The following is a 139030-nucleotide window of genomic DNA, read 5'->3' as shown; positions in this document are numbered from 1 at the left end:
AATGGGGCAATCTTCGTCCACCGACCAACTGTCGCCGGAGCAACGGGAAGCAGAATCCATAGCTGCGTCCACCGGAGCTCTCCCGAAGCTTCAAAAAGCATTTTCTGTCCTCTCCGATCCCCAAACGAACTCCATTCCCATTGAATCGCTTAAGGTACATCACAGTTTGATGATTTCCTGTTTCCCCTTCGCAAAAAGACGCAATCTTTATAAATAAAATTGGATATTTTTGTGAAATTGGTTGAACCCCCTTTGAATCTGTATCGGTATTTGACCGTAGTTTGCGTTGGTTACAGAAATGTTTCAGCTTTACCATTGAGAACTCCGGGAACGAAGGAAATGGCGTACCTAAAGATTTCCCGGTCTTGTTGAGTTACTTGAGTTCTTGCATAGTTGACCTTTTTTTCTTCTCTGATGGAGAAGTGGGCTGGATTGAGTTCTTGAAAGGGTATTCCAATTGTTGTGGAATGACAATTGGTTCAGCTTCTTTCAATAATTTGTTTAGGTTGTTTGCCATGATGAGTTCAGAAGCAGGTCTTCATACAAAATTGCAGTTTGTGTCTAATGATGATGACAATAAAGTCAGTGGGTATCTATTGTCTGTTGAATTGTTGATGCTTCTTTTGATGTGTTGGGTTATGTGGTGGGATTGTAAGAAACTAAATTCTGGTGAGTCTTTAGTAGGGGATTCTGGGCTTCCAGATGTTACTCATTTGGTATGGTCAGCCATTGAATCGTGTGCTGAGGAAGGCGGTAAGTTGGACTTGTGGGAGTGTAAAGCTTTAGAAACCTATGTTCAGCTTCCTGCTGCTAAGATCACTATGTGGGCGTTAAAGACGGTGCCAAACCTCACAGATTGCCTTTCGCATTTTGTTCATGCCAGACTTTCTTACTTGGCAAACCTTGAGGTATTTCATTTTCATTCGCACTACTCTGTTTGCTGTTGTGGTGTTGTCTATGAAGTATGAACTAGATGGTGCCTGCTCGATGAGAACTGAATGAATTGTATTGAATAAACTTGATTACAAAGATACAGGATACATGAATATATATAGTGAGGGAATCTAACTCAAATACATAGAGTCCTAATAAGCCAGAGTTCTGTTTTTGGATTATACGTGACTATAGTAGTATCTCGGATGCTAATTGTATCTCTAACCAATGCTAGGACAAATCAACCCAGCCGGTGCCTTTTGTGTTTGATATTTCCCCGAAGGAGAATTCGATTAGCAACCTCATTACTTGTGGGAGGGCGTGGGCTATCTCCCTTACACTGAGGGGCACTATGAGTGACGAGATTTCAAAAGCATGCTTTCCAAGTAGTGTGGATGATTTAAGTGACATGATTCTTTATCGGTTCGTATACTCCTTCCTTCTATGGTTTATTCCCACTACTAACTTTAAAGTTAATATGCATTTTATGGACCGGAGCAAAACCATGCTTCTAAAGATCCAGTCTGTTAACCAGCTTGTTTGGCGTGAGTGGCCGTGCACTCTCATCTCTTAAAAGAGGTCGGTAGTTCGAACCCCCTCTCATATGGGAAAACCAATCTGGCCAGCACTTTGCCCCTTACTTGGGTCGGGCCGGTGCGAATGGAGATTAGTCTGAGTATGGTACGGGCTTAAAGGTGTCTCCTACAGTTAGGGCCTGCTCAGGACACCTCATGGTCTGACCAGAAAAAAAAAAAATCCAGTCTGTTGTTGGTTTCTTGCAATACTATCATCTATTTTACGAGAGTATAACCTCTAATGATTTTTCTTGCGAGTCTATATATTATTAATAAGCAGAAGGTAATTTTTTTTTTCTCTGAGTTTATTCAACTCATTGGTTCATGCCTCTATTTGAAATTTTAGGTCATCAGTCCATGGGAAAGGTCTGACCAGATTTTGGTCAAACGTTGAAGGCTATAATGCTCCATTGTTGATTTTAATTGCTGCTTATGAACCTAAAGATGGTGCTGAAAGGAAATGGATTATTGGTGCTCTTATTAATCAGGGTTTAGAGAGCAAGGATTCGTTTTATGGAACTTCTGGTAGTTTATATGCTATTAGTCCAGTGTTTAATGTTTTCTCATCCTCGGGTAAGTAATTTTGTTTGCATAATAGATTCTTAATGAATTTTTTCCCTATGTTAAGTACTATGTATTAAGAGCATAACAAGTACTTAATGCTTGGCAGGGAAGGAGAAAAATATCGTTTATAGCCACTTGCATCCAACTTTTAAGATGTATGATCCTCGTCCAAAGCCTGTTGGGCTTGCTTTTGGAGGATCTCTTGGCCACGAGAGGATATTTTTGGAAGAGGATTTTGCGGGAGTCACTATACGTCATCATGCTGCTGACAGAACCTACCAACACGGTTCGCTTTTCCCTGGTCAGGTCAGGATTACAAATTTAAGGTTGATATAGTGTTCGAATGTTATTTTCCCCTGAAACTATTGACACCTTGTGGGATAACCTAGTTTACGGGGAAATATTGTTGTTGCTCAATGCTCTTACCAAAATTGCTTACCCCCTACCCTACCACCCTTTAGTCCAATTTTTTTTTAGGTGACCATGTAAACATGCAGTCACTACTCGAGGGTGTGCACTGGGTAAACCTCGTCTTGTGGCCCTAGCCGGCAAAAGATCAGGTCGGCTCAAACCAAGGAAGCCAATAGACCTCTCCCGTTGGGAGTCGAATTTGTAACCTTGGGGTTACCAACTCAACAGTCTGATCAACTTAGCTGGGGTTGTTCTCAACTACAATCTACTTTTAAACACCTCTTGATTGATTTAGGATTTCAATACTTAGTAATGGAATTCTTGAATTTGCCGATATCTAGTAAAACACGAGTTTTCTATTTGTCTCCCACTAGTAAATTTCAATCTAATTTTGTTGGACCATTTGCTCATAACATCCTTGCATAGAAACTATATGGAATTCAAATGATTGAACCATCATAATCTATAAATTTTTGCTGCTCCCTTCCTTTTCTTGTCCCGACAGGGTTTCTTGACACATGAAGCTTCAGTACTCGACGTTGAGGTGTGGGGATTGGGAGGGAAAAAAGCGAAAGAGACACAAACAGCGTATAAGAGAAGGGAGGAACTCTTTACTGAGCAAAGGCGGAAGGTAATCCACTTTAGGATGTAGTTCTGCATGAGATTATTCATTCCATTTCGCTTTTCTTCTGATTTCAAAAACTTCGAGATTTATGGGAATCACAAATCAATGCTTGACAGATTAGTTGATAAGAAAACCTTGGTGTTGCATATATTCAAGAACTGATTAGTTTATGACAAAATCAAATCCTAAACCATTTTTGTTACTGACCTCCTTCCATGGCAGGTTGATCTGAAAACATTTGGGAATTGGGAAGACTCCCCTGAGAAGATGATGATGGACATGATAACGGATCCCAATGCAGTCCGCCGGGAAGATCGATAGTCGAGAAGATTCAACGACGGTCTATAACTTTATATGAACTTGAAAAAATCATAAGTGGACTCTCGAGGAGCAAAACTATCGTCATATGTTTTGATTTGATTTTGTTGGAGAAAGAAAAAGGAAAGAAATAAGAATCACAACTCACTTTTTTTCTGGGTGAATTAGAGGTGTCATGTCAATAGGGAGTGAAAAGTGAAAGTATGTGCAGTAATATTACTCTATGAATTTGTGTAAGTGAAAGTATGTATAGTAATATTACTCTATGAATTTGTATTCCGTACAATGCTCTGTATATATTTGGAAAAATATATATGTTTTCTTTGAAATTAGTCCTTTAGAAATAAGATTCTTATTCAATTCTTAACTTATTCAGTTACTTCATTCTTTATATATAAAAAAAATGATTTGTATCTCCCAATTGTCAAATAAAATTGAAAAATTAAACGTTTTGGACAAATCACATAAAGTTGACTATTTACCAGCACAAGTTACTGGGCATACTATACACAGAAGATTTGAATCCAGAAAAGAATATCCTTTATATATTTCTGCAGTTTCAATCAAGCATCCCAGACTCCTCAAATCAAGCCAACACTAGTCAAGACACTGATATGATATACAGTATATTGTCCAAGAAAACATTTCAATAAACCTCTCAAGAACCCCAAAAAAAAAAAAAAAAAAAAAAAAAAAGACCCTCATGACAAAAGAAACTCAACACAAAGAAGCAATAAGCATTGTAATGGGGTAAATATACATGAAACCTTGCTCTTTCTACATCACAGTCTCCCACGAATAAATAAAATACTCCAGATGATCTTTGGTCAGATATTCATCCCGTCAACATTTCAGTCGACGCTTTGTTCAGATTCACCTCTGCCACCTTCTCTCTGGAGGGCGAAAAAAAAAAAAAAAAAATTCAGAAAGCAAGCAAAAGATTATACATGAAATGAAAATAAATCCAGGTCCAACATATAATGCCTATGATCAACCAAGCGAATTTTAGTTTCGGGTTCAAGGAAGTATGGCTATGTCCAAACAATAGACATATACTCAAGATAATTTTAACCCGGTATGGTTTAGCTGGTTCTTCTTTTATGCCATCTATAAAACATGAGAGCAGAGAGAATGGTATAAAAAGGCTAAGATCCATAAATACATGCATTATGGATAAGAATAAACAAGTGAAGTGATATGGAAATACTTCCTAATTGATTCAAGTTGTTGTTCATAACATGAACTATAATTATGGAAATATAAGTGTGGTCAACATAAGCTTTAATGAGTACATACTAAATGCACAGAAGTATAAGGTTTAGAAAATACCAAGTGGAGACTGAGTTCCATTTCCTTTTGCGGTCTGTTGTGCCTGAGACAGAGACCGCTGAATCCTAGGTGAGTCCTGCCTTCCATTTGAACCAGGCAGAGAATGTCTCTTTTTAATGTAAGCATCCTTGTTATGGACATCGGGGCTTGATCTGGGAGAGCTGTTTGGGATAGCCTTGGCTCTTGCCGATTCTGTTGCTTGCATGTAACTCGGGAGAGAACTACTGCTACTGCTATCTCTTGGTTCCTGATCCACGTGTTCACTTTTTGCAGAACCAAACGAGTTTCTCCGCTTCCCACTTCTCTGATCCTTAGGTAATTGATCCAAACTAGTTGTCCCGGCATCTTGGTTAGGGTTTGAAGGGGATTTGTTTCCAGCAGATGATGACAAGCGACGCTTGCTTTTTGATCCACCTTTTTCACTTTTGGTCTTAGGTTTTACCGATACATTACTAGAAGGTGTACCTTGTTGGGATTCGGGAAAAGTTACATGGCTCCTTGGAGATGGCTCGGGTGATGACTTGGATACCTGACAACCCATCTCGGATCCAGGCTCAATCTGCACATCAGTCCCATGTGTCTCGGGCTTCTGCTCGAGATGTGGTAAATCGGGAGCAACCATAGTACCAGTATGTTCACTTATCCCGGGCTGGATAGAATCAACGTTTGGAAGTTCATTCCCTGAACTTGTCTGATCATGAGTCTCGATATCCAGATTCTCATTGCTCTTATGATGATGTGGGGCAGTAGTATCCATGGAAGTTTTTGATTCCTGCTCAAACTCGTGAACTCTAGCCTCAGACCTATCTGGTGAATCGAGTGTGGAAGAAATAGAAAGTTCAGTGCCACATTCAGATCCCCCGACTTGAACAGAACTGTGTAGACCAGGATTCTCTGATAGGCTCGCCTCACTTGTCTTCACTGCATTATTGGTGGCAGATGATATTGTATCGGCAAAAGACTCTTCTGTTTCAGTTTCTTGACTGCACAAACTCGTTACTTTCCCAGAACCGGCTGACAAACTTAGTACTTCAAATTTCGACTGAGCAGCAATAAACGCGGGATTACTTGCCTTTCTAGATCCAAAAGATAACTTTTTCCCCTCTAGTTGCTCGGGGGCAACCCTCTTCCCCGAGTGTAGTTGTTCATTCTCAGTTTCAGTCTTAAGAGGGAAAGAATCATGCTCTTCTAGCAGTACCGCCTTTTCCCTGGATGGAAGAGGTAAGGAAGAACCCGACTCATCTCTTGAAATCTCTTCACCGAGATCCTGAGGCTTAGGTTCTTCTTGTTTATGAGTTAAATCAGGCAATGCTTCAAAGGATAACCTGTCTTCATCATAAGTGATCAAATTTTCATCATTTTCGGATAGTACTGCAGGTGCCTCTTTACTAGACTCGATGTTTGTTGATTCGAGTTTACTTGCAGATTGAGTTTCAGGTTCCAAATGGTCGTCCAAGTGTTCAACCTCTTCCTTTTCGTGCTGTTCAGCAGGTATTTCTGTGCTTGGGGACAACCTTGTTGAAACAGACATCCATCTTTCTAACCATACCCAGGAGGAGTCGGATTTTGAAGGATCACACTTGATGTTAGTTTTGGTACTTGGAGATGATACCAGAAGCTTCCCCAAATAAGAAAAATAAGTCAGTTTTGGGGAAAAACAGAGGATGAAAAAGTGTAGTACGATGCATGTAATTTCACATGATTCTTTGTTACCTGCCGAGCAAACCTATTGCTTAGTAGCTTTTCAATGGAAGTGTAAGATGCCCGTGACTTCTTGCTAGAATTTTCTGTTCCCTAAAAGACAAAGGAATTCATCGTTACAAAATTCATAGGCAAGAGCAAGTAATTCAATGACATAAAAGAACATTTCCATTTGAAATGTTTGACATGAAGAGGAAAGGAAGGAGCAAAGTCAAACTTGCAAAAAAATCTCAACATCCCCCCAAGGGCTAATGTGCAGTTATTACTCCTATAGTGAAAAGCAAGATATTTGGGGCAACCCCAGTCCCCAGCCAAGTTGGTCGAACTGTTGACTTAGTAACCACAAGGTTCCAAATTCGACTCCCAATGGGAGAGGCCTATTGGCCTTCTTGGTTTGAGTCGGTCAGCAATGGGCAACCTAGGCTAGTTTACTTCCTTGTGATCCTTTGCTGGCTAGGGTCACAAGGCAGGGTTTACAATTTACAGTTTACCTAGTAATCCTATTGGCCTTCTTGATTTGAGTCGGTCAGGTATGGGCAACCTTGGCTGGTTTACCTCCTTGTGATCCTTTGCTGGCTAGGGTCACAAGGCAGGGTTTACGGTTTACGGTTTACCTAGTGTACACCCTCGGTTGTGGCCCATGGAATATTTGAATTGAATAATGGCTAGAATCGTAGTTAGAGAACATTTTTAGATTATCAAAAATTCAAAATACAATATTGGATTTTATTCCCGAGTTAGATTTAATTACCATATTTGAACATAGATGATCTTTCTCCAACTTCTCATTCCCTTCAATATGGCGATGTGCATGACGAGCCCGAACAAGAGCTTGCATTTTGACAATAGCTTGAACACACCGTAGAGTTCCCACGGCATGCCTGCGAACTAGATGCCCCCGTACAGCAGCTTGAAGTTTGATTACTTTCTTATGCTTCAATAGTGAGTTTTGAGCCTAAAGAAAAAGGATCAACAGAATAATTATAACCACTCCATTGCATTTCGCCTATCAAACGGTTTGATAATGTCTTTTACTTTAAAGGAAGAGAATAAACAAAATACCAGAAACACCCTGATAGCGGTCTGTATAACAATAACATCTTGTTCCTTCAGAGTTATGTTATCTTTATTATCATCCACTTCACTAGCTGCAGCGTCCACTAACTTTTCGTGAATTGAAATTGGAGACTCGGGTTTCTCATCTGCACACTCAACAGTGGAGGGCTTCTCGGGAGTATTGGATTCAGGTTCTTTGGCATCTGTCCTCTCAGGAACATTGGACAGAGGTTCAGTTGCGCAGGTCTTGTCTGGAATATTGGATTCAGGTTCTTTGGCATATGTCTTCTCAGGAACATCGGACAGAGGTTCAGTTGAGTAGGTCTTGTCTGGAAAATTGGAGTTAAGTTGTTCTGTGGAGGCCTTTCCCGGAGTACCAGAGTTAGGTTGTGCTTGAGAGTCGATGCCAACTGATTCTGAGCTGTCCTTATTCCCGGATTGTGTTTCTGAGACCACCGTGTTGCTCAAAACACGATGCCTTGCAGATCTCTTACGGAAACTCCATCCGCGTTTGTCACTCGAGCCCTTAGACTGGAAAAGAATTTCAAATTACACAAGCTCAATATAAGTATTCACCAAAATCAGTTGCCAATTAGATTGGTTACAAGTAAATTTGTACTGGCAACAAGCAGAACAAAGTCATGTTCCTCGTGGATATCAGATTCCCATGAACAAACCTACATTGCCTAGTAAGCTGATAGTTGGATTGCACATTCGGGTGGCGCGGAGATTCAAACCCATGACCTTTGGCATGACTCTTATACCAAAGTATAAATTGAAGAATGTGCTACATCTCAACTAAAAACAACATATGCTGATAGTTGGACTGCACATTTATGGTTATATGCATCTACCTCCCACAATCCATTCTAACCTTAAAATTCTTTAAAGGAATCACAATTTTAGATCAAAATTTAATCATGAAAGCATAACCTGCACTTTTTCATGCTAAAGAGACAGATCTTGATGCAATGATTTGAACTCCTATGCTGGCATTATTATTATTAAGAACAACAAAATCCACTCAAAATGGAGAACATAGGATGAAATATGGGATTTGTTCAAGACAACTAAAAAGAACACATAAACAATAGATTCCTAACACAGATTGATCAAATATAAAGCTTTGACTTATTTGTTTAATCAATTACTTTCGTAGGATTGTAGCAGCATTATCTAATCAGAGCTGCCAAACAACCAGCGAATCAAAAGATCTGAAACGTGAAACCAGTCAAAACCCAACACCAAAGAACAAATCTTTTAGAACATGAAGAATGTGTATACCTCAGGATCTTCAACTTCATCCCTGTCAGCTGAATCACCGCCACAAGCGATGATCTTGAAGCAAGTTGCTGCAGATCTTCCCATCTCTCCCTCTCTCTCTAGTCTCTAGTCTCTAGAAGATAATAACGGTAACAGTCTCTAGGCTTTGTTGGTGTTGTACATTTGATATGGTGTTTTTGTTGTTGGGAATTGTACCCAAAATCCGTGAAAGAGAGCTGGTAAAAAAAGAGGAGCAGCTTTAGGCTTTTGACCCGGCCGGACCTGAACACACTCCTAAAATCTAGCTAACTTGCGTGCTTCAAATCCGCCCTCATCTATGGAACATTATCGACAAAACTTACGGCGCAGAAACATGACAAATTATACATTGACCTGACGTAAATTCTGCACACCATGCCTTTTATCCTCTGCACCCATTCTTCATACTCATCTTTGTTTTTTTTTTTATTTTAGGACAGAAAAAAATCCGCAATCACTATTTAAAGTGACAGTATATATCAGTCTAAATTATTTATAATTGATCAATTCAAAATAAGAAAATTAATAGATTGCTACTATTAAGAATTAAATTTAAGACATTCTAGTTACCAAATTAAAATCTTTCATCCATTTCAAACTTCTCAATCATTATCTTTGCTTAACTACTTAGATTACTAAGATTAGATGCACAAAATTACAATTTTATAAATTACATGTATCCATCCACATAGAATTTGTGAAATGTGTATTGGCATTTGGCATCCAACATTTAATGAACTAAAGTTAAATTATATGGTGCGTTACGAGGAGAATTTGTATATGAATATCATTAATGCAGTCTTCGAATTAGTAGAGAGAGATTGAAATTATTATGCTATATGACAACATACGTGATGGGGACAATATGGTTCTACAATTTGTAAAGAACTTATCGAATGGGATTAAGTCACTTTAAGTGACAGATTGTGTGAAAGTGGCTTATACATATTTTGTTTAAGTTTGTTATTTAGTTTGTTTTGTCTCTTTGGTGTGTATATATAATATATTTTATTAACAATGTTGTTACATGTGATACAATGTGGTATAAAGTATAAATAATAGTCATGAATAAAGGTTATTGGATTGTTAATTTGTTATACAATTAGGATAATGCAATAATGCAACTTATATTACGGAATAAAATTTAAGTGAAAATTACACGTTTGATTACTCAATTTTTATATATTATGCAATTTAATTTATCATTGTCACTTTTTAAAAATTCTAAATATATATATATATATATATATATATATATATATATATATATGTGTGTGTGTGTGTGTGTGTGTGTGTGTGTGTGTGTGTGTGTGTGTGTGTGTGTGTGTGTGTGTTGGGTAAGAGAGAAAATTTGGGAGATGCATGTGAAATTAAAAATAAATAAATAAATAAATAATTAATTAATTAAAGTAAAATTTTAAAATGAACTAAATGGTACTTAGAGCATCTCCAACCCAATTTACACCAAAATACCAAATTTCTCCACCAAATGTCACATCAGAAAGAATATTCTTACACCAAATTTTATTCAATCTCCAACCCATTTACACCAAAACACCAAAACATCAAATTTCTACACTAAAATAATTTGATTTCTCAATTATTAGTTCGAATTTAATTTGTTTAATATAATTTAGTTCGAACTTAATTTGTTTAATATAAAATATAACTTGTGATGTAAATAAAATTTTTTATTAACATTAATTTTTTTTATAACATTAATTATTTTAAAAAATCAAATTTAACAATATTTTTGAAAATTTAATTTATTCCACAATAATAATATAGCATAAAATTTAATTTTTATTATTATGTTTTAGTTATGTTTAATGTATTTAAAATTTTAATTAATCTATATTCAATATTAGTCTTGTTTCGATCGTTTCAATGAGATCTTTCAAATGGTATAATATATATTTAATAATACAAACTTTAAATATAAGTATTTAACAAAATAAAAAATTATATATAAAACAAATAAGGATACATTTGGAATTAGAAAAGGAAATAAGGGTAGGAATGTAATTTGGCAGCTCCTCTCATATTTGCCGTAGATAAACAGTGCCGCGCCAAATATGGCGCAACACTATTCATTAACGCCAAATAGTTTGGCGTTATGCCGTTATGCAGCACCACATTGGAGCTCCGAAATTAGGGAAGATGGCGGGATGGCGTGATTTTTTGCAGTTTTACCGCTACATTGGAGATGCTCTTAAGAGACCTATTGAATTGACAACTTTTAAAATAATTGATGAACTAAATGTCTACAAATTAATAAAGGGAACTTAAAGTGCATATGAAGGACAAAAAATGTGATTTTCCAACATTTAATTAATATGTTGACTTGATATAATTTTATTAAGCCATAGTTATTAGTAAATACATAAATAATAAATAAATATAAATATCTTGATACTTGTTTCAAACTAAGGCTATTCTTATTTATGTAATACTCTCTCACTTTTAAAAATGAGTCACACTTCCACATCATCAAATTTGTAATTTATTCGCTATTTTCTCTACATTCCTGTAATATTCTATCACTTTAAAAAAATGATCCACTTTCATATTATATTATAAATATGATAATAAAATAAAAATAAAAATAAAAAAGTAATGGCGCAGAAGCTTTTACTGCCAAATGATAGCAAAAGCTATCATTAACAAATTTGCTAAAGTAGCAAGTTTGCTAATCATGTATGCATTAAAAAAATTTATATTTTTTCCATGTAAGTAGCCTAAGTCATGACAACAATAAAAATTATAATGTGTGTGTGTTTTTTTTTTTTTTTTTTTTTTTTTTGTAAATTAAACGAAACAGTCACATCTATTGTTTAAGATTTTTTTTTTTTTTTTGTTTTATACTTCTTATTTCCATTTTTTAAAAAATTTTAAACTCACAAAAAAACAAAGAAAATTAAAGGTGTGGCAGATGCTCAGGAAATGTCATTTTCTGTAATTGAATTTTAAAAATAAAACTGAAAACAAACTATAAGGTAGATGATGACAGTTAAACTAAAAATATAATGATATTTTTGTTTTCTTCTAATTTAAGGGAGTTTAGTATGATATTATATTGTCTAATTAAGACTCTAGAAAGTCGACAGAGTTTTATATTGTAATTTTATAATTATATTTATAATGATTTATAGCTATCCTATAATCCTTCTCTCAAAAAATTGAATCCCCAATCCCAAGGGCTCCACCATATCCCGGCGAAGCATAGTATTTGGGGAATTTAATAACGATGACTCAATGACTCAACAGTTATGTCAAATGTCAGTGTGCACAAGGAATCTACCCACTTTGGACATAATCTCTACACAACCGCCGTCGAGATAGCTATCCATAATCCTATGAATAGCCCTTAGGTTATCATTTTTCTTAAATGTTAATTGCAATAATTGATGATAGTTGTCTCACTAAATTGTGAACTCAGATCCATGTACTTTAGATCATAATTATAAGTTAACACAGCTCTAACTCGCTGCCTTAATCATTCATTAATCACAATGATGATATATAACTCAGTAACATATAGTTAAATAAATATGTAATCATGGATTGGATTTTTTGGTATATTTTAGTGGAACAATTATTGAATCTATGATATCTTATCTTAAAATTATGGATCTATATCATTATCAGTATATTATAAAAATGTTGATATTATAAATTGGATTCTATTATATCTTCTGAAAATAATGAAAAACTTTGCAGGTATGTTTATAACTTTTTGTTCTTAATTTGAAGAGGAAAACTGCGAATTGAGATAGATTTTAGGGTTTAAATTCATTTATTCATGTTCAAATTGGGATCTTAATTTGAAAATGTGAGAAATACTCTTAATAGTTTAATATTTCGACATGTCTTAAATGAATGGGTGACTGACGTGATTAATTTTGACATTAAAATAATACTTATAGATAGAAATTGGTACTAAAATAATAGTCGTAAATGAAAATTGGTAAGAATTAAATAGAGAAAATTTCAATTTTGGTCATACGACTATAGGGGCCTTGTTAATTTCAACACCTAACTTTCAAAAATATCAATTCAGTACCTTGAGTATGTAATTTTTCTCAATTTTGATCATTCCGACTAATTTACCGGTCAAATTCGACCGGAAAAAATAATAGGCACAAAACTGAGGGGCAAATGAGTATTTTCTCTTGCCATTTAGCTTAACTAGACTTCAGTATATGTGATCTGATCTGCAGTAATGGCAAAACCCAGTTGCTTGCGTCCGTTGTTCTCAATGTTCTTGTCTCTTCTCGGCCTCCTCCTGCTCCATCTCGGCTGCTTCATCTTCTCATCCTCCTCCTCCTCCTCCTCCGCCGTCGCCGACCACGACCGCCCTGATCAGCCGCGGCAAAGTTCCGGCCGGAACAGAAAGGTTTCTTCTTCTTCTTCTTCTTCTTCTCGTCTCAAATGATCTACCGTCGGAGCTGTTTCTGCGTCTTGGTCCTTCGTTAAGAGACTCTTCAACTGCGCCGCCAAACCCGCCGCCGTCGCCACTCCTCCCCCTCCCCACCCGTCAATCCCGTCGCCGTGTTCCTCCACTAGATCCCTGACGAAACCCATCGTTATCCTGCTAGCCTCGCCGGACAAGCTCTCCCCTGATCCTCTTTCCGATATCTGCTCCGACCAACCCAACATCCCGCTCCGGAACAATATCTACCCTTGTACCCTCTGCGGCGAGATTTTCCTCGCCACCAATCTTCTCGAGCAGCACCAGTTCATAAAGCACGCGATTTCGGAGCTTGTGGATGGAGATTCCGGCAACAACATTGTCCAGATCATATTCAAAACCGGCTGGCCGTTTGTTGGTCGAAATGAAAAGACTCATTTGCCTCTCAGTTTTGTGCCTATTATTTTTTCCGGTCGAATTTGACCGGTAAATTGGTCGGAATGACTAAAATTGAGAAAAATTATATACTCAAGGTATTGAATTGATACTTTTGAAAGTTAGGTGTTGAAATTAACAAGGCCCATATAGTCGTATGACCAAAATTGAAATTTTTTCAATTAAATATATGAACTAAAATTATCATTTTGTTAATACTTATGGGGCCAAAATTGATATTTGTTCATTTGTAAGTAACGGAAGACCAATCCAAATGACGGAGTGAGTAATTTATCTTAACGGTCGTGACAACGCCGTATTTTCTGGAGTCTGTTGTTGGATGGTAAAAGACAGTCCAAGTAATGGTGTCTTAACGCCGTCGGACAACATTTTGACAACTAATTTGTCCGCATCTGACAAGCTGCCACGTATAGTCGACACGTTCTGAGCACGTGAGGCTTCCTCAGATTCCACTACTGTCAACTTTTAATGTTGAACTGTCCAATAGCCGTTCTGCTTTGGTACAGGCAATATGGGTCGTGTCTCAATCAGATAACACTATTTATATTCACAAACTGAGTTTAGGCATCCAAGAATCATGATACATATTTATTGATTTCTTTAAAAGAATAATAATTTCATACTCCTTATATAATATTATGACAAATAATAATAAAGTGAAATGTACTACTGCTTTTGTTCTATTTTATGTGTTGGTGTTCGATTAACAAAGATTAAGTAAAGTATACATTTTAAAGTTTCTTATATTCTAAATGCTCATTTGACAATTTTCTATAGTATATATTATTGTGTACTTAGGGGTCGTTTGGTTCACGGAATGTCAGGTTACCTTAGTGAATGTTAGAATCCTGTGTTTAGTTAAAATTGAGATATGTAATATAAAGCTGTTTGGTTGAAGGGTTGTTCTTTATATTATAATGGTTATTTTACTTTAATACCCTCAATATTTTTCATGCATTTCAATATATATATGAAGTTCAAAAATTTTGTATTAACTTTCACTGAGTATGTGTGATGCACTTCAATTTTAATTTGTATGAACTTTCACAGCAAAAGAACCAATTCTTATACTAGGCATAATGAGAAGCAGTAAGATTGCAAAAATAATTGCTCATTAAGGGAAAAGTTAACATTAACAAGGATTATAGAATCAGTGAACCATGCAAAAAAATTGTGTTCAACGATGCGAGAGAGAAACCAAGAAATATCAAACGCAGAGTTCGTAAAAGAGTGGAGGGTAGAGTCTATAAAAAAGCAATGGAATGTTACATAACCTAAGGAAACCAAGGGAATCACATTCCCTTCAAAATAAGGAAAATGCTTATGTGGGGGCTAAATAAGATTCTAAGGGAATGTTAGAAAACTTCAACCAAACATAGGAATGTTATATAACTAGCTAAAGATAACCTTGGTTATTTAGGTTATCTTAGATAACCCGAACCAAACGCCCACTTAGAGCAATCTCACCAGCTCAAACTCATCATGATTTTTTTTAGTGGGACCCACGTCAAGAAAAAGAAAAAAAAAAAACATAACAAAAAAGTTAGCAACCATCCTGACACGCTCACTACGTGCATTGCGGATGCACACAACGCAAACATGTCTTGGATATGCCCTTAGGTTAGCATTATCCCTGCAAACATCTCCCACTCTAAAAGATGAGTCCCATTTCCACATCATCCTATTTGCAAATCATCTACTATTCACACCACATCCCTACAAATCTAATCAAATTTGCAAAAGGGAGTTCCACATATTAAAATAATATTATTAATTATAAAAAGTAAATAAAAAGAATAAAAAAAAAACAAAAAAGTACAAAAGCTGCCGCGACAGCTTTTGCAGAGGCTTTGCAAATTTGCAAAGCCCTTAACTATAAAAAAAAAAAAAATGATGATGTGGCTAATCCACATTATCTTGCCAATCCCTTCTTGGCTGGGATGTGGACAGCCTTATGATGAGCATATGAGCCGTCTTTAGCAGAATAAAGTGAAGATATCACATCAATATATATCCAATAGATTACTTTCAAAAAAAAAAATATATCCAATAGATTGGTGTTTGGATTCAAATGGAGTCTAAATTGTATTTTTAATGTATTATTTAATAATAATTGATAACAAAAAACACGCATCACTATTCACTACAATGTCTATCGAGAAACTAGAAAGTAAAATATGAAAGCGCCAATAATTTGATGATTAAATTCATTTTACTAGCACAGACGTATGTAGCAAAAATATCATATATATATATATATATATATATATATATATATATATATATATATATATATATATATATTTACTATTCTAACATCATCATCATCATTATTATTGACGGGCACCCAGTCGGTACCACCTAGCTAGTCGTGACCACAGTTCGATTCACGATTACACCAAATTGTAAACTGGAACTAGAGCCTTCTATTAAGGTTTCGATTTTGATTCATGAATCGGCAGTTTCAATTAAAATCGCCGATTCTAATCGTGGTTCCCCTCTATTTAAAAAAAATATATTAATGTTTTGTTTTAAACTTCTAATTTTGCTGCGCACAAATGGCACAATCAGAAACAATTCAAAGGAATTGAATCTCTGGCGCAATTAGAAACAATTAAACTTCGAATTTTGCGCCAGTCTACTAGCAGTGCAATCGTTATGCTGTGCATCCGTATGCACCATGCATGGTGCCTACGGATGCCAAAACGACGTCGTTTTATTAAAAAACGCCCGTCTCTCCTTTAAAAAAAAATTTAGGTTCGATTCCCAGCAACAACATTATATTGTTCATTCATTCTGGAATTTTAGTTCATAGATTATGGAAATATAGTTCATTGATTATGGAATTATAGTTACTCGATTATGGAATTGTAGTTCATCGATTCTGAAATTTTAGTTTATAGATTATGGAATTTTAGTTTATTCATTCTGGAATTTTTAGTTCATAGATTAGATTATGGAATTATAGTTCATCGATTATGGAATTATAGTTCATCGATTATGGAATTTTAGTTCATATGTTGTTGCTGGGAATCGAACCTGATTTTTTTATTTTTAAGGAGAGACGCGCGTTTTATTAAAACGACGTCGTTTTTGCATCAGTATGCACAGCATAATTTGCCCTAGCAGTGGCTTACTATGCCAGTGGGCACGGGCCACTTGGCCTATGTTTTGTTTTTTTTTTGTTTTTTTGTTTTTTTGTTTTTTTTTGTTTTTGTTTTTTTTTTGTTTTTTAATGGTTCTGGCACGGGAACTGTTTGATTCGAACCGAACAATGATTATATTTACACCTAGCAAACAGCTGAGCATGACATTTGAACTCAATAGTCAGCACTTGAAATATGACCAGTCAGCTTGGCTCCCTAATTATCCTTTCATAAATTTCTAAACCCATTATTGTTTCTCATAAATACAACTAATTACTCATAAATTTCAATAATTACCCTATTAATTACTCATAAATCCTAATAATTATTTATTAATTACCCATGAATATTCCCCTACTCATCATCTACAATTCTTTTGAGGGGAGAAACGAGAAGAGGAGGAGCGGTTGATCTACATATCGATAGACTAGAAATTAGAAAACATGCGGTGATATATGTACAAAATCTCCTATAAAATAGTGAATTTTTGATTTGGCACCGTCCAAAAAAGTCTGTGTTTTTTACCTTTCGATTTTCACGTTAAATTACTATCTCTATTTATTTTTTACATTTTATTTTTTTCATTGCATAGGTTATGTTGGCCCACCGAGTGAATGCCATTGGGTCACGAAACCAACAATTATTATTATTATTATTATTATTATTATTTGTTGGCTACTAATATGAAGCAGTATATTAATGTATTGTCAGAATATCATATGCCATGCATAATTGGATCCACCTTATTAAAAAAAAAACATGGTCAAAATTGAGAAAGAATCATTAAACTCACTACAAAGGTGTAATGTCAGTGTCTCATCTGGTGAGGATGCTTGTCACTTAATAAATGTAAGATGATAATATTTTAATGAGGAAAAATGACTGGCATCTTGGTATAACAGCAGGTCAATCTCAACAATAATGGAACCTTAATTTTCTTCCCAATTAATCTTTTTTTTAAAAAATAATAATTGTGGAGCCTTTAGCCACATGGAAGAAAGGGACAATAATTGCAAGACACAAAGAGTCATATTGCATCCTTCATTTTGGAGTGTTTCTGTGTAGGGTTGGTGAGTTGAAAATTGAAATCATCACACTATTTTGAGGGGAGTAGTTGAACCAACTAGTTAGAAAGATTGCACCTTAATCATGCCCAATCCATGCACCTTATCTTCTTCTTCATCACTTAATTGTCACCTTCTTTATAACTTTTATTAACAGACCAACAAAAGCTAGATTTTTGTTCACTGCGCATAAAGAGCGCCCCTCATTTTGAGAGATTGCTTCACATTATGGCTGGTGAGACTTGATCCTGGATTTCTTGTAACAAATTTCACCCTTGCGACCAGTTGAGCTGTCCATGCAAGCACCACTTCTCTTTACTGATATTGTTGGTGTTGCATGATCTAGATTAATGTTTTTTTTTTTTTTTTCCTTTCTTTTAGTTGTATTAGGAAAAAAATTTCTCAAGAAATATGGGAAAAAAAAACTCTTACTTTATACTTACCATGGTTTATTATATGAAAGAAGTGGAAACCAGATCAGAGAAAACATTAATGGACAGTTGGAAGCTCTTACAGTAATAAAATGCAGAAATTAGTATGCTGGCTGGGTATTCTCCATTTCATACTTGACTTCAAAAGCAACAATGATTGGAAAGGTAGGCCCTCACCATGATAAAAACATTCAATTCACAGGGATACACATGAACTGGAATCACTGCAACGTGCATTGCAAGAATGCTTCTATGCCCCACTTTTACTACTGATTGATCAACACATAATACTGCTATAATAATAAGTTTTCATCTACCAAGAAACTAAAAAAAAAAAAAAAAAAACAGTGTCTGATTCTGCACACCTCACCTAAGCTCAGAACAGGAAGGTATATATGAACATTAACACTATAACTCTTTTCAGTTGGGATTTCGGTGTTTTGTGTACTTTCGGGTCAGTTGTAGAGTCATTTGGGGATAGATGCAAGCACACAAAATGGTTAAAGAACGCGACGAAAGCAGGGTGAATGATGGGTCGTGCTTATCTTAAAGTATCATGCCTGTTAATAGCTAAAGAAACTATGCCAAACCTTCCAAGTTCAATGAAGAAAAAGGGCAATTATTTGCACTTGAATGAATCACGCGTATATAATAAATAGAGAAGTCTGTGTAAGGGCTTTTTACTTGTACTGTACTATCTTCAGATACTATGTGGTTGAGTAACCGTGAAGCACCACAACTTTGCTCCGACTGACAATGCTGATAGGCGGTGTAAGTTTTACTAAAGCCGTTGATGCTGTTCTTGATGCGCCTATTGGCAGTAGGAAACTTGGACTTGACCAGGCTGCTGACGCTGCACCTGAAACATATGATGCTTCTGGGAAATTTCACGAGGCACTTGATTCGAGAGTTTTCCCTCTTCCCTCAACTCACCCATTGCAAGCTTTAGACACTGGATTTCTGCAGATAGTGACTCGTGCAGACCTGCCAAATATAACCAAACGTAAATAAATCCCTTCATGACACATGATATGTGATATCTATAATAGATATTTACGCAGATAACTACTCTAACTAGGAGCGTGTGAAAACTGTATTTGAAGTTTGGGAAACAAATCTCAGGAATCAGGAAGAAAATTTGCAATGTTTGCACAAGGGAGGGAAGAAAGAGACGTCAGATCATCTTACACTTTATGGTGCAGAAACAAATTGAAAAATCAATAGGGAAATGGAAAATGCAGCAAAATAGGTTTATAATCTTTCTGTAATTCTGCTTTTAAGAAGTACTGAAATGACTTAAGTACCATCTCTGAGTTGTGCCTGGTGACCCATAGCTTGAAGGCGGAATTGCAATTCATTGTTCTCACTTTTAAGCCTGCTAATATCTTTCTGAAAAGAACAACAACATCAACAATGTCCAAAATAAACAATCTTGCATTTAAAAAGGGAAGATCATAGAAAGTTCATAAGCTTGCAAAACGCACCTGCAAAGTAGTAATTTGGGCTGACGATGTGGTTGCCTCCGTTTGCAGAGTATAAACCTTGTGTTCCAACTCTGAAATATACCGCATCTTTCGCTCCTTGGAACGAGCTGCAGAATGACGATTAGCCAATATTCTGCAAACAAACAAATTAAATGATTCCTTCATCCAGATACTTCAAAGATTGCAGTACTTTAGCAAGTACATCAGTACATGCCCATCACAGCCATACCTTTTCACCTGTTTAGGATCTGTCGTTGCAACCTCAGCAAGCCTTTCGTCAGCCATAATCTTTTTCAGCTCAGCTTCACTAAACTCAACACTTATAAGATCAAAATTCAACTTGGGTAACCTTTCATTCAACGAATTGCTAGGTGAAAGCTGCCCAAGTTGATTTCCCAGAGAAGTGGGTAACTTTTGTGACTCATCAACAGAGCTCAAATTTGGAAAAGCGCTATCCATTGAAAGACTCCTGAAGTGTCGAGTGACAGGCACAGTATCTCCAGCAGCACTTCTTTTAACTTTTTCTCCTGCACCTGCTGTGTGGATTTTAGCACCACTTTCTGTTTCATTGCTATTATCACCAGAGCTTATCTGCTTGGTCCCACTAACCATGCTATCCTTACTTTTATCCTCATTTCCAGAAGAGTAAAATGGTTCTAAATTACCCAAATTCATGTATGAAGAGAACAGGTTATGTATAACCCCTCCCTCAAATTTCTTTTCACCCATCCCCTTTGCATGGCTCTTGTCCCCACTACCCACATTCACTTCCTGTTTCTGCAGAAGAATGGGAGCATCTCTTCCCTGACAATCCCCCTGGCCATGCATGGGCATCATCAACTGAGGTGGATACTGAAAACTAGCCGAGATCCCAAATAGAACATCACTATTGGAACGACGATGGCCTTTACGAGGTGGAAGGCCATCACTACCTCGCAAAACATTCTCTCTGCCTTGGGAAGCACCATCTGCATCCTCAATGATTGCATCCTTCAAGCTATAGATAGCTGAAGGCATTGGTGGGCCACTGTGAGGAGAAGGGCTTAATGGAGGCAGGGAATTGTTTGCAAAAACAGTTGGCTGAGATAAGGACCTTGCAAGTGAAGCTCCCAACCCCATATTCTGATGAATTGGTGGATTGGAAATCTGCCGAGCCATCAGAACTAGGTGATGAAAAAGGCACAATGGTACTCACCTTCAACCTGAAATCACAGTAAAGACTCAAACTTTTCTTAATTATTTCCAGATTACAAACTTACAATCAAGACTAAAACTTTCCTCCCCTCCAATAATGCCCAGACCATAACCACACAGAATTTCACAGCTTTCATGAGAACCAACCCCCTCTAAACAAGTAAAAACAATCCCAATTCCCTGATTACCCTATCACTCCTAGAGTCCTAGCTCTTCCAATATCTAGTAGTAGTGTGAGAATTACACCTAATGTGGTGAGCTCTTTGTGGACACCAGACACTGGTCTCCATTAGACCGAGGTGTGGGCCCGGGTGAGGGAATTTTGCCTTTTGGGCTAAGGGCAAGGAGAACGAAAACTCAATAAATGCACTACCCCAAGAATGAGAATTGAGAAGACAAATCAAAAGAGCATGTTGGAGTATTACAGTAGAAAAGGAAGAAGTGCATCGCAGTTACCTGAATTGTTTGATTCACAGCGCTGAAGCCACGTATGTGTTTGTTGAAGGTGAAGACAGGAATAAAAGTGGGGGGTTTTTGGAAGCAGGATTTTCCCGCCGAATGGCGGTGATTGCGGTTAAAATTACGCGATTTTATCAAAGACTGATTGTCATGTGAGCGTTCCTCACTGTCTCAGTGCAGGCAAGCAGAGCAGGCATAGTGTTAACGCGCTTACAGTGGGAAGATAACAGAATTTCGAATTGACAGTGACCCCTTTGAATTGAATTTGTCATCAGTTTCATTTGCACTCCAGCTGCTTGCCAAATTGTCAGATTCCATGAGCAGCTTATTCGGCCTAGCCCAACTGGATATAATCTTTGTTGGCCCAACTAACTAGGAATTGCGCCCAAAGTCCCAAACCAAAACAATTCATGGACTTTTTTATGGCAATTTATATCCTACACCACGGCGCGCGTTGCACTATGCGCCCAGATGCAAAACGAAGTCGTTTTAATTATTTTTTTTTTTTAAATTTCCCGCCCCAATGAATGGCAGTAGTTTTTTCTTAAAAAAAAAAAACCCGTTGTTCAAGAATGTACATAATGTTATACTAGAATACACATAATGTTATACATGAATGTACATAATTATATAACAAAATATACATACTCTTTTTAAAAGATAATACACATAATCTAACATAATACATAATAAACATAAACTTTTAACATAATACACATCGACTCTTAACATAATACACATAAATTTTCTGATTCGGATGTACATAATTGTATAAAAAGAATGTACATAATTGTATAAAAAATACACATAACTGTATGAACCAATACACATAACGTTGTGAACAAATACACATAACGTTGTTAACAAATACACATAATCTCAGCAACTTCCTCCTGCGCCTCCCAACACTACCCCAAAACGACGTCGTTTTGGGAGGCGCGCGGCGCACAGTGCTATGTGCGCGGTGGTGTAGGATATAACGATTGCTTTTTTATGTACCTTGTTACTCGTATTAAATTTAGAGCAATCCTCGTGCCATGGACCAAGGTTCACAATGCATTGTGAATCTTGGGCATGGGGCATGTGTATGTGTCTTATGTTGTGAATTTTTTTGTTTTGTGTAATGAAATTTTATACTTTAAGAATATGAATTTTGTACCTGAAACAAATTAGTAATTGTGTCTTATGATATGAAGTTATGTGTCTTGTGTTGTGAAATTATGTGCTTATGAAAAATAAGTAAATATATAACATGTGTATATACTTTAGCTTGTGTTATGATTTTTTATGTCTTGTGTTATTATATTTTGTACCTTACGGATATGAATTATGTACCTCGTCGTTTCAATCCAAGGTCCATAATGTTATGTGGGCCCTGGTCCATGATATAAATTGCTAATTTAGAGCAATACCAATGAAGATTTTTATTGGGTCTTTTGTAGATTTTAAGTTGGGTGGATGGATGAGAAAGTAGGAGAGATGTATCAAGAGCATCACCAATAGTATATTTTGGGGGGTTTTTACATGGTTTTTGAGATAACAATTGCCAACATGGAAGAGAGAGAGGGAAGAATGAGAATGTGTGAGTTCCTCCGGCAAAGGAGTTTTTTTTTGCAGAAATGTGGGACCCATTGTTCAATCTTGCCATTCACGCCGTACAAGCGTGGCTGTCACCACTGCGCCCACCGGGCGCGTTTATGTGGATGTTTTTTTTTTTTTTTTTAATTTGCTTTATTTTATTATTTTTTTTCTCTTCCATCTCATCTTATTTTTCCTAATCACCCCCACAAAATCTCTTCAAAAATCACAACAAAAAATCACTATTGACATCATTCAAAATAAGATCAAGGGAGGAAACCCCACTACTGATGTAAGAAAAATAACTTATGACTTTACAAACTTAAGCCTTGCGTTTGTTAAGCGGTCTGCGAATAGAGCAACCCATGTAGCCATGTATTAGCTAGAAAAACTCTTTTTTTGTCGGACTACTCAGATTGTTCTCTTATTCCTTTTCCCTTCATTGCTCACGTTTTGAGCATGAACCTTACTTAATAAATTCTTGTTTTTTGCGTTATAAAAAATTCCACTATTAAAGATGCCCATAAAGATTGGATAGAATGATTGCGTCAACAAATGACAATGCTATAGGAAATGTGAGGTAGCAAAGTACGGAAGTACCTATTTGGCACTTAATGATATTTGTCACTTAGACAATAAAATGAAGTAATTACATCACTTTTTCTCTCCGGATGTCCCTTTTCCTTACACTTTGATGATTTTTATAGCTAAATCCGATCTTATTTTCCGCAATCACATGCCCACATTTTCATGGTTTTTATAGTAATTATTAAAATTTGTTAATTATAGTACAACATCATAGACGATTGTGTTAATGGTAAAAATTATGAACTGTTAATTTACTGTATGTGTACCCAGATTCCCTTGCTGGGTATTTCTCGATGAACCACGAAGAGAAGATAGTATCCAGACGGAGCCAGATTACCGGAATCCGGAGCCACCACGTCGATTCCGTACTCTTCTTCTCCGGCGGCCTTCACTTTCACGGTGTTCAGAACCAGTAACCGTTGGTTCATCGAGAACGAGTGTGTGCTAAACGCCGGCGACACCATTGTTACCTTAACTTGGCTCATGTCCACCTTGCCGGAAACCTTAAACTGAACGGACACCACTTCCCCGTAGCTCAGCCCCGACTGCGACGCCGGCGAAACAATCTCCGGCCGGAGGGCGGCGTATTTCGGGTCCAGGTACGACGGGGAGAACGCTTCCATGCTTAACTCCGTCGGGAAGAACACATTGGTGAACTTGTAGGTTGCGTGAGGGTTGCTGCCGGCGACGAGGACGCGGCCGTCGGTGATGAGAACGGCGGAGGAGTGATACATTCTAGGGATTTTGTTAGGGTTTTGGAGCTCGAATCGGGACCCGGGTGGGGCATCGGGGCGGTAGAGAACCGGGTGGAAAGCCGGGTTCCGGCCCAAATCCCACCCGGCGGCGCCGTTAGTGGCGCCGTTAATGATCAGAACATTCCCGGTGGGTAATATCACCATGTCCCCCATCACCCGAGGGAACGGCATCTCCTCCGTTATCCATTCCGGGTTCGGGTCGGTTATCACGATCCGCCCACAAGTATTCAATGCCCCAACGAAAATATTCCTTTTCGCATTATAATATGCGTCTTTTGGTGACCCACCACATACCAAAACTTCCGCCATGGTAGTTGGACCTTTCAAGTTCTTCAGAGGTAACAGAACCGCCGAGCCACTGCTCGGATAATTCCTCGGCTCGCCGCCGGGAATCTCCGGATACGTTCTCACAACAACGTTGTTAACATAATCCAGCAAGATTGCTCGGTTGTTTGCGAATATGAAGAGGTTTCCGTCGACGTTGAGGAGAACGAAAGGATATAAGTTATTCTCGGCGCCGAGTCCGGGATCAGTTGTCTGCGCTAGAAACGGGAGGGAGTAGAAGGTGTCCGCCGGGCCGGATTTCGGGAAAAACTCGTAGTTAAATGCTCGCCGGCCGCCGACGATGATTTGCCGGCCGTCCGGTAAGATATGATCGGTGGAGTACCACCTTGGTCGGACCAAACCGTACGGGATTTCTTCCCAATCACATTCCGCGTCATTGCATGGACTGAAACGCCTAACGACGCGGGTGCCTTCGCCGTAGCCGCCGGTTTGGACGAGGGTGCCGGCGGGGGAGACGGAGCCGGAGGAGCACCAGAAGTCGGAGAGGACGAGGACGGGGCGGAAGGAGTTGGACGCGACGTCGTACTCGACGGAATGGGCGGTGCAGTTGTCGTCCGGCGGTTTTCTGCCGCCGAGGCCGCCGCCGCCGCCGTGGTGGCATTTGCCGTCGGGCAATGAGATGTTGGAGGGGCCGATGTTGGTGCGGTCGAAGGCGACGACCTTGTCGTTGTGGAGGAGTTGCATGTGCATGGCGGAAATGCCTATGCTGGGTTGTAGTAAGTTCCACTTGCCGCCGCCGCGGACGGCGGCGGCGGCGGCGGTGAAGAATCCCCGATTGTGAAATGTTTGCGGCAGTAGAAAGAGTGTGAAGAAAAGAATAAGTTTTGGAGTCATTTTGTTGTATGTATTAGTTGTTTTCTGTGGTTTCGAGTATGGCATGCAAGAACATATGGGATGGTATTAATAGCAGCTACCCATAACCCATGCATGCATATATACTTATGCATATGATTTATAGATGATGATAGAATAGTAAATATCAAATGTACACACAAATGTTACAATTTAACTGCATTGCTTTTCACCTTATCAATATAGATTATATTGATAGTTTTTCATACATGAGGATCGGAGAATATACACGATGGTCCGGGTACTAAAAGTTGGGCGATCGGTTTGAGATGACATGTATGGTCTGTTTATTTTCAAAATCAGTGGACTTGACTTAAAGAAAATCAGTCTACACGTTCCCACACCGTCTCCACAAGAGATTGTAGAGTAATATTTAAGTCGACATCCGCGATGGCTTACTCTGATCTAGACGAATCAACCCTGGACTTTTCTCGACACCGGGTATCCCGCTTTACTCTAAATAACTTTCACTGGATTCTTCTCAGTTCACTTTGAACCTTATCAAGCACGGGTAGATCTTTCCCACCAGAGTCCTACCTATCAATAAGAGAACCAAATTAATTGATACCACACTCCAATCAAGCCCCTAATGAACTCCACCACAAAAGCTAGCTCATGAGTGGAGGTTTATTAGCCCCAACTTAATACCACTTTACAATATCTTGTGAAGCCGATATGAGATCATATTAGTCTAAAAGTGCTTAATTTGTTAAGATCAAGAAATATCAATTATACGAACTTGAGAATGCTATCCCAAACACGTATCTCCGATCCATCCCATCTTAAGAATCAAAATCTAAAACGCAAGACTGTACATTGTAAATTAAAGCTGGCAATGTTCCTTAATTTTCGGCTTATTATATTGATGACTACTTTGATGTCTACCCCTAGTTTTTGCTAAATCTGAAACTACAATTTACTTATTTAAAATGGTAACACAATTTAATAATTGTAATAAACATCCATATTAATTAAACACAAGCATAAATTACATAAAGTTCAAATTTGTGAGTCCACAATGTAACAGAAATTAAATATATGTTTTAGGGCAACCTAGTATAGTATGAGCTAGGTTGGTTATGGAATGGGACAACCCCATCTAAGTTAGTCGAATAGTTTGTTTGATAATTATCATGTTTCAAAACTGACTTTCCTCGAGAGTTATCTATTGACTTTCTTAGTTTGAATTAGTCAACTATATGAGTAACCTAAGTTGGTTTGTTTTCTTGCGATTCTTTACTAACTAGAGCTACAAAACATGTTAGCTTATTAAGAATAAATTTTTGAATAGCAGTTGTAGATTTTTTCGTAAATCAAAAGTTTGCTATGTATCGTAATAGAGCATGGCGGAATACGATAAAAGGCTGGTTGGAGTGTCGTTCGGTGGGTATACGTATATGGTATTCTGGTATTGTATTGACAACCTCATGAAAAGGAAAAAGAAACATTTGCTAATAAGCTAAGCTTTAATACCAAGGTAAAGCATATTCTTTCCGGTCTATGTATGATTTGAACCATTTGGTTCTTTAAAACAAACTGAAAAAAAGAAAAAGGACATGTGGTGCTTCCTTCAACATGCAACAAACCGGGAATAAAAATACCACTCTCTCAGTCAAATCTACTGTACATGATATTTTTAGTGCGATTTATTTCTCATGTATAGTTTGCGAGTTTATCCTGTACACACCCTGGTGTATAATAGTAACAACATGTTTAAGTTTGTGGATATTAAGTCAACAGTTTGACCAATTTGACTGAGATTACTCTTTGTATCGATGTATTCAATAGAGGGTAGGTAGCTATACATAAGCAAAATCTAATTGCCTGTATAAGCTAGAAAATGGGTTTTTAGGATTAACACCCATGTTGAGTTGTTTTTAAGTAGGTAGCTTGTATTCTTCCACACAAATGTTTATTCCATAGACCAAAAAGGCAGTGGTGAATTGGCCGCAAGCTAAGGTTTACTTAAAGTACGTTGTTTGGTGCATTTCATGTTTGTGTAGGGGCTGTCTTATTACCTAATTTCTTGTTTTATACATTGATTTTAGGGCATGTCTTTCACGTCTCCAATTGATTTAATGTCAATCTTATTTTTCCTCTTTCAATTCGTTCCAATCCTTCCCTTCCATCTATTGATCACTTCCTTCAAATAGTTAGCTATTAAACATGAACGAGATTTAATTTACTCCGTGCACATTTTTAAAATAATGATTGCGAGTACTTCTTATTATTTAAAAATACATAGATAGGCCACTTTAATAATGCACACACCCACACATAGAATATGCATAATTTCTTTTTGGAACAATCCTAAATGAGTTGGTCAACTGTTGGCCTAATAACTGCAATATTTTAAATTTGATTCTCTATGAATTGAAAGCTACCTATCATACTGCATTGATATCTATATCATATATTCCGAAATAAGAAAATTTTAGTCGTGAATTTTAACTAGAACTTTTTTGTTAGGTCTATCTCATTAATTTAGATTGTATCCATTGGGTTGTACTTATTTATCTTCATTGCTACATGCATCAATTGTAGTAATGCTTCAATGCTCCAAATGCTAATGTTTTACGTGTCCAAAGGAAATGATAGGTGGACTCTAATTGAGTAAAATTTGCGCCGTATGTGATTTGATTTGATTGGAGGAAGAAGAATAAAAGTAATACAAATTTTGACCTTTTTCTTTTTAATGAATCAAATTTTGACATGTAAGTTAGGAGTAAAAAATCAGGGAGTTATGCGGTTAAAAGGCTGAGGCTTTCAGTTTACACGAAGCTCTTAGTTGGTTCAAGAACACAAGTCTAGGTAGTGCGGATATTGAAATGGATTCCCAAATTGTTTTTTCATGCCATTAGTACTTCTTCTTTTAATTCTGTTTTTAGTTTTTAATTGATGATGTAAAAGATTTAGCATCCACGATTAGGGATATTGAATTTCGTTTTGTCAAGCGATCTGCAAAGTTAAGTTGCGAAAATGGTTCGATTCTCCTCCATCTTTTCTTGTAAATATTTTTACTTGTGATTCAATGAACTAATCTTTCGTTAAAAAAAAAAAAAGAAATAGAATTAAAGTCTTGGAATTGTGGGCTTCGAGTAAGCAAAATCCATAACAATTTTTATGAAAACAATAGCGGCAATCGTTATATTATAGACCGTGGTGCATGTGCACCGCGGTCAAAAACGACACCGTTTCTTTAAGTAAAGAAACGGCCCGCCGTTAGAGTTAACGGAGTCCGTTTGTTTGGTATATTAAACACCAACTGACACTACAGTATATTCAAACCGACACTGCAGTTATATCAAAATGATACTGTAGTTATAGTGAAATGAAACTGCAGTGTATATAAACTGAAACTGAATACATTTCACATATTTGAGTGTATATTGTACAATGAAGCTGTAATTATATCAAAATGATCATGTAGTTGTGTTTTAATGAAACTATAGTGTATATAAAATAAAATTAAATAACATTTTCACATATTTGAGTCTATAAATATCGAATGAAACTATAGTTATATCGAAATGAAACTGTAGTTGTGTTCAACTGAAACTGCAGTGTATACAAAATGACACTGAATAACAGAGTTACTTTTTGCAAAAGGGTGCGAAACGGCGGAAATAAACACTGTTAATTTTCATTTAAAAAAAAAAAGACGCGCGGTGCATAATCGATTATGCACCGCGGTGCATAATATAATTTGCCCAATAGCGGCAGTGCGGCCCATAATTTCGGCCCACTATTTTATTTTATTTTTTAATTTTTAACTGTCTTTTTCGTAATCAAGTCGAGTGAGGATTAAATCTGAAAGCTCTGGAATAAAGACAAAGTTGATTGATATCGGTACCAGAACTTTTTGAGATTCAGAGCAAAAGGATTCACAGTTTTTCCGAGACTGTGAGCACAGCCATACGCCGGGAATTCTCAGATCCGGTCAATTACGCCGTCGCTGCAGATCCGATCGAATCCGGATTCGAAAGCACCAGAGAAAATGTCAACTTTCAGCGGAGATGAAACGGCACCGTTCTTCGGCTTCCTCGGCGCTGCTGCCGCCCTAGTATTCTCCTGTACGTCAATCCGTTCTCTTCTTGTACAGATCTAGGATTGAATTTGTGTATTCGATGAGCTTTTCGCGCCTAACTTTGTGAATTTGCTTTAACAGGTATGGGAGCCGCTTACGGGACTGCGAAGAGTGGGGTTGGTGTGGCGTCGATGGGAGTCATGAGGCCGGAGCTGGTGATGAAGTCCATTGTGCCGGTGGTTATGGCTGGTGTGTTGGGTATTTACGGTTTGATTATCGCTGTTATCATCAGTACTGGAATCAACCCCAAGACCAAGTCCTACTATCTCTTTGATGGCTACGCTCACCTTTCTTCTGGCCTTGCTTGTGGCCTCGCTGGCCTTTCTGCTGGTATGGCCATTGGAATTGTTGGTGATGCCGGTGTTAGGTAAGCTGAGCTTCGTTTGTCGTTTTGCTGTCCTGTGGATATCTCATTTTATACATTTATATAATATGATTTGTTGTGAATTTGATTGCATTGGATCGGATTAGGAAATAGGAAGATACTTTCGGTGATTATGGATCCTATATTTGCTGTAAATGGATTTGTTTTCTATTATCTGACTTTGAATTTAATGCTTTGTAAGTTTGTAGTATCATATATGCATTTCAAAATTCAAGATGATTTCGTAGCTTACTCGGTCCTAATGAGTAGATTATCTGGAGTTCGTGATTGGTTGAACTACATGATGACTTTTCAATCTGCTTGGTGATATACTAAAAAGATGACTTTTCAATTTTGTAAGAATTCAAGTAGTTGGAGAATATATTTTATTGGTTTAACTTGAACACCAAAGCCTGGCATGCATAATATGTTGCTTTGCCTACGTAGCGGAAGATGCAGCATATAGGAGATAAAGATCTCGAGTCATATTATTCATGACCGTAGCATTCACTGTGCAGAGTCCTATGGGACCATGGTGTAAATCAACCAGTTCCGCTAGGATCAATTTGTGTTTCCTGAATCCCGAGGTTGAATCTAGTTCACTCCTCTTCTTAATTCTTATGCTTACGTTTTGGTTCTTTTATATAATTTGGGGAGGTATTTGTGGGCCTTACACAACAGTGGTTAGTGTTCTAGGCAAAAAAATGAAATCAAGTTCATGTTGTAGTATTATAGTAGGTTAGTTGGTTATCAATTTTTACTAAAGAGTGTGATTTTTCCATTCAAAGTCATGAAATTATTCATTCTAGGGCAGAATGCCTAGTGTGTTTGATGCAATTGCTCCTGTTAATTATGAACAGACCATTCTTTCACACTCATTGTCTCCAGCAATTTGCGTATTGGTTAAACAATCCACCTATTTACATCTTCTGTTGTTTCACTCCTTTACGTCCTCCATGTGTAGATTCTTTCTATTATTGGTGATTGTTATATTTTGTCACAATTCTTTTTCGTTCCCCACAGGGCCAATGCACAACAGCCCAAACTTTTCGTCGGGATGATTCTCATTCTCATTTTTGCTGAAGCTCTTGCTCTCTATGGCCTTATTGTTGGAATCATCCTCTCCTCCCGCGCTGGTCAGTCCAGAGCAGAATAGGGGACAAGCATTGAACTTTCATCATATTCGTGATTGCAGAGGCCGTTTGGCTCTGAAAAAACTTAATTTTTGCTTGAAGATCACATGCACGAGGCTTGAACAATATGGGTTTCATATGCGCAGATGTTGTGATGTAGATTAGATCTCGCTGTAATAAGAATTTGGAGTTTTAAAACTCTGCTTGTATTATTATTCTTACCAGAGCTGACTTCAACTTTTGTCCTCTCCCAGTTAGATCGTCACATAATTGAAATAATGCGCACGCAGTTACGTTCAAGCTGGTTGCTTGGCAGATTAGTTGGTCTTCAACAGTTGAACCGGTGTTTAATTTTCTGAAGTGTTTGCATTACAGATTAACTTTCCGTGCTTGCAGATCATATTTATACATCTTATTAAGCAACAGTGTTGTTGGTGCTTGCTTGCCCTTTAGTCTCACTTGACCACATTCTCATAATTTCACTCAATTGTGATTCGTCAATATCTTTGGACCACGCAATCTACATAACTTTAAGAATAATTCATATATCCCAAATACAAAATCCAATGTTAAACATTATAAAGAATCAAACTATAGGAAGAAGGTGACGTTTGGTCGCTTCGTGGAGGAAGAAGCGATGCTCCACGAAGCAGCGATGCTTGGCGACCGATGACCAGAAACGGTCGCTTGCGACTGATTTATTAATCATATAAAGTTTAATTATTGAGGTATCGGTCGCTTTCTTCATAGAGGAAGAAGCGACGCTTGGCGACCGACGATCATAAATTAGGGTATTGGGCGCCTTCTTCCTAGAGGAAGAAGTCACACTTGGCGACCGACGATCAGAAACAGTTTAATTATTAGGGTATCGAGCACCCTTCTTCCTGAGGAAGAAGCAATGCTTGGCGACCGACGAGGGCGCCTTCTTCTTAGAGGAAGAAGCGACTCTTGGCAACCGACGACCGATTTAATCATATGAAGTTTAATTATCGGGATATTATTTGTAGATGACCGGTTTCCTTCTTCCTAGAAAAAGAAGAAGCGATGCTTGGCGATCGACGACCAGAAACGGTCATCGATGATCGATTTAATCATATGAAGTTTAATTATAGGGATATTATTAGTAGATGACCGGTTGTTAAATTGAACTTTTTAAAAGTTTAAAAGTCTAATTGCAATTTCGTATAATATTTAAGGTCTATTTGATTGTTTTTTTTTTTTTTTTTTTTTTTAAATTCTTTGAAAATCTCTATAAAAATGTTGATTGAATAAATGGGTAAATTAAATAAAACCATATGAACCTTCTAAGCAATTCGACTATTATTATTTTTTATCTCATTTATTCCATTTTTCACCGGTCACGTATGTCATTGCAGACGTTACTTGCGATCCAAATATCCCATTCAATATTGATTTCCGTGTAGACCAATCTACGTCTCCAGAGAATCGTCGACCGCATAATTTCTCCACGTCCGCGCGTCGGCGCTGTAAAATCATCGTTGACGGTTTACGCGAGCGACGTCATCCTTTTCGCCATCAGAAAAAAAATATTCAAAAAGGAGAGACGAATAAGCAGGCTGCTATTCCGCGAAGGCGGTAGGATCGTCACGGGACTCGAGGAACATTCTATTACCTACGCTCGCACCCGCGTATATAGGTGGCCGGAGAGGGAGAACTCTGCGGCTATTCATTCATTTGTTGAATTGAAAAGAAGAGCAATTGCTTTGACTATTATTCTAACTTGCAACAATCCGCCGCCTCTCTTGAAATTGAGGGTAAATTGTATGAGCATAGTGCTGAAGAGGTGTTGGAAACCGGCGGTGAAGATGGCGGAAGAGATTAATTCACCTTCTGCTGCTGCTGCTGCGGCCGCCACCGTGGCTGCTTCGGAAAAAAAGAAGAGATCGCTATGGCCGTCTGTTCTGCGGTGGATCCCTACTTCCACCGACCGCATCATCGAATCCGAGAAGCGCCTGCTTTCTCTTGTCAAGTAACTATCTTAAAATCCCTAGTTTTAAATCATTTCTGCATTTTAAGATACCGCTACTTATGCTGTTGGATTGATTGTGAATTCCGGTGTATTTCATTGGATTTTAATCAGGACTCCCTATACTCAAGAGAGAGTTAATATTGGTTCCGGTCCGCCGGGGTCCAAAATTAGGTGGTTTAGATCCGCAAGCAACGAACCGAGGTTCATAAATACAGTTAGTTTTGACAGCAAAGAGGGATCTCCTACTCTTGTTATGGTTCACGGATATGGTGCTTCTCAAGGCTTCTTTTTTCGCAATTTTGACTATCTTGCCAAGCACTTCAGAGTCATTGCCATTGATCAGCTTGGGTGAGTATTGTACTATTGTGTATTATACACATGCATAAGCATATTCTGTCTGCTTCCCACTCTCAAGCCTCAGATGCCTCTGTTGATTTTTGCACTCTGCCAAGTACATTTAAATGTATTTTTTGCCATTTCATTTGTAATTGAAAACGTTTTTATTTCAGTAATTGTGAAATAGTCCAAAATACATGCACATTTTGCTTGTTTTTGTTGAACTATACTTCATACTTAATATAGTAGAAGATGTTACAGTACATGGGTACATGCATTCTAAATGTGGTTAATGCTAATGATGTAACTGATAAAATCTATATGTTTCTATGCATGTGCATGTGTGCATATGTAGTTCAGGTTTTTACTAATCCTTTTGATCCATGTTGGTGCAGGTGGGGAGGATCTAGCAGACCTGACTTCACATGCAAAAGTACAGAAGGTCAGATGCACAGATACTGGATAACACTTACTTTTGTTTCCTTGTAGCTGCCATTCACTTACAAAATGATCCCTCTTTTTAAAAATTTGGATGATTCACACTAATTAGGATCCCATAGATAGGTGAAAAGGGTTTTTTAGGTTTGGTGAATGAATATAAGTCCCTTAAACTTACAAAAAGATTCATCTTTTAGGTTTGGATGATTCATACTAGCTAATTAGGATCCCAAAGATAGGTGAAAAAGGTTTCTTAGGCTTTGATGAATTAAAATTTATTAGATTTTCCCTAAATTTACATCGTTTGCATTGTTGAACTTGTAATACAGAAACTGAAGCATGGTTCATTGATTCTTTTGAGGAGTGGCGCAAAGCCAAAAACCTGACCAACTTTATTTTACTCGGGCATTCATTTGGAGGGTATGTTGCTGCAAAATATGCACTCCAGGTAAACTTTTTCTGTTGGAACTATGAATTTTTGCTTATTAAATCAATATCACTGTTTCTCTGAGCTGATGTTAATTCTGTCAATATTCTAGCATCCTGAGCATGTTCAACACTTGATACTGGTGGGATCTGTTGGGTTTACATCAGAAACAGAACACAGGTCAGAGTGGCTTACACAGTTTAGAGCAACATGGAAAGGAGCTATTATTAATCATCTATGGGAGTCTAATTTTACTCCTCAGAAGCTTATTAGGTATCTGCTGTTAATGCTCCCCTTATTTTGTTATTCTTTTGTCTTTAGAATATTTTTCATTTCAACTATTTTCTTCCCAACCAAAACAGAAAAGCACCTTATAGTGTTTGTTACCATTTTTATTATCTAGTTCATGCTCTCACTTCAATTTGCAGATGTCTAATTTCTTTTACACAATTTTTTTTTTTTTAATAACTGTCATTAAAAGAAAGTAACACGATGTAGACAGAAGGATTGATCCATTCATTCTGAATTATGTATACTGATGACTATTGTACTAGTCATCTCATATATTTTCAATTCCATCCAACTTTATGTGTAGTTGGAGTTCACCATGCAGAATTTGCACCATTTTGTTTACAGTGAGCTCCATCTATGGAATTGCTAATTGTTCTCCATTTTACCTGCTATTTTCATATATGAATTGTTTCTCCATAACATCTTCAGGGTAAGTTGAGAGGACTATTGTTTTTGACTTGTTATCATAATTATTAAATTTGATCTTTTTATGTTTATGCAGAGGTTTAGGTCCATGGGGCCCAGATCTAGTTCGCAAATATACAGGTTCTAGGTTTAGTTCAGCTGGGGATGGTTTGACCAATGAGGAGTCTACGCTACTGGCAGGTAGCTTCAAATGAGCCTCCTTCGCTTGTTAGTCTTTACCTGTTTATACATTTTCTAATGACACCTGTTTCTTTATTGGAAGATTATATGTACCATACTCTGGCAGCCAAAGCAAGTGGGGAGCTGTGCTTAAAATATATTTTCTCCTTTGGAGCATTTGCTCGGAGTCCTCTTTTACATAGGTGAGAACCTTGTACCATTATATAGAGATTGTTCCTTTAATGAATGAAATGCTAAGATAGTCTTAATATTGAGCTCTTATATCTTTAATTTCATGCATGAATCATGATTTTACCAGAATAGTTTTAAAACCCTGATGTGCTTTCTGCCTCCTGAATTCAAGTTGTTTAAGTAGAAAATGTTCGAGCTTACAATGTCCTCAGCTTTTTTTGGCTGCCAATGGTAGCATGGTTTGGTCTTCTTTTGTTTCCCCCACCTTGGGGCTGTGATGTTTTGGTGCACAATGACCAATCGGGCGCTAGTAGCTTACGTCTCGTCCACGAGATTCGATTGGCGTCTGTTTTTGTCCGCCCCGGGTAGCACACCCTTTTGTATTCCCAAAAAATATGTATATAGCTATATAGACATGTCCTTCAATCAAATGTTATATCTTATTGGATGCAGGGCATCGGAGTGGAAGGTGCCGACAACCTTCATATATGGTGTCCAGGATTGGGTGAATTACGAAGGAGCAGTAGAAGCACGCAAGAATATGAAAGTTCCATGTGAAATCATAAGGGTACCTCAGGTTAGTCCATATCTAATACACCCCTCCCCCACCCCACCCCCACCTACAGACAAACAAAAACACACTGAGAAAATAAATGGAAATCAATCAACCCACTACTTTTTGCTTTATGAACATAAGCATACAAAATGTGGGGATATTGGGCAAGGACTAGTTGCTGTGCACCATTTTGCTATGGAGTATATTTTTTCTTTTTAACTGTAAGGAGGCGCTGACTTTTTTTTTTTTGTTGGTTTAAAATTTCAGAGTGGGCATTTTGTGTTTATAGAGAATGCACCAGATTTCCATTCTGCTGTAGACTATGCTTGTCGTAGATTTCTTTCGTCAGATCAAGACAATCAGTCGCTTCCTGATGCCCTGTTATTTGTTTAATAAAAAAGGTTGTCATGTTATAGTCCTGGAATTAGTGTGTAATATTCTAGTTACTAGTTAGTTCTCTTAATCTTCTATATAATCTGTGTCGTTATCTTCTATGGCAAGAATAGCCATGTGTATGAGATTTCTTTCTGGTACATAAGATTACACATTTCATTCAAGATATGCCCATTTTATGGTAAGCACTCCTGTCATTGCAATGTTCATCATAGTTTTGAGCCTGCAAGCAAACTAATTCTCTATGGTGGTTGTGACATTTTGTTATTTTTTCGATTTTAACCGGTTTAATTGGTTTAGAGGTCTGATTGAATAAAATTTTAGTTCAATTAATTCGGTAATACAAAGTTCAGTTCAATGGTTAATGTTTTAAAAACTTCGGTTGAACCCCATGCGAGCCGGCGACCGAAGCCACAGGTAAACGGGGAAACCATTAACCATATGAACCTTCTAGGCAATTCGTATTATTATTTGGAATAAGGTTCAAATTGGTGACTGAACGTAACCTGAAAATGCAATTAGGCCACTCAACAAAAAAAAAGTTCAATTAAATCACTGAACACTTTAAAAAGTGCAATTAAGCTACTAAACACTCCAAAAGTATGCAATTTCACCGGATAACAGGTTACCATTAATTTTAGCAGGTTACCTGCTTACGTGACAGCTGAGTTGACATTTTTAATAATTTTAAATAATTAATTTTAAAAAATGAAAAAAAAAATTAAATAAAACGAACGGCCACCCGTAATTTTTTTTTAGTTTTTTTTTAAAAAAATTATTATTAAAATTAAAAATTATTTAAAAATTATTAAAAATGTCAACTCAACTGCCACGTAAGCAGGTAACATGCTAAAATTGATAGTAACATGCTATCAGGTGAAATTGCACGTTTTTTGAGTGTTTAGTGACCTAATTGTACTTTTTTTTCGTTGAATGACCTAATTGCATTTTCACGTTCAGTGGCCAATTTGAACCTTATTCCTTATTATTTTATCTCATTTATTCCATTTTCATCGGTCACGTGTGTCATTGCAAACGTTACTTGCGATCCCATTCAAGATTGATTTCCATGTAGACCAATCTACGTCTCCAGAGAATCGTCGATCGCATAATTCTCCACGTCCGCGCTGTAAAATCATCGCTGACGGCTTACGCGAGCGACGTCATCCTTTTCGCCATCAGAAAAAGTAAGATTCATAAAGGAGAGACGAATAAGCAGGCTGCGATTCCGCGAAGGCGGTAGGATCGTCGCGGGACTCGAGGAACATTCAATTACCACGCACCCGCGTATATAGGTTGCCGGAGAGGGAGAACTCTGCGGCTATTCATTCATTTGTTGAATTGAAAAGAAGAGCAATTGCTTTGACTATTATTCTAACTTGCGACAATCCGCCGCTTCTCTTGAAATTGTATGAGCATAGTGCTGAGGAGGTGTCGGAAACCGGCGGTGAAGATGGCGGAAGAGATTAATTCATCTTCTGCTGCGGCTGCGGCCGCCACCGCGGCTGCTTCGGAAGAAAAGAAGAGATCGCTATGGCCGTCTGTTTTGCGGTGGATCCCTACTTCCACGGACCACATCATCGAATCCGAGAAGCGCCTGCTTTCTCTTGTCAAGTAACTATCTTAAAATCCCTAGTTTTAGAAAGAGTTAACTCAACCTCAGGTCACTTGTTTTTTCGACGATTTCAAATTTAGTGGCCATTTAAAATTTTAGATTATTATTTTTAGACACTTTTAGTTCTTTTCCACTTTTTTAAATAAGAATATTTTTATACCTTTATACTTTTCTTTTGTTATTTTTTGATTTAATTAATTTTACTAAAAATTAGAAGTTACTTAGATCCATTAAATTAAAAAAATATAACAAATGATTCAAATATGAAGAGATAAAAAATATCTATAAAAATAATTAAAAGTGTCCAAATAAAAACGATAGCTTGGGATTTAATTTGGAATTGCTCCAAAACAGGTGGAATTAACTCTTTTAGAAAGATGCACAAGTCGGTTATAATTTAAATCATTTCTGCATTTTAAGATACCGCTACTTATGCTTCTGGATTGAGTGTGATTTCGGTGTATTTGATGCGGTGTGTTTCATTTGGTTAATCAGGACTCCCTATACTCAAGAGAGAGTTAATATTGGTTCCGGTCCGCCGGGGTCCAAAATTAGGTGGTTTAGATCCGCAAGCAACGAACCGAGGTTCATAAATACAGTTAGCTTTGACAGCAAAGAGGGATCTCCTACTCTTGTTATGGTTCACGGATATGGTGCTTCTCAAGGCTTCTTTTTCCGCAATTTTGACTATCTTGCCAAGCACTTCAGAGTCATTGCCATTGATCAGCTTGGGTGAGTATTGTACTATTCTGTATTATACACATGCATAAGCATATTCTGTCTGTTTTTACTGATCCTTTTGATCCATGTTGGTGCAGGTGGGGAGGATCTAGCAGACCTGACTTCACATGCAAAAGTACAGAAGGTCAGATGCTCAGATACTGGATCACACTTACTTTTGTTTCCTTGTAGCTGCCATTCACTTACAAAATGATGCCTCTTTTTTAAATTTGGATGATTCACACTAATTGGATCCCAAAGATAGGTGAAAAGGGTTTCTTAGGTTTGGTGAATGAATATAAGTCCCTTAAACTTACAAAAAGATTAATCTTTTAGGTTGGGGTGATTAATTAGGATCCCAAAGATAGGTGAAAAAAGGTTTCTTAGGCTTTGATGAATTAAAATTAATTAGATTTTTCCTAAATTAACATCATTTGTATTGTTGAACTTGTAATACAGAAACTGAAGCATGGTTCATTGATTCTTTTGAGGAGTGGCGCAAAGCCAAAAACCTGACCAACTTTATTTTACTTGGGCATTCATTTGGAGGGTATGTTGCTGCAAAATATGCACTCCAGGTAAACTTTTTCTGTTGGAACTATGAAGTTTTGCTTATTAAATCAATATCACTGTTTCTCTGAGCTGATGTTAATTCTGTCACTACTGTAGCATCCTGAGCATGTTCAACACTTGATACTGGTGGGATCTGCTGGGTTTACATCAGAAACAGAACACAGGTCAGAGTGGCTTACACAGTTTAGAGCAACATGGAAAGGAGCTATTATTAATCATCTATGGGAGTCTAATTTTACCCCTCAGAAGCTTATTAGGTATCTGCTGTTAATGCTCCCCTTATTTTGTTATTATTTTTGTGTTTAGAATATTTTTCATTTCAACTTTTTTCTTCCCAACCAAAACATATATGAATTGCTAATTGTTCTCGATTTTACCTGCTATTTTAATATATGAATTGTTTCTCCATAACATCTTCAGGGTAAGTTGAGACTTGAGAGGACTTTGTTGTTGTTGACTTGTTATCATAATTATTGAATTTGATCATTTTATGTTTATGCAGAGGTTTAGGTCCATGGGGCCCAGATCTTGTTCGTAAATATACAGGTTTTAGGTTTAGTTCAGGTGGGGATGGTTTGACCAATGAGGAGTCTGCGCTACTGGCAGGTAGCTTCAAATGAGCCTCCTTCACTTGTTAGTTGTTACCTGTTTATAAATTTTCTAATGACACCTGTTTCTTTATTGGAAGATTATATGTACCATACTCTGGCAGCCAAAGCAAGTGGGGAGCTGTGCTTAAAATATATTTTCTCGTTTGGAGCATTTGCTCGGAGTCCTCTTTTACATAGGTGAGAACCTTGTTGCATTATATAGAGATTGTTCCTTTAATGAATGAAATGCTAAGATAGTCTTAATATTGAGCTCTTATATCTTTAATTTCATGATGCATGAATCATGATTACCAGAATAGTTTTACACAGGCACAAAGCATATGATTCGTTCATGTGTGTATTAATTTTAGTAAATTCTTCTGAGATCAGTTATGTTGAAGGTGCCTGTGGCTTTTTAATAAATTCTTCCATTCTAGCTTGGGCATACTGGCATTTCCTATGATTTGTTGCATCAATGCAAGCTTCGATCTGCTATTAAAACCCTGATGTGCTTTCTGCCTCCTGAATTCAACTTCTTGTTTAAGTAGAGAATGTTCGAGCTTACAATGTCAGTTTTGAGCTTAAGAAATAACATCATATTACAGACTTAATATAGCTATATAGACACGTCCTTCAATCAAGTGTTATATCTTATCCGATGCAGGGCATCAGAGTGGAAGGTGCCGACAACCTTCATATATGGTCTTCATGATTGGATGAATTACGAAAGAGCAGTAGAAGCACGCAAGAATATGAAAGTTCCATGTGAAATCATAAGGGTACCTGAGGTCAGTCCATATCTAATACACCCCACCCCCACACCACACACCCACACCCACACCCACACCTACAGAAACAAAAACGCAGTGAGAAAATAAATGGAAATTAACCAACCCACTACTTGTTCTTTATGAACATAAGGATACAAAATGTGGGGACTGGGGATATTGGGCAAGGACTAGTTGCTGTGCACCATTTTGCTATGGAGTATAGTTTTTCTTTTTAACTGTAAAGAGGCACTGACTTTTTTTTTTTTTTTTTTTTTTTTTTTTTTTTTTTGGGTTTAAAATTGCAGAGTGGGCATTTTGTGTTTATAGAGAATGCACCAGATTTCCATTCTGCTGTATACTATGCTTGTCGTAGATTTCTTTCATCAGACCAAGACAATCAGTCATCAAATCAAGACAATCAGTCACTTCCCGAAGCCCTATTATTTGTTTAATCAAAAGGTTGTCATGTTATAGTCCTGGTCTCCTGGAATTAGTGTGTAATATTCTAGTTAGTTCTCTTAATCTTCTATATAATCTGTGTCGGCATCTTCTATGGCAAGAATAGCCATGTGTATGAGATTTCTTTCTGGTACATAATATTACACATTTCATTCAAGATATGCCCATTTTATGGTAAGCACTCCTGTCATTGCAATGTTCATCATAGTTTTGGGCCTGCAAGCAAACTAATTCTCTATGGTGGTTGTGACATTTTGTTGTGGATAGCTCTTATACAGGGTCTTTGTTTTATGAGAAAATGTACTTTGGATGAAATTTGACTTGTTTATAGTTGATCGTTTCAAATTGAAAGATAATTTAATGAGTTGTTCATAACTTACCACTATGATTGAATTCACAGCTCGTTGTTATGATCATCTCAAATTGAAAAGATAACCTAAACTTAACTGGTTGTCAATTACACATAGCTGACAACTTCAAACCGATAAAGTCAATATGTAATTCTTATTTTCGTATACAAAAGTTAGTTTTTGTACCATATATTTATGTCAATATTAATTGGTACTTATACTTTGTAGTCTTTAACTTTAGCAAATGATCACAAAAAAGATATTCATTACATGATGACTCAAATCAATTATTTCAAGGAGTAAAATCCGACTCAAATCAACTACTTCATTTTAAAGAGTGAAACTGGCCGTTGCTTCAACATGTTTATTATCTTGCTTCAAAATTAATATGGATGGATAAATTGTCTTTGTAAATTTAATGTTGAGTGTTAATAAAATTTTGTATGGAGAAGTGAATTTTAATCTTAATTGCGGTGAATTCGGTAAAAAGCGAAAAATATTTTTGGAAGAAAATGGTAGGTACTGTAACTGTAGATACAGAGTGAAATTCATAGATCAGCAAAGGAGCTGGGTTTCACAGTATCGATACTCCATGCTGAAGTTTTTGAGCTTCTGTGCTCATCAGTTATCTCCTAACCCGTACGCGGCGACGTTAATGATGTATCTCTTGCTTCCGCAACTGCGGCGGATTCACCCCTGACAGGGACGACGCCATTGATTTTGCCAGCGAGGGAAGGTGAAAATCACAAGTAAAAGAGAAAAGAGGGAAAGAGAGACGGAGGAGCTTAGGATTCTCAAACAACATGGGCGGCACTTTATTCTCTAATAATAATAATAATTTTAATTATTAAAAAAAAAAAAAAGACACGTTGACTCTTCCTATCAATGTGCCATTCTTATCGACAGAGAAGAGAACAACAATGAGCAGTAATCGCACGAGCATAGGGCTGAAAAGGGGTCGAATTGGCGGCTACGATGGAGGAGCAGGTGATTTCATCGTCATCTGATGCGAAGAAAAGATCTCTGTGGCCGTCGGCTCTCCGGTGGATCCCTACCTCCACTGATCACACCGTCGCTGCCGAGAGGCGTCTTCTGTCTCTTGTCAAGTACGGAGTAAACATCTTTAATTTACTTATTTTATCTCCAAATTTCCAGATTTTGGATATACGCATGAGGTATCAGAGGCAGAATAGCTTATCGTTCTTTCAAATTCTTCGTTTCAATGACGCAACAGCTTTTTATCTTGGATTAATTTGGAAAATTCTAATATTTTAGCTGATATGTAGCATACTAAAAGGAGAATATTCAAAAATTTTGAAAAATTTACTAGAGAATAATAGGTCTAGCCATTTTTATGTAAGTTTTACCTTTTGTATATGTGGGATTTGGCTTCCAAAGTTCCAAGTCTTTACCATTCTAATTGTTATAATACTGTGACATTGTAGTTCATTTTTATTTATTATTATTGTCTCATGGGATTGTGGAATCGGTTTAATCAGGACACCCTATACTCAAGAGCATGTTAACATTGGTTGTGGTCTGCCACGTTCCAAAATAAGATGGTTTCAATCTACAAGCAGTAAGCCGAGGTTCATAAATACGGTCACTTTTGACAGCAAGGAGGGAAATCCTACTCTTGTTATGCTCCATGGCTATGGTGCTTCCTTAGGTTTTTTCTTTCGCAATTTTGATGCCCTTGCCAAGCATTTCAGAGTCATTGCCATCGATCTACTTGGGTGAGTGTGCTTTGGGTTAAGTTTTGGTTTCCTTCAAGTGCTTGAGTCCAGATGCAGTTAATAGTTAAGGTTATAGAGAAGTCCAAAGCATTCAGTCTAAGCCAGTTCATACACTTCTAATTTCTTATAAGTATAGTTATAAATACTTTGTTATTCATCAAATAAATACCATGCAGTAATAAATATAGGAAATTATAATTACATGAGAAAGAATAAATTGTCAAGTTGGTTATTAAGGAAATAATTTACAAAAATAAATACAAAATATTGTGTGATAGCTTGAATAGTTTGCTGGATCAAGCACTAGTTTATATAAAGCTACTGCATGGTGCAGGTGGGGTGGATCAAGCAGGCCTGACTTCACTTGCAGAAGTACTGAAGGTTAGGCATAATGTTGATATTGAATTGAAAAACTTTTGTTTCCTACATAGCTGGCATACATATTATAATTGAATGGGCATTGTTCAATTTGGAATGGTTCACTGAGAAAAGTCATATAGAAAGCCAGTGGGTGAAACTGCTTTACGTCCATTCAAGATTGATTTTAGAAAATGCTTGTATAACTACATCTTTAGGCTGATTAAGTTTTTCTTAAAATGTTATCATTTTTCTGTGTCCTTGAACCTGTAATACAGAAACTGAGGCTTGGTTTATTGATTCATTTGAGGAGTGGCGCAAAGCCAAAAACCTCAGCAACTTTATTTTGCTTGGGCATTCATTTGGAGGATATGTTGCTGCAAAATATGCGCTCCAGGTATATAAAAGAAAATTCCTGTAGTACCTATGAACTTTGATAGCTTATGAAGCTAAAGTCATTGCTTCTCCAGATTGATGTTAATTTTGTTACTTGTGTAGCATCCTCAGCATGTTCTACATTTGATTCTTGTGGGACCTGCTGGCTTTACATCAGAAAATGAAAGCATCCCCAAAAGGTTTATGTTCAGAGCAATATGGAAAAGAGCTCTTCTGAATCATCTATGGGAGTCCAATTTTACCCCTCAGAAGCTCGTTAGGTAAAGTGTTCGTATATATATGTGTGTGTGTTATATTTATTATGAATATGTTAAGACTGAGTGAATGGAACCAAATTACTAAAACGACCCCAGTTAAAAAATTAGAAAACTATGACAGGTCAATTTTTACCCTGGTGAGAATTTTTTTTTACAATACCATAAAGAAATGGGAAGATAGAGAATAACATCTCACTGAACTTGCTTTCAAATTATATCCAATAGTTATTTATGATTTCAATATTATACAGAGAGAGAGAGAGAGAGAGAGAGAGAGTGTGTGTGTGTGTGTGTGTGTGTGTGTATTTATTCATATTTAACTATTTAAGTCCACCAAGCTAACAATTGTCACTGTTCATGCTGTCGTATTTTCTATCAATGGAGAATATCTCCTTTCAACCACATTCTTCCCTGGTAAAACAGAAAAAATGATCAATTAGTAATTCTCACTCATCTCTTTCTAGTTCTGGCTTCCTATTACATCCATTTATGCATGTATCAAAATTTATGCATAAACCTTATACTCTGGCATAATTATATTTTGGATGTATATCTGAATATCTGATTGCATTCACTGTATAATAGTTACCTGTACTATCTCACGACTAACTTGCTTGCATAGTTGCCACCCTCATCTGTGGTAAGCCGAAAACATAAGCTCTTTCTATGAATCTGCTGAATGTGCTCCATTTTATCTTCTACTTTCAAATACAGGTTCTCCCAAATTAAGTCTTTTCCTTAAAATGTCTATGGGAAGTTGAGGGGATTTTTTATTTTATTTTATTTTTCTGTTTTTTTTCTTTACATGTTTGTTGCTGCTGGGGCTTGCTGATGCAGAAGTTTTGGTCCATGGGGCCCAGATATAGTTCGTAGGTATACACTCGCCTCATTTGGTGGAAATAGAATTGCTGAAAGTCTCATTGAGGAGGAGTCTCAAGTATTCACAGGTAACTTGCTTACTTGCTTAAAATCACTTTTCTTGTAGAGCTGTTGTTTAAGGTCCTAATTATGACTGTTTCTTTGTTGAAAGATTATATATACCATGCTCAGGCAGCCAAGGCTAGTGGAGAACTGTGCCTAAAATATCTATTCTCCTTTGGAGCATTGGCTCGGAGTCCTCTTTTACATAGGTGAGACGCTTGTGTAGCATAATATAATCGATATGGCATTTCAATTGATGGGTAAAGTACTGATTTGCATTCCACTTAATCAGAAGATTGTTGCCCTTGGTGTCCAGTAAGTTTTTACTAGAGTATCATCTCTTTTGGTGCAGGGCCTCAGAATGGAAGGTGCCAACAACCTTTATATATGGGTTTCGTGATTGGATGAATTACGAAGGAGCAGTAGAAGCACGCAAGAATATGAAAGTTCCATGCGAAATTATAAGAATTCCTCAGGTTAGTCCATCTTCTCAGCCCCATCATCCCCCAAAACATGCACAACAAATTTAACCAAATAAAAGAGATTAACAAGAAACTCCCAATACCATTTAATTGGAGTTTTGATAGAATGTGGGAGTTTTGATGACTGCTATTTATTTTATTCCTTTGCAACTTACTGGCTTTGTTGATATAATTTGCCAATTTTTATATCTGGAAAAATGCAAGAACTATTTTTTGGTTACAATAACATTTTATTGTTTAAAACTGCAGGGGCGTCATTTTGTGTTTGCACAAAATCCAATAGGTTTCTATTCTGCTGTCTGCTATGCTTGTCGTATGTTTATTCCACCAGACCAAAGCAATCACTCACTTCCTGAAGGTCTACTATGTATGTAGTTTAGATATAAGAGGTATTATTATTTTGTTATTTGTTGGTGGTGGTTCTAGACTTCTAGTAAGTATACATTTCATTAGCACTAGTTTATTTACTGCATTCATCATTTTTCCAAAATGTATTTGACCTCAAATTTTGTTTTCTATGAAAGTATGGATTTAATCTTTTCTATACAAAAAAAATGTTCTACCTTAATCAAATAACCAATAATCCTCATCCTGTGAGATACTATATGTTACTTGCTTGCATAGTTTTTACCATATTTATGAAAGGAAAATGGCATGTGTCCCAAGGAGTAAAAGTTTCGCCATGTGTCAGGATTTTATTCATAGAAGATAAAGCAATGAATAAAAACTGTGGCCCAATGAATTAGAACATGTCACATATTGAGGGAGTAAAAAATTGAGTAGAAAATGGGAGTACGTGTAGTATTACTTTTTATGAAAAAACTAGACTATTGACTGTACAGAGCTTGTGGAGATTTCTCAGCATTTTGCTAGTATGAAAACAGTTGTTCAGTAAGGGATAGTATTTTAGCCTGTACATTGAAGTTGTGCCCCCAGTTTTCTATAATTTCATATCATTCCTTGCTTCCAATTAGCCATGACGCGCCATAGCTCAATAAAGTCTTGCGATGTTTCTTAGGTTGAAGTGCAAAGCTGAGTCCAAACATTTCCTTGGGGGCCTCACTTGGCTCTACGAGTCCAACTAGTTTTGCAACAAGGGTTGCACTTTCCTGGATATGCTCCATATCTTTTGTGTCCTTCCATAGCATTTCACTTAGTTGGCGTCTTCTATGATATGTTTTTACATCAACACCCCATTTCTGGAACAATGCCTCTCTCTCCTTTCTTCCTAACTTCTTTCGCATCTGCCTGCTCAACATCTTCCTCTCCGCCTTGAGTGTTTTAATGCTGTTGAGAACAGATAGAAAACTTGATCATTCTAATGCTCCTTGGCTATGGTATGTGCGCATGACGAATGGAGAGAAAGTGGAAGAGAGAAGTACCTCTCTGGCTTTGTTAAAACTTGACCATCTGTGATAACTTCAGCTCCCTGAGACCATTTATTCTTGAGAAAATGTAGACGTCTGAGCTCCACCTCCATATAGACCAAATCTGAGGGATCTCCTTTAAAGAGAAGGAAGAAATAGGTTCTATGGACCAGTGGTGCATAGCATTCATCCCAAAGCTCAAATACTTCTTTCATCTTCATCTCAAATTCTATTGACCCGTAGGAAGGAGTTTGGTGGGAAACAGTTGCTACTGCTAGACCCTCACCTGCTACTTGTGCAAAGAATTCCTTGTGTATTTCTTCTGCTTCATATAGCTACAAAAAAAAATGATATTATATTATAGAGATTTCAAATAGCTGCATTTCTGAATTGGTAAATGAGCAAGTCAGAACCCCACCAATTGGTAAAGTTGCTTTTCTGAGTTAGGTTTGGCATCTTTTGTACCACTGCAAAGTTTCTTTTCAAGCATAGTCTTAGCATCTTCGTTTAGTAATGTAGTAAAACATGGTTCACTTGCTGTAGTATCACCCATTAACTGAGTTGTCTCATCACGTTCTTCCTGTCTTCCGCTACATTCTTCCTGTCTTGCATTGAAGTCCTCTTTAGGTTCATTTTTTTGAAAATCCTCTTTAGGTTCATTTGTTGCCTCCACATTTACATTGTCTTTTTCATCTCTAGGAGATAGTGGCATTGCCTCCACATTTACATTGCCTGTTTCATCTCTAGGAGATAGTTGCCTTGCCTCCACATTTACATTGTCTGTTTCATCTCTAGGAGATAGTGGCATTGCCTCCACACACTTCTGATGCCCCTCTTCAGGGGGTGATGCTTCATAGGAACCCATGGTGCTTGTGTTAGGATCTGTTTCAATGCATTTAACTTCCTTCCAATTATCATCGAAACTCTGATGATGTTCATGGCCAGTATTCTCCCAACCCTTACATGGGTCGGGACCAAAATACTTATCAAGATTTGGAGATGTGCTGCCCGAGAGAAAGAGGTCATCAGGCAGCTCAGCAAAACTATCATCAAATGAGTCTGTAAAATGTGATATTCCAGATGTAATATCTGAAATAAAAGAACCAACCATCTCTGGAGATTCTGATACTGACTGATAGTCTGGAGTTTCTGAAGCTTCAGACATTTCAGCCTACAGGGAAAGGAAAAGGAATCGATATTCTGGGGTTGATGCCATAACTTGTAAGATACAAAAACTCAAGTTACTTCTTAACTTTCATACCCATGGTCTTGAATGTAACAGATCCTGAATCCAAGTTTGAGCTGTGTCTCGCTGTTGCATCAACTCCCTGATTTCTTTATCCATCTGAATGATTTGAACAGTTCATAGAGAGGAAGCCGGTAAGATACTTCAAGGTACACTCACTCTATCACTTAAATCTGAATCTTGAAACCCCTACCTTTTCTATAAGAGCTTCCTTCTCCTTCATTGCTGGCGAGGTATTTGCAGCTAAGTTCCTCAGTTCAGTTTCCAGTCTTTCCACTTCACTCTGCAATTGCCTCACCATTGCTTTATCTGTCATCACCGTATTAACATGTGCATTGGTAGAAACTTGTTTGGCACAGGTCGCGAACATGAGAGTGTTTCTTGACTGCTCGGCCTGGCTGTGTGCAGGGCTCATGGTGCAGATAATCGCAGTTCTAGCATTCCCTCCTAGCGAATTCTGCAGTATACGTGTTAGCTTGGAGTCTCTATATGGAATATGCCCATTTCTTCCTTTGCTGATCAAAATCCAAAACCATTGACAAGTAATATAAGTATCTCTAGAGGTTACTTGATGCAGCCAACTTGGATAAGTATTACTACAAAAGTACTAACCTTAGTTTACGAATACATGTTCCTAGGGCCAGCAAACTCCGGTTTATGTGGCTACCTTCTTTGATTCGTGTGTTCACTAGAAATGTTTGTGAAGCACGCTCACTTCCTGCAAGATCAACAAAATCCTGCATTTTGCAGCAAAAAGAAGAAGAAAAAAGATGTCACTTCTTTCCTGTTCCTTTTGCATCATAAGGAAATATTCTTCTGAAGGTTAGGATTTTCTTTCATACCACTGAAGCTGATAAAATGCTATTGTTCTGAGAACGAAAAGGTTGGGTGGCACTACTTTCAACTGTCTGAAAAATTCAGTACACTCAAGAAGATAGTAAGTTCTAACAAAGTGTATATATATACTGCAAAAACTAGAATAACATATGAAGTAGTTCATACCAGCCGCAGAATCTGGTGAGACCTTGAGCTCATTTCGTTCATAGAGGTTTCTGCTATTCGTCTTTGTGCTGCAAGAACACAGAGCTAGTTGTGTTGAGCATATACTATATAAAATATAAATGTATAGTCTCATTGCCAGTTTAAACTTTCAGTTGAGACGGAACACATTAGTTGAAGGAACGAATTGATGAAATGTTGAAAGAGAAGTCGAGAATGAAGCTCTCTTTTACCTTCACAGATGGACAGAAGTTCTATTATATGCCTCCAATCTCTCACTGTCACCTCCGTAAGCCTCTCAACAACAGTTCCTTTCTGCACAATAGAAATGCAGTAAGAAACTTTTAGTCTCACTATCAGTTTAAACTTTTTGTTGTGATGGTAGAGCACACGTGAGAACATAAAATCCTCACCTCTGGATCATCAAGAAGTCTGAGTGGAGTAGTATCCAAGCTTAGGAGGTCCCTCACAGACTCATTGTAGATCTCCAAAGCAGAGAACTTCAGGGTAAATCGTCTCTCTTCATGCTAAAAATTCCAAGTGTTTTAGTGGAACAAAAGTGTTTAGACAAATCTTGATAGCTTGCAAATAACATTGATTTGGAGAAAGTAGAAACTTTTCAGTACCTTGTTTATATAGTCAAAGATATCAGCCATTGCGAGTTGAGTAATCCCAAACATGGTGTATGTCTTTCCACTGCTTGTCTGCCCATAGGCAAAGATACTTGCTGGAGAATCATTTTTTAGGGAAATTAGGCCTAGTTTCACACACTAAATCGCATAAAACCAAAGTGCGATGTTTGAGATATACATACAGTTAAACCCAGTTAGGACGGTAAGAGCTATGTTTTTTGCAGCTTCTTCATAAACTTGCCTTGTGGAGCAATCCCACCCAAATACCCTGTCTATACCATGAACCATCAACCATCAACCATCAACCAATATGGAGGAAATGATGACATTTAGGAGCAAAAGCACAAGGCCTTATTCTTGATTAATGGAGAACACATTAGGAGAAGGGAAAATCACACTCTTTGTTCATTAATGGTTGTAAGTTATGCAATTTAGTCCCTCATTTTCAATAATTCATAATGTTATCAATCTGGTCATTCGGTTAAAAGACAGTTTATTTTAGAGTTTTCCTTTGACTTTTTTGGAATTTTACATGTAGCTCTCGATTTCCGTCCATAGCTCATGTATGACACTTCATTTTCTCTCGGGATAAGGATCAAATAGACCCTCACACTATATATCAAACTGCAATTAGGTCCTCGGACTAAAAAAAACATACAATTAAACACTTGAACTTGTTAAAACAATGCAATTAACCCATTTAGCCTATAATAGCAAGTTATTTTCAAGTTACATGTCACGCAGGATGCCATGTAAAATGCCACATCACGCGAATTAATATTTTTAAACTTTATTTTTAAAAATAAAATAATTATACTAAAAAAAATAGAAACAAGCAAACAGAAACGCCATGGCAGCTTGAAATGGTTGACGGAGAAGCCGAGCAGCTTCTCCATTCAATTCAGACCATTCAAATCTAATATAAAACTTTAAAGAATAAAATAAAACAGAAGCAGGGAAACAGCAAGGCATGGCAGCCAAGCTGACATGGTTGACTGAGAAATTGGAGAGAGCTTCTCCATTCAGTTTGGACAGAGAAACCCGCTCGCTTCTCCGTTTACATCTTCTTCTCTTTTTTTTTTTTAAACAAACAGCAATGCCATGGCAGCTATGGTTGACAGAGAAGTCGACGGGCTCGCTTCTCCGTTCAAATCTTTTTTATTTTTTTTAAACAAACAGCAATGCCATGGCAGCTATGGTTGACAGAGAAGCCGACGGGCTTTTCCGTTCAATTCAGACGGAGAAACCCGCTGGCTTCTCTAATAAAAAATATAACATTAAAAAAAAATACAACACCATGGCAGCTTGGTTGACAAAGAAGCCCGCCGGCTTCTCCCTTCAATTCAAACGGAGGAACTTGCTGGTTTCTCCATTCAAATATAACATAAAACCAAAAAGAAAAGGAAAAAAAAAAAAAACAGAATCACGCAACACAGCAACGCCATGGCAACTTGGTTGACAGAGAAGTCGGCGGGCTTCTCCATTCAGTTCAGACGGAGAAGCCCGTTGACTTCTCCACTCAAACATAACATGACGGAGAAGCCTGGTGGCTTCTCCACTCAAACATAACATAAAATACCAAAAAAAAAAAAAAAAAAAAAAAAAACAACGCCATGCCAGCTTGGCTTAACAGAGATGTCGGCGGGCTTCTCCGTTCAGTTCAGACAAAGAAACCCGCTGGCTTCTCCGTTCAAAAAAAAAAAAACAAAAAAAAAAAAAAACACAAAACACCATGGCAACTTGGCTGCCATGGTTGACAGAGAACCCAGCGAGCTTCTCCGTTCAAATCTAAAAACATAAATAATTATACTAAAAAGGAACAAAAACAAGCAATTAGTAATGCCATGGTTGACGGAGAAGCTGGCAAACTTCTCCGTCCAAATCTAAATGGAGTAGCCATGGCTTCTCCGATGAGGAGCCAGCTTCTCCATTTAGTTCAGACGGAGAAGCAGGTTGGCTTCTCCATTCAAATCTAATGGAGAAATCTCTGGCTTCTCAGTTCAATTTCGATGGAGAAGCACGCCAGCTTCTTCATCCAATCTAACGAAGAGATCAGTGGCTTCTACATCTGGTAACTATATTTTTTTTTTTATTTTTTTTTATTGAATTGAAATGCAATGTCAATGTCAAACAAGCAAAAGTAATTGGTTACCTTTTAGTAACCTATCAAATATGTTAATTGCAATACTTTAACAAGTTCAAGAGTTTAATTGGAACAAAAGTCTAATTACACTTTAATATATAGTTGGAGGGTCTGTTTGACCCTTATCCCTTTTTTCCTCCTCCCTTCCCATTCTTGCGCCATTGTATTCCAACTTCCAAGAAGGCTCATGATAAACTCTTCTCATTAGAACATGTTAACAGGGGACTAGTTTGCATAACCGGGTGAGTCCTATTATTTTCCATTAGGAGAACATTTTTATAATCCTTAACATAGTTTAGGATAGGCAAGAAAGCAAGAATAACATAGCATTTTCATACCAAATTGATATGCTGTGGGAAGCAATGAACGTTCGCCCAGATTATCCTTAAACAAGACAGTGGTGTTATTGAAGCATTCCCAGTCTGAGACATCATGCTTTGAAAGCTCTCTCTCATTCAGAGGTCTCAACCTGATAGCAACAAAGATCTTCTCTTCATTTGCATTTAAACCATTGTCATTTGATTGAGACTTATTTGCTGATTCTTCCCCAGAGATTGAACCCATTTCCTGGAAACAAATGCTCTTGCAATCAATGAAAATTTCTTCAATCTCTGATCAGAATTCTGCAGAGGGTTCCTCTCTTGTGCAGAAAGAGAGGAACAACTTTGAATCAATGAATTGAATTTCTTCAAACCCTAAAACCCCTTTTTTCTCTCAATCCCCATTTATCTGCAAAAACCTTAGAAAACTCAATAATTGTCAGGAGAAATTATAAAAACTGATCCTTGAAGCTGTAGAAATCTGACCCCTTTGATGTTCCTTTCAGCTTATGAAATGCAAATGCATTTCATTTTATCTGTTGAAATATTCTGTGGTTTTGGAAATATATTCCCGGGTGAAAAGATAGAAAGGTTGAATCCTTGTGTTCAGTCATTTGATAATTTTTGTTTTGTTAACCCATAGGAGCCTATTGGAAATTAATCTAGTTTTGTAAAATAAAATGCTATCAGAAATAATATAAAAATAATAATAAAGAAAATAGCAAGAACAGAAAGGTTGAGATACAGAGATACAAAGAGAGAGTTTGTGTTATAGCTACAAATATGGGAATACATGAGATTTTAGGAATTTAGAGAGGATTACGGAAAACAATTAGATAAGGGCCCCTTGTAGAAGTTTTTAAAAGAAAAGTTTAGTCTTTAAAAATTTTCAATATAATCTATATATATATAAAAGTAAAATCCTCCTAGTCAAGTTTTCCCCCCAAAACTTAGGGACATTTATGTAATTTATGTAATCTAATAATAATAATAATAATAATAATAATAATAATCTATAATAATAATATTATTATTACCTTTTTGTATACCCAGTTTATTATCAAATATATTAGGAATAATTATATTAGTAATATATTATTAATTAAATAATTAGGGAAAACCGTAAGAACAATAATCTATAATAATAATATTATTATTACCTTTTTTTTATACCCAGTTTTATTATCAAATATATTAGGAATAATTATATTAGTAATATATTATTAATTAAATAATTAGGGAAAACCGTAAGAACAATGCTGTAATAATATATTAGGAATGTAGTTATACAATATGTAGTAATTAAGGTGATTATTGTTAATTAAGCTAATTAGTGTGTAGTATTTTATTTATATATAAAAGCTATACTCACCCAGAATGTATATGTATATATATGGAATGCCGTGTAGTAGTGGGTAGAAAGTAAATTTGAAGCTTTTACCTTTCTTAATATCTCTTACCATATTATAATTTCAATACTAAGCTCTTTTGATCTCATCTATTGTGTATAAATACACCTTATATGACCATAGACAACTCATCAATTTCACAATCCCAACTAAGGTTAATTATTTCATTGACTTTTTGCTAATTATCCTGTGATCTTCCACAGTTGAGGTTGATACGTGATTTGCACGGGTGAAGTTTTCATTATCTTAGTTTCTTCTTTTCTTTCTTTCTTATTGGGTTTTGTTTTGTTTTTTTTTTTTTTGTTTTCTATTTTTTGTTTTTTGTTTTTTTTTTTTGTTTTCTATTTTTTGTTTTTTGTTTTTTTTTTTTGTTTTTTGTATTTTTTGATTTTTAAACAGGAAAAGTGGTTCGTAAGAAAAAATGTTGATATATTCTCTTTTTTTTTTTTTCGTTTAATTTTGTAGAGAAGATACAGATCTATAAAGATTGATCGAGAAGCAATAGAGTTCCTTGCTCATCAAGTGGATAAAGTGGAGAGGGACGGATTTTGTGCATATGTAAACAGATGCAAAGGGAAGCATGATAAGAATACACTAAAAATGAAAATAATATTCAAAGCATTTTTTTAGTTGTCAATTTGTCAAAGCGTTGGGCTTTCTTTTGATTCAATCTCTTCGTCTTTAAAGTGTGCATTTTCTGTAATAAAAGAGTAATTTGTCTCTCCCTTCAAGATGTTTTGGCATTTTCGGCAGAATCAACACTGCGGAAGTAATCTTGACTTTGTCAGTGCGGAAGTTGTTTTTTTTTTTTTTTTTTTTTCCTGTAAATTTGAAGTTGGCATTGCTTTGGATTAAATTAGTAGTTATTTTTATGGCGGTGGTGGAAGAAGATTCAGTGATAGATGACTGCAGCAATTCATGTTAGAGGGCGGTGGTTGAAGTTTGTAGGGATGACAACTCAATGAGAGTGTGGATCGTAAATATGTGTATTAGTTTTTTTTTTTAATGTTTATATTCACTACCATTTTTAAGATTCATATTTATATTTATATTCATATTCATATTGTATTTTCTTTCCTGCATAATTTTAGGCTTAGTTTGTTGATGTATCAATAACATTGTTCAATCCCTGTGAATAAGGATTATTCCTTTGTTGTGTAGTACCATAGAAAATTGCTATGCTATTCGATCCATTTTGAAGGTGAAAAAGGTATTTATCTTTATCCTAGAATCTAAATTTATGTTGTTTTTAACTTTATTTTTTGTTTGGATGTTTGTCTCTATCTCTTTTGTCAACCTTGAAGGGTTTCAACCATGGCCGCCAATCATTGTAGATGAAAACTTGCAGGATGACTTTTTTTTTTTTTTTTTTTTTTTTTTTTTAATTTAGAGATGGTAGTAACCCCTAGAACAACTTTGATTGTATTACATAATATTGACTTGTGGATACAAAAATCAGAAATGTAAAGTGAAGAATCTGAGTGTTTTTAATATTTTTTTAATTTTAATACTTTCTATTAAAAGTTTATTATTTTAGTTAATTACACATTTTAAATATCAAATCTAAATATGGTAGCTACTCATTTTAAATATTGTAGTTAATCGAATTTAAATTTTCTCTAAAATATGTATAAATTAAATATATATATATATATATATATATATATATATATATATATATATATATATATATATATATATATATATAAATGGTTTAAATTTGTTTTGCATTGGTAGTTAATTACTATACAATCATTTAAATGAAAATCAAAAGTTTCATATTTAGTTCTTATTAATATACATGCAATGGTGCAATTGCATATATTGAAAAAGTAGTATATAAATTTAATAAAGTATATTTTCTTGGTAGTTTTATTAAAAAAAAATGCAATATTTCATAACTATTTCAAGTAAGCATTTTAGAAAGTTATTTGTATATTATATTTATTAATTTTTTATTTTTATTTCGTGAAAATATTTCATGCATGAAAATTGAATTGTAGATGTATCATATCTAATTCTTTAGCATAATATTTTTTTAAAAATTTTATTGTGATGAAGATTGTATTTATGAGTTTAGACATTGGAAGAATTAACAACTATCATATTTTTTTTAATTTTATTGTGGTGTTGATGAAGATTATACAGATGACTCATGAGTTTAGACATTGGACAAATTAACATGGATGTTAGTAAAGGATGTGGCAACACCTAACTTGCACAATTAATATATAAATTAATTAGTCTTGCTGGTGTAATCGAAATTACTGATAAATGAGAATATATATTTTCTTTTGTAGTTTACCTACTAATTTAGCTTACTAAGATGTTTGTAATAACTTTTTATTTTAATACGGTGTATTAAAAGTTTATTATTTTAGCTAATTACTCATTTTAAATATCAAATCTTATTTAATTGATAGTATATTTTTGGAAATCAACAAAATAATAGTATGTTTTTTTTTTTTTCAATTGTAATATTGCAATGTTTCCTATATAGTTATTACATAACAAAACTTTAAAATGAATAAAGGTTACATATCGTATTTACACATGAAACTTATTTATAGTAATAGTTGTTAGTATTATAAAATTACTTTAACATAGAAATATTAAAAAAAATGTTATTGATAATTAACTAATTAATAGGTATTAAAAAAAAATCATTGACTAAGAAAAAATGGCATGAAAAGTAAATCAGTTTGAAAAGGAAATGATAATTAATACTTGATTAAAAATGGCACATAATATATTACTGGAAAAAGTTAATCAATTTGAAAAGGAAATAATAATTAATACTTGATTAAAAATGACACAGAATATATTACTGGAAATAATATATATATATATATATATATATATATATATATATATATATATATGTGTGTGTGTTATTAATAATTAACTAATTAATATGTATTAAAAAATCATTGACTGAGAATAAAATGGCATGCAAATTATACCAATTGAAAAAGGAAATAATAATTAATATTTGATTAAAATGGCATGGAATATATAAATTCTGAATATATATCGGAAATTATATTAATAATTATAGTATAAATTAATTGATATGTATTAAAAAAAAATTTGACTGAGAATAAAAATGACATGAAAATTAGACCAATTGAAAAATGAAATGATTATTAATACTTGATTAAAAATTAAAAATCATTCCAAATTCACTCAAATGAAAAAGAAAATGGTCAGACCGTCCAAGCAATAGTATAAGTAAACTGAAAAAAAAAATTGTTAATTAGAAAAATAATTGATTGAGATTGAAGATAGCACGGAATGTATAAATTGTAGTATAATATTTTTTTTTTAAAAAGATCCTTATATTGACCATGTCAAAAAGGAAATGGATTAACTATAGTATATGTAAAATCGAAAAACTATATGTTATTAAAAATTTATTGGAAATATTAAAAAATTATTATTATTAATTAACTAATTAATATGTATTCAAAAAGTTATTAACTGAGAATAAAAAATGACATGCAAATTAGGTCAATTGAAAAAAAATGATAGTTAATACTTGATTAACCTTTTAAAAAATGGCACAAGATCTATAATTTTCAAATATATAATGACAATTATATTAATAGTTATAGTATAAATTAATTGATATGTATTAAAAAAATATTTAATTGAGAATACAAATGGCATGAAAATTAGGCTAATTAGAAAAGGAAATTATTATTAATACTTGATTTAAAATTAAAAATAATTCCAAATTGACTCAAATGAAAAAAAAAAAAAAAAAATTGCAACTCCGCCTAAAGAATAGTATATATAAATTGAAAATGAAATCTGTTAATTGAATAAATAATTGACTGAGATTAAAAATGACACGAAATATACAAATTATGGTCTAATATTTTTTTTTAAAAAAAATCTCCAAATTAACAATGTCGAAAAGGAAACGAATTAACAATAGTATATCTAAATTGGAAAAGGGTATCTGTTATTAATAATTTACTGAAAATAAAAAAAAAATTATATTAATAATTATCTAATTAATATGTATTAAAAAAATTATTGCCTGGTAATAAAAATGACATGAAAATTAAGTCAATTGGAAAATGAAATGCTAATTAATACTTGATTAAAATGGATCAGAATATATTACTGGAAATAAAGAAATATGTTATTAATAAATGACTAATTAATATGTCTACATATAATTAAAAGTAAAATCATCCTAGCCAAATTTTCTCGCCCCCCAAAATTTACAGGCATTTCTGTAATATTTGTGTATATATAATTAGTCTATATATAATTCATAAATATTCCGTATGTGACTAAGTAGTTATGGAAAGAATATTATGGTAATTAATTAATTAGTTTATAAAATTTATTCCGTGTGAAGTTTAGTTGACTAAAATTTAATTAATTATAAAAATTATATATTAATATCTGTGTATATATAAGTATAAGTAGTCTATATATATTTCAGAAATATTCCATATGTGACTAATTAGTTATGGAAAGAATATTATGGTAATTAATTAATTAGTTTATAAAATTTATTCCGTGTGAAGTTTAATTGACTAAAATTTAATTAATTATAAAATTTATATATTCATGTAGTCTTTTTTGGTAAGCAAATGTTTAATAGAAATTAATTAAATATATAAATAAATGTAGTTTACGCTCTTATTATCATATACTCAAATATTTTATATTTTTTTGCTCAATTATTTAACATTTTGACTAGGAGTTGACGGAGAATGGAGAATCCCCGTCCCCACCTAATTCTCCGCTAGGACGGGAATGAGGAATATTTTCAATTCCTCGCGGGGAACGGGGTCGCAGTGACGGGGACGGGGAGTATACTCCCCGCCCGCCTCGCCCCGTTGCCATTCCAGAATATGTACTTAAAAATGAAAAATGGTTACCAAATTCTAAAAATAAGTAACCATTATAATTGTGAGAATAATGGAAACAAATTCTGCGTAATAAATGAGAAAATTCTTTTAAAATTTTGCATAATTTTATAAGAAAATAATAATTTATTAATCATTATTTACAACAATCTATACTATTAATAAAATACAAATTATCCTCTTTAAATTTTCCACCCAAACTAATAAAAAATATTAATTAATTTGTAAAAAAAAATTAATAAAGCTTAATTGGTAACAAAATTTTATATGAAAATTAACTAATATCTAATGAATTATTACCCTAAATTAAAGTCAATATGTACTTAAAAATGAAAAATAGTTAAAAAATTTTGTGAATAATTAAACCATTATAATTGTGAGAATAATTAAAACAAATTCTGCGTAATAAATGAAAAAATTCCTTGAAAATATTGTACTACCATCATCATTCAACTCAGGGTGAAAAGAATTATACTACCATCATCATTCACATGCGGAGCTAGGTATATGATTCAAAACCATCAAGATGAAATGGAATATGCAGGCACATCGGTTATCCTCATCTGTTCATAACATTCACATGCAACCCGAAGTGGACTGAGATTGAGTGGTATGTTGCATAACGTGGACTTAAAACAGAGGATAGACTCGATATTGTTTGCCGCGTGTTTAAGATGAAACTTGATGCTATGATTGAAGATATCAAGACATAAAAGTTGTTTGGCTACATATGTGGAGGTATTTGATTATCATACATACTTTAATGTGCCTTAATTAAATTTAAATTTCATGTATAAAACTACTTTTTTTTATTTTAATTTTCTACACAGTTATCTACACAATTGAATTTATAAAAAGATGACTCCCTCACGCGCACATATTGCTATTTGCCAAAAGAATGAATCGGGCACATTCCACATCGGAAGTTGATGCCTTGATTTCTGCTGAAATTCCAGACCAAGATGCGGACAATAAGTACAATGACGTAGTTAGCGAATTTATGTTGCACGGACCGTGTGGACAACTCCGGAAGAATTCGCCATGCATGGTAAATGGTAAATGTTCAAAGTATTTCCCCAAAAAATATGTTAGTCAGACGATTCTGGATAAAGCTGGTTACCTAATCTACATAAGGCGTGACAATGGACGCACAAAATAATATTGAAGTGTGGACCTGATCCAATTGCAACTATAGTTGAAAGCATCTTCCCAACCGCGAAGTATGGAATGCTAGAAGAGTCGCACCTAGAAGGACGAGCGATCCTCTCACCGACTTTAGATGTTGTTTATCAAATTAATCAGTATATGTGTGACATGAACACTGCAGAAGGTCAGACGTATTTAAACTATGACTCTTTGTGTAAGGTAGAATCAGATAGATGGTGATAATTTCTCACAAGTACACACTCTTGGTGCACCTATTATGTTACTGCGAAACATAGACCAATCTCTTGGTCTTTGCAACGGTACGCGCCTCATCGTTACAAGATTGGCGGGTCATATTGTCGAAGCAAGAATAGTTAATGGAACGCAGCAAGGAAACAAAGTTCTTATACCACAAATGTCTCTTACCCCTTCTGATACGAGATTGTCATTCAAGTTCCAGCGTAAACAATTCCCGTTGATGCTAGCATATGCAATGACTATCAACAAAAGTCAGGGTTAAACACTAACTCACGTTGTCTTATTGTTGAAAAAATCAGTCTTTAATCACGGTCAATTGTATGTGACTTTTTCCCGAGTCACTCATCCTGATGGCCTTAAGGTTTTAGCTCTAGACGAGGATGGACAAACTTCTGTTAGTACTACTAATGTCGTCTACAAAGAGGTTTTCAACAATGTCTAATTCAAAACAGTTATATTATGTATACTTCTTGCACAAATATAACAAAATTGTTACATATCTACATATTACGTATATATTCCGTTACAAAAATTTCTATAGCTAAGTTACTACACATAAAGATAATGAGACCAATTAATTTAATTCCGAAACATTCATACAAACCTTTCAACGTTAAAATTTGCACTATCGGATATGAAAGCAAATTATAATTCATATATTATAACGAATATATTCCGTGCATCGCACGGGTGCAAATACTAGTTCTTTTATAATACAAATTTGTCAAACTTAATTAATATTTTAAAAAGAAAACTAGTCGATTTATTCATGCAGAGGTAAAGTACTAAAGTATAAACAAATTCATCTACTTTCTTTTACATTGAACTCTAAATCATTTATTAATTGAATATTTGCAAATACTAATTAAACTGTTGAAATTACTTTTCTTATTTGTTACATTAAAGCAATTAATTGTTTTAAAATTAAATAACAATGTGATTAAGAAAAGATTTTTAATTCCTCATCTTACAATTTTTAAATATGTAATAATGGTTGTGCTCCAATTTAATATTTTTTAAAATAATTAAGAAAAATGATTTTCAATATATTATAGTACGTTCAATGACACCATGCATGATTCAGTATTTCCCTTCCAATAACAGCATTTTGTATTGAGTGTTTGCAAACTTCATTTAAAATGAAATTAGTTAATTGAATTGAAAAAATTTGATTAATGTAAAGTTATGTAGCACAATTAATAATAGAATTTTGAAGATGTGTATTATGAATTTATTAATGACTTATTCTAATTAATTTGTTGATTTTTTCTAAGTAATAATATTTCAGTTAATTGACCAAATTAACCAAAATGAATTTGGTTCGTTTAAAATTGAAATAGAAAAATTTGATTATAACAATTAATAAAATTAAACGTGAATATTCCATTATTCCCAGATGGTGTAAAGATAATGCAATAGAAAGTAGGATATACGGAGTATAAAATTACAACGATCATTCTATCACCACTCCGTTGTCGTCCAGCGGTTAGGATATCTGGCTTTCACCTAGGAGACCCGGGTTCGATTCTTGGCAACGGAACTTTTGCACGTTTGTGTTAGTTTTCTCCCACCAGTAACTCCCTTTCAATAAACTCAATACTGAGACAAATTCATTGACTGACGATTACTAGTCAACTTTAATTCGTGGATGTGCAATTGGTTACCGAAGTTCTTAAATGTTTAATCGGAGTTTTTTTTGGTTAACCAAAATTTTTTAAATTAGAGTCTTAATTTGATAGTCTTACAAAAATGGAAATAAACAAAAATGAAATAAATAAATGAGTTTTTTCTCAAAATGATCCCCCGACTATTCCCAAAATGGGGTCCCTTGACTATTTTTCAGAGTATTTAGGCAATATAATAGGTAAATGGACGAAAATGCCCTTCATTTTAACACTCAATAGACGGAATTTCTAACGGAGGACCAATTTGGAGGAGTTTTTAAAAGTCAAGGGACCACATTGGGTGCAATTAAAAGTCGAAATGCAAAATTGAGAATGAGCAATAGTCGAGGGACCATTTTAGGAAAAAACTCCAATATCATAACAATACTACAAACATAAAAGTACAAATTATAAAGTCTAAACATCCATATATTAAAATTTTGATTAACCATTTGCTGAACCAAAAGTTTTCGATTCGGTCGGTTAACCGAAGTTTGCACATTCCTAAGTGCAGTGTTAGAGATGTGGCAATGTTATTCTATCAACCAATCATTATGTTGTAGAACTGTGTCCACCTTGCAAGGTGGACACGATTCTATGTTCATAATTACTGAACTATATATTTATAATTATTGAACTCTATATTCACAATTTTTAAACTATATGATCATAATTGTAAAGCTATATATTCATAAATTTTGAACTTCATATTCACAATTATTAAATCTCTATATTCATAATTACAGAACTATATGTTCATAATTATATTCACAACTCTATGTTCATAATTATAGAAATATATGTTCATAATTTTTGAATTATATATTCATAATTATAAACTGTTTTGGAACCGTGTCCACCTTAAAAGGTAAAGTAAACACGATTCCACTACATAATTTGCCACTATCTACTTAGTTTTTTTTTTTTTTTTAAATAGCATTATTCATTGTCCTATTACACGCATCAATTTTTTGATTAACATTATTTTATTATCCAATACCTTACAATTTAATCATATATCAAATTGTTTGAGATTTGATGCAAGTAACAAATATAATAATTTCAATTTGTGACAACTTGCATCGTACAATAATTCAAACCCCAATAAGAGTATTGCCTCTTAAATTAATAGGTTAAAAAAGTATATATATGAATAAGTATTATATTGTAACAGAATCAATTACTTATGTAAGTGTATGAGCCGTTATATAAGTAAACAACAATTAAAGAAGAGATTTCCGAATTGCAACGGTATGAGCCGTTTCCGATAATAAGACATGCAAGATTCGTGGTTATGTCATCCGCCATGCATGAGACCCAATACGCAATCGTTGCACGCGCTCTACTTTACGTCAAAAACATCTCCATTTTTCTCTAAATACCTATAAATTAGCAAACATTATATGCCCTAATCATTCAACAATATTAATCAATCAAGAGGCCCCCGTGTCTGCCTGAGTTAGCAAGGCTTAAACATTCTCTTTCCCTGATGTCAGTCTGGATTAGCGAGACTTAACCATTCTATTTCCATGATGCCAAGCCAAAAAGCGGGACAGTTGAGTCACACATTATGCATGACCACCTTCGTCATAGCGACAATGATGGTTGTGGCCATTGCAACACAATATCAATCACCAGAGATACAACCACAAGTCTTATTACCATCTTCGCGGAGAACCAAAACCTTCTACCAGCACAGAGAACAATGGAAAGATAGAGATGAGTCGAGAGATGGGGAGTTACCTGCCAGGAAAATGTTTGAAGACTACGGGACGTGGGATCCTGCGCCATACTTTGGTGGCGGCAGCTATCCAGCTCCAATTCCTCATAGGCATGTGAAGGTAAAATGATGTAGAGCCAGGGGGGAACAAGTTAAGAGGATTCAAGAGCAAACTGAAGTGGAGAAGATATATTAGATATATTGCTGCAGAATAGTATTTTCAATAATGGAAATGTTCTCCTATTTCCCCCAGTATCATTTTTACCTGATTTGAATACTCAAACACTTTTCGAGTGTTGGGTTATGCAATCCAGATAACCAAAGTTCTATGCTATGAATGTAAAAGTAAAGGGCAATAACATACTGCTAGAGAACTAGAACCATGTAATAAATATTTGTCACAAATCCAAAAAGATGTATTCATCACCCTTTCATCAAAGTGCAGATTGACCAAGCAGGAAAGAGCAAGCTCATGTACAATATTATAGAACCCATGCATGATTTAAATATTTAAGATAAAATAAAATAAAACAAAACAAATGTTCTTCATATCATTATCCAGTCCAACCAAAATTGCCCTCTTTATCTGCAAAAGAGTGATTATGTATAGCAACTGCTGTGGTACAAAGTAGAGTAGCAGGGGAACTTCAATCCACACGCCCATCAAGGTATTGCCCAAAGCCTTGTTTGTTACCTGTTTGATGGTGAATAAAAAATGACAAAACGACACTGATCAGTTAACTCTAATTATGTCAGAAGGAACTTTATTTCAAATTGAAAAAAGCAAGCCAAAAATAGACATTGAGCTATATCTCAGGCTAAAAGTACAGAGCTTTTCAGAAATTCCAAAGCTCACATCCAGTATCCAATTGTTTGCTCAACCAGATAGTGCAGGCAAACAGTAAATTTGAGGATCTGTTTAAACATTCCACTTGACAGTTTTTTGTACTATCCTATACATCGAGATAGAGACATGGTACTTTGTATATTCCGAAACCTGCAACACACTTGCATTTATTGGCTTATACTGCTTCTACTCTTCTAATGGAAGAGACAGACTCATGCAGATTTCTCTAACCAATCTCCATAGAAGAGAAATTGCAAAAGTGACCAGTCTCCAAAACTAAAACATTATAGTCATTTACTTACACCCATGATCCAGTTGGGTAAACTGAGCCTAAACAAAACCTCAACAGTTCAATATACAAGGCCAAGTAAGAAGTAGCGGGGCATCACTAAGAAATCCACTCAGAAACAGTATAATGCCTAATTTAAAATGATACCTTGCATGAAAAGAATAATTGTGGTGCATGCTCACATAAGACGTCTACAAGATGGACCAGTGAAAGCAGCAACTTTCTGAGCATGATGGGCTTCAGACTTGTATAGCTCCTTCATTTCCTTTTTGGCACGGCGGGCTTCACGCTTTTCTTCCTTGACAGCAGCCTGTAAAAGTAGGGGTCATTTCTAGTTTGATTTTCCAACTTCAAATCAGAGATTTTGTTCATTTATTTGGGGGGATGAATCTATTGTAAGGATATATTTGCTCTTAAGTTCCCAACAATTATATTATTCTTTATCACTTCATTTTATGTATATCTCGTCTTCCCCATGATAATCAGTACTCAGCATACATTCTCTTTAATTATTTTATTCGAGTTACTTCAGAGAAGTGAAAAGAACCAAGTAAGCCACAGATTAAAATCACAACTGTTGAAAAACTAGATAAAGCATTTTCAGGCAAAAATCAGGCACGGGCAAAAGATTTTATAAAATAGTATATTTAAACATTTGTGTTGAAACAAATTGCAATAAGCAGATACCTTTCTTTCTTTCTTTTCCTCCTTTGACTCTTGACCATGTTGCTTCCTTTTCAATTGCTCAGCTTTAGACTTGGCACTTTCCTCCTCATCTGCAACATTCTTTTTCCTTTCTTTCTTTCCTGAAGAATCCTTTCCCCTGTTAGGCAAGAAGTCCACAGGAAGCTTCTCCTTTCCTTTTAGGGATATTATGGGTGCAGAGGAATTTGAGGCTTCAGGAATAGTAGCCAACTTTTTCTTTCTCCGCGCACCTGGAACTTCAATTTTTCCAGGGTGATTATCAAGATTGGAATATGTGGAAACTATAGTTTCACAATCCCATATTTCAGACTCACTACTGCTTTCATCAAAAAGATCTGCCTCTTCATCTGGACTCTCATTTTCATACTTCTCTGCATATTCCCTGCACCGGTTAATAACATCAGGAGCAGATTCCATTGGCTCCTCATTATCTACCATCCCCTTGTTATAAAACAGATCTGAGGGGATCATTTGATTCCCATTAACTTCTGACCCATCCACTGAATAGAGCTTAAAGGTGCTACTCAGCTTCTCAGCAAGAGATGGCTGGCAATCATTTTCTTCATACGTATAATCATTAAAATCATCTTCACTTTCTGAACCATATTCCTTAAGTTCAAGCTGAAATCAAACAAAAAAAAGAGGAGAAAATGAATAAGTGATACTTTCAAGATCAATATTAATATTCAAGTGTGATAAGTAATAAAACAATGCATTGCAGTAATCATCTTATCCATATGGTTATAAAGAAGATCCTAACCATATCAAACTGCTCATCTATTGCTCGGCGAACTCTTGCCTTTTCTTCAAAGCAGCCATCCCCCTCTCTGATATTTCCCTTCCCACACAAATCATTGGTAGCTATCATTTTCACCTCAGTAGTCTTGACCAACTTCACCTTCTCTTCAACTTGTTCATCAAACGACTCTTCGGGAAGATTGGCCTTAATAACAAAATCTTCATCTAAATCCTCCTCATCAGATCCAAAGTGCGATAAATCACTGTCATCTAGCATTGCAGCAACCTCAGGATCCACTGCCTTCTGAATTCTAACACCCACAGTCTTTGCAGCCACATTATATATCAAATTCTCATTGGAATCATTATTATCATCCACCACTTTTGAAACATCCACTCTTGAAGCATCATATGCCTAGTTAGAATCATAAAACAAGAACTCAAGTTCAGCAAAACTCCTCCACATAATTAATAAGAAAAAATTCAGAACAACACCATACTTGGTAATTTCACAGATAAATTTACTGCAATTTTGTATAGTAACACAATAACGAACCTTGACATCATGTGGAATCTGTTTGAGCTCAGCTTTTGGATTATCATAATAAGCGGAACCACCGCCAGTGTTTTTAATCTCTCTCAAGTGCATCAAATAGTTGTACCCATCATCCGGAAAACCTAATTCCAGTATCTCCTTCCTTATATGATCAGGCAACGGCTTCTTTTGAGCTCGGTTATCGGGAAGCTCGAAGCCGAAGTCGTTCCCTTCGGAATCGCAGTCGTCGGCCGCGTCATCAAAAATCCCACCATGGTTGTTATCCAACGCGCCGTCGTTCGGCTCGTCTCCTTCCTCGAAACCGTCAACGGAGTATGGATTATTGTCGACTCTGCAAAAAATCCTGTCGCCGGAGGGCCCGGGATTGTAATTCGGGTCCGAAGAGTCTCTGGCGAGTATATGGAACGTTGCCGACTTCTTCTTGTCGATGAATTTCTTCTTCCTCCCCATTTTAGGACCGCACAGCTAATTAATCAAAATTTATGAAAAGATTTGAGTGTGATGATCAGCACAGGGATAAAGTCCAGCTCGGCAATAAGAGCGAAGAAGAGACGAAAGAGGTTACTTGAGATAGGGTATAAAGCTAAAACCCTAACCCTAAAATCAAAAATCCAATAAATGTAAAAAAATTCCACTGCCGGGAATCGAACCCGGGTCTTTCAGGTGAGAGCCAAATGTCCTAACCGACTACACTACAACGAACTTGTGTAATTGAAATAAACAAAATATATTATACTAAATTGAAAATTCTAATAAATGTAAAAATTCCGTTGCCGGGAATCGAACCCGGGTCTTTCGGGTGAGAGCCGAATATCCTAACCAACTAGACTACAACGGAGTTGCTGTATTAAGATAAAAGAAATTTATAAATAATAAGTTCATTTTACGTCATTCAATTGATTACATATAATTGTTTTAGGCTTTTAGCCCAAAACTATCGTGAATGTGCAAATATATCACTCTTATAATATCTTATAAACGTTACAATTTGAATCTTCAAAGAAAGCATATGCATTCCGCGCTAAAATAACATGAAAATTTTATAAATAAAAGTTAATCTATATGGTGTTCTCACTACTCACTAGTGTGAAATTATGTACATAATTTTACTCTATTTTTTATGACGATGAAAACTTCCATCCTCCTACCATGTGCAATGTTGATAAAAAACATTGATAATAATCAAATTCATAATTTTATAGTATAAGAATTATGATCTATTTACTCGCTTGGAACATAATTTTAATTTTTCATTTGTAGATCAAGCCCAACCATTTATTTATTCACTCAACATTTTCATATCCAACAATGAATGGAAGAAGGAGAGAAAATGAGAAAAAGAAAAATTAAATAAAAAAATCGATAAATAAATAAAATAAGAAAAAAAAATTGGGTAATCGTCAATTGGGGCTTGCATACACGTGCACCCGCCAGCTCTAATCGTTCTGAAATTTATATTTCATAAAATTTCGTTATCATTTTCTTTCAAATATTTTATAACGAACCAAACAACTCTTGTAAGTGTTACTTCCATTAATGTACTATGTATTGCAGGATGTGACTTGTGTGATTATGTGTCCCCAGATCCAACTTCATTTTCTGGGACCAATCTCATCACTCCAAGCTTGGCTGCATTCTTTCTTTCACCCAAAGACACATTTGTATTTACAGATTACAGGCAGAATAAAAAGGGACACGAAAAAAGATCAAAGAAACCCACTTTTGCTAGAGCACAACTAGTGGGAAAAAAGTCTCAAACTAAATCAAATCCCCCCAAAGTTATAATTTTTTTCCCCCAAAAAAAATTGGTTTTTCTAGTATGAAGTTCTTAATCTCTTGAAGGTAGTTGGAGGACGGTTGATCTGTGGTTGTGGAACTGCAAAAGAATTATTATTATTATTATCATTTCTCCACTCTCTGCTGGCTTTGGTGCTTGCAACTTCATTGATGGAGTCCTCAAAGCCAATTTGATCACCAAAGGCAATAGTTGCAGCAGAGAAATCTGGGTTCTGGTTAGCTTGCAGATGAAGTGTTTGAGGAAATGCATCACTGAGACCAATCTACAATCACCAAGTACACAAAATCATGTCAAACAACCCGGATTGTAGCACAATTACAACAAAATGAAGGAAGGCAGGAGAAATATGTATTGCAAACCTTACATAAACCATGAGAGGAATCAAGAAGTTCTTCAACATGGTACCATGGCAGCATCTCCAAGTACTCTAATATGCTACTGGTAGTGGAACCATTCCCCCCTCCATTCATCAATTGCCCATTTCCAGTTCCCTTTATAGCAGCTGTTACTTCTTGCACAGTGCTGGAAATTGGTGGTTTATTTGTAGGCTTAGAAAGTGGGTTGTGAATGGCTGGAGAAACAACAGCAGGGGGAGGAATAACTGCAGGCTGGATTCTTGAGTTCTGAGACTTCAAATTTGAAGGGGAATTTGCTGATAATGCTACTGTGGATGATGATGATGATGATGATGATGATGGAGAAGATGAAGATGAAGATGAAGATGAAGAAGAATAGACAGCAGAGGTTGTAGAGAGCTTGACACCAGTTAGAAGAAACCTATTGTGTTTCTGGGTATGTTCATTTGCTTTGTGTATAGGCACATCACACTCTCTGCACAGAATTGCCCTGTCTTGCTGACAGAAGAAGAAACCATTTCTCTCCTGCAAACATGAAGCCGTGAGTAATTGTTAGGATTAAACGCTTACCACTAAGCCAAAAGTTATAGTTCATAACGAAGACTTAAGTTGCCACATTTTAATAGATTGGGACTAAATTTAACCCTTCAAACCTCGATCCAACAATTCATAGCCATTTAACTTGGCCCTTTGCCAGTTTGCCAACAATAACAACAAGAAATTTAAAATTCGTGCCAATGACCTTGTAGTCTTTCGGTATGAATAGGAGGTCATGGGTTTGAGCCCCAGTGGGGCGTGCACTATTTTTCAGTAGATTGAGAAAATAACTATAAACAAATACTACATTGTAACAAAGTCAATAATACTAAAAAGAAATTGGGATTTTCTAGGAAAATCTTGAGCTTTTTTCACCTGGCATATATCACAGAGAGGGCCTTGTTTTGCAGGAGGTTGAAGGAGGGAGAACCTTTGGTGCTTGCTAGCAAGCTTGTTGGCATGGTGGACTCTGTGATCACAGGCCGAACAAAGAGCGGCCTCGTCCGCCACGCAGTAGAAAGATGCTTCGTGGTTATGGCAGGCGTCACACTGGATCTTCATTTCAAGAAACACACGGTACTGAACAAAGAGAGCGTCCAGAAATTCTTGAGTAGAGAGTTGAGAGAAAGGAGAAATGAGATGCTATGAGGCGATCGAGTCATTTATTTATGTGGTTTTTGGGGGTGAAAAATGATTAGAAGCCTACTCAAAGATTATGAGGCTACATTAGTTGTATCTCTAATAACATGTTTGGATTTACTCTCAATAACCCTACATTGTCTCTATTCCTATTGGCTAGTTGGAATAAGTAATTTAATTCAAGGCAGATCCTTGTGAGCACATGCATTTCGTACTGTTGAGCCATTAAATCACAATGATTTATCCTCTCAAATGTTTGGTCAGGCTAGGGAGTTGGAACGCTTAGAGTTGGAGATTCAACTTTTTGATAGGAGGAATAAGTAATTTAATTGTCATTTTTTTATTAAAACTATGCTTATATGTTTGTATCGTGCCTCACTACATATATTATTATTATTTAAATTATACCAGATACTTTAAATATTTACGGAGTATTTATTTAGTGTCTATTACAAACTATCATGTTATACATGATTGTATTCCTTACAAAAAAAAAAAAAAAGTAAAAAAGTAAAAAAGTATCAATATTTATCGACACCCTAAAAATTGTATTAAATCAAAAATTCATTTATAAGTATTTGTTACTCTTTTATACTCAATAATAACACAATTATTAAAAAATTAAAAATCATTTTGTGTTAAATCAAACAAAACAATACATCAATCATGCAAAAGTCCAATAATAATACTTTTATTTAATAAATAAGTAGACCTCAAAATCGCTTAAACCACCTTTTTGATCGTTACTTTGATAGATGTATCCTAGCATTTCAATGTGTTAAGAAAATCATTTAGAATTCACAAATGAAATAATCAACTGATCAATTAGAAAATTTATTTTATGAAAAATATAATTTTAATGTGAAATAATAATAATAATAATAATAATAATAATAATAATGATAATAATAATAATAATAATTTTAAAAAATGGCATGGAGGTTTTCAATTCCTTAGCTTCTTGAGCTGGCTGTGAAGTGTGGGCGTGGCAGTGCATGGGCAGCTAGCCAATGGTTTTTGGTTTCTTGTCCATAATGCCCTTTAGTCTACAATTGTTTTTCTGCGAAGTCCTAGTACAAATTGGGGTTTTTATATTTTTGTTTTTTTGTCAATATTACGTCATGCATGACATTTTCATAGTGCATATATTATTGTTTATTGTCACTAGGATTCCTTATATTCAGATCTTGCAATTATATTATTGTTTATTGTTTATTTCTATGATCTCTTCACTTTTAGATCTTGCAATTAATTATGTGTCGCGCGTAGAAGTGTCGAGATACAATTTTTCTGTTTTTAGCTTTTGATTATTAATATAGCAATGTTTTATTTTATTTAAAGTTGATCGAATACAATTTAAAATATTGTAATGCGTTTAGATCTTTAATGGTGAAATGTTTATAAAATTGTAATATTCCTGATATATTAATATAGTAATTATATATGCTCATATCAATAGAGTAAAGTTATATAATTGTTCATGGTAAACACGAAAATTCGAATTGTATATATTAAATTCGAAATATTAGTTACAATAAAGTATATGTTAAACGAGAAGGGGTATAATCTCTAGATATGAGAAGTATTTTGACTCTCTACTAGAAGTATGTCGAATCGTCCTAGTTCCTTAAACATATAGCAGCGCGGGCATCTTCTAGGGCGAGATCCCGACAAAGTTTCAATATGCAGACTTTAGCGGCCCCCTTTCCTCCAAAATGAACCCACTATTTATAATGGTGAGGGTAGGAAAACTCTAACAAACCTGATTCTTTTGAATAATTATCAAGTTTAATTTAATTATTTGAATAAAATAGGAAAAATGTATCGGGACACCAACACGTCCAGGTTCATCATTTCATTTTATCTTCAAACCAATTTATGTTTCTACAATTTCCAAAATTATGGGATCGTTATGATGTGGAACCGTGTCATAATTATGTTTTTGAACTTCATATTCATAATTATTGAATTCTATCTTCACAATTACAGAATTCTATGTTCATAATTACTAAACTATATGTTCATAATTTTAAAGCTATTCACAATTATTGAACTCTATATTCACAATTACAGAACTCTATGTTCATAATTATAAAACTATATATTTATAATTATAAAATTTTATATTCATAATTTTTAAATTCTGTATTTATAATTATGACAATTTTGAAACCGTGTCTACCTTGCAAGGTGGACACGGCTCCACAACATAATTTGCCACTTCAATGTATTGTTGTTGTAACAAAGGGCTTCAGCTTTTGAAACGAGTTTATCTACAAAATAAACGAAGTGTTGTGGGCAAAATGGTTTAGAAAGGCCAATGGCCCAATAACAAGTCAATCGTCAACTTTTTCCTTTTCAATGCAATTATACATGACTAGAGTTAACAAAATGGATTAGACTTCCAACCTAGCCTGCAATAAAGATGGGGCGAAGTCTGATTTTAAAGTCCAACGAAAATGGTAGACTTTAAAACCCGTATGGTTTAAGGCTCTGTTTAGCAGAGCTTATTTAGGAGCTTATAACTTATTTTAAGCTGTTAATAAGCTATAAGCTTTGTTTGGTAATGTTCCAAAAATAAGCTTATAGCTTAAATAAGAGCTTATTTTAGAACGCTACTTTAGGTAGCGTTTCAAAATAAGCTCCTATCTTCCTAACTTTTTTTCCATCTTTATCTTTATTATTTTAAAGAAATGACATAATTTACCCTTCTCAATTAAAACTCTTTTCTCTTCTCCTTTATTCGCAACTTTCACCTCAAATATTATTATTATTATTATTATTATTATTATTATTATTATTATTATTATTATTATTATTATTATTATGAGATTTGCAACAATATTGTTACTCCATTATGAGATACTAGATCATGATTATGCTAATAGTTTTATTTCAAAATGTTAATTTTTTAAAAAAATAAAATGTTAAATTTTAATAGGTAAACAAACTAATTTAAATTTTATGAAGATGTCCTTTTTAGTCTTTTTACATTTATCAGCTTATCAAAAAACTAATTTTACCAAACACTTTCAATCATAACAGCTAACTTAACAGCTCTCCAGTTTTCAGCTCCGAGCTTATAGATTTTCAGCTTTCAGCTCCTTTTCTGCTTTCAGCTCCTTTTCAGCTTTCAGCTCCTAGCTTATAGCTTTTCAGCTAGGTTTGCCAAACAGAGCCTAAGTAAATACATAATATAAATAAATAAATAAATATATATATATATATATATATATATATATATATATATATATATATGGGTGATCACATGTGACTATGTTATTATGTGTGGTCATATGGTCAATTATAGGCCATTAGATTAGATAGATCCAATGAATCATATTAATCAAGATTCTTCCAGTATTTTTGCACACATTCTCCTACCCAGCGAACTGCAAGGGTAAACTCGTTATAATCACCGAAATAGGGAAAATTACATTGTAGTGTGTTTTATTACACTATTGGTGCATGTTGTCAACACTGTTGGTGTATTCTGAAACCCGACCGCTATAAATAGCCACTGTAATTACCATAACACGGGAATACACCAATGATGTGTTTCACTGTGGTGTATTTTATTACACTATTGGTGCATGTTGTCAACACTGTTGGTGTATTCCGGAACCCGCCCGCTATAAATGGCCACTGTAATTACCATAACACCCCCACTTACCAAAACGCGCAAAAATCCTCAAAATTACCATTGCCGCTAAATTAAACTGATTCAACGACACAGATACGACCACACCACCACACCTAATGACATGACCACATATGAGCGCTCTTTTATATATATATATATATATATATATATATATATATATATATATATATATATATATATATATATATATATATATATATATATATATAGAGAGAGAGAGAGAGTGTGTGTGTGTGTGTGTGTGTTTATTATTAATTTGTATAATAATAATGCTACACACACCTCATAAAAGTTTCCTCCTTATTCCTTAATTTAGTTGTGTTAAATTAAAAATGTGGTTGATAGAGAAATATGCTCGAATCGACCCATATCGTGTGCTGAGTCGGGTAGCTAATGAGAATCATTCCTAACCTGTAACCCCTCGGACCAATTATACGCCAAAATGCCAATTGGGGCTTGGAGAAATGGAGAATAATCATATTGTCAGGGCCTCAGGTCGCTCTCAATCCTTCCAGGTTGGGAGATTTAAAACCCGACCTCCAGTACTTGAGAGGTTAAACGATAATTCCATAGGATAGTGAAACGAAGATTGAACGCTAATGTCGGCAATCGTTGGACGCGTAGGAGAATGAGCAAAGCCCCTGGTCTGCCCCTCTGCATGGATCACAGTATCCACACGTGCCTGCCGAGCTTGCAGCATGTGTTCCCTTCAACCCTCCTATAAATATAACATTAAATGCTGTATGGAGGGACTTTTTGACAACATTTATGGGGCGTTTGGTTTATGTTATATAAGATAACCAAGGTTATATTTGCTTGGTAATATAAGATTATCATGTTTGGTTCAAGTTATGTAACTTTCCTAGAGAATGTCAAATAACCTCTGCATTAAGTTTTTAGCTATTTGAAAGGAATGTGAGATACCCTCCAATTTGTTAGGTAATCTCGCATTCTCTTGTCTTATTACAAATGTTGGGCTTTGGACGTTTTAACAATTTATCTTATTACCATTGTCTTATTTACATATCTTAGTTTTAAACCAAACACAGGAATCTAACATTCCCAACAATTTAATACGGAGTATTCCCTAAGGTAATCTAACATTCCGTGAACCAAACGCCCCCAAACACTAACCTTTTGCCCATAAACCTCTAACCTACTGTCATATAACCTGAACTTAAGGAATTAAACAACAAGTAGAACACAACAGGATCACCGTATCGGATATAAATACCTATACCTAGTGGCATTTACCACATCAGTGGGGTCAACTAATTCATGCCATCCAATGATTATAAGTCACAGCATGTAGGAAATATTAGAGGGAAACTTTGGAAGGGAAAATAACATTTTCCTTTGTATAAAGGTGATGGTTTTTAATAGACCGGGTCCACCATAAAACTGTGTTGATAGCGGGTAATGGGGTGCGAAAAGTGTATTGAATTAATAGGGCATATGGCCCTTGAAATAATACAAACGGGTTGCAAATGTAATAAATAAACAAAGAGAATGAGTTTGGCCAAGGGGCCCAACCACCGGGGTGGACTACCACTGCCAACTAGCGGATTGCAAAGACAACTGGCGTGTTGTGCTATTGACTGAGGGAGAAGTCAAGAGAGAATGAGAGTTGATGATGATCGGAACAGAACCCCTCCCCGAGTAGTCCTAGGCCGGAGACGAAGCTGTAATTTTTTTTTTAAATTAATATATTTAAAATTATTAAAATAAAACTTTAAAAATTATTTGTTAATATAGTACGTAACCGCTACGGTAGCAACTAATAGGTAAACATGTCACTTTCAGTTCAATTGCTTGATTTTGCATTGTTCAGAGACCTAATTGTAATTTTTTTAATAAGATGACCCAATTGCAGTTTTGTGTGTTTAGTTCGGTAACATATTTGACCCATTTTTTTAAATAATCATAATTCTTTACAAATGTCAGTATATGTTATATACTTTCTCAAACATTTCTAGCTCAAAGAATCTAAAACCCCACCGAAATTCGAATCTATGACCACCCATTTGGAGTGATAAACGGGATTGACCTGTTTCACTCTTATTCCTTTATTTTTAAGTAAAAAATAAATTTAATACTATTTTTTTAAAAAAGAAAAAATAACCATAAGTTAGACACAAATGAATAGTTGAATATTTTGATTTAAATTGGACAACTATGAATAATCTAGATTAATTTATTTTATTACAATCTTTTGTCAACTAAAGTCACAAAACGAGTTTCACCTATAATACACACTGATTTAGCTTACATGGAAAATACAAACGAATAGAGCATGAAATGAAAAGTGCAACACCTATTCCACGGTTTTACCAAATTTGCATTGTAACAGCAGTGTTATAAAATTGTGCAACGGATCCAATTAAGCGGGTAGATCCACCGGCAGCGACCCTATTCCACTTTCTCCATGAGAGACTTCTCCTCTAAGCATTAAGCATCCGCCCGCTTAACCACACAAATTTCTCTCTTTTACTTTCATCTCCATTTCGAATGCACCGTTTCTCTAAGATCTGATTTATATTCGATTCCACCGCTCCGCTAGGGATTCCGATTTCCATCGCTAGCGGCTAGCTCCAGAATTGGAGCCGCAGAAAGTGACGCAAAATGTTGACGAAGTTCGAGACGAAGAGTAACCGAGTGAAGGGGCTGAGCTTCCACAATAAGCGGCCATGGATCCTGGCCAGCCTTCACAGTGGCGTGATCCAGCTCTGGGACTACCGGATGGGCACCCTCATTGATCGGTTCGACGAGCATGATGGCCCTGTTCGCGGCGTTCACTTCCACAATTCTCAGCCTCTCTTCGTATCTGGAGGTCCGATCACTTTTTTATTTCATTGCGATTAGTACTCTGGAGTGTGGATCCACGATATGTTTGATGATCATTTGTCTGATCCGGGAATTGTCCATGATAATTCCGTGGGATGTGTTAAGTTGCTAATGATTCGCTTATTGTGTAATGGTACTGTTGCGTTTTTATCGCTTATCTGTTTTGCTCACTTGAGCAATGGGCTGTCAATCGTGCACACTGTACATATGTGGATGCATTAACGGGATCAAAGTTAATTAGAGCGTGGTTTGTAATTTATGTTTCATGTTTTTCTGGCATTGCTTAGTGGAAATCTAGTGGCATTCTTTGCTAATGGGATCCAGTATAATTAGTGATGTAATTGATCATCCAAGATTTAGAAAAATTAGGGGTAATGCCTAATGGTACATGTCTGTAGTCATAACTGTTATTTTAGTTTATAGTTGCCATATCTTGCATATTTTTTTAAGTTAGCCCAGCTCAAACAATGGAGATGTACAATTTCTGTAGTCATTAATGTTATTTTAGTTTATAGTTGCCATAGCTTGCATACTTTTTAGGTTAGCACAGAATAAACAATGGAGATTTGGTTTTTGATTCCTCAACTGTCTATTTGGGTACTGACTATTGCAGGTGATGATTATAAAATCAAGGTATGGAATTACAAGCAACATAGGTGTTTGTTTACCCTCCTTGGACATCTCGATTACATCCGAACTGTCCAGTTTCACCATGAATCTCCCTGGATTGTTAGTGCAAGTGATGACCAGACAATCAGGATATGGAATTGGCAGTCTCGTACATGTATTTCTGTCTTGACTGGTCACAACCATTATGTGATGTCTGCATCATTTCATCCCAAAGAGGATTTGGTTGTCTCCGTATCTCTGGATCAGACCGTTCGAGTCTGGGACATTGGGGCCTTGAAGAAGAAAACAGTTTCCCCTGCTGATGACATCCTGCGATTGAGTCAGATGAATTCAGATTTCTTCGGTGGGGTTGATGTTGTGGTGAAGTATGTCTTAGAGGGACATGATAGAGGTGTTAATTGGGCTTCATTTCATCCCACCCTCCCCCTAATTGTGTCTGGTGCAGATGATCGGCAAGTGAAAATTTGGCGAATGAATGGTATGCCCAGTGGGTTTAATTTCTTTTGTCTGTTAAACCTTACATGTTTCTTTTATACAGATACACACTTAGTTCTTTTTGGAGCACTAAATGTTCACTGCTTAATTGAAGGAAAACCATATCATAATCTGAACCTGCATTCCTTGATCTATTGCTCTTCTGACTTCCCTAGTGATAGAACAAGTGCTTTCAGTTTCCTCCATGATACAGATTTAAAGTTGGGTTTCTATGGTATTAACTCCATCTGTTAAGGAGTACTGCTTGAAAGTTGAAACTTTAGAGGAATTGAAAATTATAAGCTTGGAGGCATTTAGGCTTTTTTTTTTTTTTTTTTTTTTTTTTGAACTTCCATTCATTTATTTTACTTCTACATAATTACTTATGATCTTTCTTGTGCTTATGGCTAGTTGAACTTTTGGTAGGCATAGAGTGCAAAATAGTCATATATTGGAACTGTACTTTAGTTGGTAATTGGTTCCTTAATAATTACTTGACCACAGCAAGCAACCCTCCTAAAACCATCCATATGCCCCTTCAAAAAGTCTCTTGTAAGGGTTGCCTCTGCTGCATGATGTCAAGATGACCTTATTAACAGGCTAAATTGACAGCCGCTTTTCAATTAATTCAACGTTCACTTCAAGGTATTGTTATGGACACTACAAGCAGAGAGGGTGCTTCATATTGTACCCTCATGGGAATAAAAGAAAATAGAGAGAATTGATTATATGCATGTATATATGTTTGTCCTAAACTTAGCACTTGGACTTGGTTTATTCTTTTCAATTCACATAATTTAGCTGACTAGAGAATCATAGATTGAGCATCAGAAAACTTCCATGGTGTGTACTACCAGAAATAACATTTCTGGATCTTAGGATGCATTATTAATTGTACAATGTTGCTGCATTCTTTTAGATTGACATGTTGTATGATTGCTTCTTTCTTCTGTATATTAGATACAAAAGCTTGGGAAGTGGACACATTGAGGGGTCACATGAACAATGTTTCCTGTGTTTTATTTCACGCAAGGCAAGATGTTATTGTTTCAAATTCTGAAGATAAAAGCATCCGTGTATGGGATGCTACAAAAAGGACTCCTCTTCAGACTTTCCGCAGGGAGCATGATAGGTTCTGGATCCTTGCAGCTCATCCAGAGATGAATCTTCTAGCAGCTGGGCATGACAGTGGGATGATAGTGTTCAAGCTAGAGAGAGAGCGCCCTGCATTTTCTGTGAGTGGAGATTCTCTGTTTTATGTTAAAGACCGGTTCCTTCGTATCTATGAGTATTCAACTCAGAAGGACACACAGTTGATACCAATTCGTAGGCCTGGTTCAACCAGCTTAAATCAAGGTCCACGAACCCTTTCATACAGTGCTACTGAAAATGCTGTCTTAATATGTTCAGATATGGATGGTGGTTCTTATGAACTATATGTTGTGCCCAAAGACAGTTATGGGAGGGGTGATACAGTTCAAGATGCAAAGAGAGGAAGTGGAGGATCAGCAGTGTTTATTGCTCGGCAGAGGTTTGCGGTGCTTGAGAAGAGTACCAATCAAGTTATAGTCAAGAATCTCAAAAATGAAATTGTCAAGAAAAGTATTCTTCCAATTGCTACTGATGCAATATTTTATGCTGGGACTGGAAATGTACTGTGCCGGGCAGAGGACAGGGTGGTGATATTTGATCTCCAGCAGCGGATTGTACTTGGAGATCTTCAAGCATCTTTTGTTAGGTATGTTGTTTGGTCAAATGACATGGAGAGTATTGCTTTGCTTGGCAAACATTCTATTGTCATAGCTGATAAAAAGTTGGTGAATCGCTGCACGCTTCATGAGACCATTCGTGTTAAGAGTGGAGCCTGGGATGACAATGGAGTTTTCATATATACAACACTGACCCATATTAAGTATTGCCTTCCTAATGGGGATAGTGGAATTATCAAGACCTTGGATATCCCAGTATATATTACTAAAATCTATGGGAACACCATTTTTTGCTTGGACAGAGATGGGAAAAACCGTCCCATTATCATAGATTCGACCGAGTACATTTTCAAGCTATCCTTGCTAAGGAAGAGATATGACCAGGTTATGAACATGATTAAGAACTCAGAACTCTGTGGGCAAGCGATGATTGCCTATTTGCAGCAGAAAGGCTTTCCAGAAGTTGCTCTCCATTTTGTGAAAGATGAGCGTATTCGTTTCAACTTAGCTCTTGAGAGTGGGAACATTGAGATTGCACTTGAATCTGCTAAGAGGATAGATGAGAAAGATCACTGGTATAGGCTAGGGGTGGAGGCCCTTCGTCAGGGTAATGCTGGCATTGTTGAGTATGCATACCAGAAGACGAAAAACTTTGAAAGACTATCTTTTCTATATCTGATAACTGGGAATCTGGAGAAGTTATCTAAGATGATGAAAATTGCTGAGGTGAAAAATGAAGTGATGGGTCAGTTCCACAATGCTTTGTACCTTGGAGACATTCGTGAACGTGTCAAGATTTTGGAGAATGCTGGTCATCTTCCCCTGGCCTACATCACAGCCTCAATCCATGGGCTTAGTGATATTGCTGAGCGCCTTGCAGCAGAACTGGGTGGTAATGTCCCTTCTTTGCCTAAGCAGAAGACTCATTCTCTATTGTTGCCCCAAATACCTATCTCTGGTGGAGGAGATTGGCCTCTATTGATGGTTACTAAAGGAATATTTGGAGGTGCTTTGGATATTGGAAACAGGGGTGCACAGGAGGACTATGAAGAACCGACTGATGCTGATTGGGGTGAGTCATTGGATATTGGTGAGGTTGAAACTCTGCAGAATGGTGACATCAATATAGTCTTGGAGGAGGTGGAAGGTCAAGAAGAAAATGACGAGGGAGGATGGGACCTTGAGGATCTGGATCTGCCACCTGATGCTGAAACACCTAAGGCTGCTCCTAATGCACGCTCTTCTGTTTTCATTGCCCCAACCCCTGGTATGCCCGTGAGCCAGATTTGGGTGCAAAAATCATCTCTTGCTGCCGAACATGCAGCTGCTGGCAATTTTGACACTGCAATGCGGTTGCTGAACAGACAGTTAGGCATTAGGAACTTCAATCCTCTAAAACAATTGTTTACTGATCTCCACGTAGGCAGTCACACTTACTTTCTTGCCTCCTCTTCAGCCCCAGTGATTTCAGTGGCTGTCGAGAGAGGTTGGAGTGAATCAGCAAGTCCTAATGTGCGAGGTCCTCCTGCTCTTGTTTTCAATTTCTCTCAGTTGGAAGAGAAACTTAAAAGTGGTTATAAGCTGACAACTCAAGGGAAATTCTCTGAGGCACTTCGAACTTTCCAGAGCATCCTCCACACCATTCCACTTATTGTTGTTGAGTCAAGACGAGAAGTGGATGAGGTCAAGGAACTGGTTATCATTGTCAAGGAGTATGTTATGGGTTTGCAAATGGAGCTTAAGAGGAAGGAAACAAAGGACAACCCTGTTCGACAGCAAGAGTTAGCTGCCTACTTCACCCATTGTAACCTCCAGCTTCCCCACCTGAGACTTGCGTTACAGAATGCCATGACTGTTTGCTACAAGGCCCGCAACATGATGACAGCAGCCAACTTTGCTAGGAGACTCTTGGAGACCAATCCAACCGTTGAATCCCAGGCCAAGCTAGCCCGGCAAGTTCTGCAGGCAGCCGAGAAAAACATGCAAGACGCTTCACAGCTGAATTATGACTTCAGAAATCCTTTTGTCGTTTGTGGGGCAACATACGTCCCTATCTACCGTGGACAGAAGGATGTCACTTGCCCGTACTGCAACACTCATTTTGTTCCATCCCAAGAAGGGCAGCTTTGTTCTGTTTGTGATCTTTCAGCTGTTGGAGCAGATGCATCCGGCTTACTTTGTTCCTCTGCACAGGTCAGATGATTGTAGCATTTACCTGAATTCTGCCAGTTATATTATTCAGACTTTTCCTCGACATTTAGAATCTAGGAATATCAAAGGACAAGTTTTGATCAGATTGTATTTCTTGTTTATATTTGTTTTGAGTTTTGTAGTTAAATTTACAAACCTCTCTGATTCCTCTATTTTTGATTGGTACAAACGCAATGGTCGTGTAACCTTAGTCTACAAACGTAATGGACTTGTCAACATTTTACTTCAGATTGGAAGAGCACTTTTTTTTTTTTTGGTTACATCAGACAAGTGATATGGCTTTTAATTATAAATCTATGAATGTTTAATTCAAATTTGATGAATACTTGATTGGCTTTAGCTCTTTTTATTTATAATATAATATAATCAAATGCCTTTCCAATATACACTTGTTTTCTTTAATGTTTTTATACTATTTTTAAATTTAAGCTTCTTGTAATTAATGGTACTTTTTTGAGTTTTAAAATACATATATTCTACTTGTCTTGGTTAATGTTCATTGGTCAAACTAATTTTTGTTTTTTTGATTTGTTTTCTTTAATGTTTTCTTAAATAGACTAGCTTTTAAATTTAATTTTTTATGTTTATTAATACTTTTAATTTAGTTTCTAATACATAATACATAAATTTTATATATACCAGTGTTGCAAAAATCGCGTCTAGGTGCTACGCGGTCGGCGTCCGCATAGGCGCTCTATGCGCCCTAGGCGTCCGTATAGGCGCTCTATGCGCCCTAGGCGGTCCTCAGGCGCTTAGCGATTTTCTCAACATTGATATATATTAATGCAAAACTAAATATTACAAAATGGTTTCATTTTTTGTTTTAGATTTATAGGTGGTAATCAACTTTTAGTCTTTTTGTATTAGAACATTCACATTTGGTCATAGTATTATTGTGGCGTAACTATTTTTTGTCTCCCGTCAACAAAATCGCTGAAATGACATTAAATATAAGGGTATTTTGATTTTGATTTTGATTTTTTTACAAAGTGGGTTAACCCGTTATATTTTTATTTTTACTTTTTTGAAAAAAAATCTTTATTTGAAAATTGAAATGCTCTTGTATTTAAACGATTTTGTTGATAAATAACAAAAAAAATGGTCATGCCACAATAATACTAAATTATTAGAACAATTTTTTTTTTTTTTTTTTTTTTTTTTTTTTGTAACTGAAAAATCATAACCACTAAGACAATTTATATCATGGATTAATATGGACCCTGAATCAAAACGACGAGGTACAAAATTCATACTCATAAGGTACAAAATTTCACAACACAAGAGTAGACACATACACATGCTATACATTTAATTATTTTTTAAATCTGATTTAGGTACATAATTTGTGTTTATAAACACAAAATTTCACAACACAATACACAAATACATAACATAAGACAAATACTAATTTGTTTCAGATACAAAATTCATATTTTTATGGTATAAAATTTCATAATACAAGATATAAAAATTCACAACATAAAACACATACATATATATATCATGGTTTACAATGCATTGTGAATCTTGGTCCATGATATAAGGATTGACTACGTAAAGTATGCACGGGATAAATATATTTGTACGGTGTTATATGTAAATATACTATGTACTTTGGTTGACAATGCATATAATACAAACTTTCAGTTAACAACTTTCCATGTAGCGTGTGCATGTAGAAATTCCTTGTAAATAAACTATATAAAGAATTTTTTGACCGTACGGCTACTTTAGATCTGAGTTTTATTGAAAGGCGAGGCGATAACACACGAAAAGCGTCATTGCTGGAGGAAAAAGGACGGCCAAAGCCTGTTAGATTATCCTGCCGGAGGCTTCCCTCCGATCATTGACTAAACGGAGGGCATCCACATTGTTACAGATACGGAAATGGCGGAGGGAGGAAGATGTTGTCCGACGATGGATCTGATGCGGTCGGAGCCGATGCAATTGGCGCAGTTGATCATTCCGATGGAATTGGCTCACCGAGCTATCTCCTACCTCGGCGACGATGGCCTCTTCCAATTCAAAGACGTAAGCTCCAAGCCTCCCTCTCTATCTTCTCTGTTTACGTATAACACATACATTCACGTAAACGCGTATTTGTGTGCGTTCCTTCATCGATGAATTATTTCGCATTCAAAACTGAATCGCGCCTACTGCATGACCTCGTGATTTCATCAAGCCTGCATTTCGAAATTGTTTTGTAATAGCTTGATTGATTTCTTAAAATGCATCGGTCGCATTATATTTGTTTCACAGTTTGATGATCGTTTGATTGAATTTCGCATTGATCAGTGTTTACTCTTCAATTTTGAAGTTTTTTTTTTTTTTTTTTTGGATATAATTTTTGGGGAACATAATGTGATCTCTATAAGATATGGATCTCTCTCTCTCTAGTTTGATCTTTGTTTATGGTTTTACAGGCCAGCCTTGAAATATATAGTAAGGAGATCTTACTCATTCATTGTTGCATTTTCCTAACAAATAAGTGGAATTGGGACTGTTCTTTTGTCAATAACCTGGACATATTTCTTACTTTCCTTGTCTTTTTTCATACCTTTTTGGTTGAGGCAGTGCAATTTACTATTGGGTAATCATCAGTTTGCATTTTAATTCATAAATCCTGCCCGTATCTAGAAGCAAAGCTAACATATTTAACTTTGATTTCCTTGAATTTTGTAAATATATTATGATCAGATCTTCTGCTGGTTATTCTGCATCCTAATCTGACATATTTAACATTCCATTTTCTTTATTGATAATTACAATCTGCAGCTCAATGCTGAGAAGAGCCCATTCCAGAGGACATATGCACTCCAGGTTTGTTGCATTTTTTCTTGGCACATTGCTCATATAAAGACTTGTGGTGTACTATTAGAGAAACGCTGATTGTTCATAGGTTTCACTTTATTTTTCTGCCACTGATTTTGATTTCTTGATCTGTGTTTTTAAACCACAAATTACAATGAATGTTTTTCTTCTTAATGACAGATGCCATGTTTTTTATTTGAGAGGTTAATGATGACATGTAACTTCCAGTCTTAAATATTTCAGTTACTATTTCCCCCCAGCACATCTCTATTTAGTAACACTATCATCTGCTGGCAAATTTGATTCAAACAAGTACTTGTAGCCTTAAGTCCTTACTGCTTTTTTATTACCCATTTTTCATATTAACCTTATTAATATGGAGTACTATATTAGATTGGCATGCTTGATTCTTAACAAATTTTATTCTTCGCATTTGTTATTTTTCAAAATGGTGAACCTATTTGGCAATTCGCATATCATAGGTATAACTATACTAAAGTTTTGATAAGCAATAATTAAGCTGATAAGCTCCATAATTGAAAGAGAGACTTTATCACATTCTTCAAAACTCTTCTGGCATTACCGTGTCTCTTTTCTCTTTTAATTGAATGTTTTTCTTTGATATTTATTTGCTATTTGTGATACTTATAATGAACTAAATCTTTTCTGGAATAGATTAAAAGATGTGGCGAAATGGCACGCAGAATTCGGTTTTTCCGGGAGCAAATGACAAAGGCGGGTTTCTCACCTTCATCAATGTCTGCAATGATCAGTAATGTCAATCTGGACGGATTGGAGGTCTGCTTAGTTTGAGAACTTTAAGGATTTCTTCAACATATAACTCCTTGGTTCATTTCTTTTTATTATAAGCAGCATCAGGTTCTAAGCTTGCTTGGCAGATGCACCAATTAATTTATTGATGTATGGCCAGGTAAAACTTGGAGAACTTGAAGCAGAGCTGCTTGAGATGAATGAAAACAGTGAAAAGTTGGAGCGGTCTTATAATGAACTTCTAGAATATAGACTTGTTATGCAGAAGGTGTGTACTATTTAGCTATAAAGCAATACCAACAGATTGTTTGGAAATGTGCTTTACAGCTATTAATTGTGTTTTCCATTTGTAATGGTATGCACTATTTTCTCATTTCAGGCTGGTGAATTTTTCCATTCAGCTCAAAGCAGTGCTTCCGCTCAGCAGAGACAATTTGAGGAGCACAACCTTGTTGAGGGATCAATTGATAGTCCTCTGCTATTGGAGCAGGTAGATTAGTATTGCTTTATAGTTTTCTTTAAAGATAATGTTTTTCCTCAATATGACATGAACTATTTGGTATTATGCAGACAATGTCAGCTGATCCATCCAAGCAAGTTAAGCTGGGATATGTCAGTGGCCTTGTTTCAAGAGAAAAATCTATGGCATTTGAAAGGATTCTGTTTCGTGCAACCAGGGGAAATGTGTTTCTAAAGCAAGTTGTTTTAGATGATACTGTCATAGATCCTGTTTCCGGAGAAAAGGTTAGTTCTTGTACTTCTCTATGCTGGTGTAATTTTTTATTTTTATTTTTTAAAAAAATTACATGTTATTCTGCACTATCAGTATTTCATTATTATTGTGCTCCTGGATAATTACTTTCAGGTTGAGAAAAATGTATTTATTACTTTTTATTCCGGAGAAAGAGCAAAGAACAAAATATTGAAAATCTGTGATGCATTTGGAGCTAATCGATATCCATTCATGGATGACATCGGCAAACAATATCAGATAATAACTGAGGTATGAAATAGATTTCTTTTACAGGATCTGTGTCTCCAAATATGAACCTTGGGGCAATCATGGACCCTTGTCTTGTTCTACATATCTTTTATATTGTGAATCCTCTATTGAATAATGTTTCAAATTTCAATACATTGGTGGGCAGCTATAGTTCCCTACTCAAGAAACAATGAAATGAAAGAAAAAGAGCAGCTTACTCATTTTTTATTCACTCTATGATAGAGAGCAAGTCACTGGTTGCTGTTCAAAATGTATGAGATTGTATTTATTTTGTCTCTTAGGTATCAGGAAAACTTTCAGAATTGAAAACCACTATAGAAGTTGGACAGGTGCACAAGGAAAATCTGTTAAAGGCTATCAGCTTTGAATTTGAACAATGGAACCTTCTGGTTAGTGGATGCAGTTCTTAGTCATGCAACATAATATTTTCGACGGGCCATATTCTCCACATTTATATGCCTATTGTATGAATTTTATGCCAAATTAATATCTAGTTACCCAGTTGCATTATTTTTAATATATGAAGGTGAAGAAGGAGAAATCTGTCTACCACACATTAAATATGCTAAGTTTTGATGTGACCAAAAAGTGCCTTGTAGGAGAGGGCTGGTGTCCAATTTTTGCAACAAGCCAGGTACTGTTTTTTCTTTGTCATTCTAGTTCTTTTCATTAGTCTCACACAGAATCATAATCTTTAAGTGTGATCCTAATTGAGATGCACAAGTTTCAGTTGTCACCACAGAGATTTTGAAGATCTATTTGATAAAGTTTAGATTGGTACATGAATTATTTTTGTCTTGACTTTGCAGATACAAAATGCATTGCATAAGGCAGCTTTAGATTGCAACTCACAAGTTGGGGCTGTGTTCCAGGTGTTGCATACCACAGAATCACCACCCACATATTTTCGCACAAACAAATTTACTTCTTCTTTCCAAGAAATTGTTGATGCATATGGGTGAGTAGTGGTAACATCACTTATCTAAATGCACATATCTAATGACCTAATAAATATGCACAAATTCAATTATTAGGCACCCATTGAAGGCAACTTCTGTAGAGAAGAAATAATCAGTGGCTTCTGCATTAAGTTGATGCCTAGAAGAAAGTTGTGGGCTTAGTAGTAGCAAATTACCAATTATCCTAGAGTGACCTAATAATTAGTGCTTCTATGGTAGGATCTTTATAAGAAAACTAAATATTTTTAATAATTTTACCTTCCCATTCTTTTTGCCATGAATTCATGAAACAAGGTAGTTTAATATTGTTCTTGCACACATCGATGTGCTCATTGTTTTTTGCAATAGTTGTCATTCTAGAGCATCTTATAAATGATTCTTATAGGGTGGCGAAATATCAAGAAGCAAATCCAGGTGTTTTCACAATTGTGACATTTCCCTTCCTATTTGCCGTCATGTTTGGAGACTGGGGACACGGGATATGTTTGTTTCTTGCAACATTGTATTTTGTTTTCCGTGAGAAGAAACTTTCCAGCCAGGTAAGACATTATCTTAGTACAAAATGACTTACTCCACCTACCCATGGTTGTTAATGAATGTGCTGAGAACCATTTTACTCCAATAATGACCCTGGGTTTTTTTTGACCTTTTCCATTCCACTGAATACTGAGCATGAATATGGATGATATTTGTTCTTTCACACTGGGAAGATAAAATCTAGTTCAACTTTTTAAAAAAATAAAAATAAAAATTAGGATTGGAAAAAAAAAGAAGCAAAATAAACGGAATAAAAATTTTGTTATGCTTTGTTAACTATAGTTGTGACACAAATAGAACCAGTATCTCTTACATTTGTTTTTGTTGATTTTTCTTTTCAGTTCTGTAAATTTTATGAGCATCACTAAAGTTCCTTTTTTTTTTTTTTTTTGGGTGAGAACAGAAGCTCGGTGATATAATGGAGATGGCTTTTAGTGGCCGATATGTTATTCTTTTGATGGCATTGTTCTCAATATACACAGGATTTATATATAATGAATTTTTTTCTGTACCTTTTGAATTATTTGGGCGCTCAGCTTATGCTTGTAGCGATCCTTCCTGCAGGTAAGTAGTGAATTATCAACTATATATTGTGAAACTTCTGTGTTATTTTTCCTTATTGCTCCTAATCATGGAACTACTTGTTGAAGGGATGCTACTACAACGGGCTTAATTAAGGTCCGTGACACCTATCCATTTGGTGTTGATCCTGTATGGCATGGCACCCGCAGTGAATTACCATTTCTTAATTCTTTGAAAATGAAGATGTCAATTCTATTAGGTGTAGCTCAGATGAACCTTGGAATCGTTCTCAGCTACTTTAATGGAAGATTCTTTAAAAATGACATAAACATTTGGTAAGTTGGAATACTAGCCTTGCATTATAATTTTTTTCTAGCATCTGTTTTGCATCATGTTCAATAATGCCTGCTTTCACATTCAAGCATGCAATTATTTGAAGAAAAAATATTACCTCCACTGTGTGATCTCAGTACTGGATGTCCACTTATTATACTAAACTTTGTCTTAAATTATTTCAGGCACCAATTTGTTCCCCAGATGATTTTCTTAAACAGCCTTTTTGGCTACCTTACAGTTCTAATAATTTTGAAATGGTACACTGGTTCTCAAGCTGATCTCTACCATGTTATGATATATATGTTTCTGAGCCCTACTGATGATTTGGAAGAGAATCAGATATTTACTGGGCAAAAATACCTTCAGGTTTTGTTGATACTATTTGTATTTGGGTATTGGTCGTGGATTATAAGGAATTCATTCTGAGGGAAACCATCTCTTTTTTTTTTATTATTTTTCAATTGCCAGATTTTGCTGGTATTACTCGCACTTGTTGCTGTTCCATGGATGCTGTTTCCAAAGCCATTCCTTTTGAAGAAGCAACACGAGGAAGTATGTATATGCTTGACACAGCCAAGAGCAATTGAATACAACTTATTAGGTTATGTTGTGTGAATATTTATTTACAATCATTTCTTGCTTCCTCAGAGACATCGGGGTCAATCCTATGCTCCGCTTCACAATGCTGATGATGCAGTTGAATCAGAAACAGACAATCATGGACATGGACATGGACATGAAGATTTTGAATTCAGTGAAGTTTTTGTACATCAACTAATTCATACAATAGAATTTGTTCTCGGATCAGTCTCCAACACAGCTTCTTACCTACGGCTGTGGGCCCTCAGGTGTGTATCCAACAACCTTGACTTTTAACTATTCAAGTCAGATATCTATCTGATACTCTTATTCCCATTTCCTTGAATTTACTTATGCTCATCAATATACTTTCTAAAGTCACATAGTGGAACTATGGAAATGCATCAAAATTATATGAACGGAATCACAGCAAAATTGGTGTATGTCTTGATGTTATGAGTGTATGTCAACACTTAGGGGAGTTAGGGGGCATTTGGTCCATGCCCCCACCCCCCCACCACACACACAAACACTTACATATATATATATTATGATTTCAATTCCCGTCTACTACTAAACAAAGAGTCTACTTTTATTAAGTACGGAGTATTTGATTTTGATTCTGATATTCCAACCAAATGTCCCCTTAGATTCTTTTTGGTTGTAAGTTTTGGCAAATGTTATCCTCTCACCACTCACAACTTCGGTTGAGGTCGAGAAGTTGGAATCCTTGTGACATGAAGTTCTTTTGTCTCCCTCCCATTGATGTCCATTTTGGATTTATGCAGTCTTGCTCATTCAGAACTATCGAGTGTGTTTTATGACAAAGTTCTACTTCTTGCAATGGGGTAAGGCTCTCTATTCTCTCGTACGTTGTTTTAGGATTGTCGAGTGTGTTGATAGTTCAAATAATTTGGCTAGCGGTATCATTCCTACAGGTTCAACAACATCGTCATCCTCATAATTGGCATAATAGTATTTATATGTGCGACGGTGGGTGTTCTTCTGGTGATGGAAACTCTGAGTGCCTTTTTGCATGCGTTGAGGCTTCACTGGGTTGAGTTCCAGAACAAGTTCTACGAGGGGGATGGATATAAATTTTCTCCATTTTCATTCGCCTCAATTGCCCACCAGGACGAGGAGTGACTACCATAACTGTGGACCAGTGAAATTGCAGCTTTTCATTCTTTTACACGCATAATGCAGTTAGAAATCTCATGCATAATGTGGATATTTTCTTTTATCTCTTATCCACCCATGTCTGGAATAAAGTGAAGTTGGTTGTTTTGAACACAGCCAATTGGGTTGCTTGGAAGTTGGGAATTGGGATGCTTGCTGTATATGTCCTTTTTGAAAGCTATTGAATTATTTTTCTTGTATTTTTTTCTCAACACATAAAACAATTAAATTTATAAAATATTAAATAAAAAGTCCAAAAAAAAAAATATCCAAGTTCCGTCAAATACATATTTGTATTTTTCTTTTTTTGTATTTTGTGTATTTTAAGTTAGTTGACACTGAAAATTTAATAAATATGATTATTTTTTTAATATTAGAATATTTGAATATATTTTAAATATTATTTAATTTAGTTAATTAGATAATATCAAAGAGTTTGAACATATCTAAATTCTTTCCTATCCTACAATTATAAATAGGAGATCTCATGAAGATCTCAATATCAATGTCTTTCCATGTCAAGACAAAGAGCACAGAGATATTTCAATAATTATAGATCATTAATAATAGATATAACACAACTACACAAGACTAGAGATAATATTAACTTATGAGGATTACATTCCAAAGAAAACCTACTACGTGGCAGACAGCGCTTAGGCACAGTTCTGTGGCGTCTAGAGAGCCAAGAAACAGATATTCAATCATACACAGTACATGCAGATTTTTTGTCTTTGAATATTTACAAAAACTGAGTAAAGCATCTAAGATGCAACCATAACTTATTACACGATACACCTAGAGATTTACTGCTTAATAGTGCTAGCAGCAGTCACGGTTGAAACCATGGAATCTATCCCACAGATATTATTGCCCCTGCAGATCTTGTAATATCCTTCCTCTCCCCAGTTTTCTCCCCAAGAATTCTTGACGATCCAGTATGGCTTGTCCTTGAACCTAATAGGGGCGTAGCCTGCGGCACCATACCCCACTAAGAGCACCCCGTGGTCCAAATTTCTCTTTGAACAAATGTATGGGCAGGAAACTCCTCCGATGTATGTCTGCATGAAAACAGCATTGATTCCCACTGCAATTGGTAAGGGGAAAGAAAACCAAGGGTTAGGTTCTTTTGTCCAGCCATCACAGATTCACATGTAGAAGTTACAAGATTGAAATCCAAGGGTGGGTAATAAGCTAACCTGAAAGTGGACCGTGTTTAACCAGATTCGCAGCAATTTGATCTTCATCAAGGGAGACTACGCTGAAGTTAGCAACAGCAGCAGCGATTTTGCTTTTATCAAACTTGCAAGTGCCATCCTTCCCAGTGTAGGGATAATCCTTTTCCTTCTCAAGACCACCTGACTGGAGTACATACTCATACGCAGTGGTCATCAATCCACCATTACACCCTGAATCACATGCACCAGCTTCCTCAGGATCACACTGCAAATAATAGGATCTTGGGTTGTCAATCATGTGTTACAAGAAAGGAATATTGTGATTGACTGATAGCTTATTACACATTTCCCATTATCAGTTAGATTTACTGCAGATGCAGTTTCAGGGTTGCAAAACGAGCTTTACAATTTTGATACATAAGAATAATATATCAAGAAAATTAAGAGAATTCCTTTCTTGCTCCATTTATCAGTTATTATTACAGTTCCAATATGCCACAGAACAAAAGTGTCTTGTGGTTCTACAGCCCTATATCCACAAGCTTCTCATTCAAACAAGAATATTTTCCCTTGCCTATGACATGGAAAAGATTGTGCTTCAACAAGAGTACATAAAAGCCTCAAACATAGTCAATTATAAAGCCATATGCATCCATGTAATTAATTAGAACCAATTATCTATGGACTAATTATTAAGAAGGCATTTGAATGTTAAATTTCATTGACACTCCATGAACCGCATAGGAGTGAGGACTATGTCAAATTAACAAGAATATCATGATCATAAATCTATGAATAGACAAAATCATTGTGTATAGCCGTATAGGAATCCCTAAAGGCTACATTAGCCATACGCCCAATACATCATATACATGTAGAACATCATATGAGAAACAGAGTAGGTTAGGTTAATCATAATAGTAAAGCAATTACGAATAATAGAGACTAGAAATCCCATTGTATTTTACCAGGACTAAGCAAAATGATAAACAAAAGAAGTTAAAACTGCCTATATAAAAGTCAACGGATAGAAAAAACTGACCAAATGGTCGCAGTCCACAAGCTGCTGCTCACTGAGGCTCACTAGCTCACCGGTCGCCAGAAAATTTGCTCCTTCCAACGCTCCCGTGGTACTAAACGACCAGCACGATCCACATGAACCCTATCAACTTCCTCAATGTCAGACAACACATACATATGCGTGTATGTGTATAATATAACATAAACAGAAGTCGGAGTACAAGCTAAACAGACCTGATCCTTTACGCCGGTTACGGCACCATAGTCACGCCAGTCGAAGTCGGAGGGGAGATCGCTGGTCGGGAGGATCTCAGCCGCATGAGCATCGGCTGGGAGCTTGAGCTTCCGCTTGCCGGAGCTGCTTTTCCTGATTCCGAGGAAGGTCCGCCGAAACTCCTTAGGAGTGAGATCGGAGAACTTCGTGACGCCGTGGACGGCGGAGGGGTCCAGCAGCTGGTGGCGCTTAGCACGGCGCAAGTTAGCCTTGAAGACGGAGAGCCTGTAGTCGTGCTCCTCCTGCGTCGCGTAGCTCTTCCCGTACTTGGACTTGAACAGCGTGAAGTGATGGTCGGCGTTGAGCAGAGCATCGTCCTCGCCGTCCGACACGACCTGCCGGATCAACGGATCCTCATCGGCGCGCACGACGCACGCCGCCGTTAAGGCGAGTATCAGTAGGGAGAGGAGAGAAAACCGATCCATCGGAGAGAAGATATTTTTTTTTACTGTGTGCTGAATGGAGACTGAAATAGTGATTATAGCAACAGTTAGGTAGAGGATGAGGCGTTGAGATTATGACACGTGTCAGTTAGGTATTGATTAGATTGGGTATAATTTCTACGTAGCGGAAAGTGACAAGGGAGAGGTTGCTTCCTCTAGTTTGCCAAGAAAATCGGGGTTTAAAATATCAATCACGTGCCTTTCCCACTTGTCTTTTTCCATTTTAATTCTACGATGCGCTATAATAAGTCTTATCTTTTTCAAATCTTTTTAACTATTTCACTGTTAAATTCACCTAAAAAGAATAGAGATTAATAAAATATTTATAAATTCATTATATTTATAAAAAAAAAAAATGTATAGATTAATGCAAGAGAGCATAAATAAAATCAGGCGGGCCAGAATTTCAGGAGTTTGCCTGAGAATTAACATGTCTAAGGAACAACTGAATAGAACAAAAAGTAAATGAACGAATTAAATCCCTACAACTATTAGTAAACATAAAATGATTTTAAAAGTAAATGACCAATATGTCAAGATTTAAAACTAAATAATATATGTATCGCTATGTCTCCTCATATGATACTTGGATGGATGAAGTGCGCCAAAATCACCCGTGACTTTAAACCAACCTCACATAAGACACCACATAAGTATACAACCTTAGAGGTTTTTGCACTTTTGATCTCACGATTATCGTGTCATTAACAACTTTAATCCACGACTTTTAAAACTTGTAAAATTGATCTACGACTATGACTTTCTTAGCAAATTTGGTCCTTCCGGTGCATTTTCTGTTCAATTTTTGCCAGATATGTTTACTCCCCATTTTAACAAGGGTAATATTGTCTTTTCTATCTCACAAACTAATTAATGACATAAATAAACAGCTAAAAAATTTTAGCGTTTAACGAGGAGGGTGAAACTGAAAGTGGACTTGGAATTGAGTGACTTTTAATTTCAATCACCGTACAACTGGTTGTGTTTAATTAATTAATTTATTTATTTATGTCATTAGTTTGTGAGATGGAAAAGACAATATCACCCATGTTAAAATGGGGAGTAAAATTTTCTGACAAAAATTGAACGAAAAATGTACCAAAAAAACTAAATTTACTAAGAAAGTCATAGTCGTGAACTAATTCTACAAATTTTAAAAATTATTGATCAAAATTATTAGTGACACCATAATCTTAGGACAAGAATGCAAAAAAACTCTACAACCTTACGTAGCCGTGTAGGACACATTGGCTATGACATCATTAACCCCATTTGCTCTCTTGGGCCAATTTTTGCTCTCTTGGTCTTACCACCATTATGACCCAAACTCTAATTTTCATATAAATTTAATAATATTTTTTCGAAGACTTATGAAACGGCATTAGTTTTACTCTTAATTAACTAATAATAATTTTTTAAAAAAAGAATAATTGTGTAGCTGTTACTAATTAAAAGCTCTTAATGGCTATACAAGTTTAACACAATACCAATTTACATTGACCATATAATTCATTTTTCATTGATTTTCATTTTCACTCTCTTACCAAACACAAGAAACTCAAAAAATAATTTTCAGAATTTCTGAACACACCATAAATTCAATCTCATTATTGGCATGGTCTTATGTCTATTTGTCTTATTGTAGAATTGGAGATTGTTCATTTGTGGTGGCCACTTCCCCACGAGTATTAGTTCAAATACTTGAACCTCATGGAGAGTCATCATGCTATGAGCTTAAAAGAGAAAATTACCGATTTGGTCCCTCGACTATGAGGATTTCACCAATTTGGTCTTCGACTACCGAAATTACTCAATTTGGTCCTCGACTATGACATTTTTACCTGATTTGGTCCTAAGTGTTATTTACAAGTCAAACCTAAAGGGAAATTTTGAGGTTTAAAAAAAGTATCTTCCTTCTTCTTCCCTAAATCTACGTCGTTTGTTTTATATAGATAGGTTATTTGTTTTCGATAGCAGTCGCAGCTTCAATATGCAACCAAAGTGTCATGAATCATCTTCATCCAGCTATAATAATCGAATGATGTTCAAAAATTTGTTGTCTTGTGCCAACATCATTTTCATCCAGCTATAAGCATCTCCATTTTCGAACATCATTCGATTCTTATAGCTTGATGAAGATGATTCACTGCACTTTGGTTGCATATTGAAGCTGCGATTGCTATCGAAAACAAATAACCTATTTATATAAAACAAACAACTTAGATTTAGGGAATACGAAGGAAGATACTTTTTTAAAATTCCAAAATTGCCTTTTAGGTTTGACATGCAAATAAGACTTAGGACCAAATCAGATAAATATGTCATAGTCGAGGACCAAATTGAGTAATTTTGATAGTCGAGGATCAAATTGGTGAAATCCTCATAGTCGAGGGACCAAATCGGTAATTTTCTCGAGCTTAAAACGATACTGACACCCATAATAATTAATACTTTATCTACCACCGGCCAACATTAAATGCCCAAATCCCAATTGCCCATCTAGTTGCACATGTGACCTGTATCAGGCAAAATTAGAAGTTTATAGTTTATACGTTACCACTAGATAAGGATTTATTTTTTTTTAGGATGACTCAAAAGTTTTATACAAATTTTTGATTAAATGTTAGCGTAAGGTCCAGTTATTAGTCAATTTACGATAAATAGTTAAGGCTTAAAGATACGTGCTAAGTAAATCTCACTTTTATGTAATAGTTGTAAATCATATAGACATTAAGAAAAATATGTATCAATGCTCAATCAATATGAGAATTACTTTTCACCACACTCACCCATTCCTTTCGGGGTCAATTTTTAATAAATTTTTTGTCTAGCCAAACACTATTTCACTAAATAATTGTTTGTTTGTTTGTGCGAACCATGTTTGATTGTTTATTTGTTTAAATTGACTTTATTATTTTCTTTAGTTTTTTATCAACCAAATAATACGTTTGGATCTTAAGGGTCTCTTACTGCTCTTGTTAAAAAGACGAGTGAAAAAAAGTAGATTGTACCTTAACCTCTAAAATAATTGAATTATTCAGTATTATTCGTTCATAAGTCAAAACTAACAAGTAACACAACAACTAAATCTTTAAGCTCCTATTTCCTAATTGTTGGGAAAAATAGCATCAAATGATATTTTAAGTGACTATTTTATGGTATAATTATTAATGGGGTCCACTTTTGAGTTGGACCGAGTCAAAGTGGATTCGGGTTCTTCGTAATGAGACAGAGATATTGATATATTGTACGCTCAAAACGGATTATAAGTGAATGAGAAATTGATTCTCAAAGTAGACTCATTTGAGTTGAAAAAATGAAGGGGAAAGACTTAACATTTGTCCCACATTAGTTTGGAAAGTGAGTTTGTACTACTATTTATACAATAGTATTTCTAAGACTAATTGAAATGTATAATAGAGAGGTTCTCTCTCACCCCAAGAAGGTGAAAATCAAATCCTCAAATACAGGCTAACATTTATTTATTTATCTCCATCAATCATGAGATAACGTGTAAACAAGATGAAGTCACTATTATGCCCTCCATCATCTTCCAACCCAATTTTGTATCTCTCTCAAGACACAACACATTTGCCCATTCTTGCACACCTTCTCACATTTCTTTATTTTCCAAAGGATAAAGCTATGTACATCTTCTCACATTTCTTTATTTTCGAAAGGATAAAGCTATGTACATCAACGATTTTTTTTGTTTTCTTTTTATCAAAATCATTTGACTACTCCGTATTTGATATGGTAATATATGATTCCCATTAATTTTATCATTTGACCAAATAAGTGCTTGGAGATGTTGTTCTAAACTACTACCTCAAATACCGTCTAAAATTTTGTGTCAATCTTTTTTCGATCTTCCAATAAAATTAACTTTTGCTTAGGGCTGTTAACGAAGCGAACATAAATGAACGGAGGCTGTTCGTGTTCATTTGTTAAGGAATTTGGAGTGTTCATGTTCATGTTCGTTTGTTAAGGTTTTTGAAAATCCTGTTCGTGTTCGTTAGTGTTCGTTAACGTTCGCGAACACATTCACGAACGTGTTCATTAACGTTAACGAACATGTTCGCGAACATGTTTGTTAACGTTCGCGAACACGTTCGCAAATTTGTTCGTTAACGTTAATAAACACGTTCACAAACATGTTCATTAACAAGCACGTTCACGAACATATTCATTTACGTTCATGAACACTTAATAAACAAACATCTGCACATGTTCATGATCACAATTCGTTCGTGAACAATAGTCAAACAAACAACACAACTACAAAACTAATATAATATAATATAATATAATATAATATAATATAATATAATATAATATAATATATATGTTTGTGAACATGATCGCGGACATTATTAAACGAACACAAACGAGCTTGTTCACGAACATTGTTAAACGAACATAAACGAGCTTGTTCACGAACATTAGTAAACGAACACAAACGAGCTTGTTCACGAACATTAGTAAACGAACACAAACGAGCTTGTTCACGGTCTCTTAGCAAACGAGCTTACAATTGTTCAAGCTCTGTTCGTTTATTAACCGAGCTCTAAATTTTGTTTGTTAATGTTCGTTTACCTTAACAAACGAACATAAACGAACGCTTACTGAACACGAACACGAGTAGTTTGTCGAAAGCTCTGTTCGCTAACACCCCTACTTTTGCTTACTTTCTTGGTCACTCTCCTTAGAGCATCCACAAAAGAAAATAATATGAGATTAATGTCAGATGAAATAACTTAGGTGGAGTTATTTATAGATGTGGGGTGGGATTATTTCAAAAGTTATTTGTCATGCAAGATACAAGATAATGTCAGAAATTAAAAAAAAAAAAAAAAAAAAAAAAGCTTGGCAAAAGCATGGCGCATGCATTGCACACGACTGGTGGCGCACCGGCGCGCCTAACTTCACTGTTTATTTATTTATTTATTTATTAAATTCAGTTTCCCTCTCATATTCTCTTTCATAATCACTCTTACAATAACCTCATAATATCCCCAACTGATAATGTTGTTCTTACTAGTCTACATTCTACACTAATTCACAAATTGAACTACAAAAGTAAACTTTTTTTTTTTAATCAAACTTTTTATTTTAAAATTTTACAACATCACATATATTTTAATTTTGTTTTAAATATTTTAACAAGAAAACATTAAGTAGTAAGCACCTCTACAACTACCACTCACAAACAGCTGATGTGGTAAAATATTGTATCAATTCTTATAATTACGTCCTCATGAGACTCATGATATATTTTGGTAAAACTGGAAAAACAAAGTTATTAAGGGTGTGTTTGGTTCGCACATAGGAATCAGAATCGGAATGAGTATCAAATACTTGGTAATGGTAATGAGTTTTGGTGAAAGTATTTAACATGTTTGGTAGTAGGATGGAATGGGAATTGTTACGAATAGTAGTGCTTGAGAATGAATAAGGGAATGAAACCCTTATTTTATTTTGGTATGAGTTTTTCAATTGATGGGGTATTTGAAACCCATAGTAGTGTTCTAAAAACCTATCAACCAAACAACAACAATCACTTTCATACTCATTCCTATGTGCAAAACTCACCAACCAAACACACCCTAAAACAATCATAAACATGATAACTACCCAACCATGCAATTGCAACATCAAGAAATGACTATTTGTGAGTGGTAAATCTAAGTGTATAGCACTATCTTTTGATACTTTGCAAGTAAATGAGTCACCAATGATTCATTGATAAATAATTTATTTAAAAATTAAAGTGATGTATTTGAGACATATATTTTAAAAGTGGTACCCCAAATAAGACAAGATCAGACCCAAATGAAAATTTGGAAGGGGATACCATTACAAAGGTAGCAAAGCTTATAGCACACTCTCAACTCTTTAATTTGTTGAAGATAAGCCATGAAGTGACTGAGGCCCTTGTGGTCATTGGATCGACCTAATTTATTTTTTATTTTTTAATCTAATCCATCTTCTTGACCCAACATGCACAAATGGGATCGTTATAATGTGCATCCGTATGTACCATGCATGGTGCATTCAGGTGCAAAAACAACGTCGTTTTGATGTCTAACTTTCAAAAAAAAAAAAAAAAAAAAAAAACAGAATTGCATAATTATACATTCATAATTTCATCACATCCATAATTTCATAACTATACATCTAGAATTACATAACTACACATCCATAATTTCATAACTATAAATCCAGAATTGCATAACTACACATCCATAACTTCATAACTATAAATCCAGAATTGCATAACTACACATCCATAACTTCATAACTATAAATCCAGAATTGCATAACTACACATCCATAACTGCATAACTATACCTCCAGAATTGCATAACTATACATCCAGAATTTCATAACTAAAAATCCAGAATGAATGAACTAACATAATGTTGTTGCTGGAAATCAAAACTGATTTTTTTTTTTTTTTTTAATGTAAGACGTGCGTTTTTTATGCAAAACGACGTCGTTTTTGCATCCGTATGCACCATCGTTTGCACCATGCATGGTGCATACAAATGCAAAAACGACGTCGTTTTGACGTCTAACTTAAAAAAAATAAATCAGAATTGCATAACTATATATCCATAATTTCATCACATCCATAATTTCATAACTATACATCCAGAATTACATAACTACACATCCATAATTTCATAACTATAAATCCAAAATTGCAACTACACATTCGTAACTTCATAACTATACATCCAGAATTGAATAACTAGACATCCATAACTTCATAACTACACATCCAGAATTGCATAACTATACCTCCAGAATTGCATAACTATACATCCAGAATTTCATAACTAAAAATCCAGAATGAATGAACTAAAAAATAAATAACATAATGTTGTTGCTGGGAATCGAAACTGAGTTTTTTTATTAAGTGGGACGCGCGTTTTGATGCAAAACGACATCGTTTTGCATCCGTATACACCATGCATAGTGCATATATTGATATTTTAACTAAATCAAACAATTAATAATGGTCAAATAAGCCAAAATTGGCATGACCCATTTTTTACCAAACAGGGCAATCAGACTGCTTCTTCAAATTAAATGTGTACTCCCAAATTGGTTTCTACAGAAATCACACTGAATCAATCTTCCCCAGACTCTGCTCATAGCTAAGCAATGGATCCTCCTCCTACGATTCAGTTCATCTCAGAATGCTACATTACCCCAAAACCCAGCTCAGAAGGATCCAAAAAACCTGTGTTTTTATCAGTATGGGACTTAGCTATGCTCTCATATCACTACATCCAGAAAGGCCTCCTTTTTGCCAAGCCTCCATCTTTCGATCTCACCACCTTCTTGCACAGCCTCAAGCACTCCCTTTCCCTCACACTGCTCCATTTTTACCCGCTGGCAGGCCGCCTTTCCACTGCCAAGGGAGAAGACGGCGCTGGGTTTACAGTCTTCATCGACTGCGAAAACAGCCCCGGAGCCAGATTTGTGCAGGCTTCTCTACATCTCACCATTGCTGATATCCTTTCTCCCCGGGATGTTCCAATGATTGTCCAATCTTTCTTTGACCATCACAGGTATTGTATAATGTCTCATATGTAAATGTTATATTTTGTCCTTTCTTCCATTGTTATTGATTCTTGTTCTGTTAATCTTAAACCACAGAGCTATCAACCATGACGGTCACGGGAGATCCTTGTTGACCATCCAGGTTACAGAGCTGATTGACGGCATTTTCCTAGGATGTTCCATGAACCACATGGTGGGTGATGGGACATCTTTCTGGAATTTCTTGAACACATTCTCTGAAATATTCAGAGTCAATAATCATCAGAACCCCATCTCCCGGCAACCACCAATTCAGGATCGCTGGTTCCCTGAAAATCACGGCCCGGTTCTGAATCTCCCGTTTACCCACCACGATCAGTTCATCAGCCGTCACGAGGCGCCGCCGCTGAGGGAAAGAGTCTTCCATTTCTCGGCGGAATCTCTAGCCAAGCTCAAAGCCAGAGCCAATCAAGAATGCAACGCCACAAAGGTTTCGTCTCTCCAATCCCTCTCCGCTCATGTCTGGAGATGCATAACCAGAGCTCGAAATTTCCCGGCAACCACAATCACAAACTGCCGGATGTCTATAAACAACCGGTCCAGGCTCGACCCGCCGCTCTCGAACGACTACTTCGGGAACTGCATCAATGCCATTAGGGGCACCGCCGCGGCCGGAGAGCTTCTCGAGCACGGGCTAGGCTGGGCGGCGTGGAAACTGCACCGGGCAGTGGCGAGCCACGACAACGCGGTGATTCGCGAATGGGTTAACGCGTGGATTGAATCGGCGTTGGTGTATCAAATCGGGCAGTTCTATGATCCTTGCAGCATAATGATGAGCAGCTCGCCCCAGTTTGATATGTACGGCGTGGAGTTTGGCCTGGGAAAAGCGGTGGCGATTCGAAGCGGATATGCTAATAAGTTCGACGGGAAGGTTTCACTGTACCCTGGGATTGAAGGCGGAGGGAGCATGGATCTTGAAATTTGTCTTTCGCCTCAGTCTATGGGAGCTCTAGAATCTGACATGGAGTTTATGGACACTGTGGCCTAATAAAATCTCAGGGTCAGTTTACTAAGAAAACTGTTCTATCTGTAGTCTATTTTTTTATTTTTCAGTTTTCATTCTCTGTTTTTCATTTTTTGTTTTTTGTTTAGAAAACTTGTTTACTAACAGAAAATTGTTTTCTGTTTTTTAATTTTTAAATTTCACCTAAAATTTAATTTATATAATATTAATTTTTTTTAGTTAATATTTAAAATATTTTTTCTGAATAATATTTTTACCGGAAAATTAGTTGGAGGGTGGCCGAAACTCTAATGACCTGTGATAGCAGGTCATTAACCTGTTTTTGGGTTTTATTGCACCAAAATAAATTATTGATGGATGTAATTGCACATTTAAATAATTTAGGGGACGGGTGATCTATTTGACCATTTTCTCCTTTTAAAATTTGTGTAAAAATTAAGTTATTAAGGATGCTCTTAGAATTTAGCATTTTTTGAAGTTCAATGACCTAATTGGATTTTCGTGTGTAGTTCAATGACCTATTTGACCATTATTCCTTTAACTTAAAATGTACATATTTATTTGCATACAAAAAGATAGACATAAATCAAGGATATAACCTTAATTGAGATTTATTATGTTTTTAGATAATATTTTATTGATTAAAATTATAAAACGAACTTCACACAAACAATACACATTCAAATAATGGTGACAAATTTTTTCCTAATTCAAAGGAATGCTAACATTTGTTTATTTATCTCCATCAATCATAAGATAACGTGTAAAAAAGATGAAGTTACTATTATTTCCTCCATCATCTTCGAACCCAAATTTGTATCTCTCTCAAGACATAATAACACATTTGTCCATTCTTGCACACCACTTCCACCATCTTCTCACATTTCTTTATTTTCCAAAGGATAAAGCTATGCGTACATCAAATTTTTTTTTTTTAAATCAGTGTAAGGAAAACAATATCAAATCTCGGATCTTCTACAATCAACTAATCAAGATCATTACAATGATCAGAGTTGAAAAACTGAGATTTTATTCTGCTAATAATCAGGCCACCGTGTCCATAAACTCCATGTCAGATTCTAGAGCTCCCATGGACTGAGGCGAAAGACAAATTTCAAGATCCATGCTCCCTCCACCTTCAATCCCAGGGTACACTGAAACCTTCCCGTCGAACTTATTAGCATATCCGCTTCGAATCGCCACCGCTTTTCCCAGACCAAACTCCACGCCGTACATATCAAACCGGGGCGAGCTGCCCATCATTACGCTGCAAGGATCAAAGAACTGCCCGATTTGATACACGACCGGCGATTCAATCCACGTGTTAACCCATTCGCGAATCACCGCGTCGTCGTGGCTCGCCACTGCCCGGTGCAGTTTCCACGCCGCCCAGCCTAGCCCGTGCTCGAGAAGCTCTCCGGCAGCGGCGGTGCCCATAACGGCATTGATGCAGTTCCCGAAGTAGTCGTTCGAGAGCGGCGGGTCGAATCTGGACCGGTTGTTTATAGACATCCGGCAGTTTGTGATTGTGGTCGCTGGGAAATTTCGAGCTCTGGTTATACATCTCCAGACATGAGCGGAGAGGGATTGGAGAGACGAAACCTTTGTGGCGTTGCATTCTTGATTGGCTCTGGCTTTGAGCTTGGCTAGAGATTCCGGCGAGAAATGGAAGACTCTTTCCCTCAGCGGCGGCGCCTCGTGACGGCTGATGAACTGATCGTGGTGGGTAAACGGAAGATTCAGAACCGGGCCGTGATTTTCAGGGAACCATCGGTCGTGAATTGGTTGCCGGGAAATGGGGTTCTGATGATTGGCTCTGAATATTTCGGAGAATGTGTTCAAGAAATTCCAGAAAGATGTCCCATCACCCAGCAGGTGGTTCATGGAACATCCTACGAAAACGCCGTCAATCAGCTCTGTAACCTGGATGGTTAACAAGGATCTCCCGTGACCGTCATGGTTGATAGCTCTGTGTTTTGAGATTAGGAGAAGAAGCATCAATAACAATGGAAACAAAATATAAGATTTAAATAGGGGACATGGCCTGGGAAAGTCTTGCTCCAAGCGGATATAAGATGTGCTACCATGAGGTTTGAATTCACAATTAATCTCCACTTGTCAACACAAACATTAACCACTCAAGTCACACAAGATTTTATGTACTAATGAGCAAGAAGTATCACCTATGCATAGAAATGTGCTAGAAGCAAAATAGTAAGAGGGTAGGTGTATGGTTCAATGTCGTCTATTTGTGAGCTCTTCAACAGTAGGCACTTCTCTATGGCCTTAAAAATTACCCCTCAGCTCACCAAACCCCATAGTTCATTGGTCTGAGTTTTCTCCCTTCTGCTGGTATGTTCAACTCTAGCATGCAATAACATTGTTATCCTCCATTTTGCGTCATATTTCATTATTAGGGTTTTGAGCCCACCATTTTGGACCCTATTTCATTATTATTGTTATGCTGTGAGCACGTGCCCGCCTTGCAAGATAGACACGATTTCATATTCATAATTTTTATACTTTAGATTCATACTTTCTATACTGTAGATTCATAATTTCTATACTGTAGATTTATAAAATTTATACTTTAGATTCATAATTTCTAAACAGTATATTCATAATTTCTAAACTGTAGATTCATAATTTCTATACTGTATTCATAATTTCTGTACCGTAAATTTATAATTTCTAAATTGTATAGTTATCAAATTATGAACATATAGTTCTCTGATTTGTGAAAACAGAGTTCAACAATTAGAATATAAAGTATAAATTTTATGAATCTACAATATATAAATTATGGATCTACATAATAGAAATTATGGATATAGAATCGTGCCACCTTGCAAGGTGGGCACGTGCTCATGGCATAATTTGCTCATTATTAGGGTTATAGCTTGTATAATTTATGTATTATTCGGACCGCCGTTTTCCTACCCGTTCTGTACCTTTATATTCGATTTATGGTGGTCTCAGTTCTAACAATGGAAAAAAAAAAGACAAAATATAAGATTTAAATATGTGAGTGAAAGAAAGGACAAGACATATACAATACCTGTCATGGTCAAAGAAAGATTGGACAATCAGTGGAACATCCCGGGGAGAAAGGATATCAGCAATGGTGAGATCAACAGAAGCCTGCACAAATCTGGCTCCGGGGCTGTTTTCGCAGTCGATGAAGACGGTAAACCCAGCGCTGCCTTCTCCCTTGGCAGTCGAAAGGCGGCCTGCCAGCGGGTAAAAATGGAGCAGGGTGAGGGAAAGGGAGTGCTTGAGGCTATGCAAGAAAGTAGTGAGATCGAAAGATGGAGGCTTGGCAAAAAGGAGGCCTTTCTGGATATAGTGAACTGAGAGCATAGCTAAGTCCCATACTGATAAAAACACAGGCTTTTTGGATGCTTCTGAGCTGGGTTTTGGGGTGATGTAGCATTCTGAGATGAACTGAACCGTAGGAGGAGGAGGAGGAGGATCCATTGCTTAGCTATGATGCAGAGTCTGGGGAAGATTGATTCAGTGTGATTTCTGTGGAAACCAATGAGGGAGTAGACGTGAAGCACTTTGATTGCCTTAATCTTCCAAAATCTAAAGGGACCAAAAAAAAATCTATCTAAAATACCATATATTTAATCGTTTAAAATTCAATTTCCTTATTGGCATTGTCTATTTGTCTTATTGTAGAATTGGCCACTTCCCCACGAGTACTAGTTCAAATACTTGTACCTCATGGGCAGAGTGAGTCGCCAGAGTCATCATGCAATGATCATTAGATGGTTTTTGGTTGTTTTTTTGTTTTTGTTTTTTTTTTTTTTTTTTTTTTTTTTTTTTTTGGTGACCATGCATGTGTGGAGGTGAGAGAAGATTTAGGGTGTGTTTGGTTGATGTGTTTTGCCAATAGGAATGTGTATGAAAGTGATTGTTATTGTTTGGTTGATAGGTTTTTAGAATACTATTATGGGTTTCGAATACCCCAATAATTGAAAAACTCATACCGAAATAAAATAAGAGTTTCATTCCCTTATCCATTCTCAAGCACTACTATTAGTAATCATTCACATTTCACCCAACTACTAAACATGTTAAATACTTCCACCAAAACCTATTGTCATTACCAAGTATTTGATATTCATTCCGATTCCCATGTGCGAACCAAACACACCCTTATGGTATTTGTAGGAAAGATTGATTTTTTGTCTCAAGCCCCACCTAAAAAACAAAACAGCTGCAAGGACATTAAAAGATATTACACATATAAAGAGATTTTGAATTGTATTTAATGTTAATTCAAAAATTATTAGTTTAACATAATAAATTATATTAAGTGACTTGTGGTCCACTGGTATTCGGTTGCTCTCCTGAGTGATAGGAGATAAGTTTGAACCTCACTTGAGGCAAGTAGTGTGTATATGTAGGGTATCCCCTCCCTTATAATAAAAAAATATATAATAATAAATTTTATATATATATATATATATATATATATATATATATATATATATATATATATATTTTAGCTTTATATTTAGAGTATAATTAACTTGTGGGGATAATGGACACTTTTTGAGTACGACTCAAAATGTATATACATTTTTTTTTAGCATTTTATATATAACAAAATTTTTGATATTGTGTAATACAATTTGAATGTTAATTATTAAATAATTTATTCAATATAATTTTTCTTAATTTCTTATTATTATGTTATAATAATATTGTTTCATTAAATTATTATCATTAATGGCCGTGCATTGTACGATCAAATACTAGTAACTCATCAAAATCATAATTCTTAGAGTTAGAGCCAAGCTTAGGAGTCGTTTACTAAATTGGAAAAATGGAGAATTTTCTGAAAAAATGGAGAATTGGAGAAGTGGAAAAATGAAAAATGGAGAACTTGTTTACTAAATTTATGTTTCCAATTTTTATCTCATCTCCATTCTTCTACTTCCTATACAATTTTGGAGAAAGAAAAAAACACATTCTCCAAATGGAGAGATGGAAACGCGTGAACAGTACTAAAGCTTGAGGTCTTGGTATCGAATCCTGCGCGTAACAAATATGTTTGATATTTAAAACTCAAAGCTACCTTTTCACTTCCACTTTTGTTGCTTCCTGTGCGTGCCCCTTTATTATTATTATTATTATTATTATTATTATTATTATCTTTTTCTTTTTCTCTTTCTTTTTCCATTTTCCTCCTTATATACACAAATTTGCTGTTATTATTATTAAATTATTAAATTATTACTATTATTATTATTATTATTATTATTATTATTATTATTATTATTATTATTATTATCATCTTTGTTGTAGAAATGTACAAATACTATATGGGATGATTATTTTTAATAAAATAGAAAATTAGAAAAATAAAAAATTGGAAGAATGGAGAAATAGAAAAATGGAAGAATGGAGAAGGAAAACTAGAGAAATGAAAGAATGGAAAACTGGAAATGGAAAAACAGAGAAATAAAGTAAACGACCCCTAGACTCTATCTAAGTTTTTGAATAATTTATTAAGTTTAATTCGACTCAACTGGATTACAATATGAAACTGTGAGGAAAACAACACTCAAATCTCATCTTCTACAATCAAAGATCATTACAATGGTCACAGTTGAAAACTGAGATTTTATTGTGCTAATAATTAGGCGACGGTGTCCATAAACTCCATGTCAGATTCTAGAGCTCCCATAGACTGAGGCGAAAGACAAATTTCAAGATCCATGCTCCCTCCGCCTTCAATCCCAGGGTACAGTGAAACCTTCCCGTCGAACTTATTAGCATATCCGCTTCGAATCGCCACCGCTTTTCCCAGGCCAAACTCCACGCCGTACATATCAAACCGGGGCGAGCTGCTCATCATTATGCTGCAAGGATCATAGAACTGCCCGATTTGATACACCAACGCCGATTCAATCCACGCGTTAACCCATTCGCGAATCACCGCGTTGTCGTAGCTCGCCACTGCCCGGTGCAGTTTCCACGCCGCCCAGCCTAGCCCGTGCTCGAGAAGCTCTCCGGCCGCGGCGGTGCCCCTAATGGCATTGATGCAGTTCCCGAAGTAGTCGTTCGAGAGCGGCGGGTCGAGCCTGGACCGGTTGTTTATAGACATCCGGCAGTTTGTGATTGTGGTTGCCGGGAAATTTCGAGCTCTGGTTATGCATCTCCAGACATGAGCGGAGAGGGATTGGAGAGACGAAACCTTTGTGGCGTTGCATTCTTGAGTGGCTCTGGCTTTGAGCTTGGCTAGAGATTCCGCCGAGAAATGGAAGACTCTTTCCCTCAGCGGCGGCGCCTCGTGACGGCTGATGAACTGATCGTGGTGGGTAAACGGGAGATTCAGAACCGGGCCGTGATTTTCAGGGAACCAGCGATCCTGAATTGGTGGTTGCCGGGAGATGGGGTTCTGATGATTATTGACTCTGAATATTTCAGAGAATGTGTTCAAGAAATTCCAGAAAGATGTCCCATCACCCACCATGTGGTTCATGGAACATCCTAGGAAAATGCCGTCAATCAGCTCTGTAACCTTGATGGTCAACAAGGATCTCCCGTGACCGTCATGGTTGATAGCTCTGTGGTTTAAGATTAGGAGAAGAAGCATCAATAACAATGGAAATAACATATTGAGGTTTGAATTCACAATCTCCCACTCATCAACACAAACATTAATCGCCCAAACCACTTACCTGTCATGGTCAAAGAAAGATTGGACAATCAATGGCACATCCCTGGGAGAAAGGATATCAGCAATGGTGAGATGTAGAGAAGCCTGCACAAATCTGGCTCCGGGGCTATTTTCGCAGTCGATGAAGACTGTAAACCCAGCGCCGTCTTCTCCCTTGGCAGTCGAAAGGCGGCCTGCCAGCGGGTAAAAATGGAGCAGGGTGAGGGAAAGGGAGTGCTTGAGGCTCTGCAAGAAGGTGGTGAGATCGAAAGATGGAGGCTTGGCAAAAAGGAGGCCTTTCTGGATGTAGTGATATGAGAGCATAGCTAAGTCCCATACTGATAAAAACACAGGTTTCTTGGATGCTTCTGAGCTGGGTTTTGGGGTGATGTAGCATTCTGAGATGAACTGAACCGTAGGAGGAGGAGGATCCATTGCTTAGCTATGATGCAGATCGAGTAGATTGTGTCTGTCTGGGGAAGATTGATTCAGTGTGATTTCTGTAGAAACCAATTAGGGAGTAGACATGAAGCAAAGATAGTGATGAAAAATTGTTCAAATTAGATATGTTAGTGCTGAAAATGACTAAATTCAATCTCATTATTGGCATTGTCTATTTGTCTTATTGTAGAATTGGAGATTGTTCATTCAATCATTTGTGGGGGCCACTTCCCCACGTGTAGTAGTTCAAAATTCAAATACTTGAACCTCATGGGCAGAGTCATCATGCTATGATCATTAGGGCATCCCAACAAAGGAATTAGTACAAATATTAAGAAAAAAATGGATATGTGGAGGAGAGAGGAGAGAAAAGGTTGAGGTAGTCCTACTAATTTGTAGGTTTTGTCAGGAATTTTGGGAGTTTTCTAGGAATTTTGTCGGGATTTTGTTGATTTTTTATTTTGTTTTTTATTTTTTTCTTTTCACTCATTTTTCTTTTCTAATCGTCCTCCAAAAACTCCTCAAAAATTACACCAAGATCTTCACTGCGGATGGCCTTAGATGATTTTTGGGGGATCATGCATACGCGAGGAAAGAGAAGATTTATGATCTTTGTGGGAGAGATTGATTTTTTATGTCAAGCTCCACCTAAAAAACAAAACATAGCTACAGGTACACCAGAAGCGCACAACGGCACTTCACACGCTCCCAATAGACACATTAACAATAACATTTTGTTGAGTAAATTACCAAAATAGTCCCTCGACTATGTTGATTTCACCTTTTTGGTCCTAGTCATTTTGACTTGGCTAATTACATCTTGGACTATCAATTTTTTTAATCATTTTGATCCTCCGGTGACTTAAGGCACCAAACTTTCGGCAAGTATAAGGGTAATGAAGTAATTTGAGTATAATATGTGCTTCTTCTTTCAACATACCTCCGGTGACTTAAGGCACGACCTTCACATACCTCCTCCACACCCACCTTCGCGATTCATCGGCTCCTTCCTTGATTTTATTAGAAAAGACCATCGAGATTTGCCGGAAAAACCAAGATCGCCTATTGTGAACCAACTCTCGTAGCAGATCTCTGGACTCCCGCGGCTATCCCTGGGAAGCAGTTCCGTTCAAACACCCCAGCACGTTTGAGACACTTGCCATGGATTCCCAAATAAAGGAAGAAATCATGGCTGATATAAAGGATTTTGTGAATGGTGAAGCCTTTTACCAAAGGACCGAATGAGCTTGAAAAAGGGGTTACCTTCTCCATAGCCCACCTGACACTGCAAAGTCCCGTATGATCGCCGCCATGGCCAATTTCTTGGTCTACGACATCTACGACCTGGAACTCACTGAGATCCACACCAATTTCGAGCTCCGAAAGCTGATTATGAAGACAATCTCCAAATCCATCATAGTAATTGAGGATATCGACTGCTCCATCAACCTCGCCAACATAAACAAAACCTTGCTATGGACCACCAATCATGTCGAGAAACTCGATCCCGCATTGCTGCGCAAGGTGAATGAACAAGCACATCCACATGAGCTACTGTACTTTTCCGGCCCTCAAAATCATCCTCAAGAACTACCTAGGCTACGACGACGCCAATGTAGAAAACAACCTCTCAAGCGAACTAGAGGATGTGATTGAGGCGGCGGAGATGACGCCGGCGGACATCAACGAGGTGTTGATGAAGAACAGGAGAAACAAGAAGGCAACAATGGAGGAATTAGTGAAGATTTTGAGAGGGAGAGCAGAGATGAACAAGGCAATGTCCGGGGAGAAGAGGAGCGATCTAGAAGAAGAGCAAGAGAAGTCTTAACAGTGAACTTCCAATAATATCTCTAAAAAATTGTTGTCTAAGTTGCCTGAGAACTAAAATGGTTAAAAAATTAATAGTAAAAGAATGTAATTAGCCAAGTAAAAATGACTAGGACCAAAAAGGTGATATCGAAATAGTCGAGGGACTATTTTGGTAATTTACTCACATTTTGTTTTTTGAAAACTCATTTTCTTGTTTTTGTTTTTATTTTTACTTTTTTCCTCCCTCTTTATTTCTTACTTGGCATTTAAAATTTTGTGTAAAATGACTAAAATCTAAACTATTGAAGATGCTCTCTTATATAACTTAGCAATTAGCATGATTTTTTCTAAAATTCTTAAAAGAATTAATTCTATTTTTATCCTATATTTATAAGTGACAGTTCATATATTGATGTAGACATTTTTCTAAGAATCACATCAACGAAGATATCATATATTGTTTGTCAGATCATGGAACCAAAGACAGTCTAAAAGTAATGAAATAAGATTTAGAAGTAGAATGTAGACGTAATAGAACTCATACTCCCATCAAGATCATTACAATGATCACAGTTGAAAACTGAGATTTTATTGTGCTAATAATTAGGCGACGGTGTCCATAAACTCCATGTCAGATTCTAGAGCTCCCATAGACTGAGGCGAAAGACAAATTTCAAGATCCATGCTCCCTCCACCTTCAACCCCAGGGTACAGTGAAACCTTCCCGTCGAACTTATTAGCATATCCGCTTCGAATCGCCACCGCTTTTCCCAGGCCAAACTCCACGCCGTACATATCAAACCGGGGCGAGCTGCCCATCATTACGCTGCAAGGATCAAAGAACTGCCCGAGCTGATACACGAAAGCCGATTCAAACCACGCGTTAACCCATTCGCGAATCACCGCGTCGTCGTGGCTCGCCACTGCCCGGTGCAGTTTCCACGCCGCCCAGCCTAGCCCGCGCTCGAGAAGCTCTCCGGCCGCGGCGGTGCCCCTAACGGTCTGGCCGTAGTTCCCGAAGTAGTCGTTCGAGAGTGGCGGGTCGAGCCTGGACCGGTTGTTTATAGCCATCCGGCAGCTTGTGATTGTGGTTGCCGGGAAATTTCGAGCTCTGGTTATGCATCTCCAGACATGAGCGGAGAGGGATTGGAGAGACGAAATCTTGGAGGTGGCGGCGTTGCATTCTTGATTGGCTCTGGCTTTGAGCTTGGCTAGAGATTCCGGCGAGAAATGGAAGACTCTTTCCCTCAGCGGCGGCGCCTCGTGACGGCTGATGAACTGATCGTGGTGGGTGAACGGAAGATTCAGAACCGGGCCGTGATTTTCAGGGAACCAGCGGTCGTGAATTGGTTGCCGGGAGATGGGGTTCTGATGATTATTGGCTCTGAATATTTCAGAGAATGTGTTCAAGAAATTCCAGAAAGATGTCCCATCACCCACAGTGTGGTTCATGGAACATCCTAGGAAAATGCCGTCAATCAGCTCTGTAACCTGGATGGTCAACAAGGATCTCCCGTGACCGTCATGGTTGATAGCTCTGTGGTTTGAGATTAGGAGAAGAAGCTAGCATCAATAACAATGGAAACAAAATATAAGATTTAAATACGCAATATGGAAAAGTCTTGACGCAAGCGGATATAAGATGTGCTACCATAGAACTCACAATCTCTCACTCAACAACATAAATATCATATTAACCACCTAAGCTACTCAAGATCTTATGTATTAAAGGTAGGAAGTCTCACTTATGCATGAGAGTGTGCTGAAAACAAAGTAAGAAAAGACCACGTGTATGAGTAATGATAAAAAATGAAGATTGTCAAGATGCTGTCCATTTGTCAACTATCCTTGAGTCCTTTAACAAAAGTAGGCGCTTTTCCATTGCCTTAAAAATTATCCCTCAGCTCACCAAACCCCTTATGGTCTATTGATATGAGTTTTCTCCCATCTAATGGTATGTTCTACTCCTAGCCATAACATTGTTATTCCGTCATTTTAATTTGGGCCCTATTTCATTATTATGGTTTTGAGCAGCCATTTTAGGTCCTATTTCATTATTATGGTTATAGCTTGTATTATTTGGACCGTCATTTTGAGCTCATATATGTCTGGGATTTGTACGTACTATTCCAGGCCTAGGGTATTAAGTAATAAAGCTACTATTTTCTTACGCTTTCTATAACTCTATACCCCGTTTATGGTGATCCCAGTTCCAACAAAATCATCAAATAACAATGGAAAAAGGACAAAATATAAGATTTAAATACGTGAGTGAAAGAAAGAACAACATATGACTATATGAGACATATACAATACCTGTGATGGTCAAAGAAAGATTGGACAATCAATGGCACATCCCTGGGAGAAAGGATATCAGCAATGGTGAGATGTAGAGAAGCCTGCACAAATCTGGCTCCGGGGCTGTTTTCGCAGTCGATGAAGACTGTATACCCATCAGCGCCGTCTTCTCCCTTGGCAGTCGAAAGGCGGCCTGCCAGCGGGTAAAAATGGAGCAGGGTGAGGGAAAGGGAGTGCTTGAGGCTGTGCAAGAAAGTGGTGAGATCGAAAGATGGTGGCTTGGCAAAAAGGAGGCCTTTCTGGATGTAGTGAACTGAGAGCATAGCTAAGTCCCATACTGATAAAAACACAGGTTTTTTGGATGCTTCTGAGCTGGGTTTTGGGGTGATGTAGCATTCTGAGATGAACTGAACCGTAGGAGGAGGAGGAGGAGGATCCATTGCTTAGCTATGATGCAGAGTCTGGGGAAGATTGATTCAGTGTGATTTCTGTGGAAACCAATGAGGGAGTAGACATTTAATTTGATGAAGCAATTTGATTGCCTTAAACACCAATCCACCAACCCCTTCAAATTCGCTGACTCATTCATTAATATAAGACTTTGGAGTTTGGACTCATCGGATACCTCTCCCAACAATTACTGCATAATATTTAGAGCATCACCTTCAAAGCATATTATGAGGAGAATAGTACAATATTTGATGACTTAGAAGAAAGAAAGGGTAGGAGAGAGAAATTTGCAACTCACATGCAATTGCCTTTTTGATTTGTTTATTACTCCGTATTATTTTACTAACATTTTGTATGTGCGTTGCGCGAAAACCTATACCCAATATTAAAATATTGTTAAGTAACACAATTTTAAATATTAATTAAAATTAATTATGTTTCACAATTCCTTAAACTGATGATACTTTTGAATTATCGTATATTTAAAAAATATAGGGATCAAAACAAATATATATATATATATATATATATATATATATATATATATATATATATATATTAAAATATAATTTATAATTAAATGAATTGTTATATGATAATTTTAATAAAATGATAATTAAAAATAGGAAAAAGATATGATAGATGTAGATGTATGGTAAAATTGGTGGATATATTAAATACTAACGATGTTATAACGGTGTAAGTGTGATTCTGTCCATTACAAATGAAATGTACAACAATTAAAGCAAAATGTATATATTTATTAGCATATAAAAAAGGGACAAAAATCAAGGACATAACTTGTATTGGCACATATTATGTTTTTAGTAGATTAGATTATAATAATAATTATTATTACTTTATTGATAAAAAAGTAAAACTTTTAATAAGGTGATATGCAAGTGAGACTATTTTTGAAAGAGGTGAGAAAATTACATGGATATAGAGTAAATAATTACAAATTTTGTGATATAACATTTTGAAAGTGAGATAAAATTGCATAGTCTTATTATGTTTAATATAATTACACAAATGTAGCCAATTGTACAAAGTATGAGTACTTAGAACATCCCCGGCACTAGGAGAATTTTGGATGATTTTTGCATATTGTAATGCTTATGTGGAGGAAAGGGGGAGATGAGAGAAAAGGTATTGGGTTGTTGCATGAAAACCATTTTTGGAAGAAAAGTGAGTCATACTAAAAAAGCAACAACTACTCCAGTGCGCGTGAAGCCTACCAGAAGTGCTCATGCGTGGTGGGTTAATATAGTTTTTTTTTTTTTTTTTTTTTTTTAATTTTTCTTGTTTTTTTTTTTCTCCCTCGTTCTCTCCTACTTGACATTTTAAAATGAGAAAAGATCAAATAGGTCATTGAACTTTAGCTGAAAAGTCAATTAGCCCCCTAAACTATTTAAATGTACAATTACACCCATCAATAATTTATTTTGATGCAATGAAACTCAAAAACAGATTAATGACCTACTATCACATGTCATTAAGGTTCATTAAGGTTCTGACCACCCTCTGGTGAATTTTTCCACAAAAAAGTGACTGGCGACTGATCGTCAATCGCCGGTCATGGAGAAGACACTGACACTAAGGTCGCCTTCTCGCTGGAAAAGGTGACCTATATGTTGTTGAGATGGTCACCTTTTCAACAAGAGAAGGCGACCCAACACGTTTGGGTAGCCTTCTCCAGCGAGAAGCGACCACTGGGTCGCATTTTTGTCGAGGCGATCCGGATTTGGGTTGATTCTTGTCGGAGAAGGTGACTTTGGTGTCTTCTCCTTGACCGGCGATCGTTCGTTAGTCGTCGTCAATTTTTTTATCAAAATTTTTGTCAGAGGGTGATCGAAACTCTAATAACCTTGACAGCAGGTCATTTAAATAGTTTAGGAGACTAATTAACTTTTCAACTAAGATGACTTATTTACTTTTAAAATTTGTGTAAAAATAAGTTATTAAGGATGCTCTTAGAACTTAGCACCACGTTAGAATGTTTCCGGCTGGTGGTCTGAATTGCCGTCGTTAATGACAATCGTTCCCTAGTAACGGCAGTCTCCGGCGGCTCCCGCCTCCTCGTCGGACAATCGGCCGTCGTTTAGTCGTTATATCTCTTGGTTGTATCCATCCCGAAGACTATACTCAAGTAAAACTTTGACGCAAATTTCTGAGATTAATTTGTGCTTTGAATTTTATTTTAACCAGGGCCAAATGGCACCGAATAATGTTGAATTTTGTGAATAGATTATTTTTTCTTCTAATTGTTGTTTAAAGCACCATTTTTAACTTTATTGCTGTATCCTTTGTTAGCTTTCTGATAGAGGGTGATGCAGTTATTATCTATTGGTTTTACAATTGAGATGGCTGAGAATGAGGTTCCTAATTTCCGAGAAATTACTCCTTGAATACGTTACAAGGCATTGTTCAAATGCTGGTTTTTGCCAACACAGTTATAGGAGAGTATTGTTTCTTATAAGCTTATGGAAGAGTGCACCAAAACTTGTCACGAAAGAACAAATAAACAAATGATAAAAAACTGGCAAATACTGGTAAATAGTTTTTACTAGGTATGGAGTAATTTCTGTGTTACATTAACAGCTCCTCTCATTTTACCATCTTTTGCGTTTCATTCGTTGCCTACTAGGTAGTTGTTAATGATTGTGGAGTACAAAGTGAGGTTTATGCCTGGAATGTTGGTCTTGATTGAATCCAGTTCTAATGTACTTGTATTCCATTCTTTGTGTTCTTTGAAGATTTGGAAAATTTCCATTTCAGATCATTCATCATACCTTGTTTTACTAGTAAAGTCTGCTACAATGTTTTCCCCAATTCTAGAATCAGTTTGATAGAGTATTTGCTTCACCATGCTTGAAAGCTCAAATTGAAGTTTGTTGAATTGCATCTCAAAGCCACCAGTGTTGTTATTGCATGTAGGGTGTTTTGGCATTATAATCTATAAGAGCATCTAACCATAGAGTTGAAACATTGTAGTGAAGTAACCTTAACCAGTCTTGTTATGTGTATAGGGGTGTTTACTTCAGAACCTATAAGCATATCTAACCATAAAGTTTTTGAAAACGTTGTAGGGAAGTAATATTTTCTCCCATTATTTGCATTAACTTAAATCAATAGTGGGTTTCTCAGCGATCTCCTAGTTGGACATTTGAAGGAATGTGATTGGAATAATAAATACTTCTATATCTGTTGTCTCTATGTAGTAAAAGAAGAGAGCAGCTCTAGTTATGATGCCTTAAGTAAAAAGAAATAGATAGTTCCATGTGTGAACTGGAAGATACGTGTTTAAGCTTTTTGAAAGACAGCCTAATTGGACCTTGAAGTAGCTGGTCCAAGAGACACATTAGCCTGCTAAGCTAGTCCAAGAGTTGGCAACTTCTGTTTTATGATTGCATGATCTGCTAGAAGGTTGCATTTATTTATTTATTTATTTTTTCCTATTTGAGATTTGTTACATTGTGCTACTAATCCAACCACTTTATCAATTACCTGCTGCTGCCGATAAATATATCTTAGTATGAAATTTTCATCTACCATCATTGCTTAGATCTAATAATCCCTCCCCTTTCCCCTAACACACACAGACACACATCAAAGAGCTAAGTGCTACCAAGCTAATTGGTATTATTTTTTAAATTGTTGTGCAGCAAATTTTGGAGGTGATTACAAATCGGCTGAATCCACAGTAAGGGGGTCAATGAACCAAGGCACTCATGACTTCATGAGGCAGAGCCCAAGTATAAGTAATCTGTAGAGGATACAGGTGCTTAATAATTGTCCTCTTCCACTGATGGTATATTAAACTGTACAAGCTAGAATGAGACCTTTAATCAGGAGTTACTAATTATCTGTAGTATACTAATGCTTTCACAAGTCAAACATGGTGCAGTAATGAAATACTATTGTTAATTTTTGTTATGGAATATATAAGTAATATGAAATCTATATATATTAGGCAGCCTGGAGTTTTAGGGTTTTGAGTAGGTAGTCATAAGGAAACTTGTTTCCTTATTAGAAGTCTTCTAGCATGTATTTATAGGGTTGTGTATTCCCTTTCTGATTTATAAACCTTCTATTCACTTTTGTACAATATATATTTTCTCATTCCTTGATTCTTCATCTCTGCTTCCGTCTAACTGGCGGGTGGTTGTTATTCTCCACCCTCCAGGCCTTTAGATCTTTCAAATTCAACATGGTATTAGAGCCTTTACGATAATTTTTATTTTTATTTTTTTATTTTATTTTATTTATATATAAATAGTTAAATACGGAGTATATGCTAGAAGACTTCTAATATGGAAACAAGTTTCCTTATGACTACTTACTCAAAACCCTAAAACTCCAGGCGGCCTAATATATATAGATTCCATATTACTTATATATTCCATAACAATTTTGAAAAAGAGTTAGAGGCATTTGAATAGCATATGCATACACAAACTATCTTATTGTTTTTCGTTTTTTTTTTTTTCCTAATTCACTCTCCTTGTTTTAGCTTATGTACTACTGTAATAAAACTATGCCAATATTTCCAGATTTATATGGCGTTTTCTGCTTCTTGACCTCTCACTCTATTGCCATGGATTTTAGTTAGCAGTGAGTGTTGAAATTGACTACAGTTAAAAAAAAAAAAAAAAAAAAAAAAAAAACTGAACAGAAGCAAAAGAAAGACATGAATAAGAGAAGTGGAATACAATGTGTAATCAATTCACCATTCCTTTTGGTTTACATCTTCTTCCTGTTGTTGAATTTTTCATTGGAGGATGAGGTTCAGGGTGAACTCCTTTTTATGTTGGAATCAACTCATAAAATGCTTTATTTATTTATTATTTTTCCTGTGGCTCTGCTTTGCTTTTCATCATTTTTTATTATATGCTATATTTGGTTCGTAATTCTGAACTGAGCCAGTTTTAAAAGACACAAAGAACAATTTGAACAATCAATTACTGACTGTTGTGTGGATCCTTAGGAGATTGCCCTAGATAATAGGATTACCTCTTGAGAAGTAATGTGAGATTACAAGAATGTAAGATTACCTTGTGTGTTTAGTTGGGATAGTGGAAATGTAATATTAACTTGATTAGTTGGGGGTTATATTTCAGGTTATATTGTATAATTTACTTAAATGCCTTCAGTTTATGTATTTACCTAAGGTGAGGAAGGTAGTCACATTACCTTGAAGATAACCCAAAATTTGATGTGGCAGTAATGTCACATCACCTGACTACCTGAGTTATCTCATAACTTGAACTAAATGAGGTTATATAAGATAATCATTCAGACATTACCTTATTTATTTTATATAACTTTAACTAAATACACCCTTAGAGTCATACTCAAGTGATCAGTACATATTTATGAACCAGGCTAACCTGAATATGTTGAACTAATTCTCAAATATTAAAGAGTACTCCCTCTATTCAAGTGGAATGACATGATTTCTAGTTTTCACTTTCAAAATCAAATGGTATCCACTCCTTTCAAACGAAAGATTCAACGATTTCTTTCTAATATAACATTGCTCAAAAGGTTGGATGATGCCTGAATTTTATACTTCTTAAACTCACTTTTTAGTTCTTAAGCATGGAATCAATTTGTAAAGCCTAACCTTGCATTTCTCTTAACACTAATCCCTAGTTTCAAATATCCTTTTAGTAGTCATGCCTACGTCAAACATCACTCCATTTTTGAAAGAGAAAGTGGACATTTTATTCAAGTTATTTGTAGGAGTTCATTCTTCCTTAGGCATGTAATTTCATTAATTCACTTGTCCTTACACTGTCAAAGCTTGTGCTTGCAAATGAAAACATTCTTATTCTTAATATTATAATAGAAGGAAAACTTTTTTATGCCTGCATATCTTTCTTTTGTGAGGCAGATTTCCAGTTTGTATTTCTTTCAGGTTACCATAGTTTTCCTCCTGCTTTATTTGCCCCCTATCAACTGGCTTGGTGGGTTGAAACTTGGAATTTTTCATCAATGGATTTAATATGCTTTTGAATGCAAGAGAATAATAATTTGCTTATGCTTTATGAAATGACTGCTCCATGAAATAATGCTGTAGTATTTCAACTTAGTGACATAGCTTTATGCCTTTATCACATACAGCCTGTTCCAGTGAATTGCAGTTTAGATTGATCTAAATGTGGTGATAGTGATTCATTTAAACATATAGACATAGGGAGCTATAGTAGATGTCATTCCCCTCCTTTCCTTGTTCTCTCGGACATCATGATATTTGACAAGCTTCAATTTGGAAATACTTCAGTCCATGTCATTGAAAGCTGTATTACTTCTTTACCTTTAGAATTCAGTGCATGCCCTCGGCTTCTTGAGAATGGAGCATTGTATGTCATTTTGGTCAATTAGGCATGTATTGATGTAGTATATGTTGCAAGGTGGGAATTTGGTCAGTAGTGCGGAGTGCCTATGAGTAGATCTTTTCAATTTAGTTTACAACGTTTCTATGATGGATTTGTATGAAACATTTCATTCCAAAAATTAATGATGACTTAGTAGTCTTTTTTGGAATGTTGCCAATAACACATTTCCATGTTAGTGCGGCATTTATGTCAATCAAAGAGTTCGATTCCTTAGATTGATATTGATGCCTAATTGATCCACTTCAAGTTGTATAATTATTAATTCTCATCTCTATCACCTTGTTGCGCTTCTTGGGAATTATTGTCAGGATATAAGTGGTTTAGCTTGCTGCATTACTCTGTATGAGAAAACCGTAGAAGCAAAGTCACATCTGAGGCTGTATTTTCCTTATCATGGTTATGTGATTGAGCTCAAAATTGGAGAGAAATGTCATGTGATATCAAGAGACCCAAAAAAAAAAAAAAAAAAAAAAAACTACTTTAGTCATGCAAATTAGCACCTTTGTCATCTTGAATGGTGCTCCTTTCTTTTGCATGCGTACTACATTAATAATAGTCAGATTGAATAACCTTTGGTCCAATTCTGGATATAATTTCTTGAATTATTTCTTATCATAATTATGGGATTTACAGAAGCATTGCTTGATATTTTGTTTGTTTTACTGTATCTATTTCTTCCATTTTTTGAATCCATGGTACTTGTCCATCCTATTACAAGATAGAGGAATTTGCTCCTATATGGCTCTGTTATTATGTTAGAACTCTTTTATTTATTTATTTTTTTATAAATGTTTTGTGACATATGATGACAACAGTTATATACATTTACTTGGGTGATGAGTTGCATGACTATCGCTGTAGGAAAAATAACTTAACATTGCACCATGATCTTATAGTTAAAATATGGAACTCATTTGTAAAATTCCTGGAGTGAACTCTTGTTGACTTGTTGAGTGTGAATGGTTACCAATGTGTAATGCACTGCTTTAGTTTGTCTGAGACATGTGAGTCGCATTTGATATAATGAAAATGATCACCTAGGAAGGAATCTTCTTCTGTTGGGAAAATCATCACTGGTTACTACATCTTAGGTTAAGATACTTGTATTGTCTTCTCAATTTTGCAATTGGGCAACAGATCAACTTGTCTAGATTCTCTCTCTTTTAGTGGTGGCCTAGGGGTACCAGCAACTTGATCCTTCTATTCGTATGATGCATTCTGGAGGAATTGCATCCGAATGCCATTAATGATTATTGTTGTATTGGCTTTCCTAATTCCTGAAATACTTCTAAGTCTGAGTTAGAATACAATGCCACTTAATGTACATTTTGCAATATTCGCTCTGATCTCAAGAATTGATTTTGTAGGATGCATGCTTTTGTTTCCCAAATATTGGAAAGAATGAGTATTGTTATGAGTTTAATAAACTTATTACAAGTTGTTGCTGGAATTCTTGATGCACGGAGAGCCTATTTAAATTAAATTGTACAGCTTGCTAAATCTACTCAGCTCTACTTAAGTGAGTTAAGTCTTAAAGCCACAGTATAGATTTATCATTTGCCTGTCCTATATGTATCATCAGATCCAAACACATGTAATAAACTTTTTTTTTTTGGGTACATACATAAAAAGGTTAGGCAGGGATGCCTAATCCCTTATTATCCGGGCTCTTATTAGAGGGTACCCTTCCCAATGGAAATAATTGGTTGAAAATCATGTACTTGGAAGAGCAGTCCCATGCTCCTACTAGTTTATGCTTTATGCAGATGGCTACGATTCCTTTTGTATCATTTCCCCAAATTTTTATTGGAAGTGCGCACTTATAATAATTTTGCTATAGTATCTAAAGTTTAGTCTTGATATATGATGCATGGATGTTTTCATAATGAATTGCTTTTAGCTATTGGCAGAACAGTAAGAGTTGTTAATAATGTTTATACTTGGAATAATTTGTTGATTCTCAATCAAATGCAGGCAAAAAGTGAGAACCATGTAGGTTGTGACCTGGTCAATTTTGTAGTGCCATGGTTATCAAGAATGTTTATCCAGTGAAAGGGACAACCTGATGAGCATCTACCAAAGTGAAGGTAATTATCACTTCTCATTAAGTCTTTGAGATCAGTGTGAATGCTTGATGTTGGATTGCATGGATTTATCGTTTAAGTTGCGTCCCTCACTTTAGTTACTGGCTTTGTGAAATATCTTCAGCTGGGTCTCATTTTCTGTATTGCTAGTGGGTTAGTGGGTGGGATTACTTTATGTCCCCAGAACAGCTAAAAGAAAGCAGTAAAGTGTCCTCAGTGCAAATAGTCCACTAGCAGATCGAGAATTATGGAAGATAAAACTGCATAAAGCTAGGAATAACCTTTTCCACATCTAGAAAAATGTGATGTTATCTTTATTCATCAAAGTAGGGGATCTGAGACTGGCCAGAGCTTTTCTAATCCTAGGATTCATTATTTGCCCGTGTTTGATGCGGTAGTCATTTCTTTAGAGTTCCGATCCTAGGCAAGGAAGACATGTAGGGTGCAATGATGCACTTGGACAACCGTCCATCCTATAAGTGACATATAATTCATGTACTTATTCCGAATTAACTTAATAGTTCTATGCCAAGTAAGTTGCACGAGTAAAAACAAGGATCATCTGCAGCCACAATCTCCGATCCTCATTTGGAGCTTGATACTTTGATCAGACAGTCACTCCTCACTTCCTCAGCCCAGTCAGCCACTATTTCTAACCACCTAAGTTGTCTGCCACATGAGAGGCCGGATGATCAAAGGGGTAGGATGTGCGGGGAGAGAATTCAGGGGCAGTATGAGTAATGCATTCCCATTTAACATCCAGTGGTAACAATCATGTGATGTGGGGCGCCCTACTACATACAGTGATGGGACACTTGTGACCTATCATTCATAAAGAGATATGAACCTACGTCGCTATTTTGTTAGCTAACCTTAACCTATCTTCATACGTGGTGTTTAGGTTTAGGTTTAGGTTTAGGTCTGCCCCGCCATACACATGGATTGATGCAATAGCACTGTTAGTGTACTGTGATATGGTTGATGCTCTGCTCACTACTAAGCAGCATGCTTGGTGAGAATGGAGTCAGTCAACCATGAAATCATCGCCCCCGCGATTCCACACTCATCTTCCATGGTGGGAATCTTCGAACAATTTGAAGGCGACTCTCTTCTTGTCCTGTTGTGATTAACGACGCCACAACATGCTGCCCAGTATCTTTCTGCAATGTTTTAGGTGAAGTATTTGGAGATTGGTTTCTATCTTGTCTGGAGTTTCAACAGCAATGTGTCAATTTCCGTTTTCCCTGTTTCTGGAATTCTTTATTTTTCATCTCACGCCATCAAATGCTTACCTGTTCTGGTGAACAGACAAACAGAAGACTACAACAGATTTTAGAAACCCCCAGATCTCTATGGGTACCCCATGTTACAAGTGGAATAGAGCAATCATCCATGTAACCACATAAATGCACACATTCAATAATTAATTTAATGATAATTATCTTATTTGATTTACGATAAAGCTTGCAGCTGCAAAACAGCCGAATTTGGAACCTCTTTGTTATCAAGTCAACTACTTGACTAATTTGGTTGTGGTCGCTCCCCATAATTATTCTTATGTGAATTTTTCTAAGGTGTCGATCGGTATTTGTGCTTTTTGTATCTAGTGTAGTAATGTAATTTATTAAGTAGAAGTAAACAAATCGAGCTTGGGTTGGCTCGAGCTCAAGCTTGAGCTCTAGCTCGATCGAGCTCGAAAATAGAAGCTCGAGCTTGGCTCGGTTATGAAACGAGCTGACTCGAGCTGAGCTTTGATTGAGCGGTGTGTGGCGCTCGGCTATATATATCTAAAAACATAATAAGTTTCAATCCAGGTTATGTCCCTGGTTTTATGTCCGTTTTTTCTGTTAACTTTTTTTGTACCTTATACTATAAATGTTATACTACATAATTATTTGGACAAAAATATCCCTGCCGTTATAACTTCTGTTATCTTTCACATTATTATTATCATACACTTGCATACACAATATCTTTTTCTTACATTCTTCAATTGGTAAGTTTGATTTTATTTAGATCTTTCACATTATTATTATCATACACTTGCATACACAATATCTTTTTCTTACATTCTTCAATTGGTAAGTTTGATTTTATTTAGATCTTAATTAAATGTTACCATAGTTATATTTAGTAATATAGCATTTCTATTTTTTGAAAGTTACTGGCTCTATTACATTGTAGTATCTGTTCATATACTTTCTCAACCTACTGAAACACAAAGAACCAATAACGCCTCCACTGAGGCTTGAACTCATAATCTTCCAAATGGAAGTCCAACCCGGATACCATTAGACCACATAGTCCTGGTAATATATCATTTCTATAATTCTTACTTCATTAATATTAATATGAATTCTATATATATATATATATATATATATATATATATATATATATATATATATATATATATATATATATATATATATATATATATATATATATACACACACACACACACACACACACACACACACACACACACACACATTTATATAACTAAGATTTTATCTTTTTCTTACATTCTTCAATTGGTAAATTTGATTTTATTTAGATCTTAATTAAATGTTATCATAGTTATATTTAGTAATATATCATTTCTATAATTCTTACTTCATTAATATTAATATGAATTCTACAATTATATATATATATATATATATAGAACTCCTGCTTTTATTGTTCAAAAAGAAGCAGAAAAGAAAAGAGGTCAATCTAGAATGGTCTTTGATACTAAATAAATATGGGGGGATATGTCTCCGCAGAGGTTTAGTTTGTGAAAAAGTAAAAGATGTGAAAATTAGGATAGTAATTTGTGAAAAAGAAATGATGTAATAGTTTGAGAAGTGACTATCCAATGACATGTAGTACATGTCATTAATAAATTTTGGATTAGTTAGGCAATAAGTCAAAGTAGAATAGTATGAAGATTTTATAAGTTCGGAGATAATTTTTGAAGAGTTTGGGTATGTATAGGAGTTGAAATGACTAACTAATGACATGTAGTACATGGCATTAATATTTTTTGAATGTACTAGTGAAAAAATAAAAGATGTGAAAATTAGGATAGTAATTTGTGAAAAAGAAATGATGTAATAGTTTGAGAAGTGACTATCCAATGACATGTAGTACATGTCATTAATAAATTTTGGATTAATTAGGCAATAAGTCAAAGTAGAATAGTGTGAAGATTTTATAAGTTCGGAGATAATTTTTGAAGAGTTTGGGTATGTGTAAGAGTTGAAATGACTAACTAATGATATGTAGTACATGGGATTAATATTTTTTGAATGTACTAGTGAAAAAATAAAAGATGTGAAAATTAGGATAGTGATTTGTGAAAAAGAAATGATGTAATAGTTTGAGAATTGACTATTCAATGACATGTAGTACATGTCATTAATAAATTTTGGATTAGTTAGGCAATAAGTCAAAGTAGAATAGTGTGAAGATTTTATAAGTTCGGAGATAATTTTTGAAGAGTTTGGGTATGTGTAGGAGTTGAAATGACTAACTAATGATATGTAGTACATGTCATTAATATTTTTTGGATTAGTTAGGAAATAATACAAAGTAGAAATGTTGTGTGAATTTATTTGTTCGAAAATAAATTTTGATGAAGAATTTGGATGTGTGTAGGAGTTGAAAATTAAATTTAAGGTGTAAGGATTAAAAATGATAGTTGAAAACATTTCAAAATTGCTAAAATTACTCTGTTTCAGCTCCACTGTAGTAATTTTCATAATTATCAGAATCATAATTTATGGGATAAACAGGAGTTGAATGTCTATAGAATTCTCCTATTTCATAATTTATGTGTGCATGCTGTTGATGAAATTCCGCTTCAAAATTTTTAATGTGTTTTGATTGGGAAACTAATTCGATTATTTCTTCAACCAAATTTTCTAATTTTTCTTCTTCAAAATCTATTTCCAATTGTTCTTTTAATTTGTCTAATACAAATTTTTCTTGGAATGTGAAAATTTTTAAATATTTGATAATTTGTTTTACCAAGTCTGGGTAGAGAAATTTTTTGATTAGATAATAAATTTTTTCGTTAAAATTTGGAATATTTATTGTGTATTCAAGAAATTCTTTATCTTTAGATTTTTCATCTAAATTATATGTAGTAAATATGTTTCCAAAATTCCTTTCAATTTGAAAATTTTCATTGTTTCCAAAATAGTCTTGAATAATTTTTTTGTCCATGTTTTCAATTTTTTTTTACAAATTGTCTTTTCCGCAGGCATTGTTTTGAGAATTTATATTTCAAAATTTTAGTTTTTTCTAACAGTTTTTAAAGCTTTGCTCCTTCTTTTTCTCTTTACTACTGACTGATATGATCTTTCTTAATCTTATCCGTTCATGTTAGTTTTTATGCTTACTATTTAATCATATTTTATCTAAAACTCTCACCTTTTCACCCCTAACCTACTAGGCGCCCGTCTAGACCCCGCCTAGGCGTCCGCCTAGCGCCTAACTCGGCCGATTTGGCCGCCTAGCGTCTAAGTTAGTCGATTAACTCGTCCATTTCGGTCGAGTTAACCCGATCTGCTCGACCTATTTTTTTATTATATATATATATATATATATATATATATATATATATATATATATATATATATATATATATATATATATATATATATATGTGTGTGTGTGTGTGTGTGTGTGTGTGTATGCATGCGCGCACGCATACATATATATAATATGACATATATACACTCATAGACTAGTTTGATACTTTGAATCTTTGGATGATTGAAGTATTTGTGTATTTCATATTTGAGTATTTTTAATTTTTAATACTGTTTTAATGTTTTTTTTTTTTTTAAACCATTGTTTTGATGTTATGACTTATGAATTATCATTAATTCATTTATTTGGATGTGTTATTTGATTAAATGTTGAAAACAACCTAATTAAAATTGTCAAATTTCAAGTCTACCGCTGATTTTTTGGCGCCCGCCTAGCGCCGCCCAGATTCTGCCTAGGCGCTAGGCGTTGTCCGGGCGCCCGACTAGCGCCTAGCGCCTACTGCAACCATGCCTACTACCGATTTCTCCGTTTACAATCCTAACAACATCTATGAACCTTATTTGGGTATTCTTTTCCCTTTCTGTAGTAATTTGTTGAAAAATTACAATAAATAATCGAATTAGTTTCCCAATCAAAACACATTAAAAATTTTGAAGCGGAATTTCATCAACAACATGCACACATAAATTATGAAATAGGAGAATCCTACCGACATTCAACTCCTGTTTATCCCATAAATTACGATTCTGATAATTATGAAAATTACTACTGATACTGCTAATTCTACGTAAGCAATATAAAATCACACGAGACCAATTAAAGCAAGTAAAATCTTTATTGATCACGGCAAAGGCCCTAAGTACAATCTACTTGGTTGCTCTGAGCACCGACTGAGTGCGGTCGGGATTCTCTAACAACAACCTATCGATCGTCCAAAAGTCCTTTACACTGTAGCTACTGTGGGTATTTATAGTCGCTATGCCGGGGACAAGATTCCAGCCGCTCGGCATGTCTTCCACGTAGCCACCACGTGTCACCTTCCCGGGTGCCCTGCCTGTCGCCATGAAGAGCCGCCACGCGTCCTTTCGCGTCCTTGTGCCAGCTCTTTCGCCGAAGGGCTACCGCTCGGTGGTTGACATCAGCGCTCGGGCAACTCCCGTCCATTCCCGACCGGGGTCTTCATGGAAAAAGCCCGACCTGCTACCTGCAAAGATCACAAGAGAAAGACAAAGGCAGGTCGGTCGTGGTGGAGCTTATGTCGGTCGGGATATTCCCTACCAAGAGCCCCCCAGCCCGGGCCTTTTTGATCAGTCGGGAAAAAACGGGACGGGATGAATAAGCCCAACCGTCAGGCACTAGACCGACCGGCCAGCTGTCATTCCCTCCTACGCCACGTGTCGGCCTCTGCCGGCCTCGGCGATCCCATCCGTCGCCTCGGATTCAGCGCGGGTCGTGTCAGGCAAGTTGGCCCATTTCCCGCCTAAATGCCCTCCTATAAATAGGCCCTTGAGGCCCTCATTTGAACTTTCCTCACTCTTTTGCTTCAGTCGGTATCCTCTAAGAATCCCGAGCAGAGCATCTCAGCAAGGCGATCAAGCAAAGCAAAACTTCAGATCTTCTTCAGTTTCCTCACTCGGTAAGCTCTTAGCTCTTTACTCTTTCTTTACTCTTTACTTAGCGTAGAAGTAGGATAGCACTAACTTCGAGCTAACTCCCCGAACCCTGTACTAACTCCCGACCGACCTTTAGGTAGAATTATGTCGGACTCGGATAGTCAAAACGCCTCGATCGCGGATTACGATGAGGAGGTCGAGCGTATCAGCGACGAGGAAGTGGACATTATGTCCTACACTCCCGAAGCCAGCCCCCGAGCAATGCCAGCCCCTGATCGAGCCGTCGAGCATAACAGCGCATCAAGCTCCTCCGGGACGTCAAGCTCTAGCTCCAGCGGATCGGGGAGCTCCAGCGAAGAAGAGGAAGAGAGAACCACGTCAAGCGGGCGGGGTTCTCCGACCGAGGGCGTTAGGGAAACGCCTACCCGGGTGGTTGGGGACCACCTGGAAGCTGCTCCTCGAGGAGGTGATCGAGAAAATACCCCCGAGCAGACCGAAGAAGACCCGGCCGGGCCGGCCACACCAGCCGTCGAGCTCGAGTTCTTGAACAGCGAGAGCGTCGAGCAGCAAATGAGCCTGCTGACCAAAGGCGAAGCGGCTCGGATTGCTGAAAGGCTCGCGGGTCGGGTAGAATTTGACACGAGCCGGCAGCTGGGGAATGTCATCGATCGGCATCGGGGCAAATGGATCGGGATGCACTACGACTCCCTGATGGCCCCGATCGTCATTCCCTTCACCCCCCTCCTGAATGCCTTCTTGGCCTACTACCGGGTCGTCCCGGCCCAGATCTGCCCTAATGCGCACCGGATCATCGCCTGCTTCCCGCAGATATGCGCTCGGCACGAAGCCGCCTGCACGATGGAGCTGTTCAACTTCATCTACCAGGTCAAAGTCCTCCCGGGCAACTATGGAGGCGGGTTCCTGATGTTGCAGTCCCGGGCCGATATGTGCGCGATCAAAGGACTGCCCGGGAACAACAGGGGGTGGAAAAATAGGATCTTCTCCCTCAAATACGACCCTTGGATCCTCCCGGTTGATCGCGCTTGGAGCACCCACTTTCGGAAACAAGTGGTGCCGGTCGAGACGCAAGCGCTGAGGGACACGGTCAGCCGGATTTCGAGCGAGGTGCACGAATACACAATCTTCCGGATGGCTGAAAGTCTCGAGGCGGCTCAACTCCCGCCCCCCACATACGAGCTGCCGGAGAAGTACCTGCCCGTGCCGATGGGCGTGACGGTCGCCAAACCTGCGAGGCGAAAGAAGAAAGGTTTAACTCGAGCTAACCCCCCCCCCCCCCCCCGACTCATTTTTATCCCTCGACCACACTAACGATCTTCTTTATTTTGCAGCTATGGCGGACTTTGGTGATGAAGAGGCCCCCCTTCCCCCGCCCGCCAAGATCTCCCTTGGCGGCAAGAAGAAGGCCAAGGCGAAGACGGCCGGGGAGAAGGAGATCCCCTTAGCCCGACCACTGAGCGCCTCGACCGTGACGACGGGCGAGGGCTTTATCGTCGAGCCCTCCGACGTCCTGATCACCCGGGTAGAGGTCGCCCGGGGCAAGGAGAAGGTCGCCGACCCGGGCGCGACCGAGGTGGGCAGCCTGAAGCGTCGCCGTGAGCAGCGCAGCCCGAGCCCTTCGATCGGGCGAGAACGGGCCTCTGCGTCCATGCTGGCCCGGATCGGCAACGCCGCGCCGGCCAAGGAGGATCTGGGGAAGATGACCCCGACCCAGGTGGCCGAGCGGATCGGCCACGACCTGGCCGAGGTAAACTTTTCTCAACTAACAGCTTTTTGCTCAAGTGTTTTCGATCGGGCTGACCCCGAACATCTTTTGTTTTGCAGATATCCCGGGCCGCCCAGCTCCTACAAGGTCGAGCCATGCTGGCCGAGGAAGCTGATCACCACAAGAAGACGGCCGCCCGTCGCTTGAAGGAGATCAAGGACCTCCAAGCCGAGTTGGAGAAGACCCAAAAGGCCCTGAAGAAGGGCGACGAGGAGCGGGTTCTTGCCGAGAAGGTCGCCAGCCGGGCGATCGGAGAAGCCCAGGAGCTGAAGGCTCAGCTCGAGAATCCGAGCGAGCTGGCGCGGGCAGCCTTTAAAGACAGGGACTTGGGCTCGGCCTTCCTCACAGCAGCCCGGGGAACAGAGATCGGGGAAGAGCTGATCGTCTCGTTCGGTCGCTGGGGTTTTGCGGCCGGGAAAAGGAAGATGCTCGAACGAGTCCGTTCCCGGTTGGAGCAGGCCCTGGACGGGGAAGACCTTCAGCTGGTCCTCTCGGCCTTACCCCCAGACCTAGCCGATCCCGGTCCTTCTCCGTTCGCCCCAAAAGCCAAGGCGGCCGAGCCTGGAGCGTCGTCGGCGGCCCCTTCAAGCGGGAAGGAAGCGGCTGCTGGAGCCCGGGAGGCAAAGAAATAGGCTAGGCTGTCTCCTCTTTTTTGTAAAGGACCATTGATCGGGAGCCCGGTCCCGAATTGTACCGGGCAGCTTTTGTTTATTAATAAAATTCGTTCCTTTCTCTATCTTGCGTTGCTCGTCTTTTGTTCCCTTGCTTTCAATTTGCACAAACCGACCATAATCACTCGACCACTTGGCCTTTAGACCCGGTCTCGTAATACTCGTTCCGCTCAATGCCCGACCTACGACCTTATGGCCTGGTCGTGCGTTCGATATTTCGACATCAAATCTGGCCAACCGATCGGGTTTACCCGATCTTAGGGCCTTTGTCGAAAAATTTTTTGAAAGCAAGCCTCTACGGTCGGGATGTAACCGAGCGACGGGCCTGCGAATACTTCCTTATCCCAGCCCCCACACTATTGTGCGCTCGAGGCACGAGTGGGTGCAATAGTGGACAGAAGTTGGACGGATCGGGGGATAATGCTGAGAGCTCCTAGCTTCCCCGATCAGTGGCATGACTTGGGTGTCCGCCAATGTGGAGCGCGTTTTGACCGGTCGATAGATTTCGCCCGGTTGACGAATGTTGAACTAATCTGCATGTAACGAAGGTGAAAGAAAATAGCCGATCGGGCCGCCGCATACAAACGGTCAAGCAATCATCGATCGTATATACATTTAAACTTTCCCGCTCGCAGGCGGTTGAATTAATTTTACAACCATAAAATTTACATAGAAATGACGACCGGGACTAACTCGCAGGTTAAGCCCCCACTTCGTCTAGAAATACAAAAAATAGGCTAGTGCCTAAAGAGAACGAGGTGCTCGGAGTTCCAAGTCCCCTCGATTAGCCGACCAGTCGTTGTCTCTAGTCGGTATGTACCCGGCCGTATGACAGCATTGATGATGTACGGCCCTTCCCAGTTCTGAGCTAGCTTTCCGCCCTCTAAAGGCTGACTGGCCTCCCTTCGTCGTAGAACGTAGTCTCCGACTTGAAAATAGCGAGGGTTGACCCGAACGTCTTTCGAACTCTTGACACGTTTCTGGTACTCGGCCATACGCCGAGCGGCTAGCTCTCGTTTTTCCTCGACCCCATCAAGGTCCACGGCCATCGCGTGTTCGTTCTCTTCCGCGTTATAGGTTCTCTCTCGATCGGTCGGAATCCAGGCCTCGATCGGAAGTCGGGCCTCAGCTCCGTAAACCAGGGCGAAAGGGGTCTCCAAAGTAGCTTCCCTCGGGGTCGTCCGATAAGTCCATAAAACATATGGCAACTCATCGGCCCAACTACGACCGGCCGAGTGTAACTTCTTTTTCAGACCTTCCAATATCGTCCGGTTAGCATTCTCCACTTGTCCATTTCCCTGTGGGTAAGCGACCGACGACCGGACGTGAGTCGTCCCGATCGTGGCCAAGAAACTTTGGAAGTATTGGCTCACAAACTGGCGACCGTTGTCACTAATGAGATGCACGGGTGCGCCAAAACGGGAAATGACATTGCGCCAAAGGAAGCGAGCACACTGCTGAGATGTGATCGTGGCTAAGGGCTCGGCTTCTATCCATTTGGAGAAGTAATCTATGGCGACGATCACGAACTTTCTACGACCAGAGAGTTGAGGGAAAGGGCCCAAGATGTCTACCCCCCACCTAGCGAAAGGAACTGCGGTCGTGACCGGCTGGTAGAACGTTGCCGGTCGTCCCGGCATCCGAGCGTACAGTTGGCACGTCTCACATTCCCGAGCTAACTTCTCACAGTCCAGCTGGAGGGACGGCCAATAGTACCCGATCAGCATGATACGACGGGCCAGGGATCGACCTCCCTGATGTGAGGAGCAGAGTCCTGAATGCAGCTCCTTCATGACTAACTCGGCCTCGAACGCGGTCAAGCAACGCATAAGAGGGCCTCCATACGATCGCCGATAAAGACGGCCATCCAAGACTTGGAATCTCGGGGCTCTCAGCTTGGCTTTTCGAGCACGCTGTGGGTCGTCTGGGAGTCGACCGTGCTCGAGGTATTCCTTCAGATCGGTGATCCAGCTGTCCTCCACCGGTTAGATTGGATTGACCGGCAGGCGGTGGATACTGTGTTTGGGGATCACCAAGATCCGAGCTATCTTCGACATGTGTTCCGGGGCGTCTTGGGCCAGTTTGGATAAGATATCCGCATCGGCGTTATCCAACCGGGGTATGTGTCGGACGGTATACCCCCGGAACTGAGCGAGCTTTTCCATGGCAAGGTCTCGGTACAACTGCAAACGCTCACCATTGACTTCATAGTCCCCGAGAACTTGCCCGACCACGAGCGCAGAATCTGTTTGGGCTCGGATGTATTCAGCCCCCAAGTCCCGAGCGCATTGCAAGCCATTAACGAATGCTTCGTATTCGGCTTCGTTGTTGGTCGGGTGGAACTGGTACATAAGAGCAAAATAGACTTTGAATCCTTCTGGGCTCGTGACTACTACTCCTCCCCCTGCCCCTTTTTTGCTACTCGACCCATCTGTAGCCAGCGACCACCACTCAGCCTCGGGATCCGCAACCTCAGGAGGCCGGGTATCCCGGGCGGTGCACTCAACCAAGAAATCCGCAAGAGCTTGACCTTTAATAGCCGGTCTTGGTCGGTATTCGATCGCGTACTGGGTCAACATTAACGCCCACTTGACTAGGCGACCGGATGAAGAGGCGGTGCGGAGGACTGGTCCGATCGGCTGATCGGTCAACACGCGAATTGCTCGACCCTGGAAGTAGGGAGCCAACTTCTTCGCGGCAATATACAAGGCGTAGACGACCTTCTCTAGCCGGGAGTACCGGAGCTCGGGACCATGTAGCGCGTGGCTTACATAATACACCGGTCGCTGGACCCCTTCCGGATCGGTTCGGCACAACACTGCGCTTACTGCGCGATCGGACACGGCGAGGTACACGTCTAGCTCTTCACCGAGCTCGGGCTTTGAGAGCACGATTGGTGACATGAGATACTCCTTCAGCTCGTCAAAAGCCGCTCGGCATTCCTCGTCCCAGACGAATCCATTAACTTTTCGCAATACCTTGAAGAAAGGTAAGGCGCGCTCGGCTAGCTTGGAGAGGAACCGGCTGAGGGCTGCCAACCGACCGGTCAATTGCTGGACTTCCCGAACGGTGGAAGGTGGCTGCATGTCCAGAATCGCTTTCACTTTGGTCGGGTTAGGCTCGATTCCTCTCTTGGTCATCATGTAGCCGAGGAATTTGCCGGTCTGAACCGCGAATGTACACTTGGTCGGGTTCAGCCGCAACTGGTACTTCCTCATGATCTGGAAGCACTCCCGAAGGTCCCGAGTGTGGTCGGATCGGTCCCGACTCTTGACCAACATATCGTCGATGTAAGCTTCCATCGTTCGGCCCAGCAAATCAGCAAAGAGCATGTTGACCATCCTTTGGTAGGTCGCTCCTGCGTTTCGGAGGCCGAACGGCATCACTCGGTAACAATACAGCCCATCCGGGGTCACGAAGGCTGTCTTGCTCTCGTCTTCATGGTGCATCATGATCTGATGGTATCCCTTAAAGGCATCCATGAAGCTCATTAACTCGGCCCCCGCCGTCTCGTCGACCATCTGATGAATGCTCGGTAAAGGATACGGGTCGAGCGGACAGGTTTTGTTAAGGTCCGTGAAGTCGATACACATCCTCCATGCTGGGGGCTTAGGAACAAGAACAATATTTGCCACCCACTCAGGATAGACCACCGGACGGATGTGCTCGATCGCCGCCATCTTTTTGACTTCTTCTCTTACAAACTCGCGGCGATCGGAGGAGAGGTGTCGTGTCTTTTGCACGACCGGCTTAGCTGCGGGATCGACGGCCAATTTGTGACAAATGATCGACCGATCGATCCCGGGCATGTCTTCAGGCCCCCATGCAAAAATATCGGCATACTCCCGGAGCACGGCCAGAACTTCCGCTCGGAGCTCGGGAGTGAGGGCTCGTCCGATCTTTATCTTTCTGTCCGGGCGGTCCTCGGACAGGGGAACTTCTTCAAGTTCTTCGGAAGGCTCAGGCTGCTCCTTCCGTTCGTTAGCCTCCTCTTTGGCTATGGTGTTCACCCGGGAAGACGGACCGGAGTCACGTCTATTGACCGCTCGGGTGTAACACTTCCGGGCGGATTGGACATCACCACGGACCACACCGACCCCGTTGGGGGTGGGGAATTTCATGCATAGGTGAGGCATTGAAATTATCCCACCGATCTTCATAATGGCGGGTCGGCCCAAGATAATGTTGTGGACGCAGTGGAGGTTGACCACAACAAATTCCAGCTCCGTTTGGATCGACTTTGAAGGCGTGCCGATCTCGACCGGGAGCGTTATTTTTCCCTCGGGGTAGATAAGAGCCCCGGTAAATCCTGACAGTGGTACACCGACCGGAGTCAGCTCCTTCCTGTCAAGGCCAAGCTTCTCAAACACGTCCAAGTATAGGACGTTCACGCTACTGCCCGTGTCAACCATAACCCTCTGGACGTCCGTCCCCTTAACATCAATCGTGACCACGAGCGCCTCCATGCCGTGATCACTGCTGGTAGGTTGGTCCTCAAGGGTGAAGGTTATGGGCTCCATCTTCTGCCTCTTCCCGGTCTCCCGGGAATCCACTACTGCGACCGGGCAATTAGTCCGCGGTCGGGATGCATCTTCCAGCCCACCAAAAATGACGTGGATGGTGGGCTTTCCGGACGGGCGGCTACCGGACGGAGGGTCAGGGTCCCGTCGGTCATCATGACGATCGTCTCTTCGGTCCTGACCCGACCGATCGGAGCGGTGATGAGAACGTCTATGATCCCTCCGATCGGTGTTCCTCTTGTTTTCCTCTCTCTTCCCCACACACTTGTCCAATTTTCCCAAATTGAGCAAATCTTCCAATAATTGGCGCAAGTGGGTACACTCCTCGGTGTCATGCCCGGCACATCGGTGGTAAGCACAGTGCTTACTCTTGTCAGGGCCGTCTCGATCGGGATGGGGGAGTTTGATGAGGTTGCAGGACTGGGCATATTGCATGGCCTCTGCTGCGGATCGGTTCAAGGCCGTAAACTCGCCATGCCTGGTGCGGGGTCGGGGATTGTCATCTCCCGATCGATGTTCCGCCCGGCCGGCCGGTTTACGGGAGGAAGAGCCGACCTCCTGCGAGCGCTTGACGGCATTCGCCTCACCTGCGTTGGCGTAATCAGTGACCCTTCGGAGGGCCTCCTCATAGGTGGTCGGGGGGTGGAGGATAAAATCCTGGTACAGATACCCCGCCCGGAGGGAGATGTGAAGCATGTGAGTGGCGGTCGCATCATCCATGGGCTCGACCTCCCCGACCGCTGCCTTCCACTTGATGAGGAAGTCGGTCAAGCTTTCCCCTTCGAGCTGCTTGGCCTTTTCGAGGTACATATAGGACTTCCTCACCACTTTGGAAGTAATGAACTTCCGTACAAACTTGATCGCCAGGGTCTCAAATTTGTCAATTGACCCCGGCTGCAGGGTTCGGAACCATTCTGCCGCCCGACCGGTGAGCGTTGAGTAGAAGGCCCTGCACATCACGGCGTCTGAAACGCCCTTCAGCATCATATTGCTGAAAAAATCATTCACGTGGGCCTCAGGATCTGTCCGACCGTCGTAACTCTTCTCTCCCGAGACCTTTAAGTCGAGCGGGTAAGGCTGAGCCATTACCGCTGGTGTGAAAGGCGTCTGGTGTAGGGTCGATCGGTCGGCCAAGGGTGCTGTAGGATACGCACTCCTGAGCTGCGCAACTTCCGCCTGGAGGTTGTAGAGCAATCCTCGGGTTTCGTTGAGCTCGGCGGCTTGAGCGGCTTGGGCCGTGTCCCGAGCGCGTCGTCGCCGGTGAGATCTCGACCCGCTATACCCGGATGAAGCCTCATGGCTAGCTTCCTGCATTTGTACGTCCTCTTGCCCGCGATTCGGGTCTTGGGGTCCCAAACGCTGGCGCATCTCCGGTCGAAGACGATCAAAAGCTACCGCTCGGGCAGCTTCTTCAGGGTCCTCCGCTTGAACGGCCTGAGCTGGTGCCAACATCACATCAGCACCCCCCGACCCCAACCGCGAATGAGCCGAGCGTCGAGCCCGGGAAGTGGACTGACGCTGCGGCTCTACTGGTGCGGTCGGCTGTACTGGAGGGGCGGCGGCTGGAGCTGTATAGGCAGGCGTATATGGTGGATAACCAACCGGGGAAGTGTAGCACATCGGTTGGCCTGGCCAATACCCGTACGGTGGAGGTGGGACCGGGTACGGATACTGGGCGGGATACATCATCGGCTGCTGCTGGTATGGCAGACCGGGTGGTGGGTATCCCGGTTGTATGTAATTCACCGGCTGCTGGGCGGCCGGGTATGCATTCGACGGATGTGGTGGTGAGAGATTGAGGTTGAGGTCCATTGTCTGACCCTGCTGTTGGGTAGCATAGTGGTCGGAGGAGCTCGCCGCATCCGCCTGATCGTCGGCAAAGTTGTTGTGTGCCCACGGATACATGTTGGTATGGTGATTGGGTGCTCGTCAAGACGTTGGTTTCTCGTACGGGTCCCCACAGACGGCGCCAAAATGATACTGCTAATTCTACGTAAGCAATATAAAATCACACGAGACCAATTAAAGCAAGTAAAATCTTTATTGATCACGGCAAAGGCCCTAAGTACAATCTACTTGGTTGCTCTGAGCACCGACTGAGTGCGGTCGGGATTCTCTAACAACAACCTATCGATCGTCCAAAAGTCCTTTACACTGTAGCTACTGTGGGTATTTATAGTCGCTATGCCGGGGACAAGATTCCAGCCGCTCGGCATGTCTTCCACGTAGCCACCACGTGTCACCTTCCCGGGAGCCCTGCCTGTCGCCATGAAAAGCCGCCACGCGTCCTTTCGCGTCCTTGTGCCAGCTCTTTCGCCGAAGGGCTACCGCTCGGTGGTTGACATCAGCGCTCGGGCAACTCCCGGCCATTCCCGACCGGGGTCTTCATGGAAAAAGCCCGACCTGCTACCTGCAAAGATCACAAGAGAAAGACAAAGGCAGGTCGGTCGTGGTGGAGCTTATGTCGGTCGGGATATTCCCTACCAACTACAGTGGAGCTGAAACTGAGTAATTTTAGCAATTTTGAAATGTTTTCAACTATCATTTTTAATCCTTACACCTTAAATTTAATTTTCAACTCCTACACACATCCAAATTCTTCATCAAAATTTATTTCTGAACAAATAAATTCACACAACATTTCTACTTTGTATTATTTCCTAACTAATCCAAAAAATATTAATGCCATGTACTACATGTCATTAGTTAGTCATTTCAACTCCTACACATACCCAAACTCTTCAAAAATTATCTCCGAACTTATAAAATCTTCACACTATTCTACTTTGACTTATTGCCTAACTAATCCAAAATTTATTAATGACATGTACTACATGTCATTGGATAGTCAATTCTCAAACTATTACATCATTTCTTTTTCACAAATCACTATCCTAATTTTCACATCTTTTATTTTTTCACTAGTACATTCAAAAAATATTAATGCCATGTACTACATGTCATTAGTTAGTCATTTCAACTCCTACCCATACGCAAACTCTTCAAAAATTATCTCTGAACTTATAAAATCTTCACACTATTCTACTTTGACTTATTGCCTAATTAATCCAAAATTTATTAATGACATGTACTACATGTCATTGGATAGTCACTTCTCAAACTATTACATCATTTCTTTTTCACAAATCACTATCCTAATTTTCACATCTTTTATTTTTTCACTAGTACATTCAAAAAATATTAATGCCATGTACTACATGTCATTAGTTAGTCATTTCAACTCCTACCCATACGCAAACTCTTCAAAAATTATCTCCGAACTTATAAAATCTTCACACTATTCTACTTTGACTTATTTTGCCTAACTAATCCAAAATTTATTAATGACATGTACTACATGTCATTGGATAGTCACTTCTCAAACTATTACATCATTTTTTTTTTCACAAATTACTATCTTAATTTTCACATCTTTTATTTTTTCACAAACTAAACGGAGGCATACCCCCCATATATATATATATATATATATATATATATATATATATATATATATATATATATATATATATATATAGGAAAAATGACACTTTTCCCCTGTGTTGTTTACTAATTGCACATTTTCTCCCTGTGTTATTTATGTAAACACTTTATCCCCCTCAATTGTTTTTGGAGTGGCTATTTTCCCCCTTCTCCGTTAAATAAGTGTTAGGACTGTTAAATATGAGGGTAAAAATGACATTTCACTTATTATTATTATTTTTATTATTATTATTATTATTATTATTATTATTATTATTATTATTATTATTATTATTGTTATGTTGCAATCATTATTTCGATTCCTATGCAGACTTCAATTCATTTACTATTGCATTTCCGGCCAGTAGCAGTTATGAATTTTTTTTTTGTAATCCATTTCATTTCATTTCAGAATGAGAGGCCTAGCCTGGATGAGGAGGATATTCCGTTAGGCATTCATTCCTTCTTGGAATCCTGCTGGTCAAATGATCTACTACGACGACCCGAATTTTCGCAAATCTCAAAATCTTAAAAGTGCCATTTTCCCTTAATAATAATAATAATAATAATAATAATAATAATTGAAATGTCATTTTTACCCTCATATTTAATAGCCCTAACACTTATTTAACAGAGATGGGGGAAAATAGTCACTTCAAAAACAATTGAGGGGGATAAAGTGGTTACGTA

The 139030-nt window shown here is 37.2% G+C and overlaps 18 protein-coding genes, 2 long non-coding RNA genes, 3 other non-coding genes and 1 pseudogene across 29 annotated transcripts in view; 12 read left to right on the top strand and 12 right to left on the bottom strand.

Moving 5' to 3' along the window:
* Positions 1 to 3758, top strand: part of LOC109149534 — a 3822-nt gene extending 64 nt beyond the window's left edge. Inside the window, exons 1-7 of the mRNA XM_019297343.1 lie at positions 1 to 154; positions 297 to 908; positions 1169 to 1356; positions 1855 to 2081; positions 2179 to 2378; positions 2989 to 3114; positions 3331 to 3758. The exon at positions 1 to 154 is cut by the window's left edge and continues 64 nt beyond it. Coding sequence (XP_019152888.1) covers positions 2 to 154; positions 297 to 908; positions 1169 to 1356; positions 1855 to 2081; positions 2179 to 2378; positions 2989 to 3114; positions 3331 to 3429 — 1605 coding nt within the window. The 5' untranslated portion in view covers position 1 and the 3' untranslated portion in view covers positions 3430 to 3758. The remainder of the gene's footprint in view (positions 155 to 296; positions 909 to 1168; positions 1357 to 1854; positions 2082 to 2178; positions 2379 to 2988; positions 3115 to 3330) is intronic.
* Positions 3759 to 3943: 185 nt separating this feature from the next.
* LOC109149533 (protein IQ-DOMAIN 32-like) lies at positions 3944 to 9141 on the bottom strand. 2 transcript variants are annotated; one of them, XM_019297342.1, is made up of 7 exons: positions 8797 to 9141; positions 7519 to 8043; positions 7208 to 7411; positions 6469 to 6549; positions 5664 to 6373; positions 4756 to 5627; positions 3944 to 4319 (listed from the first exon to the last, which is right to left on the bottom strand). In XM_019297342.1, exons 1-7 carry the CDS (start codon positions 8878 to 8880, stop codon positions 4300 to 4302), a joined length of 2496 nt encoding a protein of 831 aa, XP_019152887.1. In that variant the 5' UTR covers positions 8881 to 9141; the 3' UTR covers positions 3944 to 4299. The 2 variants fall into 2 exon arrangements, with proteins under 2 accessions (XP_019152887.1, XP_019152886.1); XM_019297341.1 differs by having other exon boundaries at positions 4756 to 6373; positions 8797 to 9140.
* Positions 8245 to 16794, top strand: LOC109149538. The gene is made up of 4 exons (XR_002048965.1): positions 8245 to 8351; positions 12229 to 12230; positions 14459 to 14469; positions 16784 to 16794. It is a non-coding gene; the product is annotated as an uncharacterized LOC109149538 (long non-coding RNA).
* Positions 16795 to 18613: 1819 nt separating this feature from the next.
* Positions 18614 to 21680, bottom strand: LOC109149535 (transcription factor RF2a-like). The gene is made up of 5 exons (XM_019297344.1): positions 21457 to 21680; positions 20036 to 21008; positions 19807 to 19939; positions 19627 to 19711; positions 18614 to 19306 (listed from the first exon to the last, which is right to left on the bottom strand). Exons 2-5 carry the CDS (start codon positions 20962 to 20964, stop codon positions 19134 to 19136), a joined length of 1320 nt encoding a protein of 439 aa, XP_019152889.1. The 5' UTR covers positions 20965 to 21008; positions 21457 to 21680; the 3' UTR covers positions 18614 to 19133.
* Positions 21681 to 23626: 1946 nt separating this feature from the next.
* Positions 23627 to 25624, bottom strand: LOC109149169 (aldehyde oxidase GLOX-like). The gene has a single exon (XM_019296829.1). The coding sequence runs from the start codon at positions 25602 to 25604 to the stop codon at positions 23877 to 23879; it is 1728 nt and encodes a 575-aa protein (XP_019152374.1). The 5' UTR covers positions 25605 to 25624; the 3' UTR covers positions 23627 to 23876.
* Positions 25625 to 29372: 3748 nt separating this feature from the next.
* LOC109149789 (V-type proton ATPase subunit c1) lies at positions 29373 to 31541 on the top strand. The gene is made up of 3 exons (XM_019297786.1): positions 29373 to 29650; positions 29746 to 30031; positions 31052 to 31541. Exons 1-3 carry the CDS (start codon positions 29575 to 29577, stop codon positions 31182 to 31184), a joined length of 495 nt encoding a protein of 164 aa, XP_019153331.1. The 5' UTR covers positions 29373 to 29574; the 3' UTR covers positions 31185 to 31541.
* A 991-nt stretch (positions 31542 to 32532) lies between these two features.
* Positions 32533 to 36554, top strand: LOC109149714 (1-acylglycerol-3-phosphate O-acyltransferase-like). Of its 2 annotated transcripts, none has more exons than XR_002048992.1 (9): positions 32533 to 33151; positions 33263 to 33499; positions 33883 to 33929; positions 34255 to 34373; positions 34465 to 34625; positions 35146 to 35249; positions 35332 to 35431; positions 35605 to 35785; positions 35874 to 35949. XR_002048992.1 is itself a non-coding variant. In XM_019297651.1 (9 exons), exons 1-9 carry the CDS (start codon positions 32946 to 32948, stop codon positions 36367 to 36369), a joined length of 1224 nt encoding a protein of 407 aa, XP_019153196.1. In that variant the 5' UTR covers positions 32533 to 32945; the 3' UTR covers positions 36370 to 36554. The 2 variants fall into 2 exon arrangements, 1 of the variants encoding a protein (XP_019153196.1); XM_019297651.1 differs by lacking the exon at positions 35605 to 35785 and adding an exon at positions 36244 to 36554 and having other exon boundaries at positions 35874 to 35997.
* Positions 36555 to 37536: 982 nt separating this feature from the next.
* LOC109149713 (1-acylglycerol-3-phosphate O-acyltransferase-like) lies at positions 37537 to 41298 on the top strand. Its single transcript, XM_019297650.1, has 9 exons — positions 37537 to 37983; positions 38480 to 38716; positions 38803 to 38849; positions 39164 to 39282; positions 39374 to 39534; positions 39780 to 39883; positions 39966 to 40065; positions 40532 to 40655; positions 40943 to 41298. Exons 1-9 carry the CDS (start codon positions 37781 to 37783, stop codon positions 41087 to 41089), a joined length of 1242 nt encoding a protein of 413 aa, XP_019153195.1. The 5' UTR covers positions 37537 to 37780; the 3' UTR covers positions 41090 to 41298.
* A 739-nt stretch (positions 41299 to 42037) lies between these two features.
* Positions 42038 to 46150, top strand: LOC109149724 (1-acylglycerol-3-phosphate O-acyltransferase-like). Its single transcript, XM_019297664.1, has 9 exons — positions 42038 to 42552; positions 42946 to 43182; positions 43517 to 43563; positions 43818 to 43936; positions 44038 to 44195; positions 45030 to 45139; positions 45223 to 45322; positions 45466 to 45589; positions 45845 to 46150. The coding sequence occupies exons 1-9, from the start codon at positions 42422 to 42424 to the stop codon at positions 45968 to 45970; spliced, it is 1152 nt and encodes a 383-aa protein (XP_019153209.1). The 5' UTR covers positions 42038 to 42421; the 3' UTR covers positions 45971 to 46150.
* Positions 46151 to 46312: 162 nt separating this feature from the next.
* Positions 46313 to 53122, bottom strand: LOC109149221 (kinesin-like protein KIN-7H). The gene is made up of 13 exons (XM_019296880.1): positions 52321 to 53122; positions 50022 to 50111; positions 49834 to 49934; positions 49621 to 49734; positions 49441 to 49522; positions 49211 to 49278; positions 49051 to 49116; positions 48821 to 48945; positions 48375 to 48723; positions 48224 to 48307; positions 47381 to 48133; positions 46978 to 47297; positions 46313 to 46882 (listed from the first exon to the last, which is right to left on the bottom strand). Exons 1-13 carry the CDS (start codon positions 52544 to 52546, stop codon positions 46549 to 46551), a joined length of 2712 nt encoding a protein of 903 aa, XP_019152425.1. The 5' UTR covers positions 52547 to 53122; the 3' UTR covers positions 46313 to 46548.
* An 8350-nt stretch (positions 53123 to 61472) lies between these two features.
* On the top strand, positions 61473 to 61544 carry TRNAE-UUC. Its single transcript has one exon. It is a non-coding gene; the product is annotated as a tRNA-Glu (tRNA).
* A 2215-nt stretch (positions 61545 to 63759) lies between these two features.
* On the bottom strand, positions 63760 to 67107 carry LOC109149780 (protein LTV1 homolog). 2 transcript variants are annotated; one of them, XM_019297763.1, is made up of 5 exons: positions 66524 to 67107; positions 65990 to 66382; positions 65212 to 65850; positions 64670 to 64834; positions 63760 to 64076 (listed from the first exon to the last, which is right to left on the bottom strand). In XM_019297763.1, the coding sequence occupies exons 1-4, from the start codon at positions 66971 to 66973 to the stop codon at positions 64703 to 64705; spliced, it is 1614 nt and encodes a 537-aa protein (XP_019153308.1). In that variant the 5' UTR covers positions 66974 to 67107; the 3' UTR covers positions 63760 to 64076; positions 64670 to 64702. The 2 variants fall into 2 exon arrangements, with proteins under 2 accessions (XP_019153308.1, XP_019153309.1); XM_019297764.1 differs by having other exon boundaries at positions 63760 to 64082; positions 64672 to 64834.
* Positions 67108 to 67152: 45 nt separating this feature from the next.
* Positions 67153 to 67225, bottom strand: TRNAE-CUC. Its single transcript has one exon. It is a non-coding gene; the product is annotated as a tRNA-Glu (tRNA).
* Positions 67226 to 67288: 63 nt separating this feature from the next.
* TRNAE-CUC lies at positions 67289 to 67361 on the bottom strand. The gene has a single exon. It is a non-coding gene; the product is annotated as a tRNA-Glu (tRNA).
* A 649-nt stretch (positions 67362 to 68010) lies between these two features.
* LOC109149155 (B-box zinc finger protein 20-like) lies at positions 68011 to 69828 on the bottom strand. Its single transcript, XM_019296813.1, has 3 exons — positions 69590 to 69828; positions 68681 to 69202; positions 68011 to 68583 (listed from the first exon to the last, which is right to left on the bottom strand). Exons 1-3 carry the CDS (start codon positions 69773 to 69775, stop codon positions 68338 to 68340), a joined length of 954 nt encoding a protein of 317 aa, XP_019152358.1. The 5' UTR covers positions 69776 to 69828; the 3' UTR covers positions 68011 to 68337.
* A 6047-nt stretch (positions 69829 to 75875) lies between these two features.
* LOC109149603 (coatomer subunit alpha-2-like) lies at positions 75876 to 81678 on the top strand. Its single transcript, XM_019297448.1, has 3 exons — positions 75876 to 76347; positions 76975 to 77469; positions 78426 to 81678. The coding sequence occupies exons 1-3, from the start codon at positions 76140 to 76142 to the stop codon at positions 81374 to 81376; spliced, it is 3654 nt and encodes a 1217-aa protein (XP_019152993.1). The 5' UTR covers positions 75876 to 76139; the 3' UTR covers positions 81377 to 81678.
* A 1387-nt stretch (positions 81679 to 83065) lies between these two features.
* LOC109149604 (V-type proton ATPase subunit a3-like) lies at positions 83066 to 90282 on the top strand. Of its 2 annotated transcripts, none has more exons than XM_019297449.1 (18): positions 83066 to 83416; positions 84161 to 84205; positions 84872 to 84994; positions 85128 to 85235; positions 85347 to 85457; positions 85538 to 85711; positions 85833 to 85970; positions 86252 to 86359; positions 86497 to 86604; positions 86780 to 86928; positions 87315 to 87468; positions 87870 to 88030; positions 88117 to 88323; positions 88507 to 88690; positions 88793 to 88876; positions 88973 to 89172; positions 89692 to 89751; positions 89842 to 90282. In XM_019297449.1, exons 1-18 carry the CDS (start codon positions 83273 to 83275, stop codon positions 90047 to 90049), a joined length of 2466 nt encoding a protein of 821 aa, XP_019152994.1. In that variant the 5' UTR covers positions 83066 to 83272; the 3' UTR covers positions 90050 to 90282. The 2 variants fall into 2 exon arrangements, with proteins under 2 accessions (XP_019152994.1, XP_019152996.1); XM_019297451.1 differs by lacking the exon at positions 83066 to 83416 and adding an exon at positions 83802 to 83975.
* Positions 90283 to 90623: 341 nt separating this feature from the next.
* LOC109149683 (cysteine proteinase 15A-like) lies at positions 90624 to 93020 on the bottom strand. Its single transcript, XM_019297604.1, has 4 exons — positions 92515 to 93020; positions 92303 to 92422; positions 91282 to 91525; positions 90624 to 91169 (listed from the first exon to the last, which is right to left on the bottom strand). Exons 1-4 carry the CDS (start codon positions 92977 to 92979, stop codon positions 90889 to 90891), a joined length of 1110 nt encoding a protein of 369 aa, XP_019153149.1. The 5' UTR covers positions 92980 to 93020; the 3' UTR covers positions 90624 to 90888.
* A 7147-nt stretch (positions 93021 to 100167) lies between these two features.
* LOC109149311 (uncharacterized acetyltransferase At3g50280-like) lies at positions 100168 to 101596 on the top strand. The gene is made up of 2 exons (XM_019297026.1): positions 100168 to 100577; positions 100666 to 101596. Exons 1-2 carry the CDS (start codon positions 100168 to 100170, stop codon positions 101594 to 101596), a joined length of 1341 nt encoding a protein of 446 aa, XP_019152571.1.
* A 685-nt stretch (positions 101597 to 102281) lies between these two features.
* Positions 102282 to 108758, bottom strand: LOC109149745 (uncharacterized acetyltransferase At3g50280-like). The gene is made up of 3 exons (XM_019297700.1): positions 108697 to 108758; positions 104631 to 105070; positions 102282 to 103541 (listed from the first exon to the last, which is right to left on the bottom strand). Exons 2-3 carry the CDS (start codon positions 105047 to 105049, stop codon positions 102617 to 102619), a joined length of 1344 nt encoding a protein of 447 aa, XP_019153245.1. The 5' UTR covers positions 105050 to 105070; positions 108697 to 108758; the 3' UTR covers positions 102282 to 102616.
* Positions 107069 to 113371, bottom strand: LOC109149744 (uncharacterized acetyltransferase At3g50280-like). Of its 2 annotated transcripts, XM_019297698.1 has the most exons (3): positions 112812 to 113371; positions 111081 to 112032; positions 107069 to 107204 (listed from the first exon to the last, which is right to left on the bottom strand). In XM_019297698.1, exons 1-2 carry the CDS (start codon positions 113231 to 113233, stop codon positions 111099 to 111101), a joined length of 1356 nt encoding a protein of 451 aa, XP_019153243.1. In that variant the 5' UTR covers positions 113234 to 113371; the 3' UTR covers positions 107069 to 107204; positions 111081 to 111098. The 2 variants fall into 2 exon arrangements, with proteins under 2 accessions (XP_019153243.1, XP_019153242.1); XM_019297697.1 differs by lacking the exon at positions 107069 to 107204 and having other exon boundaries at positions 111019 to 112032; positions 112812 to 113370.
* Positions 107125 to 108704, bottom strand: LOC109149746 (uncharacterized acetyltransferase At3g50280-like). Its single transcript, XM_019297701.1, has 2 exons — positions 108268 to 108704; positions 107125 to 108153 (listed from the first exon to the last, which is right to left on the bottom strand). The coding sequence occupies exons 1-2, from the start codon at positions 108678 to 108680 to the stop codon at positions 107223 to 107225; spliced, it is 1344 nt and encodes a 447-aa protein (XP_019153246.1). The 5' UTR covers positions 108681 to 108704; the 3' UTR covers positions 107125 to 107222.
* On the top strand, positions 109641 to 110514 carry LOC109149220 (annotated as a pseudogene).
* Positions 113372 to 115244: 1873 nt separating the features above from the next.
* Positions 115245 to 123301, top strand: LOC109149747. 2 transcript variants are annotated; one of them, XR_002049000.1, is made up of 4 exons: positions 115245 to 115392; positions 116909 to 117024; positions 121619 to 121731; positions 122648 to 123301. It is a non-coding gene; the product is annotated as an uncharacterized LOC109149747 (long non-coding RNA). The 2 variants fall into 2 exon arrangements; XR_002048999.1 differs by having other exon boundaries at positions 122630 to 123301.
* The last annotated feature ends 15729 nt before the right edge of the window (positions 123302 to 139030 follow it).

Source organism: Ipomoea nil, unplaced genomic scaffold (genome assembly GCF_001879475.1).
Source record: "Ipomoea nil cultivar Tokyo-kokei standard unplaced genomic scaffold, Asagao_1.1 scaffold2159, whole genome shotgun sequence".
In the NCBI taxonomy this organism is placed as follows: Eukaryota; Viridiplantae; Streptophyta; class Magnoliopsida; order Solanales; family Convolvulaceae; genus Ipomoea; species Ipomoea nil.
This window is presented reverse-complemented; position numbering and strand designations above follow the sequence as displayed.

Coding starts and splice junctions, on each gene's coding strand:
- LOC109149533 (XM_019297341.1), bottom strand. CDS start 8,880: ATGGGAAGATCTGCAGCAACTTGCTTCAAGATCATCGCTTGTGGCGGT. Junction 6,374..6,468: donor GCAATAGGTTTGCTCGGCAG/GTAACAAAGAAT, acceptor TATTTGGGGAAG/CTTCTGGTATCATCTCCAAG. Junction 4,320..4,755: donor TGGAACTCAGTCTCCACTTG/GTATTTTCTAAA, acceptor TTCGCCCTCCAG/AGAGAAGGTGGCAGAGGTGA.
- LOC109149535 (XM_019297344.1), bottom strand. CDS start 20,964: ATGGCTCGGCAGATTTCCAATCCACCAATTCATCAGAATATGGGGTTG. Junction 19,712..19,806: donor CCCAAATTACTACTTTGCAG/GTGCGTTTTGCA, acceptor TGTTCTTTTCAG/AAAGATATTAGCAGGCTTAA. Junction 19,307..19,626: donor CCAGGCACAACTCAGAGATG/GTACTTAAGTCA, acceptor TATATTTGGCAG/GTCTGCACGAGTCACTATCT.
- LOC109149169 (XM_019296829.1), bottom strand. CDS start 25,604: ATGCCATACTCGAAACCACAGAAAACAACTAATACATACAACAAAATG.
- LOC109149789 (XM_019297786.1), top strand. CDS start 29,575: ATGTCAACTTTCAGCGGAGATGAAACGGCACCGTTCTTCGGCTTCCTC. Junction 29,651..29,745: donor TGCCGCCCTAGTATTCTCCT/GTACGTCAATCC, acceptor TTGCTTTAACAG/GTATGGGAGCCGCTTACGGG. Junction 30,032..31,051: donor GTTGGTGATGCCGGTGTTAG/GTAAGCTGAGCT, acceptor CGTTCCCCACAG/GGCCAATGCACAACAGCCCA.
- LOC109149714 (XM_019297651.1), top strand. CDS start 32,946: ATGAGCATAGTGCTGAAGAGGTGTTGGAAACCGGCGGTGAAGATGGCG. Junction 33,152..33,262: donor CGCCTGCTTTCTCTTGTCAA/GTAACTATCTTA, acceptor GATTTTAATCAG/GACTCCCTATACTCAAGAGA. Junction 33,500..33,882: donor ATTGCCATTGATCAGCTTGG/GTGAGTATTGTA, acceptor ATGTTGGTGCAG/GTGGGGAGGATCTAGCAGAC.
- LOC109149713 (XM_019297650.1), top strand. CDS start 37,781: ATGAGCATAGTGCTGAGGAGGTGTCGGAAACCGGCGGTGAAGATGGCG. Junction 38,717..38,802: donor ATTGCCATTGATCAGCTTGG/GTGAGTATTGTA, acceptor ATGTTGGTGCAG/GTGGGGAGGATCTAGCAGAC. Junction 39,535..39,779: donor ACCCCTCAGAAGCTTATTAG/GTATCTGCTGTT, acceptor ATGTTTATGCAG/AGGTTTAGGTCCATGGGGCC.
- LOC109149724 (XM_019297664.1), top strand. CDS start 42,422: ATGGAGGAGCAGGTGATTTCATCGTCATCTGATGCGAAGAAAAGATCT. Junction 43,183..43,516: donor ATTGCCATCGATCTACTTGG/GTGAGTGTGCTT, acceptor TGCATGGTGCAG/GTGGGGTGGATCAAGCAGGC. Junction 43,937..44,037: donor CTGCAAAATATGCGCTCCAG/GTATATAAAAGA, acceptor TTACTTGTGTAG/CATCCTCAGCATGTTCTACA.
- LOC109149221 (XM_019296880.1), bottom strand. CDS start 52,546: ATGGGTTCAATCTCTGGGGAAGAATCAGCAAATAAGTCTCAATCAAAT. Junction 48,946..49,050: donor GCATTTTATCAGCTTCAGTG/GTATGAAAGAAA, acceptor TGCAAAATGCAG/GATTTTGTTGATCTTGCAGG. Junction 46,883..46,977: donor GTTTTAACAAAGCCAGAGAG/GTACTTCTCTCT, acceptor TGTTCTCAACAG/CATTAAAACACTCAAGGCGG.
- LOC109149780 (XM_019297763.1), bottom strand. CDS start 66,973: ATGGGGAGGAAGAAGAAATTCATCGACAAGAAGAAGTCGGCAACGTTC. Junction 66,383..66,523: donor AGATTCCACATGATGTCAAG/GTTCGTTATTGT, acceptor GATTCTAACTAG/GCATATGATGCTTCAAGAGT. Junction 64,835..65,211: donor AGGAAAAGAAAGAAAGAAAG/GTATCTGCTTAT, acceptor CTACTTTTACAG/GCTGCTGTCAAGGAAGAAAA.
- LOC109149155 (XM_019296813.1), bottom strand. CDS start 69,775: ATGAAGATCCAGTGTGACGCCTGCCATAACCACGAAGCATCTTTCTAC. Junction 69,203..69,589: donor CTCTCTGTGATATATGCCAG/GTGAAAAAAGCT, acceptor TCATGTTTGCAG/GAGAGAAATGGTTTCTTCTT. Junction 68,584..68,680: donor CCTCTCATGGTTTATGTAAG/GTTTGCAATACA, acceptor TGGTGATTGTAG/ATTGGTCTCAGTGATGCATT.
- LOC109149603 (XM_019297448.1), top strand. CDS start 76,140: ATGTTGACGAAGTTCGAGACGAAGAGTAACCGAGTGAAGGGGCTGAGC. Junction 76,348..76,974: donor GCCTCTCTTCGTATCTGGAG/GTCCGATCACTT, acceptor TGACTATTGCAG/GTGATGATTATAAAATCAAG. Junction 77,470..78,425: donor GAAAATTTGGCGAATGAATG/GTATGCCCAGTG, acceptor TCTGTATATTAG/ATACAAAAGCTTGGGAAGTG.
- LOC109149604 (XM_019297449.1), top strand. CDS start 83,273: ATGGCGGAGGGAGGAAGATGTTGTCCGACGATGGATCTGATGCGGTCG. Junction 83,417..84,160: donor GCCTCTTCCAATTCAAAGAC/GTAAGCTCCAAG, acceptor TACAATCTGCAG/CTCAATGCTGAGAAGAGCCC. Junction 86,605..86,779: donor CAATTTTTGCAACAAGCCAG/GTACTGTTTTTT, acceptor TTGACTTTGCAG/ATACAAAATGCATTGCATAA.
- LOC109149683 (XM_019297604.1), bottom strand. CDS start 92,979: ATGGATCGGTTTTCTCTCCTCTCCCTACTGATACTCGCCTTAACGGCG. Junction 92,423..92,514: donor TAACCGGCGTAAAGGATCAG/GTCTGTTTAGCT, acceptor GGAAGTTGATAG/GGTTCATGTGGATCGTGCTG. Junction 91,526..92,302: donor TTGTGGACTGCGACCATTTG/GTCAGTTTTTTC, acceptor TATTATTTGCAG/TGTGATCCTGAGGAAGCTGG.
- LOC109149311 (XM_019297026.1), top strand. CDS start 100,168: ATGGATCCTCCTCCTACGATTCAGTTCATCTCAGAATGCTACATTACC. Junction 100,578..100,665: donor TCTTTCTTTGACCATCACAG/GTATTGTATAAT, acceptor CTTAAACCACAG/AGCTATCAACCATGACGGTC.
- LOC109149745 (XM_019297700.1), bottom strand. CDS start 105,049: ATGGATCCTCCTCCTCCTCCTCCTACGGTTCAGTTCATCTCAGAATGC. Junction 103,542..104,630: donor TCTTTCTTTGACCATGACAG/GTATTGTATATG, acceptor CTCAAAACACAG/AGCTATCAACCATGACGGTC.
- LOC109149746 (XM_019297701.1), bottom strand. CDS start 108,680: ATGGATCCTCCTCCTCCTACGGTTCAGTTCATCTCAGAATGCTACATC. Junction 108,154..108,267: donor TCTTTCTTTGACCATGACAG/GTAAGTGGTTTG, acceptor CTTAAACCACAG/AGCTATCAACCATGACGGTC.
- LOC109149744 (XM_019297698.1), bottom strand. CDS start 113,233: ATGGATCCTCCTCCTCCTCCTCCTACGGTTCAGTTCATCTCAGAATGC. Junction 112,033..112,811: donor TCTTTCTTTGACCATCACAG/GTATTGTATATG, acceptor CTCAAACCACAG/AGCTATCAACCATGACGGTC.